The sequence below is a fragment of the Neovison vison genome, chromosome 1 (assembly GCF_020171115.1).
Source record: "Neovison vison isolate M4711 chromosome 1, ASM_NN_V1, whole genome shotgun sequence".
Classification (NCBI taxonomy): Eukaryota; Metazoa; Chordata; class Mammalia; order Carnivora; family Mustelidae; genus Neogale; species Neogale vison.
Genome location: NC_058091.1, coordinates 226,716,559 through 226,860,737, shown reverse-complemented (window position 1 = coordinate 226,860,737; position 144,179 = coordinate 226,716,559). Strand labels below are relative to the sequence as shown.

General features: G+C 39.2%; 1 protein-coding gene and 1 pseudogene across 2 annotated transcripts; both read right to left on the bottom strand.

Moving 5' to 3' along the window:
• Nucleotides 1-16,945: 16,945 nt before the first annotated feature.
• LOC122901219 lies at nt 16,946-18,286 on the bottom strand (annotated as a pseudogene).
• A 43,567-nt stretch (nt 18,287-61,853) lies between these two features.
• On the bottom strand, nt 61,854-143,950 carry DEPDC1B (DEP domain containing 1B). Of its 2 annotated transcripts, none has more exons than XM_044224220.1 (11): nt 143,824-143,950; nt 133,990-134,255; nt 105,613-105,748; nt 100,749-100,876; nt 99,543-99,673; nt 97,572-97,619; nt 93,757-93,897; nt 71,297-71,463; nt 69,143-69,319; nt 63,931-64,116; nt 61,854-62,710 (listed from the first exon to the last, which is right to left on the bottom strand). In XM_044224220.1, the coding sequence occupies exons 1-11, from the start codon at nt 143,869-143,871 to the stop codon at nt 62,549-62,551; spliced, it is 1,590 nt and encodes a 529-aa protein (XP_044080155.1). In that variant the 5' UTR covers nt 143,872-143,950; the 3' UTR covers nt 61,854-62,548. The 2 variants fall into 2 exon arrangements, with proteins under 2 accessions (XP_044080155.1, XP_044080162.1); XM_044224227.1 differs by having other exon boundaries at nt 133,990-134,223; nt 143,824-143,881.
• Between the last annotated feature and the right edge of the window lie 229 nt (nt 143,951-144,179).

Below are 144,179 nucleotides of genomic sequence, written 5' to 3'. Positions count from 1 at the left end.
CACTTAAGCATCAGCCTGTAAGTGTTCTTCAGTTCTGTCATCTGTTTCCAGAAAGTGCATCAGAAAAACGGACCACACCTCCAAATTCCAGCATTCCCCAAAGAAACATGTCACCAACACTCGCCTCCATTACCAAGCCCTCCCAACGTCCATTCATTTATCCAACAAGCATTTTCCACACGCCAGCCATGTCCGTTTCAGTACATGAATATTACATGGGTCCTGTCCTCTAGGATCTCACAGGCAAATGAGATGAGTATTTGTAAAGACAATCTTTTTTGTGTGTGTGTGATTATCTTTGTTTATTTTATTTTTTTTAATTTATTTATTTTCAGAAAAACATTATTCATTATTTTTTTTTCACCACACCCAGTGCTCCATGCAAGCTGTGCCCTCTATAATACCCACCACCTGGTACCCCAACCTCCCATCCCCCCGCCACTTCAAACGCCTCAGATTGTTTTTCAGAGTCCATAGTCTCTCATGGTTCACCTCCCCTTCCAATTTACCCAAATTCCCTTCTCCTCTCTAACGCCCCTTGTCCTCCATGCTATTTGTTATGCTCCACAAATAAGTGAAACCATATGATAATTGACTCTCTCTGCTTGACTTATTTCACTCAGCATAATCTCTTCCAGTCCCGTCCATGTTGCTACAAAAGTTGGGTATTCATCCTTTCTGATGGAGGCGTAATACTCCATAGCGTATATGGACCACATCTTCCTTATCCATTCATCCGTTGAAGGGCATCTTGGTTCTTTCCATAGTTTGGCGACCATGGCCATTGCTGCTATAAACATTGGGGTACAGATGGCCCTTCTTTTCACGACATCTGTGTCTTTGGAGTAAATATCCAGGAGCGCAATTGCAGGGTCATAGTGAAGCTCTATTTTTAATTTCTTGAGGAATCTCCACACTGTAAAGACAATCTTAACAAGTTGTGGTGAGTGGGAAATGCCTACCGTGAATGGCTCCTTGCTCCTGCATTTCCCGGATAATACCCTCAGGCTACCATACAGTCCCTTCCTCTTCATCTCTGCTGCCACCTTGTGGTTCACTGCTCCCTACCTATTCCTCAGTCATTGCAGTCCCCTCCCAACTTATCTCCCTGCCCCTCAAAACCAAGCTGCCCTCTGCTGCCTAATAACCTGCAGTCTGCACTCTCCTACATGAACCAAATGCAAGCCCCTGAGCCTGGACAAGCCAACAGTGCCGAGGAACTACCCTGACTTTTCCATTCTTGCTCCACTGCCCTCCACACACATGCACTGCCCTTCACATACCACCTAAGGGAGACTTCCTGGAGCACTCCAATATACATTCACCTATTTCCTCCTGCACCCTTTGCCCACCCTACCCTCCCAGTCTAGGAGCTTATTTTTATCTCTGAAATGTAGATGCTGCTCCAAATTCAGGACAAATCACCTCCCCCAAGAAGCCTTCTCTCATTCTCCCACAAGGTATGATATTTCCCTTCTCTGGGTTGTGATCATCATGCCTTTGTGTGTCCTCTAGGGCACTTGACTTGTGCCATGCATTAGTATTAGTCACTTCTATGTTTTCCCTTGTGGTCTCTGTATCTCTGCACAGCGCTTTTGTCCTTACTGTCTTTGTTCAGTGTGGCACCTAGCAGATCGCCTCAAGCGTAACAGGTGCTGAATGAATAATGAATATGCTCTTTATTCTTTCTATGTGATGAAGTGGGAGAAACATCTCATGTGGACCAAGAAGAAACCTAAGGTTTTGTCCTTTTTGTTGGTATCACGTAATCATTTATCCAACAAATCTTTTTTTTCATCCCTAGGCTGTGTGCTAGGCACTCATAGTACCAAAAAAAAAAAAAAAAGACACAAACACCTGCACTCAGTAAACACATGTTCCCTTTCAAAGAGGTACTGGCACATAATACAAAGGAAACATGCAATACTATACATACAAAAGAATATGAGTCGCAAAGCTATGGCAAGTCCACTACCAACTAGGTGTGTGATCTTGGGCAAGTCCCTAACATGACAAAATAAGTATTGATAAATACACAGTGAAAAGTCATAGGCAGTCTGTGAATTGATGATTTTTAACCACTGCATGGCATGTTTTTCTAAGGGATGGCACTTCCAAGTTAGTAAGTGCCAAAATATTTGCAAAAATTATTAATGTTAATTAATTCTATGGAGATCAAGTAGGCAGCTGCTAAAGAAATATAAGGACCAGCAGCTGAAACTGATATTTACACAATGAGGAAAAAAAATGAGTTGTAAGTACTGGACCAGTGCAACATAAACCAACTAATGAAATTCAAGACTTTTAGGCGTAAAGTGGTCCCTGTGTCTGGGCTCCTCCACTGCAGGTGCATGGTGGGTACTATGGGATGGGCCTGCTCTGCCAAAACTCCCAAAATGGACATCAGAACACCCTCCACGGCTCATGATTTAAACTATTTTAAAATTAATAATCAGAATCAAATGGTGACATAGGTATTATCACCTTAAAGAGAGTCAATGGCTGCCAGATAAACAGAGCTTGCCTTATAGTACAATGAAAAACGCTCACATGTCCTTAAAAAAAGGACACAAAAAGAATGCTTATCACTCACATCATCCTAGAAAAGTGAGGCCACAGAGGCAAATGTAGATTGTGCTCACTCCAGCTCTCCCGAGGTGCAAAGGAGTTTTGATCATTAGATTCTGAGTTTAACATCATTTGGCCATGGCTATTCCAAATATAGATGTCAATGTTCCACTTTACCCTAGCATAAAACATGCAAGTCACTTAGCAGACTCCTCTAGTCCTGATTCTGTGCACATCAAGCCTGGCTATTGACTGGTTTGCCTTAAGGTCTTTCAGTTGGAATAGAATGTGATGATCAAGCTGATGAGTATTGTGGCTTCTGGGACAGATGTCTTTGTCATCAGAAATATGTCATTCTCCTTGACACATCAGTCTCATTAGCTGACTCATAGGACTCCTCACTTAAGCAGCAGATGCCCTCTCAAGAAACTCAAATCAAACTGAATCAAGTTTTAGGACCTGAAAGGCTGAGATCTAAACCTTAGACCTTAGCGAATTCTGCTAAGGTCTGCCAGTTTGCTGAGGCTCCAAAAGCACATCCAGATGTCCTTTCCCGTCACACATGCCATGTACCTTTTCTCTAAACTCTTCTAGTTGCTACTTCAACTAAGTAAGGACCAGGTTTTCTTTACCTTGTGCATCATGGAACCTACATGGTAACAATGCTTGGCTAAGCATTAGAGATGCTGTCCCCTGGGCTCCCACACTCTCCCACTAGTATTTCACGTGTGGAATTGGAAATGTGTGTGTGCAAGTCAGGCTCCCCTCTGTGATGTGGGCAAGGACTTCTTTTTATTCATCTCTGTATCCCCACACTTGGAGCCTGGCACATTGTAAGTGTTCAAACAATGGCTGGGAATGAAGCAGTCAGTCAGTATCATCCAGAACGTACTGAGGATTTACACAGGGAATTCAGAACTACAAATGCAATTGTTCCCATCCTCAAGCACAATCTATGAAAAACTGAAAACCTCAATTGTGAACCATGATTTGGTCTTAGGCATGGTCACCTTCAGAGACTACAACTCAGAAGCAACCCAGAAGTAATTTCCAAACAACAAATTCTCTTTCTCCCTTTCTCAAGCAGTGTTACAGGAAGGTTAGAGCACATCAACAATTCATAAAGCCCCCCTTCTGTTCATGTGGTGACTTCACCTCACATGAGCTCTTTCATGCACCTCTCCTCTTCAGAATCCCCCCACCAGATGCTTCTTCCAGATCTGGTCCCCAAAGCTCATTCCTTCTGTCCCTCTATCTCTCCCCTTGAGGCTACATCACAAAAGCCCAAAAGAACTGGTTTGGCAATAGCAAACCTTGCTTGAAATGTGGGGAAGGAAAAGAAAATAGATAAGCAAAACACGAACCATTCTTGGAAGACAAGGCAAGAACACGGTGAGTCTATCACACATTACAAAGTTTGGCCTGTTCATACACAGATACAACTTACAGTTGCTGAAATGAACAGGAAATGGTACGAAAAAAAGAGTTTAAATTGTTTAAGCATCTGCAATGTTAAAAGACTCATGACAGCTGATCACCAAGTATTTAGTGAGCACCTACTCTAAGAACTGTTTTGGAAAGGACAGTGTCAAGGGGCCCAAGACCACCTTGACACTTAGACATTCACTACAAGAACTCCCAGAACTCAGCCTATTGCTCTTACAGCTGAGATTCTAAGCAGCAATATAGTAAGGACACACAGCCAGATCATAAGAAGACAAGACAGAGGGTGATCCTGGAGGAGTCCATATACAGGCTTCCTTATGCTCTCTCCTTCCCATGAGAGGTCACAGATAGAACACAGCCCCCTGCAACCAAAATGCAGCAACATGTGTACAAAGATTCAGCCTAGGGCAGCTCCTTAAAGACTCAATGCCCAAGGTTTCTTACTGCTGGTCATGTAGGTACTTTCTTCCTAGCACATTAATAATTTCCAGACTCCCAGGAGTAAGCAGGTGTTCAAGGACAGACTAGAGTGGTACACAAAACTCCAGGCACAACGCACCATAGCCATCAGTTACGTGTAGACCGAGAGCCCTCAGAGAACCTGATTCCTAGAGACCAGCCAAGAGCCCACCTTGCCATCAGGCCTTTTCAAGAGTAGCAGTCCAAGGCCTGCTATGTTAACTCTTTCCTGCGGAGATACAAAGACCAAGTTCTTGCCCTCGAGGCAAATAACATTTAGAGAAATAAGATGTAGACATTAAACGGGCAAAACAATACAGTAGACGGAGCATGCCGGCTAACACTAAAGCAACAGGACCCACATTTGAGACCACATGTCTCATGTGTCAGAATCACCAGCGTGCTCCATAGCCTTGTGGCTACAACTCAAGGCATGCTAAACGGTGGAAGGATAGAACGTCAGTCAAAGGGAGGGGTTCTGGTGAGATTATAGAAGACCCTGAATTCCACAATGAGAAATTTGAATTTCATTTCGTAGCCATGGGATGCCAGTGAATTTTTTTTCTTAAACAACTATTAACAAAAACAACAACAGCAACATCATCAAAGCGGCACTGTTTGAAAATGCATCTGACTACGTTATGTAGAATATAGTAAAAGGGACAGAGATCGCAGGCCAAGAACCCAGCACTTCAAGGGAAAAGAAAATGATCATAACGGACACTGGGGACCATGAGCGAGGAGCTAGACCCTGTCCTGGTGCTTGGCATCAGTGTTCGTGTCTGCCACCTACAGGAGGTACTACTGTCCCCATCTTACAGGTAAGCTCGGCCAATGGCACACAATGGATTCAAATCTAGATAATGTGCTTCCACCCCTCAGGTACTTACTATCCAACTCACGTGTGTAACACAAAATTAGGATAACAGAAAACTAGCAAGTGGGGACCCAGGGCCCCTAGCCAGGGCAAGGAGTTACCATGCAAACTTCTACACTTACCTTGTCCTTTCCTCCCTTTGGCTGTCTTACTCTAAGATGACAGGCAGCAAGTCGTTTTCCAAAATCGGTAGAAGATTGGAAGAGAGAAGTAAAACCAGAAATTTTCACATTTTTCTGAATGAGATGAAAGGTGAAGAATCGATAGGAGTCACAGCTCTTCCTGACCCAGATAGAGAATAAGAAGCCAAATGCCACATAGTATCTCAATTTAAAGAAAGTGGCCGATTGTGGCTTTCTTTGATTTTTAATATCTCAGGGAAATTTTGCACTATTAAAATATTCCTTCCTGTTTATTTCCCTCTGACATAATACAACCCAAACATCACTTAATAACTGGACTACTCTCAAGACTGATTTTTTAAGATATCTAAAATTAACACTTACCCCAGGATCATCACCACTCTCATCAAGATACATTTGTTGATCAATTGATTGCATAAAAAGTTTTGCAGATGCTAAAGCAAGACATTAACCCCAACGGCTTTAGAGGACACAACATAGTCATTTGCTTTAATCGATAAATATCTCTCCCAGTTCTCCATAAAACCCAGAATTAAGCAACAAGACATGACAAGCCACTGTTTATGGGGAATTAATCTGTTGCCTCAACTGACATTAAGCAGAAGACCAAAGACCATTAAAACAAGCTGAAATTGATGCACCAAAATAACTCAGTCCAGGACACTGATCTTATCATGCTGGAAATGACTCTAAAATCTTTATTACCTCTTAACATAACTCTAAGTGAGCTTTCCATATCTTTCATACTCAGATTCCCTATTAGTCAATTCAAACACTCAGAAGTATGGCCATGAAATAACAAAGAGAAACAACTTGAACAAAACCTTCAAAGCCTTCAGAATCACCCGGATGGCCCGGGACATGTACTCTGCTATTGGGGAAAATTCATCTGAATCAGGTAACTGGCCCAGTTCAGCTTGCTTGAAAATACTTTTCCCCTAAGAGGTAATGGCAGCAAGAAATTACTCGCTTAGTTATTATTACAGCACTGGGACAGGGTATAAAAGGAGACACAACCTGACTTCCAGGAGTCTCCTGAGAAAGATGGAACAGACACAGCTTAAAAACAACGTGAACGCGCACAGGTAACTATTCCTGAGTGGCGGGAAAAGTGTGGGTCCTGGAAGTCAAACGGCCTCCATTGGAAGCCTGATTCCACTAGTCACCATCTCAACCAAGTTGCATAACCCTACCTGTGCCTCAGTCTCCCCTTCTGGGGAAAAAAAAAACAAACAAACAGGTGAATAATAATACCCACCTCCCAGGTTATTGTGAAGAATCAGTAAGATAACAAACACAGAGTGTTTAGCACAGAAAAGGGGCTCAACAAACGTGAGCTGCTGTTATCAAACAAGTCTTAGTCTTGTTTTTATTGCTAAAACTACTCTTCCTACCACCGTGGCTAGGCTCATCTACATTTTGCCCCATACCTTAAAGATAAGAAGACTCCCAGGCTGCATGAAGTGGTCCAGTCCAGATGGAATCGTTCCTTTCCAGCAGGGAAGCCAGGAGGCTCATGGTTTGTGAGAAATGTCAAAGAAGAATATTTCGGATGGAGGAGATGGCTGTAGAGGGGAGTAAGGAGAGCCTGCATGAAGCAGATAAGTCTGCTTTAAATGGCTTCTTGAGCTGAGGAAAGGCACATGTTCACAGGTCATATGATTTTCCAAGCTGGAAAGTAACTTAGAAATCCTTAAGTCACTCAAAAGAAAAAAAAAAAAAAAGCAGCCCTTGGAAAGCCACAAAAATCTTATGCCTTCCTCTAGTGCTATTTGAAATTTTGGAATCAATTCAGTATGAAGAGGAAAAGAAGGATAGATGCAGGAGTACCTTTGGAAAAAAAAAAAAATTCTGTTTCTATTTTGAAAGATACATGTTTCTTCCCTGAATCATGTGGCAACAACGTTAGCACTAAATCTGCTTGCTCACCACTAGCTTTCCTTCCTCAGTTATGGGGAACCCCCCCCCCAGTGCAGGTTATTCTCAATGGCAAGCTTTTCTGCTGCTTTATTTCCAAATGCTGAAGGACACCTCCACCCTGCCTCTGAAACACCCCAGGACAAAGAGACCACGAGAGTCAAGTGACTGGCTCTTAGCCACACAGCTAGTTGGCGATGAAGAGAAACAGGAATCCTGCTGACAGAGAGGAAGCTTCCGAGGAGGAGAGGAAACAGACATGACAGTGAGGGCTGTGGGAAATCAATGGTGTGGGCAGCTGCGTAGATCTGAGCAAGAAGAGTTCAGCAAAATGATTTTTCAGGAAGAGCATTTTTGCTGCTGTATAAAGAGCACAGTAAATTAAACATGTCAGATTGCTTATCTTGGCACCTTTGGCTCTCAGAACTTAAAGTGAAATATCAACACAACATAAAGGGAAAATCCAGGTGCAATTTTTCTCATGGGAGGAAGCTTCTGATTTCTAATTGGTGTTTAACCCATTTTCGGAAAGAAGTTGAAATGAGGTTCTTTCACAGTTAGTTATAACAAACAAAAGGCCTGGTGGCTAAAATAACAAATTGTTTTCTGTTAAAAGAAGAAAAGTAAAAAACAAAGCCACAAATTGAGCACACAAGAGCTTGGACTTGTGTAAGTGTTCCCCAAGTAGAAAGTCAGGTTTTATTCGTGCTTCCCTTAGAGAGGTCTTTTTGCTCTAGCAACTTGAAGACACTCTGAGCTCTCCTCACCTTAGATTTTCAATTTAAGAAACTGGTGGGAGGGCACTTTTGGGGAATAGTCCTCATCCTAGAGACCTTCCTCCCTCCTAGTACAAGTGTGTGCGTAGTGACTGAGTACAGACCTGTGTTCGTGATAGATTGTTAGCAAATGTTTGACTCAAGACTCAGCTGCCATTCTTAGCTTACATGGCCTTTTCCCCAAAAGGAAAAGGACAAGAAAGGAACTTTGAAACTGGAATTTTTCCTGCTTAGCCACTTCCCCTACTACTTATCAAAGGCCTTGTGGATGGGAATACTCAAAAAGGGCAAGATACACACATCCATGTTTGAGTTACCATCTAAAACCAAAGTTAAATACACATGTAGCGTTCTTCTTACTGACCAGTAAGTTGTAGTGTTTTCTCAGAAGATGACTTCCTTTGTCTTGGAAATAGGCCAGCAGACAGAGATGTGGGCAGGTCCAGAGTTTCCTTGTAGAAGGGGTTTGGGGCAGGAATCAAGAGGAACCTAAGAGACTTTTCTCCAAGCCGTGTCTACAAACCCCTCACCACGTGTTTATAGGACCACTACTTGGGTTTTATCAGGAAAGGAACACAAGCTTCAGCTAAGTGGAGTTAATGGAGGTAAGGGTTAAGCCCTCACAAACAAGGCACCCTCTGGCCTCCAACTGGAGATTGAATGGAAGGATGGAAGGCCAGAAGGGAAAAAACTTGGAAAAGGATGAAATGCTAATGTCAGTGTGTCCCCTCTGTTATGAATCTCTGAAGTTTCTCTTAAGGTGTTTGAGTATGGGGGCTCAGCAGTTCTGAACCCTTATAGGAGTGATCCCAGCACATCACTCCCTACTCATCCTCAATATTTTTTACCTTATTCATATCCTTTGTTGGTTTGGGGAAAAAAGAGTAACATCTGTGGAGAGATAATACCATAAATGGTAGAAAATTCAAAAGTTAGACAAGAAAATACGGTGAAATATAACACCCCTCCCACCTCTATCTCCCAGCCACTCAACAACTGTTACAGTTCTTGAATATACTTCCAAAGCTGTTCTATGCACACACAAGTATATACGTACATTTTTGTGAACATTTATATAAGACACACAGAAGAGTAGTTTTCGATTTTTTTTTTTTTTTTTGGTGATCCACAAAAAGCGGTGAACCTTCTCTTGTGTCCCGTTGATATAACTATCTCCACCCCAGTATCAGGAAGCTTTAATCATTTTAGCTTTATAATATATGTTCATCAGAGCATTTTCATTACTATCTGGAGTCAGGGCTTTCCCTGGCTCTTCCACCCTTTTTATTTTTCCACGGGATATTCATGATTGGCTTCTCTAGACATGTGGTCCTTTTCTGCCTGTATCCTAATACCAGTAGCTGTGGCTTATATGGATAAGGACTATTGATTTGTTTGTTTCTTTGTTTTTTAAGATTATTTATTTATTTATTTATTTGACAGAGAGAGCACAAGCAGAGAGAGTAGTAGAGGAAGATGGAGAAGCAGGCTCCCCACTGAGCACAGGAGGCCTGATTCCAGGTCTCTGAGATCATAACCTGAGCTGAAGGCAGATATTTCACCATCTGAGCTACCCAGGTACCCCAACTGGTGCTACTTTCAAAGAAAACTCCAGAGGATGTCCAAGTTCACAGTGATACCAAGGGCTCTCCACACCCATTGGATGTGTCACATACATCCCTGTGTGCCCATCAGTTAGGAGGGCTGCTGATAATCTTTTTGATAACAATCATCACCCATCCAGCCTCAGGATCCAAACAAGTTAATGTCCCATCTTTCAGTGTGACTCTTCCAAAAACTGGTCGCTTTTCTGTTCGTAGAATCACTGCTATTCATTTTTTCAATTTCCTGTTAAGTCTGTAGGTGTTCAGAATGGTTTGATAACTATCTAGCTGAATTTCTGGGACCAGACAAAATATAGGTCTCCCACTTCTCTGACATCTTGCTCCTCCCCCCGACATTTTTTTTTTTTAAATCAACCCACACTATTCCATTCTCTGCTGATTGCTGCTGGCAGTGATCTTTCAGTGAGTTTTGTTTTCTAGGTACAGTCATATTATTTGAAAATGTGGTTATTATACTTCTTCCTCTCTAATTTATATATCTCATATTTCTTTTATCTAAAATGCTGGCAAATATCTCATGATCAGTGTTCAAAAATGTGATAGTAGTGACATCTTTGTCCTGATTTAAGGGGACTGTTTCTATTATTTTCCCTTGAGGCATGAGCTGATTTCTGAGGTAAGATAAATATGTTATATTAAGGCAACATAAAATTAGTTCTATTTTATGAAGTGTTTTTCCATAATCAATATTGGATTTTACTTTTACAACATTTTCAGCAGCCATGGATGTTGCGTGCCTGGCTTTGCTTTTGCTGTTTTAATACACTATTGTAGTGAATTCCATTCATAAGTTTCCCAAATACTAAACTAGCTTGCCTTTCCTGAAATCAACCTCACTTGGTCATGTTTAATTATTCTTTTATTGTCACTCTGGATCTTGTCATGTCTTTCTTGTTTGCTGATATTTTACCAAAGACCTTTACATTAATAGTCTCAAGAGACATCAGTCTACAGTTTTTTTTTTTCCTTTCTATTGTTTCATGTCAGATTTTGGCACTCATATCACCTTTACCTCATAAAAAACAGTGGCTTTTCTTGATCTAGAAAAGCTTGAAAACCAATGGAGTGATCAACTGATTAAGATCAAAAGGGCTCCAACACAAAGAAATACAAACAATTATAAGAACATATTATGAGAAACTCTATCCCAGCAAATTTGACAATTTGGAAGAAATGGATGCATTCCTAGAGACCTATAAACTACCACAACTGAACCAGGAAGAAATAGAAAACCTGAACAAACCCATAACCAGTAAGGAGATTGAAGCAGTCATCAAAAATCTCCCAACAAACTAGAGCCCAGGGCCAATGGCTTCCCAGGGGAATTCTACCAAACACTTAAGGAAGAATTAATTCCTATTTTCCTGAAACTATTCCAAAAAGTAAAAATGGAAGGAAAGTTTCCAAACTCATTTTATGAGTCCAGCATTACCTTGATCCCAAAACCAGACAAAGATCCCATCAAAAAAAAAAAAAAAAAAAGAATTACACTGGCCCCTGGGTGGCTCAGTGGGTTAAAGCCTCTGCCTTTGGCTCAGGTCATGATCCCAGGGTCCAAGCCCTAAGTCGGGCTCTCTGCTCAGTGGGGAGCCTGCTCTCCTCCTCTCTGTGTCTCTGCCTGCCTCTCTGCCTACTTGTGATCTCTGTCTGTCAAATAAATAAATAAAATATTGAAAAAAAAAAAAGAATTATAGACCAATATCCTTGATGAACACAGATGCAAAAATTCTCACCAAAATACTAGCCAGTAGGATCAACTGTACATTAAAAAGATTATTCACCACAGCCAAGTGGGCTCCAAGGTTGGTTCAACACCCACAAATCAATCAATGTCATACAATACATTAATAAAAGAAAGAACAAGAACCATATGATACTCTCAGTAGATGCTGAAAAACCATTTGCCAAAGTACAGCATCCTTTCTTGATCAAAACACTTCACGATGTAGGGAAAACTGAGAGCTTTTCCCCTAAGGTCAGGAACACAGCAGGATGTCGACTATCACCACTGTTATTCAACATAGTACTAGAAGACCTAGCCTCAGCAATCAGACAACAAAAAGAAATAAAAGACATCCAAATCCACGAAGAAGAAGTCAAACTTCACAGATGATAGGATACTTTATGTGGAAAACCCAAAAGACTCCACTCTAAAACTGCTAGAACTCATACAGGAATTCAGTAAAGTGGCAGGATATAAAATCAATGCACAGAAATCAGTTGCATTTCTAGGCACCAACAGCAAGAAAGAAGAAAGAGAAATTAAGAAGTCAATCCCATTTACAACTGCACCCAAAACCATAAGATACCTAGGAAAAAACCTAACCAAAGAGATAAAGAATCTATACTCAGAAAATTATAAAGTACTTATGAAAGAAATTGAGGAAGACACAAAGAAATGGAAAAATGTTCCATGCTCATGGATTGGAAGAACAAATATTGTGAAAATGTCTATGCTACCTAAAGCAATCTACACATTTAATGCAAAATACCATCAATTTTTTTCAAAGAAATGGAACAAATAATCCTAAAATGTATATGGAACCAGAAAAGACCTCAAATAGGCAGAGGAATGTTGAAAAAGAAAGCCAAAGTTGGTGGCATTACAATTCCAGACTTCAAGTTCTATTACAAAGCTGTCATCTTCACAATATGGTACTGACACAAAAACAGACACATAGATCAGTGGAACAGAACAAAGAGCCCAGAAATAGACCCTCAACTCTATGGTCAGCTAATCTTCAACAAAGCAGGGAAGAATGTCCAATGGAAAAAAGACAGTCTCTTCAACAAATGGTGTTGGGAAAATTGGACAGCCACATGCAGACAAATGAAACTGGACCATTCCCTTACACTACACACTCAAAAATGGGTGAAGAACCTCAGTGTGAGATAGGAATCCATCAAAATCCTTGAGGAGAACACAGGCAGCAACCTCTTCAACCTCAGCTGCAGAAACTTCTTCCTAGGAACATCGCCAAAGGCAAGGGAAGCAAGGGCAAAAATTAACTATTGGTACTTCATCAAGATCAAAATCTTTTGCACAGCAAAGGAAACAGTTAACAAAACCAAAAGACAACTGACAGAATGGGAGAAGATATTTGCAAACAACATATCAGATAAAGGGCTAGTATCCAAAATCTATAAAGAGCTTAGCAAACTCAATAGCCAAAGAACAAATAATCCAATCAAGAAATAGGCATAGGACATGAACAGATATTACTGAAAGAAGACATCCAGATGGCCAACAGACACATGAAAAAGTGCTCCACATCACTCGGCATCAGGGAAATACAAATCAAAACCACAATGAGATACCACCTCACACTAGTCAGAATGGCTAAAATTAACAAATCAGGAAATGACAGATGTTGGTGAAGATGCAGAAAAAGAGGAACCCTCCTATACTGTTGGTGGGAATACAAGCTGGTGTATCCACTTTGGAAAACAGCATGGACGTTCCTCAAAAAGTTGAAAATAGAGCTACCCTACAACACAGCAATCACACTACAAGGTATTTACCCTAAAGATATAAATGTTGTCATCCGATGGGGCATGTGCACCCAAATGTTTATAGCAGCAATGTCCACAATAGTCAAACTATGGAAAGAACCTAGATGTCCACCAACAGCTGAATAGACAAAGAAGATGTGGTATATATACACAATGGAATACTATGCAGCCATCAAAAGAAATGAAATCTTCCCATTTGCAATGATGTGGATGGAATTAGAGGGTATTATGCTTAGCAAAATAAGTCAATCAGAGAAAGACAATTATCATATGATCTCCCTGATAGGAGGAAGTTGAGAGGCAATGTGGGGAGTTTGGGGGATAGGAAAGGAATAAATGATACAAGATGGGATTGGGAGGGAGACAAACCATAAGAGACTCTTAATCTCACAAAGCAAACTGAGGGTTGCCAGGGGGAGCGGGGGAGGGAGAGGGTGGTTGGGTTATGGACATTGGGGAGGGTGTGTGCTATGGTGAGTGCTGTGAAGTGGTGACTCACAGACCCACACCCCTGGGGCTAATAATACATTATGTGTTAATTAAAAAATTATAACAAAAAGATCAAAAGAGCTTCCTTGGGAAAATATTTGCACCTCATAGGTGGGGAGAGAGCCAGTTCCCCCCAACTTCTCTTTTTTTTTCTAGTATAATTCATCTCTTTAAGCTTGCAAACCCTTCTGGGGCCAATAACTTAGCTTTTAGAACTTTAGCTTTTCTTGAAATAAATATTTTTATCAAAGTTTTTTTTTAAGATTTTATTTATTTATTTCACAGACAGAGATCACAAGTAGGCAGAGAGGCGGGGGGGCGGGAAGGAGGCTCCCTGCTGAGCAGAGAGCCTGATGTGGGGCTTGATCCCAGGACCCTGAGATCATGACCCAAGCTGAAGACCCCACCCACTGAGCCACTCTCATGCCCCATTATCAAAGTTTTTAAAAATTTATTTGGGTGGTTAACCAAAAAGATCTCCTATTAGTTTCTTTAATTTCTGAGATTATTTCTCGATTCTTTTTTTTTTTATTTCACCCATTTTTGCTTTTTCCCTGGCAAAAATTAATGAATGCTGCAACACTATTCACAGTAGCCAAAAGGTAGAAGCATTTCAAACATCCACCAACAGATGAGTGCATAAACAAATGTGATTATACATATAAGGAATATTGTTCAGACATAGAAAGGCATGGAGATCTGATCTATGTTATGAAATGGATGAACCTTGAGGACATCATGCTAAATGATATAAGCCAGACAAAAAAGGACAGATCTTGTATGAGTCCACTTAGATGAAATACCTAGAATATGCAAATTCATGGAGAAAAACAACATTAACATTTACCATGAGCTGGGAGGAGGGATAATGGGGAGCTATTGTTTAATGGGTACAGAGTTTCTGTTTAAGGTGGTGAAAATATCTTGAAAATAGTGATGATCATTGTATAACACTGTGAATATAATTAATGCCACACTAATACATATGTCATTAATACAGCAAATTTATGTTCAATATATTTTCCTACAACCCAGAGAATACAAAAACACTAGTTCAAAAGAATATGCACACCCCTCTGTTTACTTTAGCATCATTTACAATAGCCAAATTGTGGAAGGAACCCAAGTGTCCATTGAACAATGAATGGATAAGGAATATATATACAATGGAATATTACTCAGCCATAAAAAAGAATGAAATCTTGTCATTTTCAATTAGCCAGTGAGTATGAGGCTAAGAAAAGTAAGTCAGAGAAATATTAATACCACGTGACGTTACTCACATGTCACTCTAAGAAAGAGAATGAACAAAGTAGGGGAAAGGGACCAAAGAATAGATTCCTAACTACAGAGAAGAAACTGATGGTAACTAGAGGGCAAATAGATGGGGGATGGATAAAACAGATGATATGGATTAAGAGTACACTCATCCTAATGAACATTGAGTAATATATGGAATTGTTGATTCATTATATTGTACACTTGAAACTGTAACAATGTATGTAACCATACTGAAAGTAAAATTAATTTTTTTAATTTCAAAAAAATGAGAATAGCCAACAGTTTTAATATTTTATTCAGATACAACTTGGAGACTTGGTTTTGCCATTTTAAAAATTCTTTTAATTCATTAACTTTTGCTTTTATTTTTATTAATGTTTTGCTCTGTTTTCTCCAATGCACATTATTTTATAAATTATGGTATTTGATGTTTAAAATTCACTTACTTTGATTCTTAATTTTTAAATATTTAATGCTATGAATTTTACTCTAAATGCTGCTTTACCGAGATCTCAGTCTCCAGTATGTTGTTTTAATTTTGGGGTTTTTTTTTTCTAAATATTCTGCAATTTCAGTTTTAAGAATTTAAACAGTGTTCTTTTGTTTCCAAAAGGTAAGGTGTTTTTTTTTCTTCTGTTTTTATTATTAATTTTTTATTTCATTGCATTGTCAGAAAATGTTGTCTATTTCTACTTGGGAGAATTGATTGCAATTTTCTTTACAGTTTGATATATAATTTGCATGACTTCTTCAATGATACATGAAAGCACAGTACAGTGTTTTCTGAATACATACCTTAATGTGTATCTGTAAAAGCTAGCTTATTCATTATGTCATTCAAAGGTCCATATTCTTACTTGCTTTTTTTTGTACTTTCTCTGCCAGTAGTTAAAAAGTAAGAATTAAAGTTTTCTATTATTAAAACATTTCTGTCTATTCCTGTTTCCTTTAAATTTGGCACTGTGGTTTCCATGACAACTCTTTTATCACATTAAATTGCATCATGATTTACCATTATCAACTGCCCTTTTTACCTAATTTAATACTTTTTATTCTGAATACAACCATATAGTTATGATTGCTGCTTTCTCTCTTCCTCTCTCTTGCTCTATTGGCATTTGTTTTTTTATCTCTGTTCATTGTTTTGGACTGCCCTAAGAAATACCATAGACTGGGTGACTCTAAAAATAAAAATGTATTTTCTCACAACTGTGGAGGCTAGAAAATCCAAGAGAGAGTGCCAAATAGCCACATTCTGGTAAGATCTTGTTTCCTGGCTTGGGGACTACCACCTTCTGTGTCTTCACATGGCAAAGACAACGTTTTAGTGTCTCTTTCTCTTCTTGTAAGGGCACTAGCTCTATCAGATCAGGGCCCCACTCTTTGGAACACATTTGACCTTAATCACTCTTTAAAAGCCCTATCTGCAATATATAACCACATAGAGAGATTAAGTCTTCAACATTTGAATTGGCAGGGGGGTGGGCAGGATTCACGCTACAGCAATGTCTGCCCAACTCTCACCTTCAGCCTTCATGGGCTTCACTGTTTTACACACATCTCCTGTATCACTCGTAACTGGATTCCACTCTCTCTGTAACTGTGCGTCTCTTAATAGGTGAGTAGAACAATTAACATTTATTTTTATGGTCATATATTTGGTCAAATTTGGGTACTCATTTTTTTTTTCTTTCTTAAAGCCTTACTTTGAAACATGATGGCAAAATCTTACAGGTACCCATGGAAAAGTAAGACATGATCACAGTTAAAATGAAGACAATCTAACCAGAAAGCTTGAATCCCTGTCAGCTAATTTCGAAGCTGAAGTTGTGAGGGTAACATGCAGAAAGGAATGGTAATTAGTATTCCTCTCCTTCTTCTTCACCCTCTCCTTCAACAGAATCCATACCAATCTCCTCATAATCCTTTTCAAGTGCTACCATGTCCTCACGGGCTTGAGTCAACTTTCCTTCCTCCATGTCCTCACCTACATACTAGTGAACAAAGGCACACTCGGCATACAACAGGTCAAACTTGTGGCCCAGGAAAGACCAAGCCTCAGCAATGGCTGTGGAGTTGCCCAGCATGCACACAACTCTGTACTTTGGCCAGGTCTCCACCAGGCACCATATGGGAGGCTAGTAATTAATGCCCACTTTGAAGCCAGTGGAGTGCCAGTCCACAAACTGGATGCTGTGCTTAGTCCTGATGGTGGCTATGGCAGAATTGACATCTTTGGGAACCACATCACAACAGTACAATTGGCAGTAAGCCTTGTATTTACCATGGTGGGAGTCCCATTTCACCATCTAGTTGACTGGCTCAAAGCACACATTTGTCATCTGTGCTACAGAAAGTGGTTCATGGTAGGCTCTCTCAGCAGAGATGATGGACCTATGTGGCCAGAGGAAAGTCGGTATAGAGATAGGGCAACAGGTTGGTTTGAAATTCTGTCAGATCAGCATTCAGGGTTCCCTCACAAGTGAGGGAAACAGTGATGGAAAACACGATCTGGCTAACAAGGAGGTTAAGGTTAGAGTAGGCCAGGCATTCCATACAGAGGTTTCTATGACAGACTTCAGAGATGACCTCATTGTCCACCATGAAAGCACAATCACAGCTTCAGGGTAGTGTGGGTAGTGAAGATGGAGGTGTAGGGGCTCAATTCCTGCTGTGGGAACTTGAGGGGTTGCATAAATCAGAACTCCAACTTGGACAACTTGCCATAATTGGTCAAGAGAAGTTCCACCAGCACAGGGGTTCCACCTTCAAAACTGTGGAAAACAAAGAAGCTCTGAAGATCTGTGCACTGGTCAACCCGTTTCCAAAATTCAATCCAAGACAAAGTCAATCGTCTCCTTGCCAACCATGTAACACCCTCGGGCACAGTTATTGGCAGTATCTTCCTTGCCTATGATGAGAAGCTCAGAGTAAAAGAGCTGGCAGTAGGTGCCAGTGTGAAATTCATCGGTGACAGTGGGTTCCAGATTTACAAATAGTGCCCTGGGGACAAAGCCTGCCAGACCCTGTCTCACTGAAGGAGGTGCTGGAGTCATCTCCTCCCCCAGTGGTCTTGTCACTTAGCATCTGACTGTTGAGCTGGATGCCATGGTCCAGGCAATAGAGTTCCCAGCAGGCATTGCTGATCTGCACAGCAGCCTGGTCAACGTGGGTGGAGATGCACTCACGCATGGCGGCTATTGCTTAGCAAGCACAGGTGACAGAAGCAGACACTGGGTCAGGGTTACCCTCTACAATAAGCTAAGAGTCTGGGTAAGTAACGCACGCTGTTACTCATATTTTATGTTATGATTCCCTTCTCTTGCTTTTGATATTCCACTGTGTGATCTGTTTTGTTAAAATGCCAGTTCGATCCCCCCCCTCCACCTTTTAGCAGTTTGCTTTTTACTGTCTAAATGACTTTCTCTTTGTCTTTGAGGGCCAGTATTGTTCATTGTGTACCAGGTTTTCCCAAATCACAGTGCAACCTTTTCATTTGGAGATTCAAGTCATATTTTACTTCCTAAAAGCACTTTACCATTATCTCCAGGCTTCTTCTTAAAGATACCAATAATGTATACGTTGCCTTTCTTTTCCCCTCCATATCTTTCATATTTTCTTTAATCCATTCTAAGTTCATTCATTTCTAGTTGATTTTTGCTTGCTTTTCTTAACCCTGTTCATTTATCCATTACTGACCTCAGCACTGTCTATCCTCCTCTGTGTTTATTCCAGTATCCTTGCATTTCAAAGACAGCTTTGTTTTTCTCTTCTGCTTCCTTCCTGAATTCTGCAAGTTGTTTCATCTCCACCTGTCATGTCACTATTACTTTCTGCAAGGTCTCAGTTGCTCTTCTTTCAATTGTAGAGTTAAGTTGTCTTAGCTCATAGCCTTGTATTTAGTCATAATTTTCAACATCTTGATCGTTACTTGCTCTTGTGAGGATCCCCTTCTGCCATATATATCCATTGTCCCCTCCCCTCCTTTTGTCCTATACTATTTTTACATAAAATCTGTTCTGTTTGCCTTTTTGTGTTCATTTCTCAATTACATGCATCCTTCCTGGACTTTGGAACCAGTTCATGTTGGGAAGGGTGTGAACACTTCCAGGCTAGCAGACATTTTCCAGAGTTTATGATAAGGCTGCATATGCAACTTATTTTAGCTTTTACCTCTCTCTCCAGCCAACAAATATGGGCAGCTAGAGAGCAGGACATAGTTCAGCCTCTTGTCCACTCTCTCGTGTCTCACCAGGAGATAGACAAAAATGGCATTTCTACATGTTTTAATTCGACTCTGCTTTTCCCATTTCTTTGTGTAATGAAATACGGCCCAGAGATCTGGTTCTCCTCCACCACCACAAACAACTGTCATTCCTATGATTCCAAAGCCAAGATAATTGGCTTTGACCCTCAGAGTGCCATCTATGTAAGAAAATGCTTTCCTGCCAACCGTGTCTGAGACTTACATCTGCAAACAGTCCCACTGGGAGTCTTCCTGCAGCCATATTTGATCTCTACTGTATTGTCAGCTCTCCCAATAGATTATCTTTTGGGGGGGGTCAGTCCTCAGTTTTATCAAAGGTGACGTATTTTTGCCCTCCTTTTCTCTGTCTGGATAATTCGAAGAAGCAATGGAAAAGTATCTTCAGTATGTCCTTTTAAATGAAAGCCCCAGTGTTTACCAAAGGTAAAGTTTAAAATGAATACAGAGTAACTTCAAAGGGGAGAAATGTGTTGGCAGGAGGACACTTATCCTGAGAACTGATTATGGAAGGCAGGGAACAGTTACTTTGCCAGTGCCTCAGTAGGGGATGAGAAGAACCAATGTTCAGACTTTGTATATACTGGTCCCTCCCTGTTAAACTCATTTCCCCGAACACCGAGTGCTTTGCTTTATCCCACCCTTCCAAGTCCTTGGTACTCAAAACGTGAGCCACGCGCCAGTAGTATCAGCAGGAGATGGGAGCTGGTTAGACATGCAGAGCCTCAGGCCCTACCTCAGACCCCAGACTCAGAAGAGGAATCTGCATTTTAGCAAACTTCCTAGATGACTCATAATCACAGTCAGTGGAGGGGAGCACCACTGGAGATCTCAGCACTAGCATCCCTTCCCTCCAAGGACCCAAACACCTGAGGCTCCTTGGTTACATAGGCCCACATTTCTTCTCTTCTGAGCTCTCACTCTGTAATTTTACATTTATTAGAATATGTTTAAAAAACATATCCATCTGTATTTCTCCCACTAAACCCGCTCCAGCCTCCATGGCTCTCCTGCAACCAGTCAATAAATATTTGCTGAATGACTAAGTGAGCATTTACCATCTTACATTTATGTCCTGGAGCATCTTTAGTGTCAGTGGGCACTTGCCCCATCTCCCACCAGAGGCCTTCATGGATCAAACGCATCCATGCCCGTATCCACCTGCCACTCCCCAACTCAGCACTCCAACTTTGGAGAAGAGAAGGCCTGCCAGAAGTGAGTGAGAAAACAAAGGAATGAATGGGATCTCTGAAAAATGCAAGAAATGTCATCATTTTGTGCACAGCTTCCCAACATCGTATGTGCTTATAAATGGCCCAAAGAGATCCTGTATCCTGAGTGTCATTTTGGAAAATATCTAATCATGATTTTCATGTGGGAAGGGAAGACACTTCGCTGGCAGCGGAACACACAACCTCTGTCACCAGCCCCAGGCCAGAGAGGGTGTGCCGCAGCCGTGAGGATGCAATGAGAGAGGAGGGGCTGGCGCAGGGCTGGGGGATGCCGAGAGGGGCTTCCCCTGCTGCTCTGCTCACACCCACATCCCACAGTGACATTTTTCCCGTCCATCGCCCTCACCAGGTGTAGGTGAAATTGCCATTCTCAGCTGTAGGGGGGCTGTTTTGATGAGCAAGGAATGAAAAGGGACAGCTTGAAACTAGTTTCCCTACGTGGATAATTAAACCTTTACTAAATATAGTAGGTTTAAAATGAATGTTCACAAAACTGAAACAGAACATGCTAATTCTAAAAATACAGACTCCCTTGCTGTGAAAGTCCTCTCAGGAAAAGGGGACACTTAAGCACACCCGTGATTTCATCCCTCCCGCCCACCACCCCCCACCCAGGGAGCCAATGTGTTCCAAGACCAGGGTCACCACATGGCAGGGGAGGAAGCCAGAGCTGTTACCAGACACTCGGTGAAACTCTCAGGAAACTAATGGGAGAAAGTCAAGGGGGGAGAGGTTCTACAGCAGCAAGTCTCTCTCTGGGATCCTGCCCAGCACCAAATCAAGCCAACCAGCTCTCTTTTTTTATAATCAATAAATGTAAAACTCAAGTTCATATGGGAAGTAAATGAAGGAAATGTCATTAGCTTTGCACTTGTAGTCCATGATGCATTTTTGTCCAAAAGGACATTCAAATAAGAAAAACTGTGAGGAAAGTCAACTTTCTAGGAAGGCACCATCTTGAATGATTAAATCACAAGTGACCTTGACTCTCCATGACTTCCAAAGCAATGACACCCAGATCTCAAAGAAGGCTGTTCCCTGGTCATAAAATGTCCCATTGACATTCCCCTGGTATAATAACAAACAGTGAGCAAAGCTTCAGAGAGTTGTCTTCACTTGGTATGTTTACTTCCCCATCTGTTCTCTTTTGAACCCATCCCAACCAGAGAAAAGTTTCTATCATGGGGACAATGTCTCCAGGTTGTGTGATCCAGTGGTCAGCCACTAATCATGCCAGGAGTACGTGACAGGCCTGGTCACTCCCTTCCTGAAAATCTTCAACTTTCACTCATCTGGGTCTCAGCCCACCATTCCCTCTGGTTCTCCTCTGACCTCAGTAGGGACAACGTAGCTGGGACAGAAAGTTACATTTTGCTTCTGTGTGACCTCATCTGCAGTGACCACACATTCTTTGTTTGAAAGGCTTGAATTTTCTTCACAGCAAAACCATGTATGTGAATATGACAGAAAAATAGCCTTTGTCCTTCCAAGACATTATGTGTATTCATTCAGGCAAGGCCTGAATTTTCCCTCAATTTCCAAAAATAGTAATTAGTCCTGAGATGGTGTTGCTGAAAGAAATTCTACGAAATAATGTCACTAAATTTTCTTTTCTTTCTTTCTTTTATTTTTTTCTGTCAGAGAAAAAGAATATGGTTCAATTTATGACTTTTTAACAATGCAAGGAAACCATAACCACATGAAAGAATCCTTATTCATGCTTCTTAGTCTCTTTAGTTGGTTTAGTTATGCTAATAACTCCCTCTCCTGGTTTCCTGGGACATCCCCCCTCTCCCCAGCACCCCACACCTACACACACACTTGAAAGAAGATAAAACTTCTTTGTCTTCTGGCTGAATTGTCACACAATAAAGACAAAATCCTATAGCTTAGAATCCTTCAAATTCCCCCTTTTGGCTCTCAACTGATTCCTTCTTAGTGGCTATGCAAACCTCTGGACAGGAGACAACTAAGCATAAATTATACAGGCAGTTTAGTATAAGACAAAGGTCACCTGGTACCATATTCATATGTGCCTGCTCTTGAGTTTTAAAAGTCTTAGGACTTGGGCCAAGAAAGTGAAGTCATTTGCCCAAGTTCTAACAGTGATCAGTGTGGTACCGGGACCAGAGCAGTGTCTCCCTCCAGCAAGACAGGGATCTTTCCTGCCTTGATGCTCTGCTACAAGCTACTTATCCTAGGCTTTACAGAGTTCTAGCTTCTACTGTGGAATGTACTGCACAGAGCCCCACACTTTTATCTTGTTCTCTTGGTGTTGGAATGATATTCCTACCTAATTCTTAAAAACTAAAAACTATGGTCTCTGATTCCCATCTGGTCCATTAGGTCTCTCTGATTATCTCTGGTTCTGCCTGGACTTCTATCAAAAGGAATCCATTCATTAACAAAACTTAAAAAAAAAAAAGTCTCTTTGGCATTTTTATAAGTTTGTAATTTTAATCTAGTGGGGGGAAGAAGGTTTGACATAGTGGCTTTAAGAACAGCATGGGATGTTGCCTTTATTTTTCCCACTTGAAGATAATCAAAGGACTATTTCCTACCATCTTCCTTGTAAAGGCTGATACTCATTTGTTTCTCTAGCACAGAGCTCATTAATGCTCTCAACTATTATCAGTTGACTCTGGGTTCAATTTCTTCAAGAGAACCCTCAGGATTCCCGATTTCACTTTCTTCCTATGGTAGTTTATAATTATTAAAGTTAGGATCTTCTGATTTCCTCCTGAGTAACAAATCAGCAAATTTTATGAGCTTAAGTATATCAACCTTACCTAAGTCTCCAGATATTCACAATAAGTAATCTTGCTAATTCCTGGTCTACTCAACTGCTTCTCACATGAATGCTCTATAATGGGGAACTAACAGTATGAATAAACAGAAATAGGATTTCTATCCACTGTCTTCCAATTCCTTGGGCCTAAACACATCCCTTTCTCCCCCATGAAACATGGCTGGACGTTAATTATTGTAATTGTAATGCTTTTTTGAGGTCAACCTCCCAGCCCCAGCCACATACAGCATACAGGTTTTATATGGACATCATTAATTCTTTATAACTTATAACTGCTGTGGATTCTTCCTGCTTCCTCAAAGGAAGCTATCACATTTTTTCCTTGATATTCACAGTACCTAGTGGGTAGCACCTACCTGACTAACAGGGTGGTTAGCGAGTCAACATTTGTTAAATTGTTGGCTTTTCCCAACTCTTGACAGAACTGAACTTACTGGTCTGAGAAAGAAACTAAAATGGCCTTGCCTTGGCTATACATGCCAAGTAGAAGGGAGAAGGCAGAAACTTCTACTTATGTTTTGTGGAATTTTTTTTAAAGATTTATTTATTTATTTGAGAGAGAGAGAGAGAGAATCCCCAGCACACTCCCACTCTACACAGAGCCCAATATGAGACACAATCTCATAACAATAACCTAAGTCAAAATCAAGAGTCAGACATTCAACCAACTGAGCCACCTAGGTGCCCCTTTACTACTTATGTTTTTGAAACGAATATATTGACTCTGACTCTGGATCTGTTCCACAGCCCCCAGGTCCAAGAATTGTAATGCTCCTTTAGTTTCCTAATTTAATTCTAACTAGCCTTGGCCCAGGAAATCCAATCTCCAACATTTTCAGGATGCTATATTCCCCATCCACCAATGTAGGAATGCTAAATAAGGGGCTCTGCTCTGATCCTCTGTCTGTCTTAATGACAGAACCTTGAAGTGTCATGTTGAACCCAATGGCTCACACCATGGTGGGCTTCCATGTCATTCACAGGATCCAGCCTGCCATGGGAGTCTTCCCTGCCACCAAAAGTCACAGTGTCTCTTCAGCAGGCCCCATGCTCAGCACTGCTATAGCCTCTGTGGTTCCACCTCAACCCTTCAAATTTACAGTCTTACTTCAGCTTCAGTTCCAGGCAACAGCCCCAGGAACACAGGTCTATGAAACAATAGTCAACTCATTCTCTCCTGGAAAATGGGCAACTCAGAGTTCCATATAAGACCCTCTAGTGACCCTCAAGGATAAAGAAAAAAAAGAAAGCAACTTATGTTCCCATCATTTCATGCCACAAATAAGTTATTTCTCCTGCTTATCACACATATGCTTAAAGATTTGATAAATACAACTAAAAAATTATTCCATACAAGGAGGCAGGAAGTTGTTTTTTGGTTTTATTTTCTTTTTAAAGAACTGGGGGCAAGTAATGATGGAGAAGAAGGACCAGGAAAACTCTATTTCACGGGTATGAAGGGCTGCTCTGCTTCTCCTATTGTGTAATTCTCAACAGAACAAACTACCATCTTTCTTTTCATGGAAAAGACCATGTTCACAAGCTCACTTCACTTCCTCCTGTTTTAGCATTTCTTACATTCTTGACCTGTCCTCCAAATTCACATGCGGTAATCAAACCAGACCAATTGCAAGAAATTAAAACAATTGTGCAGGTTCTGAAACTTGCTGTATGACATTTCAGTTTTTTCAAATAAATTACTTGAAAAGTTAGACTTGAAAGGAAATTGTGGTTACTTTAAAAAGTCCTTCACCTTTGTGTGGGAATTATTTAATCTGACAATAACTCAGTTGTCATCTCTACATGGCCATAACTCACTTGTAATCTACAAATTTACAGATCTTGGGAATTCTTTTTAGCATAACTTACATAAAAGACATTCTTAACCTCTAAAATTTAATGGGTGTTTTATATTGTGTTTACTTTTTCCATGGGAGCCAAGAAAGAAATCTAGCACGTCTGACACTTCTCAGAGATGTGCTTGTTCTGTATTCTGAATCCAATTCAGATGTTGAAAGTTCAAGAGAAAGTGCTTAAAAGGAAATAGTTTCAATGTATATTTAGGCCACAATGACATTTATAACAGATGTAATATATTACATAATCTATAATTTATAATTGCCAGAGTTTAAGTATTTTGTGAACTTTCAAGTAGGATCTATCAATATTTATTATGAAATGGTAGAAAAGGAGTTATGAGATATTATATAATTTTATTCATTTTTTTACTATACCTCCCACTTTACAAGTAGAATGTCAGTTTTCTCGTCCACTTTCTTAGAGCAGGGGTAAACTGAGGCAGAAAGCAGAGAAGGCTGTGAAATTTCCTGACCTTGATTTCTGAGGGGGTGTGTGAGTTAAGGCTGGGAAAACAAAGTGAGGTACTTACAAAGTGTCTGAGATAAACCAAAAAGGAGAATTTCCCACCTCAGCCTATCTATCACTCCAGAAGACAGGAAGGACTTCCCTAGACAAAAACAGAGCAGAGCGTGGAGCCCAGGGTGTCCTAAGAAAAGGGCTCCCTAGAAAGACAGTGGATACAGCCAGCCTCTGTGCAGGGTTCTGGACCCTCAGCACTTCAGAGAAGCAGGAAACTGTACTGACACAACCCCCCAAAGTACAGCATGACCAGAGTAAGACAAGCCATGTACACAGGCACCCAGGGTGACTGGGCAGCAACCCATGAGGCCAAGGGCCCACGATCCAGGACTAGGACCACTTGGCTAAACAGTCATTCCTAAAGAACTGCTTAGGACATGTGTCATATTAGCACATGAGTCATCTTCAACATCATCAACATTTCCTGGAATCTGGACTCCAAATGGGAAATGAGAGACTAGGTAGACGCAGGCCTCACAGCCATTGTTCCCACCACATGAAGATTATGGAGACTGATAGAAGAAATATTGATGGATGATAGGGAGAACATCAGTATTTGTTGACTGAGACATACCCACTCTTAAGGAAACAGTTAATCTTCATAAAACGTTTTTCAACTAAGCAGACAGACATTTATGGTCTTTATTTCATTGACCTTATCTACTTTTATTGCATTATGAAACTGGCGCATTGTGAGGAAACCTAGAACCTACAAATGTTATCCACTCGCAATGCTCACTTCTTGAAGGTCAGGAGGAAAAGTTTATGATTTTGCAGATACAAAACACAAAGATATTAAAAGCAAAGCTGAGCAGGTTAGTGATAGGACTGACTGTAGTTCTATTTTATCTTGCATGGGTCCTGTGGTCCTCAGAAAATATTCCAACCACTATTTCATAACATGAGACATCCTAATGGCCAGATTAAGTATTATTTAACTAACTATATGGCACCCAAAAGTCCAAAGATATTTGCTTTCTCTTGGTTATTGTAGCCACAGGGGAGAAACTGCTAAAAATCAAACATAAAATCTAAGCACGGGTTGCTGAATTTTCAACAGGAGTTGAATTCACAATCTTGCCCAGTCTCTTATGTGAAAATGAAGGCAGTGATTTAGAAGAAATGAAGGCCTAAAATATGGAAAAACAACAACTGGTTATACTGAAATGAAAGTGAATTCTAAAAGGTCAAGTCACCCTGAGTCTTTCCTGTCCATGGGAGTAGCTTGCCCTCTTTTGTCTGAGGACATCAGCTTCTCTTGGCTTGAAAAGCCTATGATAGCATCACCTGGGGAAGAGGACTTGGGTGGGGATGCTCATCCTCCTGAAGACTCACCAGAACTCCAACCACGTCTTATACTCACCAGAACTCAACCACATCACTCTACTCAAAACTAGGGCTAATTCTCAACATGCTCCAGAGAATCAGGCACATGGTCTAATATAGAAGGAAAGAGCTCACTCCCCAAAAGGATTTTAAGATTTTGCTAAATTATTGGCATACACCTGGGAAGTCTATGGGGGAGTAAATTCTAAGGGTGTTAGAATAAGGAGGATGAAACACAACATTAGACTGGGCCACATTTGTTGATATGTGTGTATTTACTAGAGATTCTAAATTTAATGTGTTAGCCTAAAGAGCTACCAGTGGCTCTAACAATTTATGTGGTTGGTTGGCTGAAAGTTGGTCCCAACAATGGCCTACATTTAATGAGGTGAAATGGTAGGGACTACAAAAGCATAGGGGGGAAAAAAAAGCATAGGGAGATAGGAACGTTAAAGAAGATTTATTACTTATGAACTGCACCACACCAATTATATTTTCCAAGGTTCAGAATATACTCCCTTCATTAAGCATTATAATAAATATATAACTGGGTGGAGCATCTGTATCCTTGAAAAGGGTCACGTGCAGACCCAGTATGACCATGAAGGGAGTTTCATTGATAGGAGACTCCTGATTTCAAGGGGATGACAGGATTCCAGAGGAACAGAAGTCATAAGGTGGCAATTGCCCACCAATGACCATGGGGACACATTCACCATAAATGGCACAAAGGATGCAATGGTGACCTGAAAATAGGATTCAATAAGAAAAGCCCTAGGTCTAGTGGCCAAAGACTTGCTTGAGTTTCAACAAAGAAAGGGGAAAAGTATAAGCATAGACTTCTCAGAATGGGTTTAGCGTGAAGAAATTTGTGTCGCATGTCAGTTCTCACCCAAGGGCATCTACGACAGAAATTCCTTAAAATCACGCTGGATGATGTCAGTCCTACTCTTTCCCCAGCTATTTCAGGGTGACCCGAAGACACCATGAGCTTACTGGTTAATGTGTCAGGGATAGAGGCTCTAAAAAGACTCAACAACACAGATCTCTCCTTGCTAAGGTTGACCCGTCTACCAATACTCCCAGTTTTCTAATCAGCCAACAGCTGAGATCAACCCTGAGCCCCTGATTTACCAGGGGAACCCATTTACCAGGGGAACCAGCCAGCCACCTGCTAGAAGTTTCCCTTGAACCTCTTCTGTTATGGAGGGGATGGAGATTTGTCTTCACTATACTAAACATATACTCTGGATATGGATTGATCTTCCTGCCCACAGCACCTCCATCAGAGCCACCGTTCAGGAACCAACATCATGGTATTCCACACAACACTGCTTCTGATTTTATAGCAAATGAACTACAGCAATGGACTTATGCCCAACTGATTATACATGATTTTCATCACGTATACCACTGCCCAGAAGCAACTGGACTGACTGAAATGTTGAACAGCTTACTGACAACTCAGTTATAGCCCCAACTGGGAGACAATACTCTGAAAGAATCAAGTATATGCTCTCATGCTAAGATTTTATATGGTGCTATCTCCCCGAGAGCCATAAGACACAGATCTGGGAATTAATAAAAGCAGCTCTTCTCACGATATACATAACAATCCTTTTGCAGATTTTTTGCTTCCCTTCCCAGCAACTTGAGCACTGCTGATTTGGAAGTCTACGTTCTCAAGAAGGCAAGGCTTCCACCAAGGGACTTAAGAATTGTTCCAGTGAACTGTAGGGTGAGAAGGCCACTTTGAACTCCTTATGCCACTCATTCAACAGCAGGGGTGGGTAGTAATCCTACTGGCTGGAATGATTCTGTTTACCAAGGGAAAATTGGGGTGCTATAAATAGTGGAAGCAAGGAGGACTACATCTGGGATGCAAAGAATTCTCCGGAGGCAGCAACAGTGAAGCTTAAGGAAAAGTGCAAGAATCAATTTTTTTTAAAGGCGGTATTATCAAGAACTCCGAATCATAGAAATGAAGGTTTAGTCACTCTATCAGGTAGACAACCCTGATCTTCTAAAGGCAATGTGGGGGCACCTGGGTGGCTCAGTGGGTTAAAGCCTCTGCCTTCGGCTCGGGTCATGATCCCAGAGTCCTGGGATCGAGCCCCGCATCGGGCTCTCTGCTCCATGGGGAACCTGCTTCCTCCTCCCTCCCTGCCTGCCTCTCTGTCTGATTGTGATCTCTGTCTGACCAATAAATAAATAAATAAATCTATAAATAAATAAATAAATGAATAAAGGCAATGTGAACATGCAACCGGCAGTAAAAGAAGGCCGCCAGAGGTATGACTGACAGCCTCTTCATCAATTACAGAAATGAGAACTGCATAGTTTCTCTTTTCTCTTTGTATGCTATGTGTGTGAATGTGTTCATGTATATTAAACATTTTCTTTTTCTTCCCTTCACTATTTGGTATGTAAGCCATTTAATTTAGCCTTTAGGTAAGCGAATACCCAATGGGACTGTGACTGAATTTGGAAAATAAGGAATACAGTGAACTTAGGAAATAAATGACTGTTAAAATTGTGTGTCTCCTCATTTGGGGGCAGGGGTTGAGAACTTCTCCACATCTCTGAAAAACAGAGGTTTTTGGTTCTATAATGTACAAAAGTTCCTATGTGTAGAAAAGGATGCATGTGGAAGTGATAAAGCTGAAGGAGTTGACTGCCAGTTACTGATTTCTGGCCTCTCAACTCCAAATCCACACTTTGCCCAGAGGACTCTGGTACCACTTCTTCCTGGTCAGCGGGTGCTGTGTGATGTTTTGTTGGTAGAAAGCAGGACAGCAACAGCAAGGTTCAGCAGAAGGAACACATCTTCATTCTTTCTGGGTCTTCTGCCACCAAATGTGTGTGGGACACTCAGTGGCACCCACCCTCCAAGGAGTTTCACCAGCTCCCAGCGAGGGCTGCCAACTGAACTTCACTGTCGTCCCAGTAGATGGGTTGTTTGCCAGCAGCAGGTAGGAGGCCCCGTAGAACCTACCTTCTGGCAAGTTTTGCCAAACCATAGTAGGAACTTCCCTGCTCATAGTCTTGGACCCATGGCACCCCAGAAGACAGTTCACTGCTGGTCTCTGCCACGTCAAGGAACTTCACTAGCCTGTGGGCCACACATGCCTAGCCCTCTTCAACAAAGTCTGCATCTCAGCCTCAGGGGTGAGGGTGAGTGACCCACTTCCGAATCTATTCTTTCCTTGAGTATTATCTCTCAACCCCAGATGGAATAGCTACATTTGCTATATTATGTGATAGTTAACATCTTCCTACACTTGCTATTCCTATGTTCTTTAATCTACTTGTTCTGAACTTGAACATGTTTTTCTAATTCATAATTCCTTGTATTTAATTCTCCCTGTTCAGATGGCTAGGTGTGACTTTGGCCCCCTCTCTGGATGAGAACTAATATGGTCCCCTTCAGGAAAGAATCTTTTAAAAAGTTCTAATTTTTTTCCACAAATCAATCAATATATCATGGACACATTACAGCACTTCAAACAGGATGTTTCACATAGATGTTCAATATTTAATAATTTCTGACAGAATTTTAAAAGTGGCCTTGTACAATACACTAGTGCAACGATAATGCAGCGCAGTCACTTTGGAAAACAGTGTGACTGTTCCTCAAAATGGTCAACATCCAGTTACCATATAATGCAAGAATTCTACTTGTAGGTAACACACCCAAAAGATAACAAAGCATACACCATACAACTTGCTCACAAATGTTCATAGCAGCATTATCCATAATAGCTACAAAGTGAAAACCATCTCAATATCCATCAACTGATGAATGAACCAAACGTGCTCTATGCATACAATGGAATAGTATTTATTCCCATAAAAGGGAATGACATATTCACACATACTTTAATATGGATGCATCTTTAAAGTTTTATACTAACTTAAAGAAATCAGAGCCAGTCATCAGACACCATACACTGTCACATATTGAATGATTCCATTTGTATGAAATGTCTAGGACAGACAGAGCCATATAGACAGAGAGTTAATTAGCCGTTGCCTAGGGCTAGGGGAAGAGGAGTGAGCAGGAATGGGGAATGACTGCTAATGGATATGGGATTTCTCTTGGGGGTACTGATTGTGGTCATCTTTACACAATCCTGAAAAATATGCTAAAAACTGGGAACTGTATACTTTAAATAAATATAAATGTATGTGGGGTATGTCTTAATGAAGTAGTTTTGAAAATTTGCCTTTTAAGAGTGGCTTTAGTTCTTCTGACAGTATAGCTCATGAAAACGTCTCCAAAGAAAACTAAAATAAAAGCAAAAATTAAACCCAATAAATCACAAAATCTTCCATAATTTTTTGGACTTCTTGGTTTCATCTTATTTGTTTTTAATAAAAATTGTTTTGAAAACTACCTGAGAGGAGAGTGGATGACTCTTCTCAGATGTTTGGTAATAGGCTCTTTCATCGGATTGCCTGAAGGGTGTGCTTTTAATGATTCTAAATCAATGTTAAAGATCAGCTCATAGGAGAGATTACTCAGGGAAATGTGATGGAAAATGCCCAGGGTGTCCTTCTGGTTTGAGCTCTCCAAAGAGAGTCCAGAGCTTTGAAGGGCACCCTCACCACCCTGACCTCTCTGCCATGCTACAAACTGAGGGTGTTGAGAGAGATGGTCTCTGAGGATCTCTGTGTCCGTTCCGGGAGTCTGAGACTCTGTTCCGCAGACACTAATATTCTTTGATCAACGACAGGAGGCAAAGGTCAATGTGGGTGAGAAGTAAGCAAATTTTGCAAATGGAAGTGAATTCCCCTTGAATGCTGAAATATGATGGCCTTGACAAGCATCAAGTACATCTCGGGCCGTGGTCCCTCCAGGGTCACCAACGTTGCTCTTTATGGAACCAAACAGACAGTGAGGAAAGGCTAGATGGGAATCAAAAAATAAATGGACTCCTCAGAAGGAAGACCTTTGAATGAGGTCACAAAATTATTTATTACACTTACTTGCTGTATTTGTTGCCATTTTCTCTAAGTAAAGCAGCTAATCCTTTTCTTTTTTTAAATAGAAGCTTCTGTGGTTATTCCTTGTTTTAAAAAAAAATGGGCAGTTCTGAAATAATTAAATTCTTTATATAGTTTTCTTTTATATTACTCGTCTATTCTTTTGCTCCCTGAGGATCCTGCAAAGCAATGCGCCACAGGATAAGTACAGGAAAATGCAATTCCTTTCTTTTCCTCCTATTTCTTTTCTGAGTGCAATAAAAGAGTCCCCATAAGAGCTTTCCATCTTAACTGCAAATGTACAAGCTAAATCTAATTCTAATTGCTACTTATATTAGCTAATCTCACATTTAAATCATGCTGATGACATTTTATCAGGGCCTTGAAAATTGCTTAAGCAATTTCTGTTTACTTCAATGAATTGTAAGCTCGCTGTTGCTCAAAGACTTTAAATTTTAATTTTATTCCCTCAAATTTCACCTCATTTATTTTCCTAGGTATGCACAATGGTCAGATGCTCACTGAATGAAAATCTTCTACCCACAAGACAAAAAGGGAACTAGACAACCTGTATTTGATACAAAATATAAAAATGAATAAAATTATAAAATAGAGGGGTGCCGGGGTGTCTCAGTCAGTTAAGCATCCAGTTCTTGATTTCAGCTGAGGTCATGACCTCAGGATGGTGAGATAGAGCCCTGAGTCAGGCTCTGCGCTCACACCGGAGTCCGCTTAACCCTCTCCTTCTCCCCCTGCTCACATGCGTACTCTCTCTCTAAGATAAATAAATAAAATCTTAAAAAGAAATTATATAAATATGTATATAATATCCAGTCTTAGCATACTTTTATATGTAGACTATAGGTAGGATTTATATGTACAATGTAAAAATATAGAGAGAATACAAGGGTATATATAGAATATTTAATACAGTTACAGATCATTAATTCCATGAGATACAGATATACAATTAAATACAAAGTAAATACTTATTTTAAATAAGAAAATACAGCAAAGTACAAACTTATAAGAGACGATAAAGATCACAGGTGTTCTAAAATCTGGGAAAAAAAGATTCTTATTAGCTGCCTGACACATTTCTAGAGTCCTTTTATTCCTGCGGTTTTAGCTGAATACTCACTGGGTGCTATCATAGGACAACAGTTTTGTTTGTTTTACAAAATATCTCATTAAGATCCATCTTTTTTGTCCATTGTATGTTCTGTTTGGTTTTCTCTCAGTACAATAGGATCATGACTCTGGAAAAAAAGTTATGAAACATTCTTGAATGAAATATTGCTTATCCTAATAAACCTTAACAAAAAAGGGCAGTATTTATCAAAATCAATGACCTGGTCATAACGCAGCTGCTGTTGACCTTCATGCCTTTCTGTTGACTATACAAAGCTAGTTTTTCTATCCTGTCATATTCATTTTCCTTCTGCTTTTTCACTTCCTGCCTGAGAAGGTCCTGGTTCTCATAAACATCTGTAGGTCTTCTCTTCATTTTCATTAACTGTAACTCTTAGTTATCTTGTTTCTTGACTCTATCTTCATGATTTTGAGCCTCAGAGCTTTTAGTTTATATTGTGACATAGTAAGTTTTTATTTTGAAGCTTCTGCTCCCTTCTTTTGTCCAGTTTTTGGTTTTTGGTTTCCTCTAGGGATACTTCTTTCAGTCAATATTGGAGTAAATTCTTTAATAACTTAAATAATATAGTATGTATCTTATATAACTTATACAACACAATTCCTCTGAAATGGAAACATAACAAGAATAGGAGCTAGCAAACTCTTTAACTGGTCAAGAGTCAAGAGAGTAGGATCTGGTCCTCAGGTCGGAGTCTGCCAAAACTTCCCCAGGGGCAATTCAAATCCATTTTTATAGTGCTGCTCCGTTCTCCTGACCTACACAATTACTCCCCCTACTTAATCTGCTCTCCTAATTCATAGGTTGCATATTGGGAAATATTAGCAGCCTAGTTCCTTGAACACTTCTTTCCTCAGTTTTACCTCACCATGGGTGAGCTATTTCCCCTGGAACCACTGGATTTTGGCAGCAGAGGAGACATGTGCAACACTAACACAATCCACTACACTAGGAACCTCAAAACATGGGAGCTGACATGCATACTGTTTGTAGTATGGCCACAGGTTTGGGTCTCACTCAGAAACTCTGATAAACACTGTTTCACACATTTCCTGTCAAAAGAGAAGAAAACACGTGGTGCCCTGGAAACTAATAGGAGAGAAGAATTGCTGGGAAGAGATAGTTTCTACTTGGACTAGAAATTAATGAAAACAATTTTACCAGTCTGGAAATTGGAATCATTTTCCAAGATTGACTTCTGGTTCTCTAACATTTTAAACTTTGCTACTGGGCATATATATTTCTTCCACTATAGTACATGTAATACATTTATATCATGATAAAAACTGTAATTTCAGGGACGCCTGGGTGGCGCAGTTGGTTGGACAACTGCCTTCGGCTCAGGGCGTGATCCTGGAGTCCCGGGATCGAGTCCCACATCGGGCTCCCAGCTCCATGGGGAGTCTGCTTCGCTCTCTGACCTTCTCCTCGCTCATGCTCTCTCTCACTGTCTCTCTCTCTCAAATAAATAAATAAAATCTTTAAAAAAAAAAAAACTGTAATTTCATCCTTGTCTATCAATCTGCTGTGCGGATAGACCCAGTGGGCATCAGGGATATCACTGGAAACCATTCCAATACCAGGGTAACTAACGATAACTTACATTGCCATACCTATTTGTTTCATCTGCTGCCATAACAAGTAACCACATAGTTAGAAATTTATTTATTTTTTAAGATTTTTTATTTATTTATTTGACAGAGAGAGATGACAAGCAGGCAGAGAGGCAGGCAGAGAGAGGAGGAAGCAGGCTCCCTGCTGAGCAGAGAGCCCGATGCGGGGCTCGATCCCAGGACCCTGGGATCATGACCTGAGCAGAAGGCAGTGGCTTAACCCACTGAGCCACCCAGGCGCCCCCATAGTTAGAAATTTAAAGCAAGACATATTTATTCTCTTACACTGGGCCAAAATCAGGTGTCAGCAGGGCTACACTCCCTCCAGAGGCTATAGGGGAGAATCTGTTTCCTGGCCTTTTTTAGCATTCTGGGAATTGGCAGAACTTTCCTCTGTCTTCAGAGCCAGCTATGTAGCATCTTGCTTCAGGGGTCTCTTTCCCTTCCTTTGTGTATCTAATCCCCCTCTGCCTCCTGCTTATAAGAACACCTGTGATTGCACTTCTGGCCTACCCAGATAAACCAGGATTATCTTCCCATCTCAGGATGCCTTATTTAATCATGCCTGCAGTCTCCTTTGCCATAAAAGGTAGCAGTCATAGTTTCCAGGGATGAGGACCTGGAGATCATTGGGGGATACCATACAACCTATCCCATTATCTAAGCACACTCTATCTATCTAAAACATATCTCATAAATAACCCAAATTATATGTATGCTTAACTCAACCTTCCATCAGCTTGATTCCAAAAATGACAATGATCACATTACTACCACAATCCGAAGGAAAATACAACTAGTAGTCAGAGTAGAAAAGAGTTAAACAGGACTATGTAAATTTGAGTGAAATCCTCTCACCAAAGCTTCAGTAGTTTCAAGTAAATCCTTTTCTAACTCATTATTTACCTCTTCAGGGGATTTTGGGGGGTTGTTTGCTCTCTTAGTAGTAAATTAGAGAGACTGTATTTGTTATCAAAGTCATCTCTTTGGACATTTTCCAGTACTATTTTTATTATTGTTTGCTTCATTTTTCTTCAGTTGAGGTGATATTCACACAACCTGAAATCAACCATTTTAATATGTACAATTCAGTCACTTCCAGTATATTCACAGCATTATGTCAACATCATCTCTACCTAGTTTCAAAACATTTTCATCCCCCTAAAGAAAACTTAATATTCATTAAGGGAGTACTCTGCATTCTCCCTCTTAGCCTCCGGCAACTACTCATCAGTTTTCAGTCTGTATGAGTTGACCTACTCTGGATATTCCATTTAAAGGCAATCATATAGTATGTCAAATTTTATGTTTGGTTTCTTTCACTCAGTATAACGTTTTCAAAGATAGATGTTGTACATCTATCTATTACTTCATTCCTTTTCGTGGCTGAGTAATATTCCATTATATGCACATACCACATTTTGTTTACCTAGTCATCAAACATTTGAGTTGTTTCCGCCTTTTGGCTATGGTGGATAATACTGTTATTAACACTTACAAGGGTTCTGTACCCAATTCCACTATGAACAGGTTTTTTTTTCCCTCCATATCACCAAGCAAGTCTCCAACACCGGCTGTGTCCTTCCAATTTAACTCCATTCTGACAAGATGTACCCTGCAGTATCTTCAGATTCCATAAGTTAATGGCTCAGTCCTCTGAGACACCGCCTTCCCCCACTTCACATACCAATAGTACACATCCAGGTTACCAACTGTGCCTCAGACCAACTGCCTTCAGATCCCATGTTTCCACGACCACCTCCTTAGATTCAAATAATTTGCTAGCTAGGCTCATAGAAGTCACAGAAACATTTTACTCATTAGGATTAAACTCAGCAACAGCCATATAGAAAAGATACACAGGACAAGGCATGGAGAAAAGGCCCAGAGTTCCCATACCTTCTCCATGCATGCCACCTTCTCCAGATCGTCATATGTTCACCAAACTGGGAACTCTCCGAACCTGTTCCTTTGGGGTTTCTAACTAAGCTTCCTTACATAACATGGTTGATTAAAACAACAGCCACTGGCGATTGATTTCTCTCCAGCCCCTTTCTCCTCCCTAAAAGTCAGGAGAGTGGAACTGAAATTTCTAATCCTCTCATCACAGGGTTGTTTTCCTGACAAGAAGCCCCTCATCCTCAGGTGCTTTCCAAAAGTCACCTCATTAATGTAACAGAAAACACTTTCCTCTTTCTTTTCATCTAGGAAAATTCTGAAGATTTTAGGAGCTCTGTGCCATAAACAGAGAAGACTAAATAATATAAATCAAAATATCATATTCGTGTACAAGTTTTTGTTGGAACATCTATTTTCAATTTGTTTGGGTATATAACTAGCAAAAGAATTTCTGGTTCTTATGGTAATTTTATGTTTAACTTTTGGAGAAACCCCTAAGGGTGTTGGCAATTTAAGCTTTGTCTCTAAGTGTGGAATAAAAAGGAATTTCTCTTAACATGGTCATGCAGGATAGCTATTTTAAGTAAAGGCTGGTTAGGAAAGTCAGAGAAGGGAAAATGAAATTTCCTGGATTAACTTCACAGGGGCTCTGAACCCTGGCTACTCATTGAATCACCTGGGAATTTTTTTTTTTTTTCCCAAAAGGCAAGTAAACATTTTTTGGAAACCTTAATTTAAAAACAAAGCAGGGGCGCCTGGGTGGCTCAATGGGTTAAAGCCTCTGCCTTAGGCTCAGGTAGTGATCCCAGGATCCTTGAGTCAAGACCCGCATTGGGCTCTCTGCTCAGCAGGGAGCCTGCTTCCTCCTCTCTCTTCCTGCCTCTCTACCTACTTGTGATCTGTTTGTCAAGTAAATAAATAAATCTTAACACACACACACACACACACACAAAATAAAATGGTTTATTCTACCAAACACAACTCCAAAATGTCTAAGTGAATAAAGTTGCACCGAAGTTCTCACAGTTGATGGTACGTGGACAGAGCCCTGCCTTCTGCTTTATGTAGTTATCTCCTCCAGTTTTAGTACATGAGACAGTCCTGAAGAGAAGTGTTTGAAACCACTTAGAAATATGTGAATTTCTCACCACGTGAACATGCCATAAACTTTGAATTAAAACTGCAATTAATGAATGACATATAAGCTGGGGATCTTAGAATAGCTGGGGGCACAGGCTGGAAACAGCAGGTAGGAAAGCATTAGCAAAAGGAAAGCAGACACCAAAGACAAGCCACTTTTGCAAAATTGTGACTCTGGTGCTGGGACACTGAAATAGACACCTAGTAACAATCTGTCTACCATCTTGGCTCACAGAACCCTACATAGTGAGCTGCCAGCTTCAGGAAATAAATCATGATATATATATATATATATATATATATACACACACACACACACACACACATACACATACATGCATTACGAAGTCAGCATTTTCTAAGTATAGAAACAGCAAATGTTAAAATACTAATATATCAAAGTTTTCTGAGTGAAAATTGTATGTTCATTAAATATACACAAGGAATCCAGATGCTTCAATTGTTTTAAAGTCACAGTGGGTTGGGCCGCTGCCTTTGGCTCGGGTCATGATCTCGGGGTCCTGGGATCGAGTGCCGCATCGGGCTCTCTGCTCGGCGGGGAGCCTGCTTCCCTCTCTCTCTCTCTGCCTGCCTCTCCATCTGCTTGTGATTTCTCTCTGTCAAATAAATACATAAAATCTTAAAAAAAAAATGTAGTTTTTAGATTCTAGGATATAAAGTTCCTGAGATAAAGACTAGAATCATAGTTTCTCATGGATGTTACTTATACAATAAAATCAGCAGGAAAGTGAGCCTTGAAAAATAGCTAGATTCATCAGTCAGAAAATCTCCATATAGCAAATCTGTCAAGTACAAATACTACCGGTGCTTCATAGACATTATGGACAGAAATTAGGAGAAATTAAGGAAGTTTTCCAACCCAAACTATTTATAGGAAGGAATGCCATGTAAGTTTCTACCTTAGATTGCTGGGCGGGGGGTGGGGGGGTGGGGGGGCAGTAGCTAATACTTACTGAAAATAGACTTTGCCATTTCCAAATTGTACCAGCATTTTTATCACATTAGCACACCAGGTCCTCCCAACAACTCCATTGTATTTTAAAGACAAAGAATTTTAGGCTCAAAGATGTTCAATAACTCCCTAGGTTTGCAAGTTAGCAAACAGACTTCTATATAACTCATAGACCCAAGAAATCACAAGAGAAATTAGAACACATTTCAAACTGACTTATGATAAAAATAAAATGTATCAAAACTCAGTGGAGGCTACTAAAGCTGTGTTTAAAGGAAAATGTATAGCCTTGCATGCATTTATTAGAAAAGACAAAATCTGCTGCATTTTAAGTGTTTATCTCACCAAGCTGAAATTAAACACAAAGAAACAGAGTAAAGAAAATAAAGCTGGGAATACAAGGCAAAGAAATAGAAAACAAACATACAATAGGGAGGTAAAGAGCCCAAGAAATGTTACTAATAATTTACCTAAACAGCCTAGCTGAGACACCAGCCCAGCCCAAAGCCAATTCTTGGGTCATGCTCTGAAGAGTTGCTCATAAGCTCCACAGGGTCCAAGAAGCAAGAGGTATGTAATTTTTTAAAAAGCAACTCTGACTTTTTATAGAAGATGGGACCAAAAAGGTAAGTCAAGTCTGCTTTTACAATTGGTCTTCAAGAGTGAAATCACTGTTGTTTTTGCAACACATTTGCAAAGGTTTTATGAAGCCCGTAACTTCTCTATGTTAAAATAACTCTCACGTTACTGTTGGGGGGGTAAAAACCCCTCAAAAGTAGTGCATTGCTGCTTATGTGAAACAATATAATTCATTTTTATACTGAACAGGAAACTATTAGATTACTATTTTATACAAAAGAAAAAAGACTTCTTCTGTTAGCTAGCATCCCCTGTGGGATTCATACAACTATTTAGAAAACAGAAATTCCATCTTACTGTTAATTTCCGAGGTGAAAGGAATCGTATATGCTTACCTGAAGTGTTCCCCCCACACTCCTCACAGAATACTCTGCACTCCATGAAGTGTAGCAAATATTAATTCAGTAACTCAGTCACTGTACGGGCTTCTCCATTTTACTGGGGGGGCGGAGGGGGGAGGGTCACAAGCCCAGAAGCCCGCATGAGTCTCAGGGTGTGGTCCGCGACAGCAGCATCAGCATCACCTGGGACTTGTTAGACCTGCAAATTCTCAGGCTGCCTCCCAGACTCCAGGAACAACCTCTCCAGAAGGAGCCTGTCAGTCTGGCCTCTAACAAGCCTTCCAGATGATTCTAATGGACACTGAAGTTTAAGAGCCACTGCTCCAAGTTAATTGAGAAAGACTTCCAGAAGCATCTGAAAATGTCATCTGCCCTGGGAGCTCAAGGTAGCTCACAGAACTCCGCACATGCACAAGTGTTGGCAGTTTATCCAGAGTTCTTAACAGCTCTGTCTAAAGCAGGAGACTAATTATCAAAGAAGGAGCTTTCACGGGTCTCACGGAAGACAGGTTCTACATTGCAAAAAAGCCCTGTAAACAGCGCTTCTCAGCATCACAGAAGAAATGACAAGAATTTAATGAGCCTACAACAACATGATATACTTGCCTGAATATTTGATCATTAGCCAGGGTAGAGTTGCCCCGCCCCTAAAAAAGGACATTCGCAGGAAAATAGAAGTGAAGGAGAAAGCTGAAAAACCACCATTCCAGGAAGCCAATTAGTAAATGGTCTGATTGAAAGAAAGTAAGAGCCACCAGCACTTTATCACCAATTATCCTAAGGCGACAATGACAATATTTACTCATCTATATTTTCCCTGTCTTATTCCTGCCTCTATTTTGAGAAGAAAATGAAGAAAAATGCTTCCCGAGGCTCACATTTTTCCAACTAACAATGGTCAGAATGGCCAGGAGGGGCCTCCTGGGAACTTAGAAGCATCGCCTCTGAACAAAGTAGAGCAAAACACATGCCTTACCAGCCTTGTGTTCTTGTTGTTCTGTGTTGTTTGTTTGTTTTTTTAAATACACTTTCTCCTGTCCAAATCAGACAAGAGAGTAAACTGAAGTTCTGAGTGGATTCCTACTGACGCTTAGAAAGGGAAAAGGACCGTGTGCACATTTTTCCACTATTTCTTTCCCCTCACCTGATTTCTTCCACTGTGCACACCGCCCACTCATTCCTGGACCACTAAGCGCAATTTTCTGAAGGTCAAGGCTCTCTCTTTCCTTCAGAGAGACCTCGGAGCAATGAGCTGGGTACGTCACAGAGCTTACTGTGTTTCCCCAGTATCACAGCCCAGGTGCTATCTCTGTGCCTACAACCTGAAAGAAAAACATCTCTTTTTTGGTAACTATTCTGTGTATTCTACGTTTTTAACAGCAAAACTAATCCATGCCCCCTGTAACCAATAAAATAAATCCAAAGATACATCTATGATATCTCCAATATTGAAAACACATTTGTAAAGGACATTGGGGAAATCTTTCACTGTGTGAATCTGGCTGGGAACAGGTTAAAGGGGGAAACAGGATTCTCTTCCCAAAGGACTCACATATTCCCACCAACTGGTGTCTGGTGCAAAGCACACACCCTCAGCTTGCACCAGCACTCCCACCTGAACTAATGCATCTAACAGACAGGAGCCAAGACTCCATGGTCAGTTGGTACCAGGAGGGATAAAAATCTCAGGGTGGCCATGCTATTTAGGGACATGCTAAACTACAGTGCTTTGTGGCATGACCTCTATTGTGTCCTCCACGCCCAGGGTCCCTGCCAAATTCCTGAGCCTAGTGTTTTAATCTTAATCTTCCAACTAGTTCGGTGACCCCGTTTAGCAAATACTTTGGAATATTCTCAATAGCGGTGATTTTTTTTTTCCTTTAAGGGGAGATGGAGTTTTGAAACAGCCAAAAGGCATTTGGAAACAAGTGATGAGACTAATGAATAATATATATGGACACACGCACTCACACACACATGAAGGAGACATAATTATTATGAAATTAAAAGAAAATAGTGTCCAAAAAATGCCTTAGACAATGGAAACACTGTTAAAATGAATGCATTTTAACATTTTTTTAAGGTTTTATTTATTTATTTGACAGAGATCGCAAGTAGGCAGAGAGGCAGGCAGAGAGAGAGGGGGAAGCAGGCTCGCCACTGAGCAGACAGCCCAATGCAGGCTCGATCCCAGGACCCTGAGATCATGATCTGAGCCATTTCTTAGTGCCAACATTTCTTAATCTTACTCCTTAAAATAAGGATGGAATTAATGTGAATGTTCATTCCTGTATTTCTAAATTAAAATCAGCCTTATTATTATCTACCCGGTGTGCAACTTAGATGAGCCCAGGCATAATGGGACCTCACGAAGGGCCTGGAAATTCTTTATATTTAATTTTTTAAAAAGCCTTCCAGGTCTATAATTTAATTACTTTAAACCTAGAAAATATAACTCTGTTTTGTTCTGCCTAATATTGTATTTTCTACACTTCGATAATAAAAACAAAATAGTTTTCTCCTGACAGTACACCTATATAAATAAAAGCACTATTTGGAATAGCCTTTTTATGACCTTCAACAGAGGCAAATGTTTGTATTATATCAAGTTACTATGCACTTTTGATACTCATATCTACCCATATGTAAGTTTCTAACACATAATGGGTACTAAAACATATTTTTATTTTTAGTTCTATTCCCTGAACTGGGGACTAAGAAGTTCTTTATTCTCTCCTGTGATTGTTTTTATACAGTTTTATTTAGATATGTTTCACATTCCATACCATTCACCCATTTAAGGGTAAAAGTCAATGATTTTTAGTATATTCACAGACTTCTTCAACCATCACAGCTGTGATTTAAGAGACATCAGCCAAAGGAAGAAGGGACAGAAAAGGAACTCCGCTTTCAAGTTACATACAAGCACAACTCAACATAAAAAAACAAAGAAACAATTGGGGCACCTGGGTGGCTCAGTCTTGATCTCAATGTCCTGGGATCAAGCCCCATGTTGGGCAACCTGCTCAGCGGGAGTCTACTTTTCCTTCTCCCTCTGCTGCTCCCCTGTTTGTGCTCCCTCACTCTCTCTGTCAAATAAATAAATAAAATCTTTTAAAAAATCTGATTTTAAAATGGGCAGACCGACCCGAATAGACATTATTCCCAAGAAGACATACAGATGGCTAACAGACATAGTCACAAGCCCACATTGTGGTGATTTTGCCTGATGCATCGGATATAGCTGTGGGGTGGCAAATTCATTCACGCTATATGGAGATGGCAGAGAGGGGAGGGAAGGGAAGGCAAATCAAAGCAATTTATTTATGGTTACTTGTTCAGTCTTTCAAACTAGACTCTATTGGGCAGTAAGAAAATCAAGATTTGCCAATTAATAAAATTTAAGCATATCAGATACCTTGTTATCTGATGCGATTTAAAAGTTAAAATGAGGAATTATAAAATATTTTAAAAATACCTACCATAATAATTTTAATTTAAATCATAAATACATACATTTGATACATCCTTCTAACTTGTCAAGATGATACATGATTTTTCATAACCTAGTTCTTCCACTTTTTTATTATAAGCCCATTATAAACTTTTGATCCAGGCTGGTACGTAATAAATGCTAACACTTAGGGCTTTATTGGACTATTTCAGTTCTGGATTTGATTCTCTCTTTTTTTTTTCTTTGCTTCTCCTCTTTTCCAAATTGAGATCAATTATTTTAGTTCAGATTTTATATAATTTCTGCATTGTTCCTGTTATGTACTGAGTGTTCGTGTTCCCCAATAAAATTCATATGTTAAAACCTTAATCCCGATGTGATTGTATTGTGAGGTGGGACCTTTGGGAGGGCTCCACTCTCAAGACTGGGATTAACGCCCTTACAAGGAAAGGCTAGAGGGCTAGCTAGGTCTTTTCTGGCCACATGAGGATATGACAAGGTGGCAGGTCTGTATGCAGGCCTACACCAGACACCAGATCTGCCAGTACTCTGATCTAGGATGTCCCACCTCCAGACCTATGAGAAATAATAGGTTGCTGTTTATGCCACCAGAGTCTGTGATAACTAGGCAAACCAAGCAATTCCTAATTTTATTTTCCAATAAATCATCAAATTATATAATCCATTATTTTACATCTTCCTATAATCATTAGCACCCTCGATTGCCTGAGATCAATACACTATGTTTATTATAGCCCTAAAATTCAGTATTTCTTATACTAGGAGTTGGCAACATTTTTCTGAACAGGCTAAGTAAGTATTTTAGGTCTCATGGGCCACATGATCATTGTGTCAACTACTCAGTTCGGCCTGTAATCAGGCAGTTCTGATGGAGGAACTGAAATCCTGCCCTCTGTTCATGAAGGCTCTCACAATACAGTCTCTTCACTCTGATGAGGCCTGTTCTGTTCTGGTCCACTGCATCATCTGAGGCTGTGGAAGGCTCCAGGCATGGGAGGACTGCATGGTCTCCTGCACAACAGGAGCACAGTCTGTCTTACTTTTCCAGCTTTCCCCACTACGTGATGATATGCTGGTCATGGCTCAAAGCAAAGGCTTAAGTTGACCAAGAACTAGAGTCCTTGCCACCCTCATTCTCTGACAAGGAGCAGACCACTAGCTCTAATGTTCTCAGACAATTCCATGCCTTTCCTGATATTGCTAGACTCTCTCCATTTGAGGCACATTCCTAAGAAGGAAAAAAACAAGGGCCATAAAAAAAAAAAAACAAGAATCATTGTCCTATGCAACCAAAAGGGTCCGATGTGCCTTTATTTGGTCCAAATTCTTCTTCCTAGAGAATTCAAACCCTCTAGACTCTGAAAGAAATTCCACAAGTTAGGTCTACCAAATTTTTTCTCTTAATATGTTCTGGAGCTTAAAAAAATTTAGAATATCCTTCCTTCTCTTAACTAAGTCAAACTTTCCATGTTACCCATATATTTTTTAAAAATGTACTACCCTTCCATCCAGCAATTGCACTGCTAGGTATTTACCCAAAGGATACAAAAATACTAATTCATGAAGTACCTGGGTGACACAGTCAGTTGAGTGTCTGACTCTTGATTTTGTCTCAGGTCACGATCTCAGTGTCATGGGTTCAAACTCCGCACAGGGCCCTATACTGAGCAAAAAGTCTGCTTGAGATTCTTTTTCCTCCTCCTCCTCCTCCTCCTTCCCCTTCTGCTTCTTTCCGTAAATAAATAAATAAATAAGATCTTTTAAGAAATACTAATTCAAAAAGATACATGCATCTGATGTATATATCTACATAATCTATAATACCCAAATTATGGAAACAGCTCATGTGTCCACTGATTGATGAATGGATAAAAAAGAGGTGGTATGTATATATACACACACACACACACACACACACACATACATACATACATACTGCGGATTACTACTCAGCCATAAAAATCAATGAAATCTTGCCATTTGCAACAACATGGATGGAGCTAGAGAATATAATGCTAAGCAAAATAAGTCAGTCTGAGAAAGACTAATACCATGTGATCTCATTCATGTGTGGAATTTAAGAAACAAAACAAATGAACAAAGGGGACAAAGAGAGAAAGGGGGAAAACCAAGAAACGGACTTTTTTTTTTCCTAAAAAATTTATTTATTTATTTGACAGTCAGAAATCACAAGTAGGCAGAGGCAGGCAGAGAGAGAGGGAGAAGCAGGGAGCCTGATGTGGGGCTCAATCCCAGGATCCCGGGATCATGACCTGAGCCGAAGGCAGAGGCTTAAACCACTGAGCCACCCAGGCGCCCCAAGAAACAGGCTCTGAACTACAGAGAACAAACCGATGGTAACCAGTGAGTGGTGGGTGGGGGATGGATAAAATAGGTGATGGGGATTAAGGAGGGCGCTTGTCACCATGAACACTGGGTGTTGTACAGAAGTGTAGAATAACTACATTGTATACCAGAAACTAATATAACACTGTATATTAACTAACCGGAATTTAAATTAAAACTTGAAAAACATTCTGTCATAATTAAAGCTGAACACTGACTCTTTCTCCATTCTTGTTATAAATTCCTTCTTTAAAAATTTTTTTAAATTTTTATTTTTTTTAATATTGTTATTTTATTTTATTTTTTTCAGTGTTCCAAGATTCATTGTTTATGCACCACACCCAGTGCTCCATGCAATACGTGCCCTCCTTAATACCTACCACCAGGCTCACCCAAACCCCCAGCCCCCTCCTCTCCAAAACCCTCCGTTTGTTTCTCAGAGTCCACAGTCTCTCATGGTTTGTCTCCCTCTCCGATTTCCCCCAGCTCCCTTCTCCTCTCCTTCTCCCAGTGTCCTCTGTGTTATTCCTTATGCTCCACAAGTAAGTGAGACCATATAATTGACTCTCTCTGCTTGACTTATTTCACTTAGCATAATTGTTACAAATTCCTAATCCCACTCTTAGTTCCATAATTTCTCACTCCCCAACCTTCATTGCAGAAAAATGGCTTGGCCTGACCAAGAATAGAGTCATATACACAGAAATTTGGGAGAGGAGAGTACATAGCACATTTCAAAAAAAAGAAAAAAAAATTTACCTTCTGTTAAATACTTCTACTAATTGAAAAGAATGAATAAATACATGAACAAGTGAAGATGAACTTGCATAAGAACTATCAGAACAGGGGTGCTTGGGTGGCTCCAGAGGGTTAAAGCCTCTGCCTTCGGCTCAGGTCATGATCTCAGGGTCCTAGGATCAAGCCCCGTGTCGGGCTCTCTGCTCCACAGGGAGCCTACTTCCTCCTCTCTCTCTGCCTGCCTCTCTGCCTACTTGTTATCTCTGTCAAAAAAATAAAATATTAAAAGAAAAAAAAGAACTATCAGAAAAGAAGCAAGCTCAGAGAACACTCAGGAATGTTTACTCCAACCATAAACAAAATCACTGACAGCATGAACCACCTTCCATTATCCAAAAGAAATTGAAAATGCAACCAAGACAATTGAAATCAGGCTCAAAGAGATATCTGCACCCCCACATTCACTGCAGCATTATTCACAATAGCCAAGATATAGAAACAACCTCAATGTCCATCGACAGATGAATGCTTGAAGAAGATGTGGTATATACATACAATAGAATATTATCTAGCCTCAAGAAAAGAAGGTAATCCTGCCATTTGTGACAACATGGATAAACCTGGAGGACATGATGCTAAATGAAGTAAGGCAGACAGGGAAAGACAAATACTACGAGAGACCATGAAATGAGAAATGGTTACCAGGATGGGAGGAGAGGTAATGGGGAGGTATTAGTCAAAGTGTATCAAGTTCAGTCATGCAAGACGGATAAGCCCTAGAAACCCACCAAACAGTATAGTGCCTGTAGTAACAATACTATTCTGCACTTAAATAGTTGCTAAGAGGGTATATCTTGTGTTTAGTGCTCACACACACACAGCACACACACACACAATTAAGAAGGCAGGTGACAGATGTTTATGGCATAAACAGTGGGGCTGGTTTTCATGAAAGTATACTTATCTCCAAACCCATAAAGTTGTATATAATAGAACGGTATGTCTTTTTGTAGGGCAATCACCACGTGACAAAGAGGTTTAAAAAGGAGAGAGAGAGAAATAAAATGCCACATTTTATAAAATCTAGGACCATTTTCCCATTTTTCCACCCCTAAACATTTTTAAACACTGCCCATTCAACTGTGACACACCATCGACTGAAAGATGCTTCCTAGTTTCAGAGATGCTGAAACATGAAGGAAGAAAATATGTTTCTTAGCTAGAATATGGTAGTAGAGATGAATGGGTCCTAAAATCCTAAAAACCAACTAATCACTTCATTATATTAGAGACACACCAAAAAAGCTACAGAAGTAAAACATTGGAATGAGAACTAGAATGAACCAAAATAAATAATTTCACCATTTCTAAAATTCAAAATTTACTACAGAAAAATATAACAAGGCTGTAGGGTTTTGAAACAAATATTTAAGCCCTCCCAAAATGCAGTTAGGAAATGAAAAGGCATCTAACAAGTGCAATCATGGAAAAGCCTCTAGTAGTTGAAGAGGCTGCTGATCAGTCAAGATGGTGAGTGACAGGAGAGCACAGGGTCCGGTCCTCCGGCAGAATGACTGTTGCAGGAGGTTTTCAGAGGCACACGGGCATACTCCGAGAAAACTGCACAAGTTATAGAAGTTTGATGATCTCTAGACCCAGTTTGTTTCTGCCTAAGGAACACCAGTGCGAGCTCTGTTTATTACATCCTTTCTTACCGTCTACAAACTGATGACATTCATAGTGATAGAAATAAGCTTATATTATTAGTAGAAGTCTATACCTGAAGCATCTAAATGAGTTTTCAAACTCTATCTTTCTATACTACTTTAAAAAATTTTGAGCTACCAGAAAGACATCGCATCTCAGTATGACTGATGTTAACTGCTTATAACTCAATCCCCTACTAATATCTATGAGGGGCTATAAAAGGTTAAAAAATTGGGATTTTGCTTATGAAAATCTTCAACCCTGTTAACTGGGAACACCTTGCAGCTTTCCATGCACAAAAGGGCTATCAAGTCGAACATTTTAATGAAATGAGGAAAAACTTAGAGATGCTGTGGCTCAGTGGGTTGGGCCGCTGCCTTCGGCTCGGGTCGTGATCTCAGGGTCCTGGGATCGAGTCCCGCATCGGGCTCTCTGCTCAGCGGGGAGCCTGCTTCCCTCTCTCTCTCTTTCTGCCTGCCTCTCCATCTACTTGTGATTTCTCTCTGTCAAATAAATAAATAAAATCTTTAAAAAAAAAAAATACTCTAATTTTATATTGAGTCAATTAAAAAAAAACACATAAACTCTGGCTTTGACTTAATGATAAAATTTGAAACCCAGCATTGTGACACGAGTCATTTGATCTAACAGGACAACTTGCAGCTCTGTGCCAGTTCTAATAGCCAGCTTCCCAAGCTGCTGAAAACTGCCATGAACGTTAATAATGATACGAAAAGGGAGTCTGGTTTATATAAATGCAAGTCAATACAAAATAGGGAAAGGACCATTTATTGTGATGGATGTGTTCACTGAATGTAAAAAGAAAATTACTGAAGATAGAGTGAAAGGAAGAAATCTATAAATATCCAGACTCCCTGCAGTAGAAGGGGATGAACCACATGGAAGTTAAAGAAAAGCTAAAGGAAAACACTGAGTTCACATGTGGAGAAAATATTAAAAGCATCGCACTGCAGGCAACAAGATTAAGGCAATGCATTTGCAGAGCCAGTTCTAACATTCATTAAATGTTATGAAATGGAACGGTATAGACCCGGAGGCATGGAATATATCAGGCTGTGGAGGGGAAAAATAGAAATGAGCAAATAAAAGCATCTCGCTTCTAAATAAAGCATAAGGAAGGTTGGTCAATACCGATTTTTTTCAAGCCTTATAAATGCTCCAGGACGAATGAACACAGGCGTGCCCTGCAAACACTTGAAAAGAGAGACCGTGATGTTGCCTCCACCTAAACCAGATTCATAAGCAAATTCCAAAGAGCACAGGGCCTGGGTGTACAGGGCTGGGGTAAGCAAAGAGGAAGCCACTGGCAGGTGGCCATTACAGTCCTCACTTAAAATAACTTCCCTACCGGGGCGCCTGGGTGGCTCAGTGGGTTAAGCCTCTGCCTTCGGCTCAGGTCATGATCCCAGGGTCCTGGGATCGAGCCCCGCATCGGGTTCTCTGCTCAGCAGGGAGCCTGCCTCCTCCTCTCTCTCTCTCTCCCTCTCTCTCTGTCTGCCTCTCTGCCTACTTGTGATCTCTGTCAAATAAATAAATGAAATCTTAAAAAAATAAATAATAATAACTTCCCTACCCCTTCCGCTGCCATAGGTCATGGAATCCCCCTATTGCCCACTGCCTGAAATAAACCCATCCAAGACTCTTTATGCAAATACTTGTATTATATGGACGACAGGGAATGACAAATTACTTCTCACTGCTTCTACAGCTTTATTTCACACCAGACCCCTGAAGGAAATGTCTGGCCCCACCTTCCTCCTGGTGGACATATTCTTGAGGGCTTCTCAGTGGCATCTTCCCTGTGCCTCCCACTGCCCTGGAAAAATCACCTTCCTCTACTCTGTGCCCTGCACAGGGCTCCATGACACTGAGGTCATCATCTGCACTGGCATGTGGGAGGATGCCTCTCCATGCCCCCTACCCCCTCCACCCTCCACCCCCCCCAGGCTAGATGTCTTTGGAGTTTGAGCCAGGGGTCTTCCTCCATCGTTGCCCAGCCAAGGGCCTGCCATATTAAGGTTCTAAAAAAATCAAAGTAAAGCCAAACAAAGAATAACTGACAGAGCTCTAACTATTTGGATAGCTAACTAGTCTTTCTGAAGAAGCGACGTGCAGCCGGGATATGTTGAGGGCAAAGGTCAGCAACATGGAGGTGACCCTGAAGCGAGCGTACAATACCAGACACTGGGCTGTTCAGCCAGCTCTTAACAGGCCCCTCAGACGAAATCAATGCTCAAGAAAAACAGGAGCACAGCCGAGGTAGGAGGTGAGAAAAGGATCCCCGTGAGAATGAAGGGGCACAGATGGAGGATAAAGGGAACCCCCCAAAGCACCCTTTTGCAGAGATTGGCTCGGATTAAGCCCACACATGTCCCCTAACAGAGACAGGATTTAGTGAGGTGAAAGGGGAGACTACTGGGTCATCAAAGAGAAGAACAGAGTTGAAGTTTGGTATTTGCCACCAAGGACCTCTCTGGACCTGGTGACCCGTCTGCACCTGTGTGCCCATGGGGATTTGAAAAGATTATGTCAGGAAATGTAGGTGCAAGCTCTGCAACAAGTGCTCCAGAAATGAAAAGTATTGTTTGTTTTGTTTTCACCAACAAGACAACATAGGTAAAAAGCCACCTGTTAGAGAAAATAAACATATGCAAGGAGGCTGAAGGTTGGCTCTAGCAATTTAGGTTGGCACAATGACTCCCTGGAATTCTTGAATATTTCATCAACAACTGTGATGACAGGTGCAAACATATAACATGCAAGCGTTGACACTAATGAAGAAAAATGTTCTGTTCACTATTGTGGATGAAACCAACCAGCATAATATAAACAGAGGCAAACGGCCGTTTAAGTTAGACACGTTTACAACAAGCCTAAGGATGACAATAGAAATTTCTTTCGGAAAAAAGCAATTCATGATGCCTTAGCATTAACTTTAAACTTATCTTGACAGGTTTTCTTTATTTTCATATAGAACTGACTGTGCTGACACATGTCCCACTCAGAACAAAAGGAGAAGAACTCAAGACTGAGAGAGGAAAATAAGCCCAAGGCAAGAAGGGACCAGGAATGGGAAAAGGTTAAAAAAAAAAAAAAATTACCAAACACCAGGACCAGAGGCGACCTTACAACTCACCTAATGCAAATTTTGTCATCTCAGCACATGCCTTTTTTTTTTTTTAGCCAACCATGGCATTTGACATTTCATTTTTGTTTCAAATACTCTGGTGTAGGATTTGCACACTCCATCCCACCGCTGGCTCTTCCACTCCTAAAAACTTCTAGTATCTTCCTGTCCCCAGAAGGCACTGGAATTTGTGACCTCTGAAATCCAGTCCCTTCACTTGACTACAGAGAGGGTGTGACTCGCCCAAGGTCACTTGCCCAATCTTTACTGGTACTGCTACAATTGAAAAGCCAAATATTCTGATGTCTAAACAATATTGGTGCTACACATGCTAGCGGGAAGGACCTCTGGGTGCTAATTCAGTTAGAAAGAAGGGAGTGCGAGTCCTGCCTAGAGGTGGCATTTACCCAACTAATACAGGGTTTCCTTAGTCATGTTTCTCTGGGGGCGGGAGAGGAAAGCCTCCCATGCACCCCCCACTGCAGTTGCTAACACAGCGTTCCCTTCGCGATCCTGTTCACCTCTGGGAAAGTCACTCATCTTTGCAGTGACCTCTAGGAGGGTTCCTGGGCTCTGCCTGAGGGACTGTTTATAGAACACTGATGTCGTCAACTCCAAAAACATCATTTGTAAACACATGTTTTGCCCCAGATGCTATTTCCGCACTTATTATAAAGGGCTTGGTCTAGAGATCAAAAAATGCATCTGAGGAATAAGAGTATAAAACAAGATTTATTCTAAGGAAAGAGCAGGTGGTTCTTCCCACATTGCAGAAAAGGCAGCTGAGGCAAGGGGCTGACTGGCACAAAATTATCTACTTCTGTGGGGTTTTTTTCTCAAAATGAATTTTGCACACAATTTTTTTCACTTTAAAATCTAACAATCTGACATTTAACCCAAACTATCTGCTGTTGCATGTAGATAACTGTTCATTTTTACTATTTGTAGCCCACTTTTCGAGAGCACTTAACAAGCAATAGAGCCGTGTGGGCTTTTGAGAAAAACATCCTCATACAGGAGCCAAAATATTACCCATGGTTACTTCTGCCACAATAAAGATCAATTTTCAAACTTATTTTCACTAATTTTCCATTATTTTCACTAATTATATAAAATATACAGAACTTTTATAAATAAAATCTCTAGTTTTTCCTTTATGGTACAATCATTGCCAACACAAGACTGCTCCTCCTGGGATCATCTGTCCTCGTTAGACGGGTCCTGACTTGGGAAGAGTCAGCCTAAACCAGACACCTCTTAGGGACTTAACAGATCACTGAATTCAATTCTCTGTGAAAAGAAGAGTGAGGAATTTCCAGAAATCAAAGCCTTCAACATCTTTAAGCAGTAATTGTGGCTAATTATGCTTGCCATTTTGATGAGTAGAAAGTTTAAAGAAATTTACAAATGATGTCAGTGTATGTTTTAAATGTTAATTACTGCTTCAGGTAATTATTAAGAGTTAAACACTGAAGCAGTATTATCCAATCAGATTTGACCACCTCATACATTCTATTTAGAAAAGTCTTAAATTTTTTTCTAAGTATCAGGAAGCTTTTTTAAGATCGGAATCTTTAGGACAAATTTGCATATGGGCAAAATCCTATGTTTAATAATAAAAAAAAAGCAGAATCTGTAAGAAAGAGTCTCATTTCTGCTGTTATTTTCATTTATGCTTCATATTATGGTCTGTTTTAAGATCTCAAGAACATTTAACTTAAAATTTCAAGAAGAAGTATTCAGTCACATGCTTCTAATCTTCAAAACATTTTTTGCATGGTGCGTTTTGCTGAAACACACCAATTTTTTTTTAAAGATTTATTTATTTGATAGAGAGAGAAAGAGAGAGAGAGAGAGAGCACAGGCAAGGGGAGTGGAAGAGGGAGAAGCAGACTCCCCGCTCAGCAGGGAGCTTGATGTGGGGCTTGATCTCAGGATCCTGGGATCATTACCTGGGCCAAAGGCAGATGCTTAACCTACTGAGCCAGAAAACACCCCTAAAACACAACAATTTTTTTTAATACAGATAACGTATATATTATTAAATAGAAATAAACTGGAATCATAGGCTCTCAAAATCAGAGAATACATTTTATCCTGGCATAACTATTTTTCACAGCAAACCATTCCACTATTTTGGTAAATTATCACTGAAATGTTTGTTGCCAAGACCCTTCCAGAGGGCACAAATTCTTACTGGAAACCATGAGCAAAAGGCCTCTTCATGCCCAAGTACTTCAATTTTCAAATATCAATTATAGTTTACTTATTTCTTATGAAAATAAAGTGATTTTTAGTCCTCTGAGTTTTTTAAAATTAAGTTTTATTTGTCTTACTAGAATACTCAAGAAGACTACCTTATTACTATTAGAGAGATGTCAGCAACAAGAGGGAAAATTTGTGGAGGCTGGAAGCAGGGAGAATAACTTGTGTTATATGCCCTAAAAAGGGTCTGGATACTGTTCTCAGTTTTGACAGAAGAGCTGCAAAAGAAGTATTATACAGTGAATATACACAGCCAAATACATATATTATTTTTTTGTTTTGAGACAGGGACAGTTTATGGGAAATATAATTTATTCTAGATACTCAAAGCAAACAATTCACTTAACAATTCTCCACAATGGAATTTGCAAAGACTGTATATGGTTTGTAAACTAAATCTTAGATTCACTGAATTATGAAAGTTACTGAGCAACACAAATACGCACTAAACATGGCATTTTTAAATTTTTTAATGGGCTAGTACCCTTTTGTGCCATTATTTTTCCCATTTCATATTCTCAATTTGGACGTTAAAATACTGAGATTACATAGACACTAAAATATACACACACACAAAAATCTATCAGAAGTTACTCATTATGTTCTTTTTTAAAAAAGATTTTATTTAGTTATATTAGAGAGAGTGAGAGCATGAGCAGGGGGAGGAGGAGGGGCAAAAGGAGAGGAAGAAGCAGACTTCCCACTGAGCAAGGAGACCAACCTCGACCATGACCATGACCTTGGGGCTCAATGCCAGGACCCGGGGATCATTACCTGAGCCAAAGGCAGATGCCTAACTGACTGAGCCACCCAGTCAGCCTCATTATATTCTCAAATTAGTGAATATACCCTCAAGTTATCCCAGGGAGTATATTTGTTCTACCAAATTAAATAACAAATACATTTCCAAGTTGATACAAATAAGCAAATTCTTTGTTTATTAATGTGGTACCATATCCCAACTTTAAAATTACTTGGGTACCCAGGAGCAAATAATTTCTTTAAGTCTGAATAATCATAGTTTATGTTTTATAGTAATTTGTTTGCCTGGAAGACCCAATATGTAATGATTCAAGATGTTATACTTGTTGTGAAGATTTTATTTATCTGAGAAGGATAGAGAGAGCCCAAGGGGAGAGGCAGAGGGAGAGGGAGAAGCAGACATGTTGCTAAGCCCAGTGCAGGGCTTGACCCCAGGACCCTGGGATCATGACCTGAACCAAAGGCAGCTGCCTAACCAACTGGACCACACAGGCTCCCCAAGATGTTACACTCCTTTGCAGGTTATATTGTCATTACCAAGAAAATGCAAATGCAAAATAATTCCAAATGTCACAAAAGTAGACTTTCTGTTCTCTCATTTTGAAGTAAACACTTTAAATTTGGGCAAATGCTCTGATAATAGATGGACAGACAATTGAATTACCTCTTAATGCTGATTTTAGTACATAAGAACACTTTTGCTTTACTCCAGGACTTTAACATTTGTTGAGGTTTATTCTTCAGAGTAAAGGTAAAAAATAATAAAGATTGATGGGAGCCTGGGTGGCTCAATCGTTAATCGTCTGACTTCAGCTCAGGTCATGATCCCAGGGTTCTGGGATCGAGCCCTGCATTGGGCTCCCTGCTTGGTGGGAAGCCTGCTTCTCCCTCTCTCACTCCCCCTGCTTGTGCTCCCTCTCTCACAGTCTCTCTCTATATCAAATAAATAAATAAGAATCTTTAAAAATAATAATAAAATGAAATAAAAATTCAGCCACACCCATATAGTAAAGAGCCATTTTAATTGATTTCTCTTTCAATCATGACAGAAGATTTTGTGACATTCTAAACATAGAAACATTCAGTTTCCTCTTCTTGACCATCAGTGGTTCACAAATATTGGCTCTTTTTAAGTTACATTTCCTATAAAAATGTACAGAAACTCTCTTCTGAGTATGGGAATCAGAATCAAGCTCCTGATTAACACAAAAGCTAAGTCATGACAGATACATCTACCATGTTTGTTAGAGCCCAGGTATGACTTCCCTGAAGGCGGATAGGGGAACACAAAGATGTGTGAAAAATCAGAATGAAGAATAGTTGAATTCCATTACCCTGTTCATATCTGAGATTTACTCAACCTTGAAAATGTGCCGTAAGTAGCCTCAAGTTTCCTATATGTAACACTCATCTGATAAATTCCTTACCATAGTCTCTCAGATTAGTGACAATCCCTAGGACATTTTCTACTTAGCAGACCTAAAAACAAAAGCAAATGCACTAACAATGCTTTAAAAGGTATACCTACAAAGAAAGAAATACCTGATTGCACCACAGAGTTCTAAGAAATTGGTTTCAGCACTGTTAATAGTATTTTTAAAAATATGCAGGAAATTCAGTGAAAAATCTTCAGCAGATATTCATAGAAAGTGACCAGAGAAAGAAACAAAGGAAATGAATTTGGCAAAGCTAGGTTAGGACAATGAAAACACTACAAATCAAAAAGAAGTCTGAGCTCTTAAGTTTTAGAAAGTATAAACTTAAAAAAAATGTGTGTGCTTTTACATAAACATCCACCCAGCACTCATAAACACAATAAAGCAGTGCTCAGTAGGAGCCAATAAGATGTGGGAGTCTGGAGCCTGGGCCGTGCGGTCCAGCAGAGCTGGCTGTGGCCATCAACCAGCCATTCACAAGCTGGGGGATCTTCGGGAAGTTCCTCAACCTGATTCTCAGACTCCTGAGTTGTAAACTGGTTGTAAATTCCAAAATAATGAATACAGGAATTTAACAGGACACTAAACACACGTGAAGAGAGATGTGCTGAACAGGAAGAAAGACTAAAGAAATTTTCTAGAATGCAGCATAGGAAGACAAAAATATGGAAGGTACATGAGAGATTAAGAGACAGAGGATAGGGTGAAAAGATCTAAAAATATATTTAATTAAAGAATCATAAGCGGAGAGATTATGACAAAGACATAAAAAAGAGAGGCACCTGGGTGGCTCAGTGGGTTAAGCTTCTAACTCTTTGACTTTTTTTTTTTTCTTTTTTTTTTTTAGGCTCAGTTCATGATCTCATGGTGGTGGTCTCAGGTCATGAGATCAAGCCACAGCTTGGGCTCCCTGCTCAGTGGGGAGTCTGCTTGAGATCTTCTCACTCTCTCCCTCCCTCTGCCCCCTCCCTGAACTCTTTCTTTCTAAAATAAATAAATAAATAGCTCATTAAAAAAATAAATAAATGGTGAAAGACCTTGATCCTCTTATTTAAGAACCCCCACAAATACCAAGCAAAATGATCACTTAAAGAGTATATTATATAAACTAGGTATGTCACTATAAACTGCAGACCACCAAAGACAAAGACAAAATTTTAAAAAGAACTCTGTCAAAACATGACATTGTATCTACAAAGAGCGGCAGTTGACTTCTCAGTAACAATGGAAGCCAGCTAACAAAGGAATAACTACAATGTACTGAAATACAACAACTCTCAACTTGGAATTCTATAAATAGCAAAAATATTCTCAAAGAATGAGAGCATTCTTTATAATTATACACTCAAAATGATCAAAATGCAAATTTTGTTACATATATTTAATCACAACTTAAAAAATTAAAATTATAACTTACCAAAACCCACTGAATTATATACTTTAAATGGGTTAATTGTATATCATGTGAATTACATTTCAATAAAGCTATTCAAAAAAAAGAGTAAGGGCAAAATTAAAAAGTTTTCAGACAAAAACAACATATACTGAAGATAAATTCTAAAGAATGTAAAACAAGGACTACATATAAAAACAACATAGTATGTGGTTTAAATAAACAACAAAATTAAAATATATTACAGAATACTATCTTTTTTGGGAGGGTGTTATTAGTGCTTTAAGACCCTGAACAGTCTGAGATGAGGGTAAACAATATTTACTAACTTAAAGCTTTGATAAATTAGTATATAATATGTAATTTTCAAGGACCCAACAAGATTAGAAACAGTGTTTAGTTGCAAATTAGTAGGAGAAAACATGAAATGATTTGTAAAATTCAAAGTCAAGAAAGTGGAGACAAAGAGCTATAAAGCATCAATAAACATTGGTACCCAAATATAGAGTAATTCTATTAAATACAATTTGTCTAAATGTTATAGTTGGAAACAAAAATTGTCATGCTGGGCTCTTAAAAAAAAAAACCACCATATGCTGTTTACAAGGGCTACAACTAATATATTAAAATATGAAAAGGCTGCAAACAAATGCATTACCAGAGATAGTGACATTTTATAATTTTTAAAAATGAAGGAGGGAAGGACGAAAGGGACAAAGGGAAGGAGGAAGGAAGGAGGAAATCAGAATTTGTTGTATTGTATCTATCACATCACAACAAATTACCCCAAAATTAAGTGGTTAGAAACAACAAATATTTATTACCTCACAGTTTCTACGGGTCTGGAGTCCAGGAAGAGCTTACCAGAGTCCTTTAGCTCAGAGCCTGTCCCAGGGTGCCGTCAAGGTGTCAGCTAAGATGGCCTTCACCTCAAGGCTTGTCTGAGAGAATGTTCTTCCAAGATCACTCACGTGGCTGTTGGCAAACCTCAGAATATCCACTTTCAAGATCATTCATCCAGCTGTTGATAGGCCTCGTGTCCTCACTAGCTATAGAGGGCAGAGACAGGAGTTCCTTGCCTGATGGGCCTCTCCATAGGGTAGCTCACACAGGGAGGCTGGCATTCCTCAGAGCAGGCCTGGAAGAGATTAAGGGAGAGGGCAAGCAAGATGGAAACCAGAGCCTTTTTGTGATCTAATCTCAGAGATATCCTATCATTTTTGCCATATTCTGTTTGTTACAAATATATCACTAGATCCAACTCACACTCAAGAAAAGATTATACATTGAGACAAATACCAAGAGAATCACAGGGGACATTTTAAATGCTGTCAACCACAGCAATGAAAAACAAAAAACTGTCATTGTTTGCTTATTATGTAGTGAATGTAGTAAATGTAGCAAACCCAAAAAGATCACACTAGATGGTTAGAATTAATAGAAAAGTCTATCATGGGGAGGTTGGATATAAAAATCAGTTTTATGCTATATATGAGCAAGAGTCTGATTCTTGATTTCAGCTCAGGTTGTCATCTCAGGATAGTGGGATCAGGCCCCACATCAGCCTCCTCACACAGCCAGGAGTCTACTGGAGATTTTCTCTCTCCCTCTCCCTCTATCCCTCCCCACCCCATGCTCTCTTTCTAAAATAAATAAATAAATATAAATATATATATATATATATATATATATATATTTAGTGTATCTTTTAAAAAAAGTTCATATATTTCTAAAGATATTCAATAGGAGATGAGATTCTGGAAAGTATACTCTACATTAAAGGGCAAAGAGAGCAGTAGACTTATTCTTTCCTCTAAACATTATTCCAAAGTTTGAAAACAAATCTTGAAACACTAAACATCTCCTATTACTTTACATATTTGTAAGGAAAGGTGGTACCCATATCAATAGGAATACTTTTATCCATTTTTTTTAACTTTCTTTTTTTAAAGATTTCATTTATTTATTTGACAGAGAGAGATCACAAGTAGGCAGAGAGGCAGGCAGAGAGAGGGGGAAGCAGCCTCCACTGAGCAGAGAGCCCAAGGCAGGGCTCAATCGCAGGACCCTGAGATCATGACCTGAGCCGAAGGCAGAGGCTTTAACCCATTGAGCCACCCAGTTGTCCTGCTTTTATCCATTTTTAAGTAAACATATCAGAGTCAAATATAGGAGGCATTCTGCTACAAAGAACAGGGCCAGATCAAAAAGGCAAGGAAAATTCAATCCAAAGGGCAAAACAAGAGGGAGGAGCAAGGTGGCAGAAGAGTAGGAGAGAGACATACCATCAAGTCCCAGGAGTTCAGCTAGATAGTTATCAAACCGTTCTGGACACTCAAGAGGAGAGAGAAGAGAAGGATAGCAGCAATTCTCTGAACAGAAAAGCGACCACTTTTTGTAAGGTAGGATATGCGGAGAAATGAATCTGAGGTGACATACAGGAATATAGACTGCAGGGGGGAGGGGCCAGCTCCCAGCAAGCAGTAGAGAGTGGAACACAAAATTGGAACTTTTAGAAATCTGCTCCACTGAGGGACGTTGCTCCAGAGCTAAAGTGGGGGTGGAACTCTCATGGGGACAGTGTGGTCTCAGGATCCACGGGAACACAAAAAGACCAGGGGTGCCTGAGCGTGGTAGAGTTCCTAGGTATCAGAGTGGAGAGCCAGCTACAAAGATGGAGCCGAGGAGTGAGCTCTCAGTGCAGGGTTACCTTAAACTATGATCCAAGGCACAGTTGGACCCCTGTTCTTCGAGCAGGGACCCCGTAAGTGGCAGATCCAGGGAGACTCAGCTTCCTTCTCTGGAGGAGGGAATCTGCAGGGTTTGGAGACTCCAATCAAAGCCGTGTGCCAGAAACAGAAACGCTTGGTCACAAGCTGGGTGAGCTGGGAGCGCAGCCGGAGACCAGGGAGATGGGAGGGATTGACTGCTTTTCTCTGAAGGTGCACTGAGGAGTGGGGCCCCGAGCTCTCAGCTCCTCCGCCTGGAGACTGGGAAGCCGCCATCTTCATTCCCGTCCTCCAAAGCTCTACGGAAAGCGTTCAGGGAACAAAAGCTACTGAGAGCTAACGAGCAGATTACTTAGCCTGGCCCCTGACTAGGGTGGCTCAATTCGGCCTCCAACAAAGACATTTGAGAATCAGTGCAACAGGCCCCTCCCGCAGAAGATGAGCAGGAACATCCAGCCAAGACCAAGTGTACCGATCAATGAGAACTGTAGAACTCCGGAGTGAGGGGAAAGCAACACATAGAGAACTCATGGCTTTTTCCCCATGATCCTTTAGTCTTTCAAAGTTAAAAAAATATTTTAAAGATTTTGTTTATTTATTTGACAGAGAAAGAGAGCACAAGCAAGGGGAATGGGAGAGGGAGAAGCAGGCTTCTCACGGAGCAGGGAGCCCAATGTGGGGCTCAATCTGAACCACCAGATACCCCTCAAAGGTAAATATTAAAAACTTTTTTTCTTATTCTATCTTTTTAAATTTTTCCTCTTTCCTATTTTAATGTTTTCTTTAAACTATTTTATCCTATCAATACCTTTTTAAAAATCTTTTTAAATTTTCATTGTTATAGTCTTATCCCTTCATTGTATTTAGCTTTACTTTTTGTGTACACATAGATTTTTTTTTCTTTAAAATGTTGGGATATAGAGTCTTCTAACAGATCAAAATATACCCTAAATCTAATGCTTGGCTTTGTTCTAGTCTCCAGCTTGATCACATTCTTTCTTTTTTTGGTTTCTTTTTTCAACCAACTTCTTATCAATCCCTTTTTTAGAATCTTTTTAAAATGTTCACCTTTAGAGTCATATTCTATCCCTTCATCGTGTTTACCCTTATTTTTGTATATATATGTTTTTCTTTATTTAAAATTTTGGGAAGCAGTTTCTTTTAACAGACCAAAATATACCCAAAATCACGTGTGTACATATACACATACATACAAACATACAAATATATGTTTATCTATATACATACATATATGTTTTATATATACATATATAAACATACATATATATATACATACATAAACATATATAATTTTTTTTGTCCTTTCTTCCCCCCTTCCCCACCCCCCATTTTGGGTCTTTTCCGATTTGGTTAAGTGTATATTTTTCTGGAGTTGTTGCTACCCTTTTAGTATTTTGTTCTCTCATTCTTCTATTCTTTTTTTTTTTTAAAGATTTTATTTATTTATTTGACAGACAGAGATCATAAGTAGACAGAGAGGCAGGCAGAGAGAGAGAGAGGAGGAAGCAGGCTCCCTGCAGAGCAGAGAGCCCGATGTGGAGCTCAATCGCAGGACCCTGGGATCATGACCTGAGCCGAAGGCAGAGGCTTTAATCCACTGAGCCACCCAGGCGCCCCTCATTCTTCTATTCTTATCTGGATACAATGACAAGGTGGAAAAACTCACCTCAAAAAAAAAAAAAAAAGCAAGAGCCAGTACTGACAGCTAGGGACCTAATCAATACAGACATTAGTAAGATGTCAGATCTGGAGTTCAGAATGACGATTATCAAGGTGTTAGCTGGGCTTGAAAAAAGCAGGGATGATACTAGAGAATCCCTTTTTGGATAAATAAAAGAACTAAAATCTAACCAAGTTGAAACAAAATACAGTATTTATTTACAGCCCATTTATTTTCAAAAGGATGAGGGAGTTGGGGGAAACATAAAGGAGGTAATCTCATTTTACTTAATCTATTTGTGTTTTTCATGAAATAACAGAGATGTGACTTACAATTAGGACCTAAAAAGTTTATTCAGTTCAATTCTCCATTTTCAGCCACAACTGAAATTATACCACTGCAGGAAAATGAACATCTTCTCCACTTAGAGGTAAACACCAGCTAATATATATGTTATTAAAGAACCAGCTTTAGTTATATCTGCCATAACATCCAATGAATCCTCAATGAAAGACACAGCCATCATAATACCGGACATTAAGAATCTTGGTGCAACATTGAAAATGAGATTTTACAAAAGAGAAATCAGAACTATTAAGCTATGATATCAACAGCATCACAGTAACAGTACCCCACTGTCTTTCTTACTCAAGTATATACACTATTTTTAAGGCTTGGTTATAACAAAGACATCAGTAACTAAATGTACACATAATTATTTTATTAACACCATGAAAAACAACGAATAAAAAAATAAAAATCCTTAAATTTTGTAATAATTACAAACACATTAACATTACCCCTGTATATTTGTCTAAATTTTAAATGATTTTTACACTTCAAAAATAGCACTGAGTTTTACAAAAATACTGATAATGGCTCAACATTTTTGGAAGTCCAGTCACTTTATATTTCAGTTAGTAGTCTCTATTGTCTGTTCTTCCTTCTTCCACCACCATAGTCCTTCTCTAACCATCCATTTGCTCAAGGCAACAACAGAGCTCTCTAACAGCTATGGAAGTACTACATCCGAAAACTTCTAGTTCTTTGAAATGGTTGGAAAGGGTTTTTTAGTGCCCACATTAGCAGCTGTGGTTTCGGTTTCGGTTTCTCAGGAAACAGAAGTGCTTCACTTTCTGGTGTAGGAAATCGCTCTTGGTAGACTTCGGGATAGGATTTTTGAAACTGGAAAAAAAAAAAATTCAAGATGAGTAAAAAAACAGATAAGAACCAATAAAATTAGGTGATCTAATTTTAAAATTAAAGACTTCCTGATCTGATTCCATACGAGGCTGTCTTTATTTTGTTTTAATGTTTATTGTTCTTCATCAGAAAGAGAATAAGACGATGACAAATCATAATCAAATTCACTCCAACACAAATCCATTTCTTTTTGTGAGATCATTTAATTCCACTTGCTATAGATCTAATTCAACTTTAATTTGATTCAATCTTCAAACAAACTTCTCATTTCAGTCCTATTTCTTAAAATTTCCTCCGCTTGCTAACTATAAATAGACTTCACTTTAAAAATAGTCCCATGTAATTCTGACTTGAAAATAACTTGTGTTCTATACGGGTGAAGAAAATTTTGGCCCAAATACATTTCACGATCTCTCTGCCTCTCCAACTCAGCCCCACCTGCTTCTGCTCATATGGAAGGGAAAATGTTCCAGTATATATAAAAGCTTAAAGAGAGGCAATGATGCTTTTTCTTTGATCCCCAACACCGAACTCTACTCCAAATTACTGAGAAAAATGTGATTGGGAGTCTAGAACTCTGGGGCTCTGTGTATAATCCCAAATGTATGGTACGATCAGGAATCAAACTTGCAGGAATCAGTCTTGAAAAATAAAAACCATTCCCTTAATCTTGAATCACTACTCTAAGAATGGTTAAAGTGTATCTATTTTTAATTAAAAGCTCTTCAGTGAAACCCAAAGCTGTGTTGCCTAGCAGGAACTAAACCCCAAATATTGGCTATCTAAAACCAAAGCCTCTTCAATTTTACACATCTTATATCTGCAAATTCAGTACAATTTACTTTTCAGAAAAAAATCGGAGGAATTTATCTTCATTTGGTAGCTTCTCAGAATTTAAAGTAACTGCTCCATTAACTCACATCGTGCCAAATATCCAAACAAATAACAGAGAGCAGCTCCATAAATGAAGAGCTCAATAATGGTAAAATATCTACACTGGAGAATAAGATGTGGGAAACTCATCACAACTGAGTACATCCATGAGACTTCTGGAGTATATGACTTGAATAATATACTTTCAAAACTGCTACATCTCAGAAGATGAGATTCACATGAAATCCATTAAAGCAGAGAATAAGAAGAAAAAACAGTATTAAGACTAGTAGGAAGAAGACATGGCTTCTGAAGAACATTCTTTTTACCTGCTTCAATTTTTTCTTCTTCTCTTTGCTGGAGAGTTTTGCATCTGTTATGACTTCCTCCAACAAAGCTGCCAGAGGTTCCTGAGAGCCGTATGCTCTCTGGTATTCAAATTCCTCTGGACTGATCTGACGGCAAAATGACGGGGCAGATAAAGTGATATCCATATCGGCTCCTGGGTATTTTATCTGAGGCAAAAGGATTAATAGTGAAAGTCATAAGCATATTTTCATATAAGTTGCAAAACTGGTTCAGATCAAATAGAGCATATCTCCTCCTGGGAATGCCATGTCATTCTTCAATTCGTTTAGAAAACTCTTTATTAAAAAGTAAAAGTGTTTATATAAATTTGAAAAAAATCACTTAAAGCCACAGTTTTATTTTTTATTTTTTTAAAGATTTTATTTATTTATTTGACAGAGAGAAATCACAAGTAGTCGGAGAGGCAGGCAGAGAGAGAGAGGGAAGCAGGCTCCCTGCTGAGCAGAGAGCCCGATGCGGGACTCGATCCCAGGACCCTGAGACCGTGACCTGAGCCGAAGGCAGCGGCTTAACCCACTGAGCCACCCAGGTGCCCCAAAGCCACAGTTTTAAATAAGAGTTCTTACCTTTTTTAACCCAAGAACCATTTTAATAAACAAAAAACTTGGTGTGCTCTTTAAAATAAAATCTTAAATTGAAACATAAACTAAACATGTTGACAAAAGTAATTCATTACAATAGTGAACATCCTCCTCTGGAGGTTCCTTCTGACATCTGGAGGATCTGACTTCCGTTCCTTGGGAAAGGATAGAGGCACACATGTAGTATGGCTGTTATGTATGGAGAAGTACTACAACATCTCCAAATACGTCAACAGTAAAAAGCAAGAAAACAAATGTGCAAACACTGTACAGTGCAAAAGGGAAAATGGAGAAAAAAGAGGAAAGACGATGGTAAGACTTATAAATAAATGAATATCCATTAAAAATATTAATTTCACACCTACATAAACAAAGCAAATATTAGGACAAAAAGAGGGAAATTGATGGTACTACAATCATAATAGGAGTCTTTAACACCCCACTTACATCAATGGAGAAGGCATCCAGACAGAAAATCAACAAGGAAATAGTGGTTTTGAACAAGACATTAGATTAGGTGGACCTAACAAATATATACAGAAATTTCCACTCAAATACAGCATAATACACACTCTTTTCAAGTGCACATAGAACATAATCCAGGATAGATCACATGTTAAGCCACAACAATTTAAATCTCAATAAATTTAAGAAGACTAAAATAATAACAAGCATCTTTACCAACCAAAACAGTGTAAAAGTAGAAATCAGTTACAAACCAACCAACCAACCTAGAAAAGACACAAACATATGCTACTAAATAACCAATAGGTCAGTGAAGAAATCAAAGAGGAAATAAAAGAATACATGGAGACAAATTAAATGAAAACACAATGGTCCCAATCTTCAGAACACAGTAAAAGCAGTTCAAAGAGGTAAGTTTATAGTGATGAAGACCTACCTCAAGAAGCTAGAAAAATGACAATAAATGCCCTAACCTTACACCTAAAGGAAATAGGAAAAAAGGATAAAGACTAAAGCTAATAAAAGGAAGGTAATAATAAAGAATAGAGTGGAAATAAATGAAAAAGAGAGTTAAAAAAAAAAAAATCAAGGGGTGCCTGGGTGGCTTAGTGGGTTAAGCCTCTGCCTTCAGCTCAGGTCATGATCTTGGGGTCCTGGGATCGAGCCCCACATTGAGCTCTCTGCTCAGCAGGGAGCCTGCTTCCCCCCCTGCCCCCCGCCTGCCTCTCTGCCTACTTGTGATCTGTCAAATAAATAAATAAAATCTTTAAAAAATAAAAAAATAAAAGTAAATCAATGAAACTAAGAACAGTCTCTTTGAAAAGAAAAACAAAATCGGTAAACCTTAAGCCAGACTTAACAACATAAAAAGAGGACTCAAATAAATAAAATCAGAAATAAAGGAGGAAGAATAACAACACCACAGAAATACAAAACAAGCAAAAAAACTGAACAGACTCTCAAATACAGAGAACAAACTGTTGGTTGCCAGGGAAAAGGGGGCATGGAGGTGGGGGGAAATCAGCGATTTGATGAAGGGGATTCAGAGGTACAAACTTAACAGTTATAAAATAAGTCACAGAGATGGAAAGTATAGCCAATAATGTAGTCATGTTGATTGGTGACTACATTCATTGCTGGGACCACTAATGTACAGAATGGCTGCATGACCTTGCTGGACACCTGAAATTAACATAACATTGTATGTCAATGTTACGTGAATAACAAAGAAATTAAAAAGTATTTAAGTTCAGACTCCAAGAGTTCCATCTTCCCCAAAATATAACACTTATAGTTTTTCTGCAGCCAGAACCCTAGTAAGAAAAATACCAGATACCCATGATTAAAGGGCACAAAAGGAAGAAGGCGGTTGCAGTCAAGGCAAATAGAAGGTTGGTGTCAAAGACAATGACCACCTCACAATTTACCTATCACAGGGTCAGCCCTGAAACCTCCAGAACAATCCAACGAACACTTCCTTCTCCGAGAAGCCCTGTCCTGGATCTGCCACGCTGTCAGGGCTGAGCAGGCCATGTGAGAGAGTAGATCTCTGAGTATGAAACAACTGTTCCGCGATTCTACTGAGTACTTCCAAGAGAGCAAATGTAATTGGACAAATGAGCAGTTACTGGCTTCATTTAGTGCCAGGGCAGTGCCCCTCCACAAGATCATGCTAATCTGCTGTTAAATGAATCAGCAGAGCTCAGCCTTCTGATCTTCAGCAGAGAGCAAAGAGTTCACTTAGGAGGTGCTGCGTGATCTGTCTATGCTTTGGGAACCGTGAACCGAGCCAGTAGACAGGGCAACATCGCTATTGCCATCACTTCTCTTTACAGAAATTCAGTTATTTCTTTTCTTCTTTACTTTTTTTTTTTTTTTTTTTTAAGTTTGGGTCATAAACATATTGGGGAGGATTTGACTAAAGCAGCAGTGAGGTTACACTTTTTACGAATTAAAATGGCAAAGATATATATATTAAGAAGTATGCAAAGTTTCTTATACTACTCATGGGAAAATGGATCAGAACAATCATTCTGAAGGGAAATTTGGCAATACGCAATCAATACTTAAAATACATCCCTGGCCTTTGACTGTGTAATGCCACTCCTAAAAATTCATTCTTAGAACATAATCATGGATCATCCCCCCAAAAATCTAGCTACCAAAATGTTTACCATTTTGTTATTTGCGAAATAGAGGGGAAAATGGAAGCCACCTAAATATTAGCCAAAGAAAACCATTTAAATAAATTATGGTATAGATCCATGTTATGGAATACTATGCTAACAATAATAATATTGTGGAATAATATAACACTAATGATGATAATAATCTTAACCACAGCAGCTACCAACTGAGGGGCTACTATGTAATAAATATCATTCTAAGCACTTTACACATCTTAAGCCATTCAACCCCTAAAACATCCCTAGGAGGAAGGTATTAACTGTTATTATCCCATTTTACAGATGAGAAAAGAGAGGTATTGGGTAGAGGCTGAAGCAGAGACACATTAAAAAATGTGCCTGAAAAGGAAAAAAAATGTGCCTGAAAAAAAAAATAAAATAAAATGTGCCTGAGGTCACAGGACCAATAAATAGCACATGAGGAATACAAGCACTACTTAGCTCCAGGGTCTAAGCTCTCAACCACCATTAGGTCAGTCAAGAATATTTAGTGATACAGGAAATATTTCTTATATTCTCAGAGAAAATAAGGCATAAACAAGAGAAAGGGAGGAAGGATGGAAGGAAGGAAAAGCAAAGAGAGGAGAGGAGAACGGAGGAGAGGACAAGAAGAGAAAGAAAAAGAAAAAGCAAGAAAAAAGAAAAGGAAAAAAAGAAAAGAAAAAAAAAGACAAAGCACAGAAAAACACCTGAAATACTGTAATACTAACTGAACATTGGGTGTTACAGTTTTTGGTGTGCATTTTCTTTTCTTTTCTTTTTTTAAGATTTTATTTATTTATTTGACACAGAGAGAGAGATCACAAGTAGGCAGAGAGGCATGCAGAGAAAGGGGGAAGCAAGCTCCCTGCTGAGCAGAGAGCCCGATGTAGGACTCAATCTCAGGACCTTGATACCATGACCTGAGCCTAAGGCAGAGGCTTAAACCTCCAAGCCACCCAGGTTCCCTTGGTGTGCATTTTCTATATTTTCCAATTCTTTCAACATATTTAAGGTTGATAATTACCAAAACTATTTTAATTTTTTAACAGTTTTTTTTTTTTTTTAAGATTTATTTGTTTTAGACACACACACAGAGCATGGCAGGGGGGCAGAAGGAGAAGGAGAGAAGCAGACTCCCAGCTGAGCGCAGAGCTCAAGGTAGAGGGGGGGCTCAATCCCACATGCCTGAGCTGAAATTAAGAGTCAGACACTCAACCAATAAAGCCATGCAGGCACACTGGAAACATAAACAGTTTAATTTCTCATTTTTAAAATTTTAATATTTAATTATTAAAAATTTAAATTGCACACTGAAAACATGAACAGTTATCAACTTTAATAATACTTCAGGAGGTAGCATTTCACTGGTCCTTAATTGTGGAACCTCAAAAAGTACTTAAGCAGAAAGAGGGCCACTCATTCAGAAGGAGCCAAGCAGACCTCTGTCTGCCTTTAGCAAGTGTCTGCACCCACAGACTTATACACACCCCACTTTGGGGCCCACTTAACAGTCATGTGTTATATTTCTTTTGCATCGCTTTAATATAACAATAACAACAAAATAACAATAGGCTATATTTCAAAGAGGACCTGCTGTACATCAGACATTTAAGCTAGAGGTTTTGTAGTAGAACATTCTACTCTTCACAACAGTTTTATAGGACAGGTAAGGCCAATTTTAACTCCTTTGGAAACTAAAATCCAAACAGGTTATCATTTAAGGAATTTGCAATCAGAAGTATGGGGCACTGACCAACATAACAAAACTAGTAAACATTTCAAAAATTTTCCAAATTACCAAATACACATGGTGGCCACCATGTAGCAAGCCCCATTGGAAGCAATTTGTACACATTTATTCACTTAATTCTTCACATCTAGAAATCCCAAGAGGACTAGCAAGTTTACAGGACTTTCTGCTGGCAATTTTAAAGGACTGTTAATACCCCTTCCTTTACCTGGACCCTTCGTAGATGAGCCACACGCTCCTCTATGGAGGTCTGCAAGGCCGAAGGGACTTTCAGAATCTCTTGGTAATTGTCCATCAGAAACGTCACCAACCTAGCAGCTAATAACTCATCCAAATCTACTTCATCCTTGGAACACAAGATGCAACGGGAAAATGTCTGAACCATCTGAAAAAAGAGGGGGAGGTATTTTTTAAATAAACACAGATGAGGTTTGTTGTTGTTGTTTTTTCCTATGCTGAACTGCATTTAATAAATCTCCAAAAACCAAAGGTGACCAGTCAATGAGAAATGGCCCACAGACCAGGGAACACATCCTATCTGGCACCTAGCCACACCTGGTCATCTCAATGGGCTGATCTTCTTAGCAACCAGTGTGAACAGAAAGTGCATCTCATCTCACAGAGACTCAGCAGAGACTACACAGAGACTACTTATCTGAGCAGCTTTTAAAGCACACCTCTTTACAGACAGTTTTAAATATATATAAACAAATTCTGAAAAATTATGATCACCACCATCACTTGAATTATGTAGCACTTTAAAGTTCAAAGTACTTTAAAGCCATTTTGTTTACTAATATCCTTATTTCATTTTGAATTTCAGAAATATGCTAGCACAACCTATGTGCCTCAACTGTCACACTTTTTCCTACTTAACTATTAGTTTCTCTAGGATTTTGGGTGTACAACTGACAATCACATTTGAATGAAATGATGAGACTTTATAACAAGTGCATTAAGTGATGACACTCTTTGCAAGACAGAAATATAAAAAATATTATGTAGTTGCTTCCATAGAATTCATATTAACTATGATTTGGAAGGATTTTTCCCCTCTTTCCTACTAATTTTATTGTGGACAATCTTGTTTCAAAACCTGTAAGCATGAAATGACTAATTTTATTTAATTAGACTGCATGTCATTAACATACTGCAAATGATACTTTATCTACCCTCACATTATGTGTACAGAGACACACAGACATTTTTTACCTGGAGGCTCTGGACCCTGGGGAACCTTAATGCCCTAAACTTCTATGCAAAATTTTCCATGTGCATTCTTTTGGGGAATAGGTGCAAAGTTTTTTTCAGCTTTTCAGAAGGGTCCATTAGCCCCATTATCCATCTACTCAACCAAAAGGAAGGTCAAGCAAGTTCACTCTACTGGACACTAAGTGTTCCTTTACTCTTACTCAATACTTCTAAAATGGGGCCAGAGGACCCCCAGGGGTATACTGTGGTTCACCAGGATATGGGAAGTATGTATGTATACCCCAGTGAAGAGGAGTTTTGCTCCAAGATCTCCAATTTTGAGGAAAATTAAGAAATTACGTAGAAGGAGCGCCTGGGTGGCTCAGTGGGTTAAAGCCTCTGCCTTTCTGCCTTTGGCTCGGGTTATGATCTCAGGGTGCTGGGATTGAGCCCCACATCGGGCTCTCTGCTCAGCAGAGAGCCAGTTTCCCCCTCTCTCTCTGCCTGACTCTCTGCCTACTTGTGATCTCTGTCGAATAAATAAATAAAATCTTTAAAAAAAAAAAAGAAATTACATAGAAGAAATTCTAAACATGAGCCCTATTTTAAAAGACATGCTGACACAAGAAAGTAGAATTCAAAACTAGCATATATGTTTTTAAGCCAAATTGAAAATATCTTAAGAAATATCCTTACCCATGGACCCTTAGATCATACCCCAAGAGAACAAATTCTCTGTCTCTCCCCAGGCTGTCTGGTCCAACTCTATGTTTTATTTCTTTCCTCTTTACCCCATTATGTGTGCTGCCCCTTTCCTACTTGTTATACTAACAAATGCTTCAGAACCCTTTCTGTCTTGGAGGAAAGTATGTCTTTTTCTTGAAAGGACCCTTATCCTTATTGTCCTCCCTTCCTTCCGTTTATGTTGACAGTAGGCAGGAGACCACAGATACCTCTACATTCGGATTCTATCCCTACTCACTTCGCTTTCCATTATGTTCTTTAATACACCAACACCGGAAGTGTAATCCCGCCTGTGCAGTTTCCAAGCTGTGGCTCTTTGAGCAAGCCTACCTTGGCGCCTTCCTCGGGTTGCCAAGCTAATAAACTTTATTTAGTTGAACTGTATTCCAAAAACTCAAGTCAAGTTAGATGTTAGAGATCAACCTACCAGTGTTCGGGTCCCAAAGCCATCACATAGGGGTGGCATCTCCTTATTTAGGCAGATCCTTGCCATCATCCTCATCAAGAGCTGTAACTTTCTCCTGTTTTCAGGTGGCAGGAGAAGGCAGCAAACCTGAAATGCTTCAATAGCCATTTTCTCTTTCTGTAACAAACCTTTTGAGAAAAAAAAATTTTTAATCTTTTAAAACCAATAGCCTCCTTGACTCTATTACGTTTACATTTTTCAAAATACATATTATTAAGATTATACAAAATGTTTCCACATATTCAACTATGCTGGGCCAACTGAATCAGCACAGAAAATACAAACCATCAACTAAGGATGAAAAATGTATAAAACAAATATAGCCATTTCCCTCCCTCACACCCTTGCCAGATGCAAGCAGATATTCACAGCCTTCTTTCCCACTGAACCAACATCAGGTTGAGTCTAACCTAACCCTCAGCCCTCACAGTTACTAGGACTGAGACAGCATGAGCAAGGACATGAATGCACCACTACTGCCCTGAATTCTCCTCCTTATATTTTGCCCCCAGGAAGAGCAGGGTCACTATTTGGCATGATTCTTACAGACTGAATAATAGGGCTGACAGGCCTACAGTCAGACCACTGACAGATGGCTGCACTTGTTTCCAAACAACACATGTCAAATAACCCTTCCTCTCATGTAAGCTGTTTTCTTCTAGCTGAGTAAACCGATTCAATCATATTATATGCCATCTCTCCTCACCCAAACTAGAGTATTCCAACAGACTTAGAGTATTCTAATACTGTGCTAAAAATTAAAGTTTCTATTATTACGTTCTCTTCAATCCCATTTGTCCCCAAACAAGCCCTCTAATGAGACGAAACTGCTTTCATCAATTTATTTTTTCCATACCCAACCTCTTCAAGTTCCTGCTAGTCTCCGTCTTGGAGGCAAAACCATCTTTGGCTTTCAGTAAGGATTTCCTGACCACCTATGCTCTGCCAGGAACTATGCCAAGTCCTCAAAATATGAAAATATGCCAGATCCCCTACTTAGAAGAGCTTATACGATGTGAGGAGACACCCATCAAATACAAGCACAAAATTTGAGAGATGCTGCAAGAGACATCTGCAAGGGGCACTGAGGGGAATTGTAAGTCACTCCTTAGGACTGCAGCATGGGCCGTGAAGGTAAGGGCTTGGCAGAGAAGTGGAGCTGGAAAGGTCAACTTAGACGAGACCTTAGAAGGCCTTGAATGCCAGACCAAGGAGCTTAGGTTTGATCCTAAAGGCATGGGAGGGAAAAGGAGGCAGGAGGGGACTTTTAATATACCCAGTTCAACTAGATGTTTATCTGAAGGATACAAATAGTAATTCAAAGGGGCACCTGCACCCCAATATTTATAGCAGCAATGTCCACAACAGCCAATCTATAGGAAGAGTGCAGATGTCCATTGACAAATGAATGAATAAAGAAGATGTGATATGTAGATAGATAGATACAGATATAGATATACACATACAAACAATGGAATAGTACATAACCATCAAAAGAATGAAATCTTGCCATTTGCAGCAACACGGTTAGAACTAGAGGGTATTATGCTAAGCAAAATATATCAGTCAGAAGAAGACAACTATCATATGATGTCATTCATATGTGAAATTTAAGAAACAAAAGAGAGAAGCATAAAACAAAATGAAATCAGAGATGGAGACAAACCATAAGAGACTCTTCACAATAGGAAACAAACTGAGATTTGCTGGAGGGAAGGGGCTAGTGGGAAAGGATAGCTGGGTGATGGGTATTAAGGAGAGCACATGATGTAATGAGCACTGGGTGTTGTATGCATAGATGAATCACAATTCTACCCATGAGACAAACAAATAAATAAATAATAGATAAATAAATAAATAAGATACACTCTAAAAAAACAAACACCCAGTGCAGTCCTAGACGTTCACTGAAAATATTGTTGCTGATCATCATCACTAGACCTTCTTTCAATTCTACATAAACAAATCTATGGAGAGAAAAAATGTTTATAACCATATTTTGATTCATTCATGTATCCAGTGAATATTCAGTAAGCCTTGCCTATATTCTGGGAACTATTTTGTTTATTTTTTAAGATTTTATTTATTTATTTGACACAGAGAGAGAGAGATCACAAGTAGAGAGGCAAGCAGAGAGAGGGGGAGAAGCAGAACTCCCCACTGAGCAGAGAGCCCAATGTGCGGCTCGATCCCAGGACCCTGAGATCATGACCTGAGCCAAAGGCAGAGGTTTAACCCACTAAGCCATGCAGGCGTCCCAGGGAAACATTTTAGAAGAGGACATACAGTGGGGAATAATACAAAATCCTTCCTGATCTCATGGAGCTTACTTTCTAGTAGCTAATTAGCAAAGTGGTACATAAATATTTCAGGTGGAAAAAATGCTATGGATAGAAATAGAGAAAAGGAGCTGGGAGTGATGAGAAGATGTGTTCAGAAAAACATTTCTGGGTTTTTACGAAAGGTCTCTCTGTAAGGAGGTGAAGTTTGAGCAGAGATCTGAAGGTAATGAGAGTAAGCCAGTGAAATATCGGAGACACATCTTCAAGGCGGAGGAAACAGCAATTATGAAGATTGTGACATGAGGGTCCATGTGGAGTGTTTGAGGAACAGCACTGAGGCCAGTGTAAAGAGAGAGCAGCATATAAGAACACTCAAGTCAGAAATGCTATTTCAGTGGAAGGCAAGAGCCAGACCCCAAAGAACCTTATAGACTATTGTTAAGGACTTCAGGTTTTATTATGAGTAACCTGAGAAACCATGGGAGGGCTCTGGGCAGGTGAGTCGTTTAAACTGAATTACTTATTACTTTGGCAGTTGCTGAGAAAACAGATTATGAGGGTAGCAAGGAAGGAAGAGGATGAAGAGCATGATGGTCTGGATGAAGTGGCAGCGTTGGAACTGGAAAGAACTCACTATATTCTAGATTTATTTTTCCACAAAGCCTTCTATGTTTTCCATGAAGCTTTCTATCACATTAGCCTGCAAATCCTTTTTCCAAATTATAAACACATTTGGACAGTCAGATTTCACCATATCTTATTATGTCTCATGTATACATATATTGTTCCCCCACCTGCTTTATTTTTTTTCTAATTATACATAATCACTTCCTAATTTATTATAGAATTTACATTTTTGTTATGTACCATGGTCCCCCCTCTGCCTTCCTGCAATATAAGCTCCACATGGGCAGTTTTGTTTATTGATATACCTCCAATGGCTAAAAGAGCACCTTGTAGATCACAGGAGCTTTATAAACATTTTCTGAATATATGAAGGAATGACAATGACCTATCCCTTGCTAGGAACAGAGCTAGAATATCTGGCTTCAGGCCGAGTTCCCACTGATTGCATATGCTTAGGCATGAATCCCCATTAACCTAGCAGTAAATTGTTGTGGATAATTGTAAAACCAAATCATTGTACTGTTATGGGGACCCATGGGCTATAAAGGGAAGCTTAGGTGAATTGAAAGTTTTAAGAGCATTGATGTTGGCTGCTGCAACTACTACCATTACTACTACTGAACTTCAAAGCATTAAAATACCAGGGTGGAAAATATGATGTGAATCAGATGCAACTCTGGCTAGATTCTCTTTAAAAGCCAGTTAAAAAAATGTATTGCATAGTAGTACACAGATGTGAATTTGGCTCTGGGCCTCTACAATAAGAGAGTAAGTAAAATTTCACAGTGCCCCAGCATAGCTGTGTTACTGAGTGACAAATCATCTAAGAATGCCCTCCTCAAGCCTAACTGCCTCAAAGGTTGCATAACCATATTACATAGGCTGGGAAAAAATATAAACGTGTAAACATCATCCATATATACAAATTTACAATGCATAATTCACAAAGACTCTCACAATTACAACTCTTGGGGTCACTGGCAAAAAATCTCATGTCCACATTATTATTAGGTACACAGAACAATGTCTAGGGATGCCTGGGTGTCTCAGTGGATTGAAGCCTCTGCCTTTGGCTCCGGTCGTGATCTTAGGGTCCAGGGATCAAGCTCCATTTCGGGCTCTCTGCTCGGCGGGGAGCCTGCTTCCCTTCCTCTCTCTCTGCCTACCCCTGTGCCTGCTTATGATCTCTCTCTCTGTCAAATAAATAAATAAAATCTTTAAAAAAAAAAGAAGAAGAAGAAGAAGAAGAACAATGTCTGGTAATGTTAGAAGGTCCTGTAAAACTTTTATTAAATTTTGCTTGACTTTCACAGAAAGAATGTGAATGCCTTTGTTGCCATTAATGAGAGTCTATTACATCATTTGACAGCCATTTGATAGTTGGCTTCTTGTTTATATAAAGATTACAGAAGTCTTTGCTAGGATTGCCTCTTAATGTAGAATGTACAATCCTAGTGTCTTAAAACCTAAGTGAAAATTGTTCTTTAGGCAAAAAGCTTACATTTTAATAGCACTTCATCTGCTATAGATATAACCAATATAGCATCTGTGTGGCTGAACACAAGATTTCAAGGATGAACTACAACAGCTGACTTGCCTTCATTTCTTACTCCAATCAAATAATTCAAATAAAAGGTTCATTTAAGGGGCACCTGGGTGGCTCAGTGGGTTAAGCCTCGGCGTTTGGCTCAGGTCATGATCTCAGGATCCTGGGATCAAGCCCTACATCAGGCTCTCTGCTCAGCAGGGAGCCTGCCTCCCCCACCCAACTTCTGCCTGCCTCTCTGCCTACTTGTGATATCTCACTCCGTCAAATAAATAAATAAAATCTTTAAAAAAAAATTCAATTAAGTAGGTAGAAAGTTCTTACTCCAATCAAATAATTCAAATAGATAAAAAGATAAAAGAAGTTATCCAATGTTCATAAAATGCAAGAATTAGGAGTAGAGACTCACCTGACATGAAAGCAAGATTTGTTACAAAGCTGTAGTTCGATGCTACCTTAGGAATACACAAAAGACCAATAGGACAACACTGAAAGTCTAGAAAGGGGCATAAGTATGCATGGGAACATAATATATCATAGAAATGTCATCAGAAATCAGTGAGGAAAGAATGGTCTGTTCCAAAGTGGTGTTTGGAATAATCTGATAACTGTATGGCAAGAAAAAAAATGAAATGACAGTGTCTTGCCTTATTAAAAATACAGGAAATTCTGACTCCAAGCAAGATGGAATAGCAAGGACCAGACTAACTCTCCCTCCACAAACAACTAGAAAACTAGGCAAATTTTATGCAATAACTATTTCTATCCATGGGGCAATAAGACAGGACGACAATCCCTGAGAAAAGGATACAAAACAAATAAGCTATACAATTTCCCCACATTCTGCCTAGTGGCACATTCCAAACAATGAACAGGGATGAGATCTCAAGTAGAGGGAAGAGAAACACTGGACTTCCTGGAGGCCAGGTCAGCTGGACCTTGTAGAGCAGAGTTCCATCTGCAGGGAGCTAAAAAGGAAAAGGGTTCCATAAAGCTGCAGCAAAATCCCCGGAGACTCTGATGAATACCGAAAAGCACATACATGATTAAAGCAAAGCTGAGGTCATACAAAAAACAACCCATGAGCTTTGAGCTGAATGGTTCCCAGAGCTCACAGAGTAGACAACCCTGCTCATGACAGAAGGCATTATGTAGAAAGCTAGCAGTTTATGCTTCAACAGTAGGACCAGATTCCCCTTCAGGGAAGGTTAGTCTAGTTGGGTCTAAAAAAATAACTTTAAAAATAAGATGCAGATTAATCTAATTCAGTTACATCGACTGCCTAACAGAACAAAGCTCATCATCTTCAAAGAAAGACAATAAAATTCAGACACTCAACAATGACAAAAAATTTGTACAAACAAAATTACTAGATAATTTTGTACAAACGAAATTACTAGATAAGCCAAGAAGCAGAAGGGTGTGACCTCCCCAAAAAATATATCAGTAGAAAATCATAAAAATAGCACCAAAAGTGACAGAGATGAAGGATTTAGAGAAAAGTGTGTTACAAAAGGTATTCTAGTTCTTGTATTTAAATATATATATATATGAATACAGGAAGGAGAGAAATGGAAGATGTAAGAGAGAACCAAATGGTACTTTTCTAGAGATAAAAAAACCACTCACTGGAAGGGATCCACAGCAGACTAACATTTCAAAAGAAAACAAAGAAGACTTAGACAATAGAATGAATTAGCCAAGACAGAAGCAAAGAAGACAAAAAGTAGGGGAAAGAAATGAAGAGAGCTGCAGCAACTGGAGGGAAAGTACCCAGTGACCTAAAATGAGTCATTAGAAAAAGTGGAAGGAGTCACAAAAAGAATAAATGAAGAAATAATGCCTAAAAATTTTCCAAACTTGGTTTGAAATCTATTAATCAACATAGGAAAAAAATTCAGTTAATCAAAGGGCAATAAACACAGAAACCTCTTAGAAATGTATTATAATTAAATTCCTAAAAAATCAGTGATAAAGAAATTGCCAAAAGCAGAAGGAAAAAGAGATACATTATAAACAGAGGAACAAAAATAAGTAATGATCACAGACTTTTCATCAGAAACGATTCAAGCCAGAAGACATCTTTAAATATCCAAGCCAGAAGACATCATCAAAGTGCTGATAAAAGAAAACCGTTAACTTAGAATTCTGTATCTGCTGAAAATACTTTTCAGAACTAAGTCTGAACAAAGACTTTTCAGAATTCCCTACCCCCCCCCCAAAAATCTGAGAAAATCTGCTGCCAGGACACCTATACCATAAAAAAATGTTAAAGGACATTTTTCAAACAGAAGGAAAGTGATACCTGATGGAAACCTAAATCTGCAAAAGGAATGAAGATTACCAGAAAAGGTTAACATATGAATAAATAAGACTTGTTTTTTATTCCTTAATTTCTTTAAAAGAAAATTACCAGTCTAAAGAAAAAATAACATACAATATGGTTTACAACAGATGCTATAAAATACATGTCAGACAAAAATGCATGACAACAATATTACAAAGGGCAGGAGAAAGAATATAAAAAGATATTGTGGGGCGCCTGGGTGGCTCAGTTGGTTAAGCAGCTGCCTTTGGCTCAGGTCATGATCCCAGCGTCCTGGGACCGAGTCCCACATCGGGCTCCTTGCTCAGCAGGGAGCCTGCTTCTCCCTCTGCCTCTGCCTGCCATTCTGTCTGCCTATGCTCACTCTCTCTCCCTCTCTCTCTCTGATAAATAAATAAAATCTTTAAAAAAAAAATATTGTGGTAAGGAGGTAACATTATATGTGAAGCAATACAATATTTAAACTTGGGCAAAGATTTGAGACCAAAAAGCACAAATCATAAAAGAAAATGACAAAATGGACTTCATCAAAACGAAAGGCTTCTGCTTTTCCAGACATTATTAAGAAAAGGAAAAAGAAAATCAGCTTGGGTTACACACTGAATATGGAAATAACTCTCACAACTCAATAATAAGAGAACAAATGAGCCAATAAAAACCAGAATATTTTAAGACACTTCGCAAGAGAAGATACAGAACAGCCACTGGGCAAACAATAACATGCTTAACATTACTAGTCATCAGAAAAATACAGCTAAAAACCATAAAAATATACTACCACATACCCACTAGCTGAGGTAAAACAAAAGACTGACAGTGTCAAATGTTAATAAGGATTTAGAGATACTAAAACTTTCATGCATCACTGATGGGAATGTAAAATGACACAACTATTTTGGAAAACAGCTTGTTGAAAGTCAACATACATTCATCACATGACTCAATAATTCCATTATTTATACAAAAGAAGTTAAGACATATGTTCATAGAGCCTTATTCATAGTAGTCCAAGACTGAATACAATCCACATGTTCCTCAACAAGTGAGAAGATAATTGTGGTTTGTACTATATCCATGCAATAGAATACTCAGCAAAACAGTGTAACAACTACTGATACCTGTAACATGAATAAAATCTCAAAAATACTGTGTTGAGCAAAAGAAGCCAGATAGAAAGTACATACTGCATACTTTCACTTGTATGCAACTCTTAAAAGAAAACCCGATCTATAGCATAGAAAACTTCTATTTCCAGTTGTCTGGTGTAAGTGTGGGGTTGGGTACTGACTGAAAAAAGAGCACAAGTGAAACTTCAGAAGTGGAAAAAAAGACAAGATGGTGGAGGAGTAGGGAAGCTCATTGCCATTGCCGGTCCCCTGAATTGAGCTGGATATCTACCAAACCATCCTGAACACCCACAAAATCAGCATGAGATTGGTGGCTTCCATCACTCCAGATTTTCCTTGGGTTCATCTTGCCTGTGTCATGGTTGATATTTTGGATTCTGTACATTCCCTCAGCCATCCCTCAAGAGAATAACTAGGAGGTAGAGCTCCCAATGAAGGAAAGAACCAGAGACAATGGCCTCTGCCACAGACTTAATGGATATGGATCTAAGGAAGATGTCAGGAAAAGACTTCAGAGTAACATTTATAAAGTTGCTACTTAGGCTTGAGAAAACTATTAGTGACAGTATAGAATCTTTAAGGGCAGAATGTAGAGGTACTGTCAATGAAATTAAAAATGCTATGAAGGAGATGCTGTCTAAACTGGATACTCTGAATGCCAGGGTAAATGAGAAAGAATGAATTAGTGATCTAGAAGATAAGCTGATAGAAAGGAAAGAAGTCAGGAATGATAGAGATGAACAACTACAAGCTCATGAGATCAGAAGTAGAGAGATCGATGACACCATGAAACATTCCAAAGTCAGAATTATCGGGATCCCTGAGGGGGTGGAGAGAGAGAGAGAACGAGGATGTATACTTGAGCTAACCATAGCTGAGAACTTACCTAATCTGGGGAGGAAAAGGAGGATCCCTGTCCAAGAGGCAGAAAGGACCCTTCCCAAGATCAATAAAAATAAACCAGTGCCCCAGTATACAATAGTAAAACTTGGTAATCTTATAGCCAAGGCAGCTAGAGGTAAGAGATGTCTTACCTATGGAGGGAGGACTATCAGAATAACATTACACCTGTCCATAGAGACCTGGCAAGACATAATAGGGTACTAAATGAGATGAACATGCAACCAAGAATACTTTAATCGAGCAAGGATGTCATTCAGAATGGATGGAGAGACAAAGAGGACAGGTAGGAAGTGAAAGGATATGTGACCACCAAGGCAGCCAGAGAGGGGAGGGTTCTATAAAAGAAAAAAAACCCCAAGAGTAATATAGACGAGAAAGTAACAAAGATAATCTACAGAAACAGGGACTTAACAGGCAATACGATGGCTCTAAATTGTTATCTTTCAATAGTTACTCTCAACGTGAACAGCCTGAAAAATTAAATGGCAGGGTTTCAGATTGGATAAAAAGACAGGATCCATCCATATACTGCCTATAAGAGACTCCTTCTGAGCCTAAAAACACCTCCAGATTTGAAATTAAGGGCATGGAGAACAATTTATCATGTAAATGGACCTCAGAAGAAAGCTGGGGTAGCAATTCTCATATCAGACAAGTTGGATTTTTAAACCAAAGACTGTACTAAGAGATGTAAAGGAACACTATTATCATACTTAAAACTATCCCACAGAAACAATTTTAAGTATCTCTGCCCCCAACATGAGAGCAGCCAACTACCTAAGCCAACTGTTAACCAAAATAAAGAATCGTATTGATAATAATACATTAATACTAGGAGACCTCTCAGCAATGGACAGTTCATCTAAGCAGAAGATTAACAAAGAAACAAGAGCTTTGAATGACCCAGTGGACCAGATGGGCTTTGTAGATACATATAGAACATTCCACCCTAAAACAACTTAATACTCATTCTTTTTGAATGTACAAGGAACTTCCTCCAGAATAGATGACATACTTGGTCACAAATCAGGTCTCAACCAATACCAGAAGACTGAGATTATTCCCTGCATGTTATCTGACCACAGTGCCTTGAAACTGGAACTCAATCACAAGAAAAAAATTGGAAGGAATTAAAACACGTGGAAGTTAAAGAACATCCTACTAAAGAATGACTGGGTCAACCAGGAAATTAAAGAAGAACTTAAACAAGTCATGGAAACTAATGAGAATGAAAACACATTGGTCCAGAACCTATGGGATATTGCAAAGGCTGTCCTTTCAACACTGTGGCAGGATACTAGTCAAAACCACAATGTGATATTACCTTACACCAGTTAAAATGGCAAAAATTAACAAGACAGGAAACAACAAGTGTTGGTGAGGATGTGGAGAAAGGGGAGCCCTCTTACACTGTTGGTGGGAACGTAAGCTGGTACTATCACTCTGGAAAACAGGATGGAGTTTCCTCAAGACATTAAAAAGAGAGCTACCAAAAAAAAAAAAAAAGAGAGAGAGAGCTACCCTATGACCCAGCAATTGCACTACTAGGTATTTACCCCAAAGATACAGGTGTAGTGAGAAGAAGGGGCACATGCACTCCAGTGTTCATAGCAGTAATGTCCACAATAGCCAAATTGCGGAAGGAGGAGCTGAGAGGCCCTTCAACAGATGAATGGAAAAAAAAAAAGATGTGATTCATATACAATGGAATATTACTCAGCCATCAGAAAGAATGAATACCTACCATTTGCATCAACTTGGATGGAACTGGAGGGGATTATGCTAAGTCAAGTCAGGCAGAGAAACAATTCTATGGTTTCATTCATATGTGGAATATAAGGAATAGTGCAGAGAACCATAGGGGAAGGGATGGAAAACTGAAGGGGGAGAAATTGGGGAGGGAGATGAAACATGAGAGACTATGGACTTTGGGAAACAAACTGAAGGTTTTGGTTGGGGGAGGGGGGATGGGATGGAGTCACCAGGTGATGGGCACTAAGGAGGGCACATTTTATGATGAACACTGGGTGTTTTATGAATCACTGAACACTACATCAAAAACTTATGATGTGGGACGCCTGGGTGGCGCAGTTGGTTGGACGACTGCCTTCGGCTCAGGGCGTGATCCTGGAGTCCCGGGATCGAGTCCCACATCAGGCTCCCAGCTCCATGGGGAGTCTGCTTCGCTCTCTGACCTTCTCCTCGCTCATGCTCTCTCTCACTGTCTCTCTCAAATAAATAAATAAAATCTTTAAAAAAAAAAAAAACTTATGATGTACTATACAATGGCTAACTGAACACAATAAAAAAAAAAGTGGAAAAAAAAAAGAATCTTCAGGAGTAATGGAAAGGGTTTGTTACCTTAACTGCAATAGTAATTACACTAGTATACATTCATCAAAACTCACTGAACTGTATTTAAAATGGGTGCATTATTGGGTTATCTGGGTAGCTCATCTTGAGGAACCGCTATACTGTTTTCCAGAGTGGCTGCACCAACTTGCATTCCCACCAACACTGTAAAAGGGTACCCCTTTCTCCACATCCTCGCCAACACTTGTTTCCTGTCTTGTTATTTTTTGCCATTCCAACTGATATAAGTTAGTATCTCAATGTGGTTTTGATTAACAGTCAATTTAAAAATAAATTAAATGAATCAAGAGAAATTAGATACCCAAACACAAAAAAAAACAAAACTTAAAAATCTTAGAATTACAGAATCTCTTTGTGTCTGGAAGATTTCTTAAAGATAAACAAGTAAATAAATTTGACCAAAATAAAACATAAAAGTTTTTTACCTTTTGATTAAAACCTAAAGAGGAGCCACAAACTAGGAAATGGTATTTGTAAGACACAAGGTATAATGAAATAGTATCTAAAATATATTTTTAGAAGGTTCCTCCAAAAAAACAACAAACAAAAAAAATGAATAAAGGACAGAAAAAGTATTTCACCCAAGAAGAAACCTACATGACCAATAAACAGCAACAAAACTACTTTTCACACACCTCAGACTGCAAAAATTAAAAAGCCCCAGCCGTGTTTTGACCTTGTGACATGAAGCAAAAGGGCCAATTCAGGATCTTAAGCCATGTTTGGAGGACTCTGAGGGGGAGTAGCTGGAGCTGCTGATGCTGTTAACGCATTTGATCATTTGCAATGTCAGACTGAGATCACATAAACATGGATGAACATGTCACAGCATCGATGAACAATCACAGCAGTTCCATAATTATGGAGGAAGAGGGGGATTCTATAGCAAACAGGAGAATTTTATCTACAAACAATACTTCTAATAACAATGAACACATCAAGCACTAAATCTTGGCTTCTATATCTCATTCTCTCTCAAAGGAACCAAGAATTCTTAAGGAAATGCCTGATTCTAAGGCTAGGGAATGAACAAGAAGAGCTTTTCCTGCCAGAAAGTAAGAAAGTGCTCTAAGAATGATGGGGATGGGGTTAAAAAGAAAAAATCATGAGCTAGTTTTTAGGGGCTTCCACCAGGATTCCAATTACATGTCTATCAGACTACTTGATATTGTCCTACATGTCACTGGGGCTGTGTTTGATGCCTGTTGTTTTATTGTGTGTTTTTTTTTTTCCTGGACTTTGCTCTCTCTGTGCTTTCTTTAGGCTAGCTTTTATTGCTGTATATGGAAGTTCATTGATCTTTTTCTTCTGCAGTGTCTACTCTGTTCCGAATCCCACTCAGTGAAATTCTTTTTTTATTATGAGATTATCTTTTTTTGAGTGTACAATTCAGCAATTTTTAGTATATTCATTAAGTAATGCCCATCACCACTATCTAATTCCAGAATATTTCTGTCATTCCAAAAAGAAATCTCATACAAGTTAGCAGTTACTCCCCATTCTCCCCTCCCCTCAGCCCCGGGAAAACACTATCACTGTCACAGATTTGACTGTTCTGAACATTTCATATAAATGGAATCATATAAAACATTTTTATTTGGCTTCTTTCACTTAGAATAATGTTTTCAAGTTTCAACCATGTTATAGCATGTAACAGCCTTTCATTCCTTTTGAATTGCAAACCATTCTATTGCATGGATATGCTACCTTTATTTCATTTTTCATTCGATGGACATTTCTGTTCTTTCCACTTTCTGGTTATTATGATTAATGTTGCTATGAATATTTAGTTGCTGGGTGACATATGTTGTCTACTGTTTTGTATACACCTAAGAGTGGACATACTAACTCACATGACAACTGAAGTTTAACTTTTTAAAAAACGGTCACACTATTCATTGTCTGTGCCAAAGTAGTGAAGACTTGCCCCCAGGAATACAGCTGGGATTCACAACTATATTCTCATCTTCCTTTACACACATAAATATCAACACATAGGGGCACCTGGGTGGCTCAGTGGATTAAGCCACTGTCTTCGGCTCAGGTCATGATCTCGGTGTCCTGGGATTGAGCCCCACATCGGGCTCTCTGCTCAGTGGGGAGCCTGCTTCCCCCTCTCTCTCTGCCTGCCTCTCTGCCTACTTGTGATCTCTCTCTCTCTCTGTCAAATAAAATAAATAAAAATCTTTAAAAAAAAAATCAACACATAATTAAAAACCCCCTTTCAACAAACTCTTCTTCATTTTAATTTAGTGTTAAAATTGAATGGTCAGCAATTATCAATTGTTCTTTAAAACATCACACTCTTGAATTAATACCATAGTCCATATCCTTTATTAACATGTACAGGTGTATTTTTCTTGGTTACTATATAAGTCCTAAATAAAAAAGTTTTAATTTTGGATTATGTTTTAAAAAGTTTATCTAGCAGCCATCTAGTGTCTTTGTGTTATATCATAAGTAATCTAACCGGCAAAATTTCCTGGAGCCTGGGGAAAAAGCCTTAAAGCCCTAGGTAGTCATTAAGTACACCTATATTTAAAAAAAACACTGAACCTAAGGAATAAAGCAGACATAAACTAACAGCATTTCTCAACCATATCAAAGTTACAACTTGTACTCACAAAAATATTAATCAGTAGAATACTGGGAAACTGGCAGGGGACTACTTTATTATTCTTTTTAATATTTTTAAATTATTTTTAAATATTTTTGAATGTTTAAAGAGGCAATAGCATAAAAATTTGTACACCTAGAATTCCCTTAGTATTAGAAACATAGATACTATAGACAAGGGGAAGAATCTAGTCCCAAAGACATTAAACTGTGCCTGTTTATCACATCATTATATGTGCCAAATAAAAATAGATTAAAAATAAAACAAAATCTTTGTTTGTAGAATGTAGTGATATGCAGCACTTCCATGCCATTAATCTTATGACAGTGAATAGTTCTACTACACGTAAAAACATACGAATTTCACAAAATACTGTAACACTTGAGGACAAGATCTTCCACTACAGAAAAGAATTTTATTTGATAGTGGTTTTTGGAGTTTATCTTTCCACCATTAAAAATTAGAATGAATAAAAAATTATCATAATAGCAGCTAACATTTATAATAAGAAAACTAATTTCTATGATGAAGAAAATAGTTAACATTTATTCAGCATTTTACTATGCACTGAACAGTGTTCTAAACCCCAAATACTGTCTCGTTTAATCCTTCTAACAACTGTGTAAGGGAGATAATAATCATTATTCCCACTTACAGAAAAAGAAAGTGAGGCTTAAAGAGATGAGGTCACTTGCCCAAGTCACACAGCTATCTAGTGGCAGAGTGTGATGTGAGCCCGCACACACCAGGGGCATGCACACCTAAATACCATGCTATATGACCTGCTTTGTCCATGTGCCTATTATTTCCTAAGGAGAAATTCCTACAAGAAGAAAGGTTGGCTCAAAGAATATGAACAAATATTGAACAGGTAGATAGTAGAATAGAATACCACTCTGCATTTTTCAACTGGGGGGCAAGGATTAGAGAGTAAAAAGAATAGAGAATTTCGCAACATAGTGAAATCTGAAACTAGCTCCTTTATATCAAAGAGGGTCCATAAAACCATTTCCTTGAGAGTTCAAAATGAAAGCCAGGTGATAACCATTCCTCATTTCTCTCTCATTAAGTAAAAATACAATGCAGCGTATCCCTGAAGAAACTTCTAAACCACTTGAAAATGCTAATTCCACCACACAAAGGAATGAAAAACTGAATGTAACTCTAGAAAATACAATCCATAGGTAAAAAAATGTTTTAACTAAGTGTAAAGTACAAACCATTGGTAGTATAAGCATCTTTGACAATGAACTAAAATTAATAGTAATATTTGAGCAGTATACTTTCTGAGAGATCTTCTCAGTTATTAAACCCTCATAATCACCATGTTATAAAGAGATGAAATTTAGAGCAGTGTTCTTTTCAAAATTTTCTTACTACAACTAAAATTAAAATACATATGTTACATCACAATATATGTGCAAATACATAGGTATTTAACTAAAACAAAAAAGTATATAAAATTACCTACTCTTACTATATACAATGTACTCCAATATTTGTACACTATTCTGTCTTTTTCTTTGTTTAATACTGTCCTGCTACATAGAATTCACATCTAAAATACAACTTCTGAAACAGTGGCTTATGAACTACTGAGTTTAAACCAAGGCTCTTATAGAACAAATATCCAGGAATACAGAACCTGAGCCAGACAGAAATCCTGGGTCTGAGTGCAGGAGACAGACCCATGATGAAGGTAAGGAGTAAAGATCCTTAGCACGCTGGTGCTCCATGAAGCAGTATGAATATGATCAAAGGGAAGGTGTATGGGGAAAAGGTTGAGGTTTGATGTGCTTGTAATACTTCAGTCCTTGGCATCCAGTCCCAAGGATGTTAATTTTCAATCTGTTGAAATGTCAAAGCAGGACTCACTTCTAGATCTGCTTTTGAATCTTGGAATGCTACATAATGCTTTCCTCAGTTCAAACACATATAGGAATACTTAGATTCTCAAAAATAGTTTAATCTGACTTCTCTGTTTCTGTTTCCTAACTTTTTTCTCATTGCTGACCATTACCTAATCTTTTCTTTTTCTTTTGGTAAAAGCTTACTGATGAAAGCATGTTGTAGAACTCAGGAAAAATGACTGCAAGAGAACTTAGCTTTAAATTACAAATGATAACAAAGAAGGCCTCCTTGGGCACCTCGGTAGCTCAGTTAAGCCGCTGGCTGTCTTCATGTCAGGTCATGATACAAGGGTCTTGGGATCCAGACTGCCTCAGGTGCCCTGTTCAGTGGGGAGACTGCTTCTCCCTCTCCCACTCTCCTTGCTTGTCCTCTCCCTCTCTCTCTGTCAAATAAATAAATAAAATCTTCTAAAAAAATAAAAAATAAATTAACACGTGTGTTGAACTCAAACACATCTTCAACAAGTACCTTTGGATTCTTCAAGATCAAAAACTATGGCTGATTTTAAAGAGCTTCTTGCAGTTTTTTAGATTCATGGGGGGTGTTTTAGGTTTTAAGAACTTCTGAAGGACATTAACTTTCTCTCTCATTTTATAACCGAAGAGTTTCAATGTGGTTAATATTTTATTCTTTGGATTAATTTCATTTTGCTCAATAAAAGCTAACAATAACTTTTTGTCTCTCATTATTTCTATAATCTCAATATCATCATAAAAATACTGAGTCTTACTTTTCAAGAAAATGACAAGGACATTCTGTAATGAAGTAACTTGCTTCTCGCATTTCAGAATGATATACGAGTCCTTACCCTAATTACAGATTATAAAGATCTATCACAAGTAGTTTCACATAAAAAAATATCTTGCTATCGTCTGAGAGAAGACATGGCCAGATAGCAACATATGATTGCCCTATCTTAATTTATACATTGGTCCAATTTTCTATGTTTTTTTGAAACAAAAGAATGAAACTTAGTAGGTAAATAAGTGTAACCCATTGCATTAGGTTTCACATTTTGAAATCTAGAAGCATGACAGGCATTACTGCCATTTATCAATGAGAAAACCAGGGTCTCAAAAGGTGGAGTGACTCATCGAAGCGGGTACACTTAGGTCAACAAACCAAGTTACTGGAGTTTTGTGATGTTTCCATTGGTGAAATAAGAATAAAATAATGAAAAAATAATAAACAATCCACCAAAGAACTTACATAATTCACTTGTAAGACTTTTTTCCATCAGGGAAACACTCCATTATTTAGCTGGATTGAAGGATGGTAAGTGAGTAAATAAGCAAATACTCAAAGAAACCCAGCTATTCCTTATGATAAAAATAAACACAACTAAAATAATGTTCTGTATTCTTAGATATTAAGTGACACCTCAGCCATGAAGACCACATGACATGTTGAGAGTTCTCAGTGCTTTGTGGGACCCCCTACCTTTGTCACTGTCCTTCCCATTCTCCATTGATTACAGCAGATTTCCACTCTGAAATCACCCCAAACACAAATTTTTATTTTTTGCAAAGTAGACCTGCCTGATGTTTCCACTAAGATACGTAATGTTATCAATAAGCTATCCTTTGTGGGAGCTTCAAATAAGACTTTTAAGAGGGCCAGATTTTCTTCAAAGGCCAATGAGACCATGTCTGTTCCACCAGTGAATAAGAGACTCAAGGACTCGAGAAGGTTCATTGGTAGCTTTTGAACAACCAAAGTTGGCGGGGGGGGGGGGGGGGTCCTGTTTCATTTTCAGTAAGAAGAGATATAAAAAGGAAATGTTTATACTAAGGCAAAAGAATTCTGACTACAGAGCAGTTGGCAAGGACTCCCCGCCTAAAGAAAGACATAGCAAGAGGGACTACTTCTCCAGAGGCTTTGAAGAAAAGGCAAACAAGTAGCCTTTGTGAATTGCTTAAAAGTAGGCACAGATTCACCCACGTACAAGATGATGCCCTTTCCTACATTAAGAGTTCCAAACTGCTATAGCATTTTTATGACTTCTTTGCTTTTATGCTGAGAAAATGTTTCACCCACCCAACAGCAGATAAATATCAACTGTATTTTAGATTTGCATTTTTTACATTTAATTCTCTAATTCAGCTGGAATTTATCCTGATGAATGGTATGAGAATGTTCTTCATATTTTTCCCCAAAAGTTTTTTCAGTTATTCTAGTGATTACTAGTATATTTATAACTAGCTTAGGTATTTTGTTATAGCCAAGGAATATCTAGAATTTCCCTAAATTTCCATCATTAAGGAGTACCTAACCCCACTTTACTCTGACAACCTTGATATAACAGCAATCATTTTATTTGGAGGTGATCCAACATCCTTAACTTGGCTATCTATATCTTAAAAGCTCCAGCCATAAACCCTGGGCTCTGAGAGCAGAGAGTACCACCAGCAAGAACCTTGCACTAACATGGGCAAGAGCCCTCTGTCTGGTCAAGCCCACCAACTAGGAACTCTTTGGGGGGGGTTGGTGGTAAGAATTGTTTTCCCTTAAGAATTACAGTGGGATGAGGACCTTGAGATAATCTGAAGAACATAAGAGCAAAAGGTAATAAGGCAAAGATGGCACGAGTCTCCAGAAGATCTCCGAGAAGTCATTAGACAAAAGAACCAAAGAATGGAAAATCTACCCTTATAAGATTTTCCAAATTAAAAAACCCAGAAGATCTCAACTATTCAGTTGGATATTCCAGTGTACAATCAACCTGGTGAATTTCAATTCTGGCATTTTCTAAACTACACATTTAGGAAGTAGGGAACAGCAAAGAGCTACTCCATTTTGCAGCCACCTCGCAAATAAACCAGGAGCCAGAAGCCCAACTGCCTGCAGGAGCAGACAAAAGGAATAAATGAGCAAAGGGAGTCATTGGGAACTGGGCTTGAGAGTCTGAGAAGCAGTGGCAAGCATCGGTGAGGTTGCAAATCGGAGTTCACGTCTCTGGAACACTTGCTCCTTCTAGTGGTGGCTCTAGCTACAGAGACGCAGCTGTCTGTGCCCAGGAAAATTCAAGAGCAGAACTGCCAGATACGCCAGTTTTTCTCTTCAAAGAGTCATAAATTCTTAGGTAAATTTCCTGTTTTTCAAGTTTGCAAATTAATTAAGTTTTCTTTTTAAAATACAAAGGTCAAACCAGATGTATCTATCAGTTAGAGACAGATACTCCTTTGGCACAGAGATCACTAATGCAGGACTTCAGATTTTAACATTAATCAACCCACAAGTCACCCAACTGTCCTAACACCATCCCCCGTCCTTCTGTGCTTCCTCTGTCTCCCTTTTTCCTCGATATGGCAAATTATGGCAGGCTACACAGCTCACTGGGTTCCAGAGTGTATGTGGAGTGTGAGTGAAGGATGCTAGACCACCTCATTCACCCCATTTAAGAGTCAGCCAAATTCTGGTCTTAATAAGAAACTGCCATTTTGGAAATGAAGATGAATTACTATACAGTCATGTTGTTAGGTCAGACTGCAGACCCAAATGAAATCATTTTAGTTCAAAAAAAATTTTTTTTTCCTTTAAGAACTCTCAGATGTTTTGCTTCATTATCAGTGACTAATGGCTTTCAAGGTCACAGGTTTTGCATCAGGCTGGTTTATCTCGTTCTAGAAGTAAAGGAATAAACCTCAAAAAATCCAATTATTAAACTAAAAGTCATTTCCACTGAAAGTGCTTAAGAATTTTTAGCTTCTATACAAAGTAGACTGATTATCTACTTTATTACTTACTTATCTAGTAGCATTCTACTGTAATCCAAGTAAGTCAAAAGGTTTGAAGAAATGAGTCAACCCCACTGAGATTCAACCTATGTGTCTGGCTTGTACATACCCATATACAGATTACCTTTTCCACAGACTTTTTTTTTTTTAAAAGATTTTATTTATTTATTTGGCAGAGAGAGATTACAAGTAGGCAGAGAGGCAGGCAGAGAGAGAGAGGAGGAAGCAGGCTCCCTGCTGAGCAGAGAGCCCAATGCAGGACTCGATCCCAGGACCCTGAGATCATGACCTGAGCCGAAGGCAGCGGCTTAACCCACTGAGCCACCCAGGCGCCCCCCTTTTACCACAGACTTTAACAGGATTGCTATACCAGATGATTTTTGTTAATCATATAGTGATCAAGTTATGATAATCTAGGAGAAAAATAGAACATTTCTGCTTCTTCTTTGACTAAATAGGATTTAAAATAAATGGTTTTCAGTGGAGACTATCTTATACATGTTCACTTGAGAAGGACTGCATCAGGGAAGGTTAATACACTTTGACAATCTACACACATTATTCTTACTGATACCAAACTGCCATAAATTCTCCATTCTGTCCATCTTTCTCTAAACCCTGTATAAGTAATATTTTAGAGGGTAGCCAATTCTGATATCAACTTGGAAATAATCAGCTTTAATTCCTAGATGAGATCAAAATGGACAATGGTGGCATAACGAACCCGTAATGTCATGAACACAACTGATTCAAATAGGAATTTATTTTCTAAAAAAAGTTCCAAGTACTTGGGTTTCCAAACCAGATCATTTTTACCATAGAACATTATGAAAATGGAAAATGAGATGAAAACCTAAGAAGTAATTTTTAATCCAGTCTTTAGGGTCACTTGGGTCATTCAGTTGGTTAAGTGTCCAACTCTTGATTTCAGCTCAGGTCATAATCTCAGGATTGTGTGATCAAGCCCCACATCAGGCTCTGAGCTCAGCACAGAGTCTTCTTTTTTTTTTTTTTTTAAAATTTTATTTATTTATTTGAGAGAGAGAGACAGTGAGAGAGAGCATGAGCGAGGAGAAGGTCAGAGAGCAAAGCAGACTCCCCATGGAGCTGGGAGCCTGATGTGGGACTCGATCCTGGGACTCCAGGATCACGCCCTGAGCCGAAGGCAGTCGTCCAACCAACTGCGCCACCCAGGCGTCCCAGCACAGAGTCTTCTTAAGACACACTCTCCTCTCCTGACCCTCCGCCCTACTCGCACACTCTCTCTCACTCTGTCTCCAAAATAAATAAATAAATTTAAAAAATACAATTCTTAGAATTCTTATTTTACCAGTGGCATGATGGTAGTAAGTGGCTAAAATGAGAATTGGTTCATTGAGTCCGTTTGCATATTAAAGAGCAGCAAGTATTTGTCATTAGACATGATGTTCAAAAGGACAGAAGCCCTCACTCCTCTTTGGTTGAACACAAAATACCAAGACGACCAGTGGTCTCAAACTCCAGTAACAGGCCTAATCGTTTCATCTGTTCCCAATATTAATCTCTCTTTAAAAACACTCATTCTTAGGCACATGGTTTACAGTTTGTTGTGTTTTGTTCCTTATCAGAAAACCTACAGAATCTTAAAATTTAAAGTACTGTAAGATCAGGTACATTATTCAAATATTTTATAAGGATACTATGGCGGCAACCATACTTTTAAGAAGAAAATAAGATGGGAAGAGGAGAAAGGGAAGAGAAGGGAAGGAAAAGATGGCTAAACCCCACAGTACTCAGGAAAAAGAGTATGCAACCGCCCATAAATTTACATAACAGAGCATGATACTGATACAATGATATAGTCATTAAAATAGTTTGACAATAATGCAATATTTATTGAACAATCACAATAGCAACAGGAAAATCTGATATCCAACAAGAAAGGAATAATATAAAAAAGACCTATAGCAATAATGTGGATTGTTTTTCCTTTCTACCCTGCTTTTTTGATACCGTAAATTCTGAAGTATATATCTATGTGAAGAATAGGAACATGTTTCAGAGAATGATAAAGTTACCATATTCATTTGTCATGTCACAAATAACAAATAGTCCTACAAAAACCTGTCTCTTCTATGAAAGGAAATTAGCTTTCTAAATGAAAATACATCTCCCATAACTTGACTGTTCATGAAGGCATATCCAGAGTAGTAGATTTACTCTGAACAGTAAATGTCAAATTTACATTCTTCTCTACCACAGAAGTTGTACTTTTTTGTTTAAAAATGACAACAGTATATTACTCTTTCTTAAGAAGTAAAAACTATTGGCCCTCGCTTTGAGTTTCCTGACAGAGCTCAACCATTTTCTTATCCTCCTTCATAGAGTAGGACTGCAACCAGGCAAACACCTTATCAGTTTTTATCTCAAAAATGCTATGGAGGGGCTCCTGGCTGGCTCAGTCAATTAAGCATCTGTGTTCAGCTCAGGTCATGATCCCAGGGTCTAGGGATGGAGCTCCACATCCATCCATCCCTCCTCGTCATCATCGTCCGTTGTCGTCAACAGGCTCCCACCTCAGCAAAGAGCCTGCTTCTCCCTCTAACCCTCGCCCCATTCATGATTGCTCTCTCTCTTGCACTTTCTGTCTCTGTCTCTGTCTCTCTCTCAAATAAATGAATAAAATCTTTTTCTTTAAGATTTTTTATTTACTTATTTGACAGGCAGAGAGGTGGGCAGTGGGTGGGGGCAAGAAGGCAGGCTCCCTGCTGAGTAGAGAGCCTGATGAGGCTCGATCCCAGGACCCTGAGATCATGACCTGAGCTGAAGGCAAAGACTTAACCTGCTGAGCCACCCAGGTGTCCCAAGGAATAAAATCTTTAAAACAAAAACAAATATGCTATGGAGGGTTGACTAATGGAAGTCTCAAGACAGAAAAATGAAATGATTCAATGTCAATAACACAGACACATGTTCATTATAGTCCAACTTACCTAATACACTGACAAAGGCATCAAAAAGATGAAATGTAAGTAGAGGCTCTTTCAAGTGACCATAGTAATCTGCTATGGTTTTAAAGACATCTTTTTCAAATCCTAAATACATAGGGTGCTTCAAATCTGAACAATTAGGCCCTATTAGAAAGAGAGAGAGAGAGAAACGTTAACGGGATGACCACGTCAAAAAATTAGTCTCTATGCATATGTATGGTGTGTACAGATACCAAGATCAGATAAGTTGGGGGAAATTACCATTATCTAAGTTGACATTATACATTTGCTTACACAAATATTCTTTATGTCTAAATGATAATTATAAAACAATGAGGAAAATCATGGCTTACTTGCATTTTAACAGAAAGCCACTCTTTCTGTCCTTCTGAAAGATATTTTTGTTCAATGTAGATGATGATTATTTTCTGTGAAATATTCATTTTCCTAGCCTTTACACAGTTGATCAAGATGATAATAAGCTCACATATGTAATAGCAAGTTATATGGCAATTTGCAAAATTTTTCATTATTTTATCATTGTTGTATTATGAAATCCTAGAGTCAGAGCTGAGTTAATCAAATTCTACCTTGAATTAAACTACTTCAGACTAATAAAAACTTACTCTTTTTCTTAAAGATATTCAAAAAAGATGATTTTAACATTATGTCCTATAATTCATTCTAACTATAAAACTCACTATCTGATCTCCAGCCAACCTTCAAAAGTTAGTGTATCAAGCAGGGCATATTCCAAAGTTGCAGTAACTATAAGACGCCTGGAACAATGAGGTCCCAGCCATACACTAAGCAGAAGCAAAGCAAAGATTCTGTTGTATCTGGGACCAAAGAAAAACTCTACTTGTTCTAAGAAGAACAAGAATGCATAGCTCTAATGCATAGCTCTCTATAGAAATGGCAGCAAACACCCCCAAGAAACCATGCATAGACCACAGATTTACATTACCAAGTGGAGAGACAAACCGGAGCTGCCCATGCCTTGAGGGAAATGGCAAGCAGCTTCATGAGGAGCAGTTTGGCCAGTCCTCTCAATTTCCATGACAGCATGGAAGAAAGGAATGCAAGTGCACTGGTCAGTTCTGGGCCCACAGAACACAAGACTAAACAACTAGAACCAAACAGATCTCTATTCTCAGGGAAACAAAAGATAAACCAATAAAGTTGAAAGAAACCCTTCCTTCAGAATCACTCCAACTAAAGAGAAAGGATCAAACCAAAAAAACCAGTTAAACATTCTGGGCCTTTATATTTCAAGGCCAACGGAACCACATGAAAATGGCTTTTTGTTGGTCTCCTTAAAAACCCTCTTACCTTTCAATATTCTGTATACTTCTTATGAAATAACTCAATTTGATTGACTAAAATGAAAATAACAAAAGACCTATCTGTGGTACCATGTTAACTTAGCAGCCAACAGAGCGACCATTCTTGCTTGCTTCCTCCTCTGAAATACCCCAAGCTTAGTCAATTAAAGTCATTAGCTTGGTATGACTCAGCAAGCCATCCACATTGTCTTGAATTACTCCCTCCCAGATAAGTAAGCGATTGATGGTAAGTGGTTGTGAGCAGTGTGTAAGCAGTGTCCCTTTATGAACATTTCATCATTCTTGTTAAAAACATGCATAGAAGTGTAGCCTGTATCTGTTTTTTTTTTTCTTTTCTTTATTGAATCCTTATACTCTACATGCACAAAGAAGAAAAACACAGTTAACCTGTTTTTATATTTACTATCAGTCCATCATTCTGTGGCCAACCATGAGGCCTGCCAACAATGAAAGTACCCAGACCTATGTGTATATTGGTCTACCAATGGGCCTGTGAGAAAAAGGGGAGTAGCAAATTTGCAGAAAAGGAAGCAGAGGCCTTCAAAATATCCTGTAAATAAGCCAGGCTATCCTTTCTGTTGTCCCCTATTAGATGACTTTAATGGGAAACTTGCCTCAATAAGGATAAGAATGAAAAAGAACAGGCCATGACTTTGAAAGACTCAAGTAAATTTGGGAGGCCAATGAGAATTTGGAAAACTTAATAATGTCACAAAACTATTCAAAAAGACGTGCTTGCCCTTTGGTCACCTTTTTTTTTTTCCTTTGACACACAAACAAGCATTCTTATGGATATGCCAACTACCTGCAAAGCACTGCACTCAATTCACGTGAGCCATGTCCCTGTTCATGAGAACTTCCACCTAACACAAGACACCTCACACATGCAGAGAACATTGTGAAGTTGCTCTTTACATCTTCCCCCTCCGTTGTTGAGTAATTCCAGTTAGTCTACTCTTCTTTCAGAAGTTTTTGTGGCTTTATGTTTACTACTCCCTTGAGGGAAAAATTGTACTCTTCACTACATTTTGATCATCACTGAAAAATCTATATCACAACCACGTCTTCATATGCATTACAGAACATATTGTAGCCTAGATTTGTTACCAGTTTCCTCTATTCTTTCCCAGCTGATCAACTTCCAAATCCTTGGTTTGCCAGGAATTCAGAAAAGGGTAATTTAATTTTGCATTTATACCTTCTATTTCATCATTGCCAACTCTGGCCAAAGATATAATTTAAATTTAATTTACTTCAAATAGTTGAGCAGGAAGAATAAAAAGCACTCTCTCAACCTGAACCACTCTACATCTTTCCAAAATATTAAGCAAAAACCAATGAAAATTTAATAGTTAAACACAGAAAACTTTAGGCTTCACACAAGCTAATAATTGGTATTCATATTTAAAATGATAGTATATAAACATTGTCCATATACTATGACTGAGATTACCTAAAATAAACTGCATAGTTACCTTAATTTCATTCTATAATCAGACAAAACTAACACCAGACAAATCATTCAGAGTCTACAAATTCAAAATTTTATTACACTTATATATGTACATGCTAGCCCTACCCAAAAGGTTCCTTTCTGAGGCCATCTGTGAGGCTTAAAGACCCCATAGACCAAATATCACCATTATTAGTCAGCAGCCAAAATAACTGGAATTCTTCTTATTAAAATCCCTTGCTTTTGGTAAGCCATTTACCATTAGAATCCCTTCTTTGGGTTAAACCTTTTAAAAAATACCCAGAAAAATGGCAGTGTTAGTGAGATACTATAATACACATTCTTTACAGTGCCTATGATATCTAGTGAAGTGAATATCTATGCCCATGAAAGGGACTGTGGAAGCCTATGCAAATCCTCAAAGGACCACCACGATTCAGGCCCCATCTTACATCCAATAACTGAAATATCCCTTGTTTCTCCACATGAAGGTTCTTCTCCTTCCAAACCATCCTGCTTATCAATCAGCCTAGTCTTCTGAAACATCTCTTTATGTCAATAGTAGACTGTCAATAGTAGATAGTAGATAGGATCTGCTGAGAACACTGAGATGTAAATACAGGGTATAATTGAGAATATATTTTAGAATTTTTTTTAAAAAAAGAGGTTTTAAAAATAAAAATGTATAAATTATCAACAGGCAGCTATCTGTACAATATTATATTCAATATAACTAATTTTTCTTCACTGAGATGAAACAGTCAGAAGACAGGATGGATGTTATCCATCGTGGGATTATATTCACCAGAAAAGAGAAGAACAACATTCTTTCAAAAATGTTCTGTAACTCAGCCCTTTCACCAAGTCACAAATTCACTAAAAGCACACTGGTCCCAAAATAATTAACTGTCAGTCTCACAGGTATGAAATCAATGGTCAGGTCATTGAACAAAAATATTTTTTAATTCAGGACACTAATTTCTGTTAATCTTATAAAACAGGGGATAATTAGTACTTACAATTTGCCAAACACTTCATAGCTGACAGTACCCAATGAGGAAGCTCTTCTGAAGAGAAATGAAAATAAAAAGATTATCTGATTCACTACATATAACTCAAGGAATTATATACGTACACAGAATCATAAGAATGTATAACCTGCCCAAATAATATGAACATATTGCCAATCATAAATCGCACATCACCTATTAACAGAACGGCATGTTTAAGCACTGGAAAGTTTTCCTAGGAGCAGTGTCACAACATGGACTTGTACAGATCATGCCTGTAAATTTCGCAAAGGACAAGATGCACCTTTTAAAGCTTTGGTGAAAAGAAGGAATTGATAGTTTATTCTGAAGAAACAAACAAACTAACCAGATACCCTAAGAATTAAAGAAGGAAAAGACAAAAAGTAAAAAATATAAGTTACCAACTATATTTATGAATTCAGTTCACCAACCCCCCCCAAAAAGGGGTAAACTCTCTATGTCCATTGTTTAATATAAATATCATTTTGCATGTTTCAATTTTCAAAATGTTTTAGGCAAGGAATTTTCACTGACAGACTAATACAGGCTATTAGTTTTGGGGCAGCCTTAAATAATAACTTTTAACAATGCTACAAAAAATCCCAGCTGAGCCTTTTTCCTGAGTTCCTTCCCTCCTGGTCCTGACACAGACATCTGATAAGATGGCCCTGCACTCATGCTTCTACTTCTCCATTTCCTTCACTCTGTGAAAAACTGCAAAGACACTGGTCGAACTGTATTAACGCTAATGAACCTGAGGCTTGTGGAAGTGCTCTTCTTTCTAAGAACTTGGTAAGACAAAAGATGACCGATCATCTAACTAGTAGGTAAAAGTATTAATGTTTGCTCTACTCAAAGAATGTGGAAGGATTTTAGATGTATTTCAAAGGCAATATCCCCATCATTCTATGTAATTTAATTGTATAGGTTGATATTTACCTGACAACTCACAAAGTCATAAATTTGTTTCTGTTTGCTTGGATCCTCCATTCCCAATAGAGGCTACATAAAAGAGGAGGTGTTTCAAGTTTCAAAGACACATTCTGCTACTGTCAGGAATCGGGACCTAGAAAAACCTCTTTCCCTTTCACAGCTGCGCAGGCTCCTTCAGGTAGATTCTGTCTTGCTGCCCAGGAGCCTCCAGCCCTAAATTTAATAATAATTTATAAAAACCTAAAAGTACTGTACCATCTTCCCCCATCCAAATGTCATTCTAGTTCCAGCTATTCCAAGAATCAAAGGTTGGAAGTAAAAAGAATGATTCCAAAAAATCCATCCAATTCTGACCCCTCCCCAATTCAAGAGAAGAAAGCTTTAAAATCAGCTTGGGGATTCTGGCCCACTACAGGTACTGTATCCTTGTTTTTCCAAACTAAAAAAAAACCAGGATAGGCCACTGCTAAATGTCTTTTTTTCCTGACTTGTAAACTGGCTTGGAAGACAAGGTATTAAAAAATTAAAGCACCTTCAGCATTTAAAGGGCTACCTTTATTAACAAGGAAAAAAAATGACATAAATCAAGACTGTCCCAGAAAATCTACCACAGAGACACCATAATGAAAAGGTCAGTGAGAACCGAAAATCAATCAGACCCACTTGAAACCTAAAATCAATTTCCAAGATCCAGTCAGTCACAAACTGACTCAAGCACTCAGGTCTTAAACTTAACTATTCAGGGATTTTTCTGTGAATACAGAACTAATTAATGCCCAGTGTGGCTAACATCAAACTAGCCTCCAGATGGATTGTGCTGAGGCTTTGACTCCTGGATGTTCACCTTTCCTCAACACTTCCTTAATCCACACAATTATTTAAAAGGCAAGAGATAGTGAGACAAGGCTATACATAATGAGGGGGTATCATTATTGAGGGTTTAGGAAGGGTCAATAAAGAAGCGGATGGACCTGTGCAGCCAACATAGTGGGTCAAATGGGACCAGAATGGTTTTTATGTACTTACTTGACTTGTCATCAAGGATGACAACTCCCTGCTTGCTCACACTATACACATTATGGATGATGAACTTGGAGTTAACCAGTTTAATATCTAAGACTTCTTCCAAAGAATCCAGGCCAAGGACTTTCTGTAAACTGGAAAGATACATAATTAAATTAATTACTTTTCTTAAAAAATTAATATTACCCAGGGGTGCCTGGGTGGCTCAACGGGTGTAAGCCTCTGCCTTCGGCTCCGGTCATGATCTCAGGGTCCTGGATTGAGCCCCACGTCAGGCTCCTTGCTCGGCGGGGAGCCTGCTTCCCCCTTCCCCCTCTCTCTCTGCCTGCCTCTCTGCCTGCTTAATAAATAAATAAAATCTTTTAAAAAATTAATTAATTTAAAAAATAAAAAAAATTAATATTACCCAAAAACCTGGCATATAAAAGATCAATCTTTAAAATGTGTCATTTTCATGCATTTTATCCAATCTTTGGCAAAAAGGCTAGAAATTTAATATGATGAAAAAAATTTAAAAGATCCTTTGATCATTAACAGATTGCTCCACTAATTTAATAACATAAAACTTCAATGCCAAGAAAATTATTTCATAAGTATAGAAATTAAAAAAACAAAAACCAGCTTATTCAGGGATGAGAAATTGCTACTAGTATGTTTGTGAAGGGGGAATAAAACTTGCTTTATGACATCATTTACTTCGTTACCTATAGTATAACAAATATCTAGAAGACCAAATTTACCATTGTGCTTCACTAAACATCAAACTTCAGGTTTACTAGAAAGTTCAAGAACTTTTAAATTTCTATTCTTAACTATTATATAAATGACAATAGAAAATTTCCAGAATTCAGTTAAATTATGTTGGCTAAGCAGCATAGCTACAAATAATACAAAGATTTTATTTTTTATTTATTTATGTTTTTAAAAGATTTTATTTATTCATTTGACAGAGACACAGTGAGAGAAGGAACACAAGCAGGGGGAGTGGAAGAGAGAGAAGCAGGCTTACTGACAAGCAGGGAGCCCGATGCGGGGATCGATCCTTGGATCATGACCTGAGCTGAAGGCAGACACTAAATGACTGAGCCACCTAGGCGACCCTAATACAAAGATTTTAAAACATAATTTCAGAAATTTAAATATGCAGAGAGTAACAGAGAAGCAAAACAGACAATACTGAAAATTCTCCTTAACATCAAATGCACATACTATGCTAATGTCATAGACTTCCATATCTCTTCTACGTTGGCCTCTGTCAGCTGTCTGCGGTAGACGAGACGGCAAGCTGGCACCTCTCCAATGGCAATACTGTGACGCTTGAACCACAGCTCTGAGTTCTAATTGGGGGGAGGGTAGAAATAAAGAAAGAGGGCAAATATTTCAATAGATAGTGGTATGATCTTATCAGAAATTTCTTTGACTTGGTTTTTGTAATTCGATTTAAAGTAATAACTAGAAATATGAACAAACTTTCTTTGCATGGACTACAGAGAAGTGAAATATAACTCTTAAGGATCAGGTCACATTATAAATGAGTATTCATAAATTACAAAAGAACGATGGCAATAAGCATGACATTGACTATTTTTTCCCTATGGGAATTCCAACTAATCAATGATGTAGCCGTGAAATAAAAATCAGAATTAAGTCAAATACCTATCCATATTTACACACTATTCAAATGGAGTGATTGTTTAAAACAAACTTAAAGTCTATTACTTTCAAAAATTCTCTATTTTTTATAATCAAAGATCAAATAAGTACAAAATTGAAGAGCCACCCCCAGATCTTAGGAAACTGCAGAAGGCAGGAAAAACAAGAGCTCCACAGCACAATCATTTACAAAGATTTTCTGTAATAGTTTTTTTACAAAAGTATCATTATGGAAAAATCTTATAAACTTGGAAAAACAGAGCCAGAAAGTTGTTTTGTGATTTTGTTTTTGGAGAATTACTGAATTACAAAAGAAAGTTGAAGACCACAAGGATTTGTGAATTTTTTTAAATAACTAATTTAGGTGTTCATTTTTGAAGGCAGGCATATAAACTGTTGCATTTGCCTACCAAACCTACTTCTAAAAGTTATCTTAAAGAAATACCATGAGGGCACCTGGGTGGCTCAGTCCATTGAGCGTCCAACTCTTGGTTTCGGCTCAGGTCATGATCTCAGGGTTGTGAGACTGAGCCCTACATCGGGCTCTGAGCTGGGCTCAGAGTCTGCTTAAGATTCTCTTTCCCTCTCCCTCTACTCTTCTCCCTCCATGCTCCCACTCTCTCTCTCTCTCTTTCAGTAAATAAATAAATAAAATCTTTAAAAAACAACAAAAAAAGAAATACCATGGATATATTCAACTATTTATCTCTAAAGATACTGCTTATTACATTGTCTCCTGAAAAACTGGAAACACAGTATATATTTAACAGTAAAGGACTGGACAAATAAAATATATTACTTTCATGTTGGACAAGATGCAGATATTAAATATGATGTCAAATGTCTAATAACATGAAAAAATAAGCTAAGCACAGTGTTCTAAGTGAAAACACAGGCTATGAAAAGCTCAACATGATCTCATTTTTGTGTTAAAAGTTTGTATGGAAAAAAGGACACACCACAAAAATGTTAATATTAATTCTCTCTGGATGATATCATAAGTAATTTATTTTCCTTTGTTTCTGCCTGAAAACAATTTTATTAAATAAATGAATAACAGCAACAGTAACGAACAGTTAGTGAACACCTGTGTGCCAGCCACCATTCCAAGTGCTTTATAGTTATAAACTCACCTGATTCTCACAACAAGCCTACCCCAGAGGTACTATTATCACTAAGAAAATAATGACATTTTTCACCATTAAGTTCACCATTAAGAAAACTGAGACACAAACACAATGAACAAAACAGAGAAACAAGCTCTAATAGTTAGTAAATGGAGGATTCAAGATCCAAACCCATTAATCTAGCCAGAGTCCATATCTTATTTTTCACACTGTACTGCCCTCAGCAAAAAAGGACTTTTATTATTTTTTTTGCTTTATACAAGTAAAAAAATAAAATAATAAAACAATGGCAAAACAACAGGAAAAAACAGGATAAAACAAAAACAAAAACCAACAAGCAAAGAGGAGGCAAAAATAGAAACAGGGAAAATAAAATAGAAGAAAACAAATGACAAGCTGAAGTTCTTTAAGAAAGATGAACTGTTCCTTTATTGACTATGAACCTCACCATTCTAAAACCCACATCAAGGCACAAGTGGGGAAATAGATCCTGCCCTGCCCAGTTTTCCTTTGGACATTGCTCAAGAAGCAGCAGCCAAAATTTTGCTGGAATTACAACAAGCAGAGAGCGCAAACCTCTCCTACTTCATTTAAGAGGGAAGTACAAGATACAAGCATCAAAAGAAACACAGGTACAGACAATGAGGGAAATTATAAGCTTTAAGAGAAAATGGCTGATCAATCTAGGACACTGGTATACCCACTTCAGGGCTCCTGGAAAATTAGAAAAGAAAATGAAGGGGCGCCTGGGTGGCTCAGTGGGTTAAGCCGCTGCCTTCAGCTCAGGTCATGATCTCAGGGTCCTGGGATCGAGTCCCACATCGGGCTCTCTGCTCAGCAGGGAGCCTGCTTCCTCCTCTCTCTCTCTGCCTGCCTCTCTGCCTACTTGTGATCTCTCTCTGTCAAATAAATAAATAAAATCTTTAAAAAAAAAAATGAAAATGAAAACAGAAGATACAAGCCATTGTCATTGGAGCATTAAAATGTGCTAACGAGTACTTGGTTCTATAGATGATAGCAGGAAAATTACAATTTCAAAGAACCAGGTGGAATACAAAAGGGAAGTTACTATACTTATGACATAAATACATATTATTTTAATATAGGATTTTATCTCTTGTACAAACAACACTAGATGACCTTATAAAGAAAAAAGGTCTGTTGAATAAAAACTACCAATGGGGTCAGGTTAGATGTTTAAATGTAAATGTTCAACCTGATGATTCACAGACCTACCCCTGGGGCAAATAATACATTATATGCTAATAAAAATAAGTAATAAAAAATAAAATAAATGCAAATGTTCAAAAAAAATGTACCTGATCTCATGGAGCTTACATTTTAACTTTCTCTGGGACAGGAACTATCAACAAGACCTTAAGAATTCCTCAATAGGAATGAATTAAAAGTCTTTAAATACCCGAAGTAGTTCCACTTTGTTTCCTCATTCTCTATTTTCATATTGTATGTTTCACTAGACTATGCCTTTTTAGTGTTAAAACTGTATCTGTGAGAAAAAAACAAAAAAGCAAACAAACAAACAAAAAAAAAAACCTGTATCTGTGGAGCTAACACAATGCATGGTACACAACAGACACTTAATATTTGTTAATGAATAAATTAATGACTTCCATATATGATCTCACCTTTACATTCCAGGATCATATCACCATCTGCCTATGAGATACCTCCATTTAATACAGGCCATATTTATCACCAAACATATTTAGAACTAAATTCATTGCCATCCTGCAAACCTGCAAGCCCTTATGGAGTCTCTATTTCTGTCACTATTGCCACGCTTTTCCTTGAATTATCTTTGAAAAAGCCTAAGATTCTTTTCTTTTTTTTATTTTTTAAACTTTTATTTATTTGAGAGAGAGAGAGAGAGAGTAAGCATGAGCTGGGCAAGGAGGAGCAGAGGGAGAGGGAGAAGCAGACCCTCCACTAAGCAGGGAGCCCAACGTCGAGGTTGATCCCAGGGCCCTGAGATCATGACTTGAGCGGAAGGCAGATGCTTAACCGACTGAGCCACCCAGGTGCGACAAAGCCTAAGCTGCTGCTGCTGCTTCTTCTTTTATTTTTTTAAGATTTTATTTATTTATTTGACAGACAGAGATCACAAGTAGGCAGAGAGGCAAGCAGAGAGACGGGGGGAAGCAGGGTCCACGCCAAACAGAGAGCCCAATGCAGGGCTCGATCCCAGAACCCTGGGATCATGACCTGAGCCGAAGGCAGAGGCTTTAACCCACTGAGCCACCCAGGTGCCCCAAGTCCAAGCTTCTTAACTATTGTTTTCTTCAAAATGAGAATACAATCTCTTTAGGAAAAAAAAAGTTGCTTTTTCTTTTAATTAAATTGCCTAAAAATGCTTTCATCACATCTTTGCAAAGAAAAGTGAATTGGACATCTATCAAACTAAATTAATTTAAAATATTCGTGTGGGTACAATTCTTAAAAACTGCCATATGAAAGTTTCTTTCTGTATTTTCTTTTCTTTTTTTTTTTTTTTAAAGATTTTATTTATTTATTTGACAGAGAGAGATCACAAGTAGGTAGAGAGGCAGGCAGAGAGAGAGAGAGGAGGAAGCAGGCTCCCTGCTGAGCAGAGAGCCCGATGCGGGACTCGATCCCAGGACACTGAGATCATGACCTGAGCCGAAGGCAGCGGCTTAACCCACTGAGCCACCCAGGCGCCCCCTGTATTTTATTTTCTAGCATTGTTTCAATCATGTAGTCTGCTACTGGTACTATTTTAAGGAAAAAGTACCCCTCAAAATTACTTTATTCTACAATAAGCTTAGATTTCCCCAAACTAGCAGAATCTATCTTTGTTCATTATTAGGGGTCATTCCAAAATACTTCACACCCTAACATTCCCACTCTCAACTAGTAATAGTTAGAACAAAATTCGGGAAGATACAAAGAGAGAGAAGAGTAACTTTCAGAACACAGGAGAAAAGGAGATCATAAGGGAGTTGCCACAGAAACCTGCTTGGTCTGAACCTACCAAAAATACCTACCATGTTTTCAGTCAAAATGTTAGCAGTAAAGAGAGAAAAAGTCAAACAGCTAATCTTTCCTTCTTACTGTTCTCTCAGCTATTAACACGTAAGATACTGTTTTAAAGCACGTTGGGACCATAGTTCACAGAAAGAAGTAGACTAAGACTAATGGTTCACAGACCATTTCCCACATCTGGAGGCTGTTAGCCCTGCCCTCAGCTGCCACCATTACCATGACCAACCTGCTCCACCCCCACCTCCCTGCCCAGCTTTTAGTAACACACTTACCATCACAACTGGCCTCACTGGGATGTTCTCTTGTGAAGTGCTTGGTGGGGGGTCATTCCATTCCGGAAATTTAATAACATCCTTTTGGCATGTAGGCTTCTTTGGATATGGTTTTAGGGGTGAGGAAGGAGGAAATCTAAAAACCAAGAAAGAAATCTCTATTATTGTAGTCAATAGGAGACACAGATATTTTAACAATAGTTCCCATTTCTTGTATCCTTGGGAATTTATATAATAATTCCAAACCTCAGATAATAAATGAGGTCATGCTCAATCAAATTATCACATGTGGCTCACTGTACCCAACATATGAGTTTTTCCAATGTTCCTTCATTACCCGTATCAGATAAACATTTATGAAGAAAAACAGGAACCAAACATGTGATACATTATGAAATAAAGAAATAGAAATATATTCTCTTATCAAACTATTTTCATGATTAAAGATGTTCTTAACAGCTACGAGGGCAAGCCATTTCTTTCACCAAGTTCAAAATATTCACCGTCTCACAATTCTCCAAAATTTATAAGTGGTACATATGCAAAGAGAAATTATGGACAGACTAATCCTCATTGACACTTGCTGAGAAAAAATATATTGGCATAAAAATATTTTAGCCTATTATTCATTTTTTTAAAAGATTTTATTTATTTATTTATTTGACAGAGAGAGATCACAAGTAGGCAGAGAGACAGGCAGAGAGAGGAGGGGAAGCAGGCTCCCTGCTGAGCAGAGAGCTCGATGTGGGGCTCGATCCTAGGACCCCAAGATCACGACCTGAACTGAAAGCAGAGGCCTTAACCCACTGAGCCACCCAGGCGCCCCCCTATTATTCATTTTTACATCGATTTCAAATACAATCATCTTATCCTTGAATATGGAACACTTCACAATGAGATGGAAGACTTGATCCTGAAGGAGGTTAAAAGGTGCCCAATGTCCTCCTACTGCCTTTTGTACCCTTCTCTGCCTTACCTCTCCAAGACACTGGCACCATCACTCCTTGGACTAACACAGAAGCCTAAATACAATCTAATCTTTCAACTAGTCTAGACTAGACCTGGTAAAGAACAACAGAAGGTAGTTAAATAAACATTTTCCTCAGAGGATCTTTTTCGGTTAGAAAAAGCCTGGGTGGCTCAGTGGGTTAAGCCGCTGCCTTCGGCTCGGGTCATGATCTCAGGGTCCTGGGATCGAGTCCCGCATCGGGCTCTCTGCTCAGCGGGGAGCCTGCTTCCTCCTCTCTCTCTCTGCCTGCCTCTCTGCCTACTTGTGATCTCTCTCTGTCAAATAAATAAATAAAATCTTAAAAAAAAAAAAGAAAAGAAAAAAAGAAAAAGATAGATTGAAGAACTCTCCTTCTTAATGTTAACATGGAAGCCAATAGGTAGTTTATTTTTTTATTTATTTAAGCCAAAATAAAGGTTTAAAATCTTATCCATAATACCCACAGGAAAAATAATCCAAATAAATGATAAATATCTTATTTTTAAATACATACAGAAAAAAAAGAATTTTTGAATGTCTACAGTTTACCCAAAAAGTCTGTATTGAGGTGAATCAGGAGAATCACATATAATAAGCACTATGGAGGTACATTTCAAAAATAGTCACAATAGACTTGAAAAAGGATGGCTAATGAGAAAAAGTCCAGCTTCATCTTCTCTAAAAGAATATCCAGTAATTCCACTTTATTTGAAAAGTCAGTGAGAAAAAAATGAAATTAAGTCGAGTTAAAGACAAATAAAATGAAAGACAGATTAAATTTTTTAATCAGGTTGCCAAGGCAGGTATTTCCAAACAATTCCAAAACACAATTAAATAAATCACTAAAGCCAGTCAGTTACTCTACCTCTTAAGCGAAGACTGGCTTACAGAAGTCCAATCCTATCTATGAGAAGCTAATAATTACAATGGAAGTTCTACTGTCAACCAAAGTACAGCACGTATGCACACACTCGGGTACACACACACACTCCCACATCCACATACGCATATAATGTATCCAGGGAAATCACAGGTCACCCATCTGTCAGTTCTTTAAAAATTCAACACCATCCCTACCCCCAGCCCACCACTGATACCACAGTTAACCCTCCCAACCCCTTCAACTAAAATGTGAAAATCTGACCTAAGTTCCAGCCCTAATTCTCTCATGAATAGTCTGTAACAGTGTCTCTAAGTCAAAGTTGGTTCATTTGTCAAATAAAGGAATTACATTGGATGACCTATACAACAGCCTCCTGGGTTCAAAATGTGCTTCCTGTATCCCCAAAACCCAGAAACAAGTAATACTTCGCAAAACCAAAACAGAAGTTCTTATGCAGAGAACTCTGATTGAAGAGATACCAGGGAGCCACATTCTTCCATCGCCCTGGAAAGAGGAGGTCTCTGTCATAACATGTGCAGTCATCGCTGGCCAGGGTGGGAGCTTTATAGCCACCCAGACATTGATGAAATGTAAAAGAGCTCCCCCTAATGGACTACATTTACTGTGTGCACTAAAAGTTTCACGGGTCATTTTAACACTTTAATCATGTGATCTCAGGCTTCAAAGCCTGTCAGAGATGATCTCATCCAAACGTCACATTTTTTACTTAGGAAAATGAGGTCCCAAAAGAGGAAAGCAATTTACTAAAAGCCTCACAACTTACTGGCCAAGAGAACAAACCATCTTGCACAAAATATACGCCAGCCTTTTAATAAGGACATTATAAAAATTTATTGAAAGACATTAATGAAGTAAATCAATAGATAGACACATCATGTTGGTAAATAATAAGATTCAATATCCATATTCAATGGTAAAATGTCAACATCACTATTCCTCATGAAGATATATACTTACAAAGAAATTCTAATAAAAATTTTCTATGAAATATGATAAACTGATTATAAAATTTACATGGAAATGTAAGAGGCCAAAAACAATCGAGACATTCTTAAAGAAGAAAAACAAAATAAGAAACTTGCCCTTCCAGCCATCAAGTCTCATTCAGATAATACAGTAGGGCAGCACTGATGGCACTGACTGCAGATGGTCAGCCTCAGCATTACTGACAATTGGGGCTGGATAATTCTTGTTGTGGGGAGCTGTCCTGTGCAGTGCCTACCTGTTGGCAGCCTCCTGGCGTCCAGCCACTGGATGCTAATAGCACAGCCTCTCAAGGGTGACCACCAAAAATATTCCCAGACATTGTCCCCTGCAAAATGGCTCCCAGGTGAAAATGATGGGCCTAGACAGACAATCTAAAACAACACCCCCATTTCTTCAGAACCCTGACTTATGATAGAAAAGACATTACAGATCAATGAGAAGGTGTGGACTGTTCAATAAGGAGTTCTGGTCCAACTGCTTATCCCTTGGGGAAATGTGAAATTGTATCCCTGCTACAGAGCACACTTACTTGCCCTCCATATATTCCTCTGGAAGGGATCTTGCCACTACCTTATCAATAGCTAGAGTGTGTTTTTCTATTCTTCTGGGTCTGGGTGAACCCTCTCCAACTGCTTTGGTAACTGGAAGATGGTAGGAGTGAGACTGTGCCATTTCTAGGTACTAGCCTTTAACCAGCCTGGAACACCCTCTCTGCCTCTGAGAACTCCCACTCTTCCTGCCAAGCTCCCTCTTAGAAACCAGCTACCATGTACAGAGGGCCACACCCCCCACAAGCAGCATGCTAAGATGCCAAAGCCACAAAAAGAAGCTGTGGAAGATGAGACACTGCATGGAAGGAAACTGAGGTAAAGGAGCACCTCAGCTGCAGACTTGGGCGTGCAGAAGTCATCCTGGAAGTAGACGTTCCAGGCTCAGCAGCCCCAGACAATATCCAGTTATAGAGTTATATACCCATATTCCTGACCCACAAAAGTATGTGAAAATAACAAGGACTGTTTGAAGCCACTATGCTGGTGCCTAGTTGTGTTACACAACCACAGAGAGGCTGAACAGAAATTTGGGGCATTTCTATTAGGACGGGCAGTGAAGCCAGAGAGCTCAGAGAGACTTGTTAGGTGAAGGCTGGCAGCTCTGTGAGGAAGTTGTGGTTGAAGGTTGTAGGAAAGACCTCTGTTACATAGTGGTACCAATTTCAGTCAAAACTGTCCCCCACTGAGACATGAAAAACACAAAGGTTGGATCTAGAAAAGGTGTTTTCCAGTATGAATGCTTAAAATTGCCAGCTGGTTTCTTTTAGCCTCGGTAACAAGGTACAGATAGATAGAGATAAAGGAAAAGAGGACCACTTGAGTTTTTAACCAAAATTTAAAGGAAATACAAAGAAGCCATGACTTGATTCCAAAACAAAACTATTTCTCATTCCCAAACCTCAACCCTAACAAAAGTTTCTCAAAGTATAAATAGCCTTACGACCAATATCAAATTCAAGATGTCTCTAGTAAAATATGGTCTGAGGGAAGTCACATAAAAGACTTTTATTGAGGCCTCTGGGTGGCTCATTTAGTTAAACAGCCAATTTTTTACTTTAGCTCAGGTCATGATCTCAGGGTTGTGAGATCAAGCCCACATGAGGCTCTGTACTCAGCAGGGAGCCTGCAGGAGGATTCTTTCTCCCTCTACCTCTGCTCCTTCTACCACTCATGTGTCTGCTCGCTCTCTCTCCCTCTCTCTCTGTCTTAAATAAGTAAATATTTCTTTTAAAAAAAAAAAAAGACTTTTACTATAACTTCCAAAAGACTGAAGGCAGTACCTTATAGACCATCTTGGATAAACTAAGAGTTTAAGACTCTTTAAGGTGATGGGCCACAGAAGACTTTTAAGCAGCCCAGGCAAAAAAAGAACCTGTTTCATAGACATATGTGTGACTTTTGCCTAATGGAATAAGCCACAGTAAAATTCATAGAAAACCCACAGAATTTTTAAGACAGTAATACTAGGAGAATCACCATCCACTTGGACTAAAAAGCAAACAGTTTGAATGCAAAAAACAGTCAAGAACCTCAAGCTTCACTAACCAGGAAGTATATGAAAAAACTATTCCCCTGCAAACATGAGCCATCTCTTACGGAAAAGGAAAAAATGACTTAACAAGTAGAGTCAAGACTCCAGCAGGAAGAGCCAGGACCCATGCAGAATCACTCACAGGAAGTAGAATTATGCCCTAATCAAAGAATGGCAGACACATGTTCAATTTATTTTTAGAAGTGCTATGGGCCAGTGGTTGCTTTATGAGATGCCATAATGGGATATATTTGGGGAGTCATGATGCAGGGGATGAATATATTTTGCAAATGAATGTCCTTGTTGCCAGAATGCATTCTGCAAGGATGGCCATAAAAGTATTGCCCAACCTTCCCCAATGTGACTCTCTACCCCAATGTGACTTTGATGAGGTCAAAAATTCAACAAGATGAGGTTATTTCTCTACCTCCATCCTTAAATGTGAGCAATCCTGTGACTGCTCTGACAAATAGAATATAGGAGAAGTCACATATTACCAACTCTAGGCATAGTTCTTAGCTACCTGGCAATTTTCTCTTCTTGCCTATAGGAAATACTTCCTTTTGGGATGCTCATTCTTGGGACATGACCAAGGTTGATTGAAAGCCAGCCACCAGGTAAGGATAGTGACCACCCTAAGACCATCATGTTGCAAAAAGCATAACCCATGTGAAGATGCGCTAGAGGACCAAACCCCATGTAAAAAGAGAGAGCGACCAAGAAGCACAAAGGCACCAACCACATCTCTGAGCGGAGAAAGAAATCATCTTGAAAGTGAATTTCATAGCCCAACTAGTGCCTTATGGGTAACGGGCAAACTGCCAGATGAGCTCTTTCTAAATTCTTGACACAAAACCCACAAGCAGAATAAAATGCTTTAAGCCATTTATGTTTGATGTAGGTTGGTTTTCAAAAACAGAAAACCAGAACAATCCCAAGTTCACACTATGAATAAAAATCATGGGTTTAGACTATGATATAAGAAAATATCTCTCCAGGGGTGCCTGGGTGGCTCAGTGGGTTAAGCCTGTGCCTTCGGCTCAGGTCATGATCTTGGCGTCTTGGGATCAAGCCCGTGCCGGGCTCTCTGCTCAACATGGAGCCTGCTTCACCTTCTCCCTCTGCCAGCCTCTCTGCCTATCTCTCTCTGTCAAATAAATAAATAAAATCTTAAAAAAGAAAAAAAGAAAATATCTCTCTGACTTTCAGTAATGAAAGAACTCCGGCTAATCAAGATACAAAAACCACAAAGTATAAAAAAGGATTTGACTCATTCATTTTACATTAAAAAAAAAACAACAACAAACTTTTCTGCTTGTCAAGACATAAATAAAATGAAAAAAAAAAACACAGGAGATCTTTGCATCCAAATAACTGACAAAAATGATTAATATCCAGAATATATATACATTTTTAATTTTTTTTAAGATTTTATTTATTTATTTGACAGAGATCACAAGTAGGCAGAGAGGCAGGCAGAGAGAGAGAAAGGGAAGCAGGCTCCCTGATGAGCAGAGAGCCCAATGCGGGGCTCATCCCAGGACTCTGGGACCATGACCTGAGCGGAAGGCAGAGGCTTCAACCCACTGAGCCACTCAGGCACCCCCAGAATATATATATATTTTTTAACTCCTAAAAATTTATAAGGAAAAAAAATCTTGAAGAAGACCAAAGACATGAACCAGGCATCTCCAGATATGGAATTGAAATGATGAATAAACATACAAAGACACATGATCCATGAGTAATCAAATAACATCACAAGTATTTCACACTTACCAGACTGGCAAAAAATTAAGTCAGTCAATATTAAACGTTTTCTACTACTGAGATAAAATAAAACTTAGTGTAGCCACTATGGAAAACAGTTTAGTTGTAGTAGTAGTAAAGTTGAACGTACAAGATCCTCTGAACTAATTCTACTCTATGTAACTCTGGGTGGCCTAAACAAACTCTTACATGTGTACAAAAGGAGACATGCCCATAAATGCTCATGGCAGCATTGTTTATAAAAGCAAAGAAATGAAAAAAAAAAAAGGACGCCTGGGTGGCTCAGTCCATTAAGCCACTGCCTTCAGCTCAGGTCATGATCCCAGGATCCTGAGATCAAGTCCCACATTGGACCCCTTGCTCAGCGGGGAGACTGCTTCTCTCTCTGCCTCTGCCTGCCACTCTGCCTGCTTGTGTGCTCTCTCTCTCTGACAAATAAATAAATAAATAAATAAATCTTTAAAAAAAAAAAGGCAAAGAAACGAGAGCAACACAAATCTCCAGTGGAAGGGGAACAGATAAATGGGACCGTGGTATATTGATAGAATATAAAGTAGCTGAGAAAATTCCATAACTATATATACACCAACATGGATGAACCTCAAACATCATGAGAAATAAAAGAAGTCAGAGACGAACACATACTCTATGATAACTGCTACATAAAGATCAAACAGAGAAAAATATTCAAAACCAAAAAAACACACTGCTTAAGGATACAAGTGTAAGTGTTAAAACAGTAAAGAGAAGCAAGGAAATGATAAACACAGAACAGAGGATACTGATGACCTCTTGGAGAAGATGATGCAAATTGGCAGTAAACAGGTATTCACTTTGTTATTCTTATAACATATTCTTATAATATATAACATAATTTATTCTTATAAATTATTCAGATAAACTTTATACACTCTTGTACAAGATCTATTTTTAAAAACAAATGAGAACTTTTAAAAAGAGCAGAGCTCCCTCTAGTGGACGATATTTGTATTTGCTTTTAGTATTCTAAATTAAATCCCAACATTATGATCATGGATTCCGAATCTACTTGCACACTGAACAAAATGAGTCCAGAAACGAATTAGCCACAGCTAATCATTCAACCCAACAATCCAGGTCTCCTACTGTCACCTCTTGCCAAATTTGGGTTGGAAAAAAGCAATTAAAAATAAACCATTCCTGGGTCCCTGGCAGGCTCAGTTGATGGAGCATGTGACTCTTGATCTCAGGGTTGCAAATCTGAGCCTTATGCTGGGTGTAGAGATTACTAAAAATAAAATCTTTAAAAAAATAAAATAAACCATTTCAAAATTACTAGTCTGATGAATTCACTTGAAACAAAAGAGAATTTATTACCTAATCAATTAATAAAAAATACTCTAGGGCATCTAAATTGCAAGGAAAACAGTTTATAAATCTTAATAAATTTGAGTCATAAATGACACAATGCAAAGACAAAGTTCTTCTCACAATATATGCCAAAATTATTTCTTTAGCATCAACAGAAATCTGCAGCGTCTACAGGTTTTGCCAGCCTGTCTCCTTGCCTTAGTAAACCTAAACCTCCGTAGAAGAAAAGCCAGGCTGAGAGTACTTGTTATAGGAGCTGACCTCTCTGAGACTGGTGCCCAAGAAACCCCTGCATCAGGGCAAACCCGCAGCAACTGGCTGGGCTCCACCGGGCTCTGTACCTACCAGACCTATCGTTCAAGACCAGCGGTGGTATCATGTAAATGCTGAAAAACTGTAAATGATTATATTTCACCATACTGCTTACAGATACATCAGGAACATAAAGTGTCTGAGGGACAGAGAATAAAAGATGAAGCTGGAAAAAGAGTTGTCAACTAAAGGAAGACTTGACCTCTCTGAATTCAGAAATCATTGCTTACTCCACATGAATAAAGATTCCATTAGCCCCGGAGGAGTTGAGATGGCGGAGTAGCAGGGGGACCGAGCAGGCCTCAACCCTCGAACACCGCTGATCAACAACAAATCATTGTGAATAACTAGGAAATTAATCTGAGGATTAAGAAACAATCAGCACAACCGAAGAGAATGTAGCAGATGCGGGGTTCAGAAAGATGCACTGGCGGGGGAGAAAAAAGTCACAGCGCCAGGGAGGGGAGGGAGCCAAGTCAGGGTTCACACAGGAGGCCATGGTGCGGGGATCCCCTGGGTCACATGAGGAGATATTGTTCCCCTTCCCCTTTTGGAATAGGGTATCCTGCTTCGCCAAGCAAAGACCACCCCTGAGGAGGCACTGAGTGCTCTTCACCAGCAGGGGGGCAGAAAACCCAATCAGGGCTTCTCGCTGTGCTCACCAGACTGCAGCCACCGCACTGCGTTTCTAGGACAGGTCCGTGCCTGACGCAATGTGTGAGGCTCTCCTCCAGGGGAGGTCCTTTAAAATGTGGCATTTTGAATTCCAGCCCCCAGCCAAAGATAAAACACAGGAAAGGGAGTCCTGGGTGGCTCAGTCAGTTAAGATCTACCTTCAGCTCAGGTCATGATCCCGGGGTTTTCGGATCAAGTCCTGCATCAGGCTCCTTGCTCAGCAGGGAGCCTGCTTCTCCATCTGCCTGCTGCTCTCCCTGCTTGTGCTCACACTCTCGTTCTCTCTCTCTCTGACAAATAAATAAATAAAACCTTTAAAACACACACACGGAAAACTGTGACGCTGGCCACAGAGAGGTTGAGGGCAGGGATCTGAGGGAAGTCTGGGACACAGGAGGGGAGACTGTTTGCTTTTCTGGGGCGGCCTCCTGAACAGTGGCTGTTCACAAGTTCCCCTCCCTCCCTCCCCGGGGAGGTGAGCACAAGGTGACACCCCCACTCCCCACCCCCTGCACCGTGGGACTTTAGAGAAAACACAGTGGCTTCTGGCGGAGGCTAGAGTCGCTCACACCAAACCTTGTCCCTCTGCGCCCAACAGGGTCATCTTTACTAGGGCAGGTCTGACAGTAAGCCAGGTTGTTGGGCCTCTGCTTCAGAAGCCCAACACAGCTCCACCCCGCTCCCTCCGCGGCGCCCTGCATGTACCAAGTCTACTGATGATAAAGGGCTCCAAAGCGTCAGCTTTAGTTCTGGAAGAAATAGAACCAGGATTTCTTCCTTTCCTTTTCTCATGTATTTTGTATTTTTGGTGGTTTTTCTTTTTTTCTTTGGAATCAGGTATATAGTGTTGTGTTCATTTGTTGTGTGTTAACTTTTTTCATATTTTGGATCAGGGTTTTTTTTTTTTTTCTTTTTTTCTTCATAATCAGGTTTATATATTTTTTTCCTTTTTTCTCAGATCAGGGTTTTTTGGGTTTTTTTTTCCCCAATTTATTTATTTTCAGAAAAACAGTATTCATTATTTTTTTTACCACACCCAGTGCTCCATGCAAGCGGTGCCCTCTATAATACCCACCACCTGGTACCCCAACCTCCCACCCCCCCACCACTTCAAACCCCTCAGACTGTTTTTCAGAGTCCATAGTGTCTCATGGTTCACCTCCCCTTCCAATTTACCCAAATTCCCTACTCCTCTCTAACGCCCCTTGTCCTCCATGCTATTCTTAACAAACAAATCAAAGCACACCTAGTTAAAGGTCCAAATACTCCCCATGGCAAGCAAGCGAGCAGGAAGTCTGCAAAGGACTGACCTCTGGGAAAGAGCAGACAAAACATAATGGCAGAGTGCACACAACATGCACTAGAAACGCTTCCTGAATCACCAGGCCCTGGACAGTCTATGACCCCTTCTTACTACAGTATTACTTTCAGAAGCAGGAAACATAACTGTCATAATATGCAAAAGACAGGAACCCAGACATAATGACAAGATAGAGGATGTCTCCCCAAAAGAAAGATCAAGAAAAAATTACAGCTTGGGATTTGATCAAAACAGATAGAAAAAATATATCTGAACAAGATTTTAGAACAACAGTCTGAATACTACTACTGTGGCTTGAAAGAAGCATAAAAGACACCAGAGAAACCCTGACTGCAGAGAAAAAAGACCTAAAACCTTGTCAGGCCAAAATTTAAAAATCCTGTAACTGAGATGCAAAACTGACTGGCTATAATCACAATGAGGATGGAAGAAGCAGAGGAATGAATAGGTGATACAGAAGATAAAATTATGGAAAAAAAGCTGAAGAGGGAAAGAAAACTATTAGATCACAAATATACTTAAAGAACTCAGCAACTGTACAAAGCACAATAATATCCATATAATAGAAGTCCCAGAAAAAGAAGAGCAGGAAAAGGGGGTGGAAGATTTATTGAACCAATTATAGCTGAGAACTTCCCTAATGTGGGGAAGGAAACAAGCATTCAATTCCAAGAGGCAAAGAAAATGCCCCTCAAAAATGAACGAAACCAGATAAACACCAAGACATAGCATAATCAAACTTGCAAAATACCAAGATAAAGAGATAATTCTGAAAGCAGTTAGGGACAAATAGTCCTTCACCTACAAGAGCAGACACAAAAGGTTAGCAGCAGACTTGTCCATAGAAACTTGGCAGACCACAAAAGAATAACATATATTCAGCGTGCTAAGTGGGAAAAATATGTAACCAAGAATACTATTTCCATCAAGGTTGTCATTCAGAATAGAAGGAAAGATAAAGTTTTAAGACAAGCAAAAACTAAAGGAGTTCATGAACACTAAACCAACCCTGCAAGAAACACTAAAAGGGATTCTGAGAGGGAAAGATATACCAGAAGCAGCAAGGACTGGAAAGGAACAAAGATAATCTACAGGAATAGCGACTTTACAGGTAACACAATGGCACTAAATTCATATCTATCAGTAATTACTCTGAATGTAAATGGATTCGATCCATTTGTAAATACTCCAATCAAAAAACGTAGGGTATCAGAATGGATTAAAAAAAAAAAGTTGCATCAATATGCTGCTTATAAGAGACTCATCTGAGACTCAAAGACACCTCCAGAATGAAAGTGAGGAGGTAGTGAACCATTTATCATGATAATGGACATCAGAAGAAAACTGGGGGCACCTGGGTGGTACAGTGGGTTAACCCTCTTCCTTTGGCTCAGGTCATGATCTCAGGGTATTGGGATTGAGCCCCACATGGGGCTCTCTGCTCGGCGGGGAGCATGCTTCCCCCTCTGTCTGCCTGCCTCCCTGCCTGCTTGTGATCTCTCTCTCTATCAAATACATAAAATCTTAAAAAAAAAAAACAAAGAAGAAGAAGAAGGAGGCTGGAGGAGCAATCCTTATATCAGACAAACTAGATTTTTTTTTAAGATTTTATTTATTTATTTAACAGAAAGAGATTACAAGTAGGCAGAGAGGCAGGCGGAGAGAGAGGAGGAAGCAGGCTCCTGCTGAGCAGAAAGCCTGATGCGGGGCTCTATCCCAGGACCCTGAGATCATGACCTGAGACGAAGGCAGAGGCTTTAAACCACTGAGCCACCCAGGTGCCCCTATCAGACAAACTAGATTTTAAACCAAGGAATAACAAGAGACAAAGAAGGGCACTATATCATAATAAAGGGATCTATCCAAAAAGATGATTTAAGAACTGCAAATATTTAGGCCCTGTCGGGGACCGCCTCCGGCCGGGAAAGTCCCCGCCATTACAAGATGGCGCTTGGCTCACTGCCAGCAAAATACGCTGCAAGTGAACAACGAACTTTCTGGGGAAGCTCGCCTAAAGGAGGACATAGTCATTGGCTGTTTCAAATTTAATCAGCATAGTAACAGGACTCTCATTGGCTCTCCCCATTGCTTGGCCCCTTATTGGTCACCTTGCTCGCTGATTGGTCATGTAAACGTATATAACTGTGTAGACTTGAGGAAATAAAGAGAGAGAAGATACATCTGAACCAGGGCTTCTTGTCGTTCTTGCGGGTCGAGGGCGACAAGGCCCCCAATTTGGGAGCAGCCAAATATATAAATCAATTAATAACAAACTTAAAGGAACTCAATGATAATAATACAATTATAGTAGGGGACTTTAACACCCCACTCACAGCAATGGACAGATCATCTAGGCAGAAGATCAACAAGAAAACAGTGGCTTTGAATGACACACTTGACCAGTTGGACTTAACAGACATATTCAGAGCATTTCATCTTAAAGCAGCAGAATAGTTCACATGGAACATTCTCAGAATTGATCACATACTGGGTCACAAAACAGGCCTCAACCAATACAAAAAGGCTGAGATCACACCATGCATATTTTTCAACCACAGCACTATAAAACCTGAAGTCAACCACAAGAAAAAATTTGGAAAGATCAAAAATACATAGAGGTTAAAGATCATCCTACTAAAGAATAAATAGGTTAACCAGGAAATTAAAGAAGAAATAAAAATACACAGAAGCAAATGAAAATGAAAACATGACAGTTGAAATCCTTTGAGACACAGAAAAGGCGGTTATAAGTGGGAAGTGTATAGCAGCAATACAGGCCTTCCTCAAGAAACAAAAAAAGTCTCAAATACACAACCTAACCTCACACCTTAAGGAGTTGAAGAAAGAACAAATAAAGCCTAAAACCAGCAGGATAAAGGAAAATTATTATGATTAGAACAGAAATAAATGATATAATAAACAGTAGAACAGATCAATGAAACTAAGAGCTGACTCTTTGAAAGAATTAACAAAATTAATAAACCTCTAGTCGGACTTATCAAAAAGAAAACAGAAAGGATCCAAATCCAAATAAATAAAATCACAAATGAAAGAGGGAGAGATCACAACTAACACTGGAGAAATACAATTATAATTGTATATGATTATATGTAAAATATATATATATGTATATGTATGTATATATGTATAATATATAATAATAATATAATTATATGTAGGCATAGTTGTATATGCTTACAAACTGGGCAATCTGGAAGGGATGGATAAATTCTCAGAAACATATAAACTACTGAAACAAGAAGAAAACTGAAAACAAGAAGAAATAGAAAAAACTTGAGAAGCTCAGACCCATAATCAGCAAAGAAATCAAATCCATAATCAAAAATCTCCCAAAAAACAAGCGTCCAGGGCTGGCTGGCTTCCTAGGGGAATTCTACCAAACATTTAATGAAAAAGTAATACTTATTCTTCTGAAGCTTTTCCAAAATATAGAAATAGAAGGAAAACTTCCAAACTCGTTCCATGAGGCCAGCATTACCTTGATTCCAAAATCCAACAGTGACCCCACTAAAAGGAGAATTACAGACCAATATCCCTGATGAACATGGATACAAAAATTCTCAATAAGATAGTAGCTGATCAAATCTAACAGTACCTTAAAAGGATTATGTACCACAAGCAAGTGAAATTTATAACTGGTCTGTAGGGGTGGTTCAATATCTGCAAATAAATCAACATGATACACTATACTAATAAAAGAAAGGACAAGAACCATATGATCCTCTCAACAGATGCAGAAAAAAGCTTTTGACAAAATACAACATCCATTCTTGATAAAAAAAAATCTCAAGAGAGTAGGGATAGAAGGAACATACCTCAACATTATAAAGGCCATATACGAAAGACCCACAGCTAATTTATCCTCTCAAAGGGGAAAAACTGAAAGCTTTTTCTCTACAGTCAGGAACAAAACAGGGATGTCCACTCTCACCATTGTGTTAACATAGTAATGGAAGTCCTAACCTCAGCAATCATACAACCAAAAGAAATAAAAGCCATCTAAATCAGCAAGGAATAAGTCAAATTTTCACTCTTCACAGCTATGATACTCTATATAGAAAACCCAAAAGACTCCACCAAAAAATTGTTAGAAATGATACATAAATTCAGCAAATTGCAGGATATAAAATCAATGTACAGAAATCTGTCACATTTCTATACACCAATAATGAAGCAACAGAAAAAGAAATCAAGGAATCGGTATCATTTATAATTGTACCAAAAACCACAAGATATCAGGGTGCCTAGGTGGCTCAGTTGGTTAAGTGGCTGCCTTCAGCTCAGGTCACGATCCCAGAGTACTAGGATCAAGCCCCATGTCGGGCTCTCTACTCAGTGGGAGCCTGCTTCTCCCTTTCCCTGCATGACCCGTGCTTGGACTCTCTGTCAAATAAATAAAATCTTTAAAAAAAAAAAAAAAGATACCTAGGAATAAACTTAATCAAAGAAGTAAAATTCTGTATGCTGAAAATTATATGCTTATGAAAGAAATTGAAGAAGACACCAAAAAATGGAATAAATTCCATGCACATGAATTTAAAGAGCAAATACTATTAAAAGGTTTATACTACCCAAAGCACTCACACATTCAATGCAATCCCTATCAAAATAACACCAGCATTTTTCACAGAGCCAGAACAAACTGTTCTAAAATTTGTATGCAACCAGAAAAGACCCCGAATAGCCAAAGGAGTGTTGACAAAGAAAAACAAAGTGGAAGGCATCACAATTCCAGACTTCAAACTGTATTACAAAGCTCCAATCATCAAGACAGTATGGTACTGACACAAAAAGAGGCACATAGACCAATGGAAGAACAGAGAATCCAGAAACGAACCCACAACTCTGTGGTCAACTAATCTTCAACAAAGCAAACAGGAAAGAATATCCAATGAAAAAAATTCATTGGGAAACCTAGACAGCCACATGCAGAAGAATGAAACTGGACCACTTTCTTATACCATACATGAAACTTAATTCAAAATGGATGAAAGACCTAAATGTGAGAGACGAAACCAACAAAATCTTAGAGGAGAACACAGCAACCTCTCTGAACTTGGCCACACCAACTTCTTACTAGACACATCTCCAGAGGCAAGGGAAACAAAAGGAAAATGATGTATTAGGACCCCATCAAGACAAAAAGTTTCTGCACAGCAAAGGAAACAACCAATAAAATTAAATAATTTTCCAAAGAAGACATACAGATGGTTAACAGAACAGACACATGAAAAAATGCTCAACATCACTCATAATCAAGGAAATATAACTCAAAACCACAATGAGATACTGCCTCACACCAGTCAGAATGACCAAAATTAATAACTCAGGAAACAACAGATGTTGGCAAGGATGCAAAGAAAGAGGAAAACTATTACACTGTTGGTAGGAATGCAAACTGGAGCAGCCACTCTGGAAAACAGTATGTAGTTTCCTCAAGAAGTTAAAAATAGAACTACCCAATAACCCAGCAATTGTACAACAACTACTTATCCAAAGAATACAAAAATGCTGATTTGAAGGGCTACATGCACACCAAAATTTATATTTAACTATTAACCATACCCAAATTATGGAAAGAGCCCAAATATCCGTTGACAGAATGGATAAAGGTGTAGAGTTTGTGTGTGTGTGTGTGTGTGTGTGTAATGGAATATTACTCATCCATCAAACAGAATAAAATCTTGCCATTTGCAACAATGTAGATGGAACTAGAGGGTATTATCCTAAGTGAAATAAGTCAGAGAAAGACAAATAACATGATTTTACTCATATGTGGAATTTAAGTAATAAAACGGATGAACAGAGGAGAGGAAAAATAAAATAAGATAAAAACAGAAAAGGAGGGAAAACATAAGAGACTCCTAACTATAGAGAACAAACTGAGGGTTGCTGGAGGGAAGGTGGGCAGGGAATGGGCTAAATGGGTGATGGGGCATTAAGGAGGGCACTTGTTGGGATCAGAACGGGGTGTTATATGTAACTGACAAATCACTAAAGGCCACTCTTGAAACCAATGCTACACAATATGTTAACTAACTCGAATTCAAATAAAACAAACAAAAAACAACAACCAAGATTCCATTATGATGAAAGAAATAAGTATTTTTAAGGAGAGGAGAGATGTGATCTGGTCTCAAAGACACTCCTACTCTATTAACAATAACTACTTGGAAAATAAATTCCATTTACAACAGAGGAAAATGTGTAAAATATCCAGAGCTTAGATAAAGAAAAGTGTGAATTTACAAAGACAACCACCACCATTTACAGTAGCACCAAAAAAACATGAATAACTTAGATCTAAATCTCACAAAATTTGTGCACTGTCTGTACATCCACAGCTACAAAGCACAGCTGGGAAGTTAAAGACCTAAATGAAATGAGAACTATACCATGTTCATGATTTATCTGGAGGACTCAATTTTGTTAATTTGTCAAATCTCCCCCAAACTAATCTACAGAATCCACACAATTTCATTGAAATTACGACAGAAATTTTTATAGAAATACACAAATAGATTCTAAAATTTATGTGGACAAGCAAAAGAACTAGAATAGCAAAAATAACTTTGAAAAATAACAAAGTTGGAGGACTCACACTAACTGATTTCAAGAGTTATATCTGCAGTAATCTGTTGTATTGGAGACAAGCTGGACATATAGGACAATGGAACAGTAAATGAATTAAGTCAGAAGACTCTATATGGTGCTGTGTCCTATATCCATGAGAATACAAGGCCCAGGATCACGGAGTGGAGGTTAAGAACAGCCCTACTTACCATCCCTCCCAGTGAAGGATTCCCCACAGCTCTTGACTCCATAGTTAGAGGTCCTGCACCCAAAAAAGACACACAAGTTTTCTTGCCAGGAGACATAGCAAGGGCACTTTAGGCTCCTTGTGACAGGGAGGAGCACACAAGAAGAGGAATGACTGTCATGGCAGTAAGGCCTCATCCTGACCAGCCGGAGGGTGGGCTGCTCTTACTGCAATAAGGACAGGAAAACCTGTGCTCCCTCTTGATACTTCATAGTCCCACTGTTAACTGTGAACGGGCATGTACTGAAACATCAGGCTGACAAGTATATGGTTATCAAGGGTTCAGACGCTCTCAGTAATGAACTTTGGGGTCTCACTACTAGGTAACTACCCAAAGCTGTCTAAGGTGATAGCTGAGAGTAAGAGAATTTACAATGGCAAGTCGAGAAGAAAAAGGATGAGGACCAGCTGTACCCATTAGACTGGCTTCAGCAAGAGGGGATGTATTCTTCCCAGTAATTTCCATCTCCTGGGTTTTGCCTCGGGAAGAAAGCCCATAAACATGTGTGGAGAAGCAGATGTGTTCAGCACAAGTGATGGACTATGCCAAGCAGGGCGTTCGAAGTTCACATCTCCTTTCAAGGGACCAGCAGCCTCCAGGACAGCCTGCAGCCTCTAGCCACTGTATCTTTCACACTTCACCATGATGCTTACAGCACACTGGTGAGCACAGGGTGGTTACTGGAGCCAAGCCAGTTCTACCAGAAGAATGGGATTCCTCTAGCAAGCAACCATTGTCCAAGGACTTCCCAAAAGCCTCATCAAGACTTTCTCAGAACTGCACCCTATGGTCTTTCCCAGAGGTCAGACCTGCATCAGAGTCTGAAGGCACACCAAACCCCTTGCTCCCTTCTCCTGTATCCATACCAGGTGCACCCCAAACCCTAACACTAATTTCCTTTCATATCTAGCCCCACACACCCAGGCCTGCCTCACTCCAAATCTTGTAAGTTTGTTACAATCCTTCCATTACTGACTTCATATTACACTTAACTACAGCTCACTCCGTGAGGAAAAAGAAAGAGCCACTCTAACTGAGGAACAGGTGGAGTGATGATTGCTTAACTCCAGCCCTGTAAAAAGTGAACGCCTCACTTACTAACCTTTGAACTTCTTCCTCAATGAATACTAGGCATTGTGCTGGGCATGGGGGACACAGATAAAAGCAAATTCTTTCCCAGCCTTATCTTCCACCGCTCCCTGTGCAACCACACCAAAGAAGTTTTTACATCCTCCAAGCTTACTTATGATGACTGCTCTTAGATACAATTCCTTCCACCTAGACTTCCTTGCCTGGCCAACTCCCACTGATGCATCAAGACTAAACCCAAGTGTCACCTCTGGAGCAAAGTATTCTCTGACTTACACAGCAGAGCTGATTCCTGAGTCCTCCTACAACATACCGTAATCATAACATCTGTGACAATGAATTTGGATTTATCTCTCTTCCTAACTAAACTGAAAGTCTTTGAAGCATGGATCATGCATCCAAAGAGTTTAGCAATATGCCTGGCAAAACAGGAGGGGCTCTTTGATACCTGAGAAGGGAAAAGGAGACAAAAAGAGGAGGACAGCCAGAAGCAGCATACCTGAGAATCTAATTAGCAGGAATCTTAACAGCACTAAGAAGAAGCCAGAATGTATTAATCAAGTGAAAAGCTGACTGGACACTGGGTACTTAAAACTGCTGAGACAGACTTTGCTTTCGAACACTCCCATAAAACACCTGTCCGGCTTCTTCCACTCCTAAATTACAAGCTTATCAAATTCAGAGAGTGGTACGCCCCACCTTTCCACAGCTTTCACAAGGCTACTCTCACAGCCTGCATCTCAAGCCAAGCTCCCACTCTTCTCAAGACTTGTGGCATAGGGTTAATTGCGAAAATCTGTTGGACACCTATGTGATTTTTATCATTTTGTTTCCAAATCAACAGTATTTAAGAACCACTCTGGTTCAATCTACCTTCCCTGGCCAAAAAAAGCTTTCCCTTCTTCTCAGGGGAGCATTCAATGAACAATGTTCCCTGAATTTTCTGGATTCCCAACTGATGAGCCTCCGTTCCCTATTAAGGATAGTCACGAGGTATCATGAATTCAAAGGAATGAAAGTTGGTTAAGGATTAAAGAAAAAAAACACAGGAGCAATCTCTTGGATATCAGCCACAGCAACGTATTTATGGATATGTCTCCTCAGGCAAGGGAAACAAAAGCAAAAAATAAACTATTGAAACTACATCAGACTAAAAAGCTTTTGCACAACGACGGAAACCAACAAGAGAACCATCATCAATACTTTCAGTGAGTGGCCTTTTTCATATACATCAAATGATACATCTGATAAGGGCTTAATATCCAAAAGAGATAAAGAACTCCTACAAATCAACAGAAAAATAAATAATCCAATTAAAAATGGGCAGAGGACCTAAATAGACATTTTCCCAAAGAAGACATACTGGTGGCCAAAAGACACAGCAAGATGCTCAAGATCCCTCATCATCAGGGAAATGCAAATCAAAACTATGAGATACCACTCCAACCAATCAGAATAGCTAGAACCAAACAGAGAAGAAATAACAAGTGTTGGGAAGAATGTAGAGAAAGGGGAACCCTCATGCAGTGCTGCTAGGAATGTAAGCTGATGCAGCCACTGTGGAAATCAGTATGAAGGTAGGTATCTTAAAAAATTAAAAATAGAATTACCATGCGACCCAGTAATTCCACTTCAGGATATTCACATGAAGAAAACAAAAACACTAATTTGAAAAGCCATATGCACCCATATGTTTATAGCAGCATTGTTTATAATGGCCAAGATATGGAAGCAATGTGAGTGTCCATCAATAGACAAATTAATGTAGAAGATGTGAGGTAGCTAGCTAGCTAGCTAGCTAGACAGACAGAATGGAATACTACCAGCCATTTAAAAAAATGCAATCTTGTCATTTGCAAAAACATAGATGGATCTAGAGGATACTAATGCTAAGTAAAACAAATCAGACAAAGAAAGACAAATACCATATGATTTCATGTATATACGGAATCATCTAAAACCAAAACAAATGAACAACAACAAAAATAGACTCATAAGTACAAAGAACAAACCAATGCTTGCTAGAGGGGAGAGATATGGGTGAAATACATAAAAGAAATTAAGAGGCACACAATTCTAGTTATAAAATAAATAAATCATGATGTTAAAAAGTATGGCATATGAAATTTAATGAATAAAGTTGTAATAACTTTGTATGGAGACAGATGGTAACTATACTAATCATGTGCAATTCACCTGAAACTTGGTAACAATACATCATAATATTATGTAACATTATATCACTTTGATTAAAAATAAAATAACAAAATTAAAGTCTATCCACACCCCAATATTTAAGAAATTGCACCAAATTTATCCCGACTTTCTGACCTAAACTTCCGCAGCTAGGCCAGTCTCCTCTCTGTTCCCAATACAGTCCACTTACGCATTTCTGATGGAGAGCCTCTGTCTTGATATCCTTGTTATCTGAAATATCCTCTCCCTTCCCGTCCCCTCACTTTATCCAGATCCTACTACATTCTCAGGACCTAGGTTGAAATCCTCTACCTCCTACTCCATTAGGTCTCAAAACACTCCAGTCTACACCAAGTGGGTCACCAACACACCTCCTGCACCGGTCAGGCAGACAAATAATCATAGTATGGTCTGGAATAATGGAGGGGAAAGGTGGAAGCTGTGGCAACTGCAGTCAATTTGCTCCGTCTGAACACCTTTGGGTTCACAATTTTTTTTTTATTTTTTTAAAAGATTTTATTTATTTATTTGTCAGAGAGAGAGGGAGAGAGAGCAAGCACAGGCAGAGGCAGAGGGAGAAGCAGGCTCCCCACCGAGCAAGGAGCCTGATGTGGGACTCGATCCTAAGACGCTGGGATCATGACCTGAGCCGAAGGCAGCTGCTTAACCAACTGAGCCACCCAGGCGTCCCCACAATTTTTTTTTTAAAGATTTTATTTATTTATTTGAGAGTGAGAGAATGAGAGAGAGAGAACATGAGTGGAGAAAGGTCAGCGGGAGAAACAGACTCCCTGTCGAGTAGGGAGTCCAATGTGGGACTCGATCCCGGGACTCCAGGATCATGACCTGAGCCAAAGGCTCAACCAACTGAGCAACCCAGGCGCTCCCGGGTTCACAATTTTTTAAGACGCTGTGTTAGAGCTATTAATATTAGGAGCCTCTGAGGAAAGGAAAGCTGGAGAAGAGAGGAGGGAAGGGAGATTTTCATTGTATATACTCTTCTATATTTTGTAAATTTTAAAATATAATTTTCACAAAATACCCAAAAGTGAAAAATAAAAATGAAATGGGAAAAAACTTTAAGGACTAAAAACACTACGCCATTCAAACAAAATGGATGCATCAACCAAAGCACTTTCAGTTTAGCACCTTAGTTTATTATTTGTTCCAGTTTGTTTGGGTTACTTAATTAAATAACACCTTGGTCCTGCTACTTGCCTTTTCCTATATGTATACTCTACCTCTCAAGAGAATCCCAAGTTAAGGAAGAAAAGAATTACATTATGTTTCTTTTTTATCTCCTTCACTGCCTTAGATCGACAAACACATGCAATAAGTACTCAGTATTCAGAATCATAAGTGTTTAGAATTTTAAAAGTCCTTAAAGATCTAGGCCACCCTTTCATTTTATAAATGAAAAACTGATGCCTATGAACACTAAGAAACATACCCAATTATCACAGGATAACCTCCCAGGATGTAATGAAAAGAATAAAAACAAAAGAAAAACAAAATCTCTCTGACACTCTCTCTCTCTCTTTCTCTCTCTGAGTTTACTATAAAAATAAGGATGCCCACTAGAGGGAGCTAATAGTCCATGAACTTGAAAGTGAGGGTCCTAAAACTGTTCCTTCAAAAGGTTAATGAAAAACTTTTCCCAGGGCCTCAGAATGTGACTTTAGAGCCACAAACCGGGAGCACTTGGGTGGTTCAGTGGATTAAAGCCTCTGCCTTGGCTCGGGTGGCGATCCCAGGGTCCTGCTCAGCAGGGAGCCTGCTTCCCTTCCTCTCTCTCTGGCTGCCTCTCTGCCTACCTGTGATCTCTGTCTGTCAAATAAATAAATAAATAATCTTAAAAAAAAAAAAAAAAAAAAGGGGCCACATATCCAAACAATATAAATTCAGATTTCTTTTGCCAGAGGTACAGAGACTTTCAAATCTCCAGCATTAAAAAAAGAAAAATGTTTTTAGCATATAGTAATATTGATCTTTTTTTTTTTTTTTGGTACAGAAGTCTATAAATTTTAACACACATATTCATCTGTATAACCCCCACAATCAGGAAATAGAACAGTTCCATTATTACCCAAACCTCCTCCTCTGACTTTATAGTCACCCCAACCTACCCACCCACCACACACCCCTGTGCACACTGTGGAATTCTATTGTATTGATATAAAAATGTTTATCCGTTCACCCATGGAAGGACATCTAGTTTGTCTTCAGTGGCTGGCAATCCATATTAATACAGCTGCTATCAATATTCACGTACAAGCTTTTTGAGTCAAAACAGATTTTCATTTTTCCAGGGTAAATGCTGAGGGGGAGCACTGAGTCATATGTAAGTATATTCTCAACTCTAAAAGAAAATTATAAACTTGCTTTCCAAAGTGACAACCAATCCAAGCTTCCTGCCTGCAACAGATGAAATTTCCGGTTGCTCTATATCCTCTCTAGCTCTTGATATTGTCAGTATTTTTTTTTTTTTTTTAAAGATCCCAAGTTGGTCCCGTAGACTGTTGATAGGACAGGGATTTTTTTTTTTTTAAAGATTTTATTTATTTATTTGACAGAGCGAGATCACAAGCAGGCAGAGAGGCAGGCAGAGAGAGAGGAGGAAGCAGGCTCCCTGCTGACCAGAGAGCCTGATGCGGGGCTCGATCCCAGGACCCTGAGATCATAACCTGAGCTGAAGGCAGCGGCTTAACCCACTGAGCCACCCAGGCGCCCGATATTGTCAGTATTTTTATTTTAACCATTCCAATAGACAAAAACCAGCATGTTATCATGGTTTTAATTTGCATTCCCCTCCGGCTAATCTTATTAAACATCTTTTCAAGTGAGTATTCTATTCATTTTTTAATTGGGCTGTTTGTATTCTTACTGTTGTTTTGTGAGTTCTTTACATATTCTTGAGAGCAGTCCACTGTCTTATATGTGGTTTGCAAATATTCTCTCCCTATCTGTACCTTGTCTTCTCATCCTCTTAATAATGTCTTTCACATAGCAAAAGCTTATAATTTTGATGAAGTTCAATTTATCATGTTTTTTCTTTTGTGAATCATGCTTTTGGTGTCATGCTAAGAACTCTTTGCCTAACTCTTGAGCATAAAGATTTTTTGCTGTCTTAAAATTTTTACAGTCTTGGGGCACCTGGCTGGCTCAGTGGGTTAAAGCCTCTGCCTTTGGCTCAGGTCATGATCTCAAAGTCCTGGGATCAAGCCCCACATCAGGCTCTCTGCTCAGCAGGGAGCCTGCTTCCCCCTCTTTCTCTGTCTGCCTCTCTGCCTACTTGTGATCTCTGTCAAATAAACGAATAAAATCATTAAAAAAAATTTTTTATAATCTTACACTTAAATCTACAATTCACTTTGAATCAACTTTTGCATAAAGTATTGCAGTTTACATTTGAGGTTGACTTTTTGCACATAGAGGATATATATCCAGTTGTTCTAATACCATCTTTTTCACTTAAATTGCTTTTACACCTTTGTCAAAAACCAAATGGCCATATTTGTGTGCATTTCTGAACCAGCAGTTCTGTGCCTCCAGTCTAGGTATCTAGCCCTTCACCAAAACCATAGTCTCTGTTATTTTGGCCTTACGTAGAAGTCTTAAAACTGGGCAGCATGATTCTTGCTTTTTAAATGAAGAACGTGAAAGTAATGTTATTCAATAGAGCTGACAATATCCACATAACAACTTCTAGTTTCAAATTAAAATCAGTATTTTGGAAATAGGACAGAAAAAGAAGTAAATATGAGGGAAAGGGAACAGAAAGAAAAAGTGAAATGAGGAGGAAAAAGTAAAAAGTAGGAACATGCAAGAGATACACATAAAGAGGTAGAAACACAGAAAGAAAAGAAGGAAATAGAAAAAGGGAACAGGGAGAGGTGGGAAAATAAAAAAATGGTTCTCTATATATTGGACCTCAACCACTACACCTAAGCCAGTGAATTCCTATCTGTGAACACCAAACACCTTCCCAATTACAACTACCCACCAGAGCTAGGTAGCATCAGTAATATGAGCGGTCAAGGGCTAGGTGTCTTACCAGACCAGGAACCCCAACCTCCTAAAGATCTACAGCAGGTCAAATGCTTTCCTCATTATATCATCCAAACAAACAATTATCAAAATGGCACTTCAATTTTTGTGTAACCCATTACAGTAGGTTTAAAGATTTTATTTATTTATTTGACAGACAGAGATCACAAGTAGGCAGAGAGGCAGGCAGAGATAGAGGAGGAAGCAGGCTCCCTGCTGAGCAGAGAGCCCGATGCGGGACTTAAATACTCCTGTATAACTGTCTGTTCACATAAGTTAAATGGACAGATTCGATGATCAGTGTGGAATTTCCTTAACTAGAACATTCCTGGTTTTTTTGTTTAAATGTTTCAAGGAGAAAAGCATCTGGTTCTTTTGGATAAAATATCTACCCTGTCCACCTCCCAGGGTTGCCATGAAGATCAAATGAGATGATGGAAGGGAAAATGCTTTATATACTGAAACTTCTTAGACAAATATACATAACTGCCTCTCCTCATCAGAGGTACAGGACTAGGAAACTGTTAGACACAGAAGACAGAGTCTGGCTCAATTATGTAGACCCTTGAGTGAAATCTGTAACATCTTCAGCGGCAGCAAATTCAGAAGTCTTTCCAGACAGTGGCATTAAAAACAGGAACGACAAGGTTTAGTAACTAGCTCTGGGTACCTCTCTGTAACACTCTGACTTATGGACATTTAGATATGGGGATCTTGCTTTCTTTAACAAGAAAATTTACTATTTCCTTCTTTTTTCTATACTTATCTCTTTGATTCTTGAGAAAAAAATCACGGTTAACAAATATAAATGTAATCACAGAAGAAACATGACACACATTCTTTTAAAACTAGAAATAGGATTGGACATATTCCAAAATAAAAGCTTAACTCATAACTTCTGTTATAAAATTCTTCAATAGATACTACAACATATACAACATACATGTGTGTATGTGTGCGTGTGCATTTTCTGTCCTTAAAAATGCTGTAATGGCCTTCGGTATTTCGTGTAGCTTTCTTTAACTTATAGACCCAAGAAAGCATCCACCCCCAGCTATATTTACAGGTGCTTAGGCTAATGATGTTTACCTTACTTCCCCTATTTGACAACTACAGTTAATCATTTAATGTATTACCCAGTAGTTAAAACATCATTGGAATTCTATAAATATATAAACACATGGTGGCCACACCAAATACTTCTTGTTTATTATTGTGTGTTTACTCATTCAGTCACTAAGTTATTTACTAGGTTAAGTCCACCTCGTGCTGTGGAAACGGAGGCAATATAGCATACCATAAGACAGGCTTCAGACAGACATCTCAGTTCAAATCCTGACTCTTCTTCGTCAGGATTCATTTTTTTGAATCCAGCCAAGGGACTCTAGAGAAGTTAATAATAACTTTGGCCTTATTAACTTCCTAATCTTTAAAAATTAGGAAAATACACTCTATCAACAGATGTCGTGTTAAATAACGATAATGTGGACATGTCAGCACATCATAGGTCCTTGAATACCTTAGTTCCTTATGTGCTAGCAAGAGCGCTTGGCTGGCCATTCCAGCCTCTTTGACACTGCTTAGAAAGGACCCCCATCCATAAGACTTGATATTTAAAAGCCCATTCTGGAATTTCTCCACCTTACTGGCTCTCCATCTATTTTTTAAATCTAACCTGCCTCTAGGTCCTAATCTCACTCATCTATTTCCATTATAATGTGGTAGCAGTCCTATTCTACTAGGACAGCAGCTGGAAGGAGAGCAGGTAGGGCAGCCCACCCCAACTCTTGCCTGGAGCCCTAGCACGCAGGTGTGAGGATCCTGAGCACCAGTCCCAGAAGCTGCATGCGTCCAACAGCTGCCTCCATGCTCATTAGCTCATTCTCAATTCATGGCACATGCTCCTAACAAATGATTTACATATGTACATAGATTTCATCCCAGATTAACCTGAGAAATTGGCAAACATCAGTAGTTAGAATATAAAACTTTCACCCAGGAAATTGGAAAGCTATGAGTTTCCAGGTGGTAAATAATGGAAGAAAATCCTGCTTCCTTTATGATTCACAGTATTACAGAGAGTAAAGGGAAAATCATTAATAGACAAATATAATCTGTGTGTGCACTTGAGGTTTTAAAGGGGGCTTCCTAGTGACATGAAGCATGCCCTAAAACTGCATTTGCATGCTCCAAATTCCCTCCCCTGAGGATTCTGAAAGCCTGCTGGCACACAATGGATGTTACCCCCATTTAAGGTCACAATAGAACAGATTGGAAGTTACTCATCCAGAGATTTTTTTTGGAAGTGTTCTCGCTAAGTTGTGATGGGGTATAAGCAATTAGTTTCCTAAGAGAAATAATCACTTACAAAATCCCAGTGAAGTATGGCATGCAGAATGAGGGCTAGCATCTCCACTGCCTAAGGCTAACAAACACTGTGGTCTCAGAATAAGCTAAAATCACCCAAGATCCTAACTAAAAGTTGGATGAGCAAGCCAGAAATAACTGCCAAATGGAGAGACAACTAATTGCCCTGATGACAATCTTGGTATCTGGAAGCTGAAGATTGCCAACAAAATTCTATAAAGAAGTTCAATGTTAGGCGAGCCTGGGTGGCTCAGTGGGTTAAGCCTCTGCTTTTGGCTCAGGTCATGATCTCAGGGTCCTGGGATCGAGCCCCGCATTGGGCTCTCTGCTCAGCGGGGAGCCTGTTTACCCCTCTCTCTGCCTGCTCTCTGCCTACTTGTGATTTCTCTGTCAAATAAATAAATAAAATCTTAAAAAAAAAAGAAGAAGAAGAAGAAGAAATTCAATGTTAAACATGCAGCAATGTTTAGGGTTAGCCTTGGTGCTGGAGGCCACCCTCACAGTGCTCTGCAACCTCTCCTAGCAGCCAGCCCACAAGCAGCCAACGAAATGGTTCAGGTAGGAATAGACAGGTTTTCTCTGCTCACCAAGGGTCTCAGTGGTTCCAAACTGCCTCACTAAACGTGTTGTAAGGCATTCTTCATTTTTCTTTTGGAGTAAAAGAAAGCAAATGTTAAGGGTCCATATTCTCCATTTCTTCTTTTAACCCCTACTCAGGTTCTCAGCCCTCTGGGTGGCCTCTCTGTCAATAACTCAACACTTCCTTTTCTCAGGACATGGGCAGCTTCATTTCTCTTTAATATTCTCCCTGTTCCTGAAGCTTAGATAGGTCCCTTCTACCTCCAGCAATAAAATCACCTAGCATATAGTGAAAAGGAAAGTCCGAGCAGAGAGACATGCATATTTTCCTTGGATTATCAGGTGGTAAGTGTCCCATCACAAAACAGAACTAAAACATGAGCAAAAACATTTGGAGAACAGCATACATACATTGCCAGGGTTCAACTGAGACAAAGGGAATTCTAGCACAATTCTTCATACATGTCCGAGATCCGCTTAAAGATCAGACCCATGCTGCCACTAACCCCAGGAATACACCCCTTCTCACTGCTAGAAAGGTCCACCCCAGAGCTGCTCTTTCATCCTTTCAGATTCTCAAGAAGTGCTGTGTAACCCTCCTCCCAGGTGTGCAGAAGGCATGAAGAGATGTCCTTTCTGAAAAGTCACTGCAACTAACCACGCTCGGGGCTACTCTACAGGCCCTGGAACATTGCAATAGGTTTTATTTTAACAACACGCGTGGTTCTTCACTCAACAAATCACAAGTGGGAGCATCATTCCACTGGAAAAGAGAGATTATTCCACATGAGGAAGTTTCAAGAGACTGACCAAGTCCAGTCATCCTCCCCGTAGTCCTCCCTCTTCAGGGTTTACTTATCACCCTTACCTGTACAAGTGACGATTGTCTTCAAAATCTTCCTGACCCCATTTTCCCTTGATGTCTTCAATAACATGATTCTTGAGAAATTTTTTCAGCAGCTGAACTGTTTGTTTGCGAGTCACTTCTGGGCCAAAGTTCTGACTGCACCTCAACAGCTCGTGCAGCCAATCCACAGCTTCGGCCGCCGTGAAACAACGTTCATAACTTTTGAAACGACAGCGATGTTTCCGTAAGGGCATCCTAGCACGAAAAAGCTCAACTGTTTCATTCCACTGGGGAAGAAAAGGAGAAAAGCATATAGTAATCAACTGATTTTTTTTAAAGGTTATTATGTCCCAAATACTTAAAACCGTGAATGCAGTTCTTCCATTGAAGAGACTGCCTTGATGACAGAGACTTGAATTTTTTTTTTTAAAGTAGGCTGAATGGAGGGGCGTCTGGGTGGCTCAGTGGGTTAAAGCCTCTGCCTTCAGCTCGGGTCATGATCCCAGGATCCTGGGATTGAGTCCCGCATTGGGCTTTCTGCTCGGCGGGGAGCCTGCTTCCTCCTCTCTCTCTACCTGCCTCTCTGCCTACTTGTGATCGCTCTGTTGAGTAAATAAATAAAATCTTTTTTAAAAAAAATAAATAAATAAAGTGGGCTGAATGGAGGAACAAGGTAGAACTAGACTTGGACACTTAACCAACAGAGCTACCCAGGCACCCCATGGAATCATACAGATTTTACTTTTCTTCTGGACATCTTATATCAAGATTACATTTTATTTATGTTATTCATCTATATTAATGCGTATGACAGTAGTTCATTTTTATTGCTATGCAGTATTCCATTGCATGAATAAATCCCTATTTATCTATTCTTTTTTTTTTTTTTTAGAGTGAGAGCAAGAGAAAGAATGAGCAGGGGGAGGGGAGAGACAGAATCCCAAGCAGGCTCCACACTCAGTGTGGAGCCCAACTCAGGGCTCAATCTTACAACCCTGAGATCATAACCTGAGCTGAAACCAAGAGTTGGTCACTTAACCAGGTGAGCCACCCAGGCGCCCCACGATTTATCTTTTCTTAAGTTGATGGACATTTGGGTTGTTTTTTTTCTTCTAAGAATAGTGCTCCTATGAACATTGTGGTTTTGGCCAACATATATATATGTTCTGTTGGATATATAATTAAAGAAAATTGCTGGAGTATGAGGTGTGCATACATTTAACTTTTACAAAGTTTGCCAAACGGTTTTCCAGAGTGGTTGTACTGATTTATATTTCCATCAGCAACATATGAGGTTTCCAGTTGTTCTACATTCTCAGCAGCACTTAGTGTTGCCTATCTTTTCATTTTAGCCATTTTGTAGGCATGCAGTAGTATTGCATTGTGGACTACTTTTGCATTTCATTTCTAATTAATAAAGTTGAACATCTTTGCATATATTATGGTAAATTTAAAGATTTTTTCATGTGAAATGCCTGTTCAAGTTATTTTCCTTTTTTTTTTCTGTTGGAGTATCTGTCTTTTCATTCATGTTCTGAGGGGTTTTTTTGTTTGTTTGTTTGTTTTAGAAATTCTAGTTAAATGTTATCCTACAGTGGCTTGTCTTGTTTCTTGTGTGTTTTTAAGATGGTAAAAATTATTTAAGTCTGGACCAACTTAATTTGGAGGATGGCATATAACAGTGTCAAATGAAGTTATAAGATTAATATATACCTAAGGCAAAATGATGTCTGAATTTGGTTACAAGGAAGACAAGATTCAGAATCAGAGTGGAATTCAATTGCATCAAGTTAGAAGGTGGTTAAAGAAAGTAGAAAAAGTGAATGGCCAGTTAAGCGTTTGCTTGCTGAATCCCTACTGTGTGTTGGGAATCCCTACTGTGCTCTATGTCTAGGGTGCATGCTTGCACAGACCCAGAGTTGGTCCTCTATGCCCCTGGTGTTGTGTGGAAGAATAGTGGACCATTGTTGCAGAGGGGGTTGGGCAGGAGGAGGAATGAAGAGAAACCTGGAAGAAAAGGCCTGATCAGAAGGGAAAAGGAGCCAGAAGGGGGAAAAATAAAAAGAATATGCCAAGATCAGAACTGTAGTTGTTAAAGATTTTCGGATTTCAGTGGGAAGGGAGGAGAGAAGTAAAGGGAGGAGAGAAGTTTGTGCAGTGATACACCTGAAAGAGAAGGCTGGGAGGAGGGAGAATGGTTATGAGAGTACGACTGTGAGTTTCCAGGACTTTAAGGAGGGCTGGCAGGAAGCCTAGGGTCTGAAAAAGCTGTTGGTGTAACTATGTAGGAAGGATACCATATGTGAACATTTCATTTAATCTAGGGAAGGCTGATGAAGGGGTGGATGTCTAAGGTTTGTTGTGTTTTTTTTTAAATAGGAAAATATTTTGCAGAATTTTTAAACATGTTTTGACATCAGGCACTATGTCTCGTACATCTCTCATTTTTTCTCTCCCTATAACAGTACTTATTCATTGAATGAAGGAAAGTCATATTAAACACAGGGCTCCAAGAAGTGAATTACACATATTTGGCTCAGTTTTACCCATAGTTTTGATCATTTGTTTCTCATTAATGTAAGAATCCATTAAGTTCACGTGAAGGGACTTGGTGGTAATATCTCCAGTATATACTTATTGAATGAATAAAATACATTTTTAAAAGTGTGTTTTTTTGGGGCGCCTGGGTGGCTCAGTGGGTTAAGCCGCTGCCTTCGGCTCAGGTCATGATCTCAGGGTCCTGGGATCGAGTCCCGCATCGGGCTCTCTGCTCCGCAGGGAGCCTGCTTCCTCCTCTCTCTCTCTCTGCCTGCCTCTATGCCTACTTGTGATCTCTCTCTGTCAAATAAATAAATAAAATCTTTTAAAAAAAAAAAGTGTGTTTTTTTTCTTTTGAGTGGGAAGTTTGCAAATAAAAGATTGTCAAGGCTGGGGGCACATAGGTGGCTAATTCAGTTGAGCATCCCACTCTCGATTTCAGCTCAGGTCTTTACCTCAGGGTCATGAGTTCAAGCCCTGCGTTAGGCTCCACACTGGTCGTGTAGCCTACTTAAAAAAAAAAAATGGAACAAAAAACTGTATTGGTTCCATTTATAAAAAGTCAAAAAGGAGGCAAAACTAATCCATGGTATTAGAAATCATAACTGGTTAATTTGTAAGTAGGTCAAAACAAAGAAAGGCAAGGGGTACCTATGGAGTGCTAGGACTGTTACATCTCTTGATCTATGTATCAGTTACACAGGGTGCTCACATGAAAACTTACTGAGTATACTTATTTCATTATACCACCTATACCTATAAACACAAACATAAGTTTTAAACAATCTCCACATATTTTTAATCACTGTCATTTTAATTCTCTGCTGACACCTAGCCTTCATGTTAGTCTTGATCAAACATGTGGGGAAGGAAGAGGAGTTAATAAAAAAGATTTTCATTTATTTTATGTTGATTCAATTATCATAATCATTATCAATTAAACTTAATGCATAGTACTTTATTTTTTTAAGACTTTATTTATTTGACACAGAGAGAGATCACAAGTAAGCAGAGAGGCAGGCAGAGAGAGAGGGGGAAGCAGGCTCCCTGCTGAGCAGAGAGCCTGATACGGGGGCTCAATCCCAGGACCCTGGGATCATGACCTGAGCTGAAGTCAAAGGCTTTAACACACTGAGCCACCCAGGCACCCTGCACAGTACTTTATACATTACTTAATAAATGTAATGAAGACATGGGCCCCTGGAATCCTATATTTCAAACCAGAAGTAAATATGCCTATTAATTAACTCAAGCTAGTGAGTAGTTCCTCTACTTATTTTAATTAGGCTATAATGCACATTGTAACAAATTAAATGCAGAAGCATATATAAAAGAGTCTGCTCAGTCCCTCTTGGATCCCACATACCTATCACACACATAGAATTCTTCCTTTTTAATGTATATTATTTATTACTAGGATTGTTGTTTGCTTTCCTTTTTAAGAAATGTGATCAACTGGGGCACCTGTGTGGCTCAGTGGATTAGCCCTCTGCCTTCGGTTCAGGTCATGGTCTCAGGATCCTGGGATAGAGCCCCACATCGGGCTCTCTGCTCAGCAGGGAGCCTGCTTCCCCACCCACCCACCCCTGCCTGCCTCTCTGCCTACTAGTGATTTCTGTCAAATAAATAAATAAAACCTTTTAAAAAAATGTGATCAATCCTACTGTACACACTCCCCAGTTTGTTTTTGCACTGAACACAGCACAGATGTCCTTCTGTGTCAATACCTATAGATCCAGCCCACTCTTATGAATGAATGAATGCCATAATTTACTTAACCATTTTCTAACTGATGGGCATAGATCTGTTTCCATGTTGTTGTTTCAAAATGTTACTTTAAAACCCCTGGGGCACCTGGGTGACTCACTGCTTAAGCAACTGACTCTTGATTTCACCTCTGGTCATGAGGGCCCTGAGAGAGAGCCCCATCTCAGATGGGGTGGGCTCTGTGCTCTGCATGGGGTTGGCTTGACCTTGTCCCTCTCCCTCCCCCACACTTACCCCTGTGTCTCTCTCTCTCTCTCTTTTAAATAAATAAATAACCGAAAGGACAAATGTTTTTATTTGTGAAAGAATGGATTTATAAATTTTATCAGCATATTTAAATCAGATGTAACAATTCACAGTCCTACCAACAATATAAGAGCATGCTGCCTTATCTGCGGCCATCACTAAATGTTACCATTTTCGTTTCTGCCAATCCATGTTCAAGAAATGATGTCTCTATACTTTGTACGTTCCTATCTTCATCTCAAGTAATTTTCGTTTATTTATCTGAGACTTGACCTTTTTCTAGTAGATTGTCTTCCTCTTTTTCTTAATCAATTTTTTTAAATGTTTAAATCTAGCATTTAAGTCAAAGTGCATAGAAGTCAGGAAAATTAGTCTATTTTGCTCAGTTCAGTATATTCACAACTGAAGACAGTGCCTGTCTTATGGTACATGTGTTTAATAAAGGTGCTATGAATGAATATGTAATATTAATCCTTTTTAAAAATATTAGAATTGTTTTCTCCTGGCTAATCAATTTATGCGGTCTCTAGCTATATGAAGGTTTTGTTGATGGTGATGTTAATCAAACAAACAAATTTTTATTTTCTTTATAGCTTCAGGATTTCCTGAATCCTGAATCCCCTTTGTTTAGAGGAAGGAAATTAGAGATATCCCCATCCAGTGGTATTAAAAATATCAAAGTTTTCTTTTAATATTTTAAAGGAATTTTTAAAAAATATTTGAATCTTCAACTAGTATTTTTTATGGCAGGAGGAGAATATCTCTACCTTTATTTTTTTCCAAATGGAGAGTCAATTATGTCGCCCTTTTTTCAATGAATTGCAATATTAAGTTACTTTACATAGTATCTTTTTTTTTTTAAGATTTTATTTATTTATTTATTTGACAGAGGGAGATCACAAGTAAGCAGAGAGGCAGGCAGAGAGAGAGAGGAGGAAGCAGCCTCCCTGCTGAGCAGAGAGCCTGATGCAGGACTTAATCCCAGGACCCTGGGATCATGACCTGAGCTGAAGGCAGGGGCTTAACCCACTGAGCCACCCAGGCGCCCACACAGTATCTTTCTTGATTCTATTCTGAACTCTCCTTTCTTTCCCATTGAGCTATTTATGTCTTTCTATGCAATACTACACCATTGTGATTACAGTCAATTAATACTAAGTTTAAATATCTGTGTAGATCAAAGTCACCTATAGTCTCCTTAATTCTCATACATTTACTCTTCTGAATGACCTTTTCATTCAGTACATTCTACACACAGGAAAAAAAAATTATGTCTGGATTTTTTCTGATTCTGTTGATAGCTGGTTTTTATTTCACACTAGAAATTTTTCTAATAAGACATCTTTATCAGGGGCGCCTGGGTGGGTAAAAGCCTCTGCCTTCAGCTCAGGTCATAATCCCAGGGTCCTGGGACTGAGCCCCGCATTGGGCTCTCTGCTTGGCAGGGAGCCTGCTTCCCCCTCTCTCTCTCTGCCTGCTTCTCTGCCTACTTGTGATCTCTGTCTGTGAAATAAATAAATAAAATCTTTAAAAAAAGAAAAAAAAAGACATCTTTATCAAAGCTCGCATCTCTTTAAAAAGTAACTTATAAAATGAGTTTTTAATTTATGTTGTTTTTTAATGGCATTTATCATTATGGATTATATTTACTCAATACATGAAACATTTCAGAATTCTAAAACTTAGTGAGACCATGATCTTTAAAAAAAATAAAATAAAATAAATTTTAAAAACTAAAAAACCATAATCTCTTTTCCTACTTACTTCTAAAAATAATTATGTTGTTATTGGCTACTCCATCAAAAAAGAAGAATTATGTTTTCTGTAAAATAACTCAAAATTCTTAGTTACACTTGGAAGGAAAATATCCTATATGTCAACAAAGAACAAGACAGAGCTTAAAAATGTGATTTTTTTTCCCCATGACATATTATTTGGAGAGAAAATCTTTATAGCAAAGGGAACAAAAGAGATTTGTTTGTAATTAAAAAAACTTTGTACTACTTATTTATCCCTTAAACTAGGGATCTGAAATAAGGACTCATACAATTGTTTTTACTTCATATCATGAGCCAAACTACAAAATACAGCAGTGAGTGTTGAAACGTGTTTCCTGTTCTTTTCTCCAGGATATTGATTCCATTTCCTTCCTTCTTAGTACCAAAAATATTGTGATAATGGTGCTATCATGCACCTGGCCTCGGAGCACAGAGACAACCAAACTCTACATCTAGCTGAATTTGCCAAGACTAGCAGGGAGAACCTGATCAAGTCAGTTCACCCCTTTAGGACTCAAGACAAGGAGGAAACCGGACTAGACAATTGTTCATGTCCATTCTAGTTCTCAGATTCAGTGACAGCTGTAGGTGTTTAAAGTTTACCACTTGCATCAGATGGTAGAGGTAACTCAGCATTAAGTTCAAAGACTCAGTAGATTAAAGCAGTTTTTATAAAAGCAATTTTCTTTCTCCTCATTATTTCTATTAAAATGATGAACTATAGATGACCCTTGAACAAGAGAGGTTTGAACTACCTATGTCCACTTTATATACAGATTTTTATCAACAAATACAGTACAGTACTGTCAATGTATTTTCTCTTCCTTATGATTTTCTCTTTTTAAAAGATTTTATTTATTTATTTGAGAGAGAGAGAAAGGAAGAGCGCACAAGCAGAGGGGAGGCACTGGGGGAGAAGCAGACTCCTTTACTGAGCAGGGAGCCCAAGACCCAGGACTCAGTCCCAGCACTCTGGGATAATGACCTAAGCCAAAGGTGGAGGCAATCGACTGAGCCATCCAGGCACACTTCTTTATGATTTTCTTAGTAACATTTTCTTTTCTCTAGCTTACTTTATTATAAGAATATAGGATGTAATATATACAACATACAAAATGTGTTAATTGACTCTTTATGTTATCAGTAAGACTTCCAGGGAACAGCAAGCCATTAGTAGTTAAGTTTTGGAGAAGTTCTACATGGACTTTCAACTGTGCACGGGTGGGCACTCCTAACCCCCACATTGTTCAAGGGTCAACTGTATTTGTATGTGGGTTACAAAAGTGAAAGCTATTTCAATGAAGATGAATAAGTTGCTAATTTAACTTCCATATTCACCATGTAATGACTTAGAATCAGTCATTTGATTTTTGGCATAAAATTTTACCTCATCCATAAAATGTTATTTTCAGGTAAGACTTTGGTGCTTTAGAAAATGGAGATGTACATGGTTTGAAAAAGTAAAGGGAATCATGAAAGGAATTAGTAAAGGCCCGCTCCTTCTATGCCAATGATTTTCCCAAGACTTTCCTGAGTACTGGGTTGAGGGTGATCTTGGGAGAAGGGGGAAATGATAAGCGGGGAGAGCGAGATGGAAAGGTGAGCTGGGGAAGGTAAGTAAACAGAGGACTAGTCACAAACTTCGTGATTTACCTGGTAAAAGTTGTAAGGCACAACTAAATTATTCTCCAAGAAACATTTATACATGTAATGAGGTTAAATCCTGTACAATGATGACAGAGATCACAGATATAAAGCAGGAAAACTCACTTTTAAAAAAATTTTGCTACAGTTTTCTGTGCTTCCAAAATCTTGGTTTAAGATCAAAGGTCTCAAATAGAATAAACTTGACAAGTGAATGGACTACCTGGGAAGTTCTGGTAAAATTGAAATGCTTTCATTAATTAGTCACATAATTAAATTTCCTGCTTAATTTGATCAGTCTTAGCTAAACTTGACTTGAATATCACTTCTTAGGGGCTGACAGCTTCTGGAGAACAAAGAACATGTTTCTTTATAAATTCCTTTGATAAATATGTTAATGTGACTCAGAATGAAGCAGTACCTTATTACATAGGTACTACACATCCACAAAAAGTAGTAATTCACACATTTCAGTGAACGAGATTTAAAACGGTTCCAATCATGATGTAACTTTTTTTAGTCTAAAGTAGGAAGGATGAGAACTACCTACCCCAAGATTCTGAGCTTCTGTTTCCCTTGCATAAGTGCTGTGAATAAATTTGGGGGAGAGGGATGTTCTACCCCTCCCGCCCCCCAACAAAGGAGAGTAAAGTTTTTGAAAGTCCCTGATGAAGCACAATCTCTATCTCATCCCTAAACATGGACCTACCAATAGCCCAGATTCCAGAACGTTCCAAACGGTAGAAGCAATTGTGAAGCCTAAGTAAATATGAAAACATTAAAAACAAAACAAAACAAAACAAAAAACTATTTGTCCCCTGTCAGCACCATCCACACCTCCTAGAGGCTAGCCTAAAGGAAAATCTAAATTTATATTTGCTGATTTTTTTTTAAATGAACGAATCATTATATGCATGCCTATAGCAGATTGTTGGCAAAGATGAGTGCGGTAACTCCTCCCACCTTGCGCCTATCTTTTCCTGGATATCCGTTAGGTTACACAGAACAATGAAACTAATTCCCAAATTACATGTGGCCATAAGTGTTTTACCACGTATGGTACCACAAGGAGGGTCCCCTCCTCCCAATTACCAGCAGGCTTCCATTGAAAGTCTCCAAACACCTGCAATTGACATTGCCAAATTGTCACCACTTATTCCATTATAGAGATCCTTTAAAACGCAAATCACTAAAATCAGTTGCTCCAGGTCACAAAGAAATCAACTACGCATCAGAACCCTGAATACCAAAGTTCTTCTCGCAGGAGAAAAAGCAGCACCCTGGACCTTCAATGTCTGTAAAGGCTCTTTCAGAACATCCGTTCGGGCCACCCGCTGATTTGGGTCGATGCTGACAGAACCAGAAACGCTCCCTGGGAGCCAGAAAAGCGGCCAAGACCCACGTCCGTTCCGGGCACCGTTAGAAAGAACCTCAGGTGTCACCACAAGTGACACTCAGGACGGAGACACGCCCTGCCCGTTCTGTGGCGATGGGTGAGTGTTACAAGGGGTGGAGGGCCCTGAGGTTACCAACGCAGTCCTTCCTCTCCCGGCCACAGGCGTTTGATTCCAGAGGACAAAGGGGGGTGGGAGTGGGGTCCCCCTGGTGTTTCCGGCGCTTTAAATCCGAAGGCGTCACTTACTACCGAAAACCAGGCCAATGTCCCGGGAACAAAGCTGCTCCCACCCACTCCTGTCGAGCTCCTGACCCGGTAAGCCTTTCTTTGAGAATCGTTCAGAAAACGGCCGCCCTAGCGAAAACGGGTCCCGCCTCGGGCCGCGCCAACCTTGCAGAGGCGAGGACTGACAAGCACGCGGCCCACTGCCAGGCCCGGGGCCCCTGGGGCCGGTGGCTTCGCCCAGGCCCCGGCACCTCCACTCACCAGCTTGGTGGCTCGGTACGGGCCGGGCCCCACGATGCGGTGTTCCATGGCGGGTACGCAGTGGCGGCGGCGGCGGCGCAGGCCGCCCCAGCGCCGATCCCCGCGAGCTGGCGGCGCCTCAGTTTGAATTGTGAGCCTCTGCGCTGCGGACACTGATTGGGTGGCGCGGAGGCACGTGACGGGAACTGAGGGGCGGAGTCACCCAGACCTTGGGATTCCCAGCACACCCCCTCCCAGCCAGGTAGGCGCGGTGACTGAGCTGAGGTCTCCACCCAAACTGTTGCGGCCGTGGGAGCTCCGCTCGCAGAGCGGCCGGGGACAGAGTCGCCTGTCCATCTTTGTCCCGCGCGCGTACA

Bases quoted from the DNA above. Each gene is read 5' to 3' on its own strand.
- DEPDC1B (XM_044224220.1), bottom strand. From the start codon at position 143,871: ATGGAACACCGCATCGTGGGGCCCGGCCCGTACCGAGCCACCAAGCTG. The intron at 134,256-143,823 runs GTGAGTGGAGGT...TTTCTTCCCCAG, and splicing joins CGTACCGAGCCACCAAGCTG to TGGAATGAAACAGTTGAGCT. The intron at 100,877-105,612 runs GTAAGTGTGTTA...CCCCCCAATTAG, and splicing joins CAGTGAGGCCAGTTGTGATG to AACTCAGAGCTGTGGTTCAA.